The sequence below is a fragment of the Typha latifolia genome, chromosome 9 (assembly GCF_019914945.1).
Source record: "Typha latifolia isolate L0001 chromosome 9, TyphaL0001v2, whole genome shotgun sequence".
NCBI lineage: Eukaryota > Viridiplantae > Streptophyta > Magnoliopsida > Poales > Typhaceae > Typha > Typha latifolia.
Genome location: NC_133094.1, coordinates 8,598,450 through 8,733,727, shown reverse-complemented (window position 1 = coordinate 8,733,727; position 135,278 = coordinate 8,598,450). Strand labels below are relative to the sequence as shown.

The 135,278-nt window shown below is 33.9% G+C and overlaps 7 protein-coding genes and 1 long non-coding RNA gene across 15 annotated transcripts in view; 5 read left to right on the top strand and 3 right to left on the bottom strand.

Annotated features, from left to right (window-relative positions):
- The first annotated feature begins 6,529 nt into the window (after nt 1-6,529).
- LOC140795522 (uncharacterized) lies at nt 6,530-15,764 on the top strand. The gene is made up of 14 exons (XM_073148148.1): nt 6,530-6,717; nt 6,818-6,999; nt 7,084-7,187; nt 8,297-8,369; nt 9,786-9,860; nt 9,986-10,096; nt 10,212-10,254; nt 11,437-11,533; nt 13,456-13,558; nt 13,668-13,763; nt 13,844-13,873; nt 14,034-14,133; nt 15,080-15,164; nt 15,276-15,764. The coding sequence occupies exons 2-14, from the start codon at nt 6,841-6,843 to the stop codon at nt 15,400-15,402; spliced, it is 1,203 nt and encodes a 400-aa protein (XP_073004249.1). The 5' UTR covers nt 6,530-6,717; nt 6,818-6,840; the 3' UTR covers nt 15,403-15,764.
- A 17,776-nt stretch (nt 15,765-33,540) lies between these two features.
- On the top strand, nt 33,541-39,091 carry LOC140794639 (poly(A)-specific ribonuclease PARN-like). Its single transcript, XM_073146747.1, has 8 exons — nt 33,541-33,886; nt 35,949-36,079; nt 36,160-36,342; nt 36,421-36,533; nt 37,167-37,283; nt 37,378-37,492; nt 37,582-37,797; nt 38,003-39,091. Exons 1-8 carry the CDS (start codon nt 33,576-33,578, stop codon nt 38,623-38,625), a joined length of 1,809 nt encoding a protein of 602 aa, XP_073002848.1. The 5' UTR covers nt 33,541-33,575; the 3' UTR covers nt 38,626-39,091.
- A 22,440-nt stretch (nt 39,092-61,531) lies between these two features.
- LOC140794908 (probable protein phosphatase 2C 33) lies at nt 61,532-74,489 on the bottom strand. Of its 3 annotated transcripts, none has more exons than XM_073147185.1 (6): nt 74,054-74,440; nt 73,478-73,952; nt 72,400-72,774; nt 72,147-72,264; nt 62,391-62,614; nt 61,532-62,271 (listed from the first exon to the last, which is right to left on the bottom strand). In XM_073147185.1, the coding sequence occupies exons 2-6, from the start codon at nt 73,757-73,759 to the stop codon at nt 61,936-61,938; spliced, it is 1,335 nt and encodes a 444-aa protein (XP_073003286.1). In that variant the 5' UTR covers nt 73,760-73,952; nt 74,054-74,440; the 3' UTR covers nt 61,532-61,935. The 3 variants fall into 3 exon arrangements, with proteins under 3 accessions (XP_073003286.1, XP_073003284.1, XP_073003285.1); XM_073147183.1 differs by having other exon boundaries at nt 73,478-73,949; nt 74,054-74,418; XM_073147184.1 differs by having other exon boundaries at nt 73,478-74,489.
- Nucleotides 74,300-75,897, top strand: LOC140794910 (uncharacterized). Its single transcript, XR_012110225.1, has 2 exons — nt 74,300-74,565; nt 75,504-75,897. It is a non-coding gene; the product is annotated as an uncharacterized lncRNA (long non-coding RNA).
- A 6,906-nt stretch (nt 75,898-82,803) lies between these two features.
- On the bottom strand, nt 82,804-85,975 carry LOC140794693 (uncharacterized). The gene is made up of 3 exons (XM_073146825.1): nt 85,482-85,975; nt 84,242-84,346; nt 82,804-83,055 (listed from the first exon to the last, which is right to left on the bottom strand). The coding sequence occupies exons 1-3, from the start codon at nt 85,548-85,550 to the stop codon at nt 83,014-83,016; spliced, it is 216 nt and encodes a 71-aa protein (XP_073002926.1). The 5' UTR covers nt 85,551-85,975; the 3' UTR covers nt 82,804-83,013.
- Nucleotides 85,976-92,892: 6,917 nt separating this feature from the next.
- Nucleotides 92,893-112,560, bottom strand: LOC140795678 (aspartic proteinase 36-like). The gene is made up of 10 exons (XM_073148389.1): nt 112,205-112,560; nt 111,955-112,084; nt 111,625-111,872; nt 111,152-111,376; nt 109,646-109,808; nt 109,497-109,567; nt 106,850-106,940; nt 105,872-105,947; nt 98,211-98,282; nt 92,893-93,257 (listed from the first exon to the last, which is right to left on the bottom strand). Exons 1-10 carry the CDS (start codon nt 112,426-112,428, stop codon nt 93,109-93,111), a joined length of 1,449 nt encoding a protein of 482 aa, XP_073004490.1. The 5' UTR covers nt 112,429-112,560; the 3' UTR covers nt 92,893-93,108.
- A 1,471-nt stretch (nt 112,561-114,031) lies between these two features.
- Nucleotides 114,032-120,851, top strand: LOC140795355 (probable sodium/metabolite cotransporter BASS3, chloroplastic). The gene is made up of 5 exons (XM_073147871.1): nt 114,032-114,501; nt 115,950-116,045; nt 116,137-116,443; nt 119,102-119,349; nt 120,313-120,851. Exons 1-5 carry the CDS (start codon nt 114,143-114,145, stop codon nt 120,542-120,544), a joined length of 1,242 nt encoding a protein of 413 aa, XP_073003972.1. The 5' UTR covers nt 114,032-114,142; the 3' UTR covers nt 120,545-120,851.
- A 13,979-nt stretch (nt 120,852-134,830) lies between these two features.
- The window catches only part of LOC140795479 (uncharacterized), a 17,439-nt gene continuing 16,991 nt past the window's right edge, over nt 134,831-135,278 (top strand). For 2 of the 6 annotated variants that reach the window (XM_073148048.1, XM_073148044.1), the window contains exon 1: nt 134,879-135,278. This exon is cut by the window's right edge and continues 129 nt beyond it. In XM_073148048.1, coding sequence (XP_073004149.1) covers nt 135,021-135,278 — 258 coding nt within the window. In that variant the 5' untranslated portion in view covers nt 134,879-135,020. The other 4 variants (XM_073148045.1, XM_073148043.1, XM_073148049.1 and 1 more) reach the window with 4 other exon arrangements.

The window sequence follows — 135,278 nt, the reverse complement described above, 5'->3', positions numbered from 1 at the left end:
AAAAAAAGAAGGCTTATTTTAGAAGAAGTTAATTTTTATTTCACAAATAAATGGAGGCTAAGATCAAAGATTTGTGTTTAGCAATAAGGATCATAACTAGTGTTGATTCAATTTTAAGCTTCGTTCATTTGTGGAATAGTAATATTATTTTTTTCTGAAATAAGCATTCTTATATTAGTATGGTAAGTAAATAACTATTTATTTTGATATTACTATAGAAATATCTATTTCTCTCTTTTTCTATTCAAGATTTTGTATTTATTAATTACTGTTTTATTCTTAAAAAGACAATACTTTAATTAACTTTATTTTAATCACATTATTTCTCTCTTTCCCTTTCCTCTTTCTTGTCGCTCTTATCTCCTCATCTATTATAAAGAGTAGAGAATTTTATAAATCATATCCTATATTTTATTTATTTGTGATTCACACCGGCCTTTGAGGATTTTATAAGTTGACTAATTTTTTCTATAATTTTTATTTAATACTCTAATGTTACTTTAACTAACATTAATTTTATTATATGGTTAATGTAACTCTATTTATCAAATTACTAAAATAACTCTACTGCCTCCTCTCCTCCTCTATCCCATCCAATGACATAGCTGCCATCTTCCTTTTTCTTCTCTAACCACCTCTCACTATTGTTGTCACTGTCGTCGTCACTTTTCCTCATCTTACCCTCGTCTGAGGAGGTGGATCTCGGTTGTGGACGAGAGAGAACCTGATTTGGTTGACAAGGGTGCTTGCCCGGGAACGAGCTCAGTGAGGAAGAGGAGCTTACTAAGTGGGTGGATGAGGAAGGTGCAACTTGGTGGTTTGTTTCCGAGGCTTTTTTTTTTTGCCTTTGGCTATGTGAGAAGTATGAGAGGCTTCTCTCTCTCTCTAGTTATAGGTTGAAGAACATTGGGAGGGTCATTTTTTATAAATATGAGATGAAAACATGAGTAAATTAGGTTCTATAAATTAATCGGTGTTATAATAGAATATTCTTTTGCTAGTACTATTTTATTTAGTTATGGTTATATTAAGCTAACCTAAGGTGTTTAATAAAAATTATAAAGAAAAAAGATGGATCGGGTTATAAAATTCTCAAAGATAAGATATGAATCACAAAATAGGTAAAATATAAGGTGTGATTTATAAAAAATTTCTAAATAGTACATCATTTATTTGCCAAACTATAATTTAATTAGTTTGTCACATTAGGTGTAACTATTGCATACTATATTAGATAATAAAAAACACAAGAATAGCTTATATTAGAATAGTTTCTTTTATACTTGTATTAAAAACTAGTATAGTTATTTTAGTATTGAAATTATTCTACAAGGAGATTAATGAATGCGATCGACCGATGTAAACCTAAATAATTTTAAGAAATAGCCTCAGTTTTAAAACTGTTAAGAAACTAAACTTTTTCCATCTACTTTTAGTAAATAATTTTTTGTTATTACATAAAATATTTATATAAAAATTGTGTGATGTTGAAAAAAAAAAGAGAATAAAAAAAGCCCCCCAATCTTGGCTAGCAGCAGGACTTGGAAGCTTCAAATTAATCTGAATATAAACTGAATATAAGAGAGGCAACAAGGAGGAAACATTAGGCCAACTTCTGGTGCCCTATGTGACATGAAGAGGAATCAATTGATCACATTTTAGGTTTAACTATCAACACTATCTATTTGCATCTCTTCTTCTCATCTCATCTAGAGGAGGATTAGGATTTGGGATGTTGAAATATTGGATCGGGAGCTTTTAATCGATATTTAACATATTATTTACCAAACTACTATAGTTTTTGTCAAGTAAGCAACTGCGTAGGTTTCATCTAGTAAATTGTAAAAATAAAAAAAAAAAGTGGTTTACAAAGTCGTGATTTCCATTGGTGACTTTTTATTAATTTAGACCAACTATTTTAGGACAATAAAATAATTTCACCAAAATCTAACTCTTTTTTAAGCTATATTACTGTGTATAATTTAACTCTCTTGGGCTTTTTATTTTCTAAGTTGGAATTGGTTTGGTAGTATGATTTCAGTCAGAGTATAGGTTGGTTTGGTGTTGGTGTTAGATTAGGTTAGGCTACGATGGGTTAGGTTGAGTTGAGTATAAGTTGGATAAATATGAATTAGTTGATGATATTTTAATAATCTTATCAGTATAGTTAACTTAACCGAGGGGTTTGGTTAAGTTTAATTAATAAATCTAACGGTAGGGTATTTTCTGCACATATTCATTAAATTATAAGGCTCTATTTACAAATAGTGAAATGTAGGATGTAAACCGTAATTTCATTAAAAGATAGGGTGTCATATGCAAATTTCTATTAATTTAATTATTGGATATGACCGAATACACTCATAATATGCCAGGATGTATTTCTAAACTATTGGTTGTATATTGGGTCAGTTAAATAGATAAACACATTAATTCTTTAACCCGTTAAGCGAATACAAACGAGTGAGGGTCAAGGAAGAAAAAGTTGGGCATGGCCGATCCCTAAACCCACCATGCCCTAGCTTCCTTCTTCCCTCGCTCAATGACGGCCATTCTTGTTCTCGCGACAACGCCTTTTTGCTCTCTCGACAATGCCACGCCTACTTCTTCCATCAATGTCGGCGGCTTCTTAGAAGGTATTTATAACAACCTATCCCTCTAAAAAAATAAAAAAAAATTAAAAAAATGATTGGTGTATGGCATGACGTGGCTGCCACAAGCGTGGCTAACCTCGTGCCATGTAATGGCGGGCGAGCTGTGGGCGCCACACGTGCCCCCAACTACCAGCCCGGCCAACCTCACCGAGCTAGCTCACGTGGTGGGGCCCATCGCCGCCAAATCCCCTCCACCGCCTCTCTCTCTCTTTCAGTCTCTCTCTTTCAGTATCTTCCTTCTCTCTCTTACTCTCTCTTACTCTCTCATGGATGTGCCGCCGCCGGAACCCACTGTCGCTACCTCCACTAAGTGTCGATGAGCTCCTCTCTCTCTCTCTCTCTCGCACGCGCGCCCTTGAGCTCGAGCTCACCAGAGCCGAGCCATTGGCTGGCCAGCAGTGGCTGGTACCCTCCTCGCCAGCCCGAGTCTGCAATCCCCTCCCTTCTCCTTCTTCTCTTCTCATCTCTTCTTCTCCTCCTTTCTTTCTTTTTCTTCTTCTTTTCTCCTTTCTTCTTTCTCTTCTTTCCTTCCTCCTCTCTTTGTTCTCCTCCCCTCTTTGTTCTCCTCTCTGCTGGTAGTAGGGACAGTGCTGGGCTCGGCCTAGCATTGTAATAGGAAATTTTCTTTTCTTTTCTTTCAAATTATTTATTTCATTTACATTAAATTTAAATAAACAGTTAATTAGTTTAAAGATGTATATATATACTCACTAATATAATTATTAGCTAAGCATAAGTAGGACAAATATAATTAATTATCATTATAAGTATTTTGGTATCTATAGCTTAATAATCATTATTGGATTAATGTATGTAGTTTATTAAAAATAATCAAATTATATAAGTTTCCATTAATGTTCATGTATACTTATATATATATATATATATATATATATATATTGCATTTCTAGCACTTACTGTTATCTATATTATTTTCCATAAAATAAAATGCTAAGCTATGATAATTATTTTTATATAAACAGATAATAATTATTTTATGTATAACTAGTGACTAGTTAAGTAAAAGTAGTCATTACCAAATAATTGAATTACACTTAGTTATTTTATATACATGTATTTTTAATTATATTATTTTATATCTAATTCTTTTATGGTTTTATATCAAAAGAGATTAATTATTATATATCTAATTAGAATAAGGTTATCATAATTATATATATATATATATTATAAACCTAGTTATTTAATAAAATTTAATAAATTGTTATATTTTACACGAACAGATTCTAATTGGATAAACGACTAATTTCATATTATTTAAACATTTTCAGATCCCGAACCGCTTATATGAGATCCCGTGGATCCGGTTAGCGATGAGTTGACCCTCGGTTGATGGATATAGTCTTATCCCCTAGATGTTTTTCTCAAATTAAAATATATTATATAATTATATATATGCATGTTTTGGCCTCCAACATAATTATATGACCTTATCTAGAGATGATTTCAATCGAGCATATTTTATCATGCATTTAATTAGACTAATCTAAGTTATGAGTATACTAGTGATATGTAGAGATGATATAAGATGATTATACTGTTATGATTTTATGTCGATATGATTTCTAACATGAATATGCATGTGATAAACTAGTAGGGATATGCATATGTTAGATATATGGTTGGATCGCTGCATTGCATAATTTTCCTCTTGACTTCCTTATCACCTAAATTCCTAATATGCATGACTTGTTATTGTACTAGATATGTGCACGTGATCTATCATATAAAAGGAAATGCATAAATCTTATTAATAGGAAAGTTAATAGAAAAAGCATGAGGGTACTCGAGCAGGCGCTAAGGTTAATGGTGTTTGAAGTGATAATTATGGTCGCTAATATATGATATCTCATAGCCCATATTCGAGGTCAGTTAAGTCTGTGCGCACAGACAATTAGACACCTACCGTTCGCTAGGGCATGCATGTGGTAAGTTATCCTCATATGATTTTTATTAACTAATGGGGGTACCCGATCTAGATAAAAATTAATATACCCTTAGCATATGACAGAGTATGATTATGACTGAGATACCCTTAGCGTATGACAGGGTATAATTATGACTGAAATACCTTTAGCGTACGACAAGGTATGATTATGACTGAGATACCATTAGCATATGGCAAAGTATGTTTTGAGCCTACGGGTAGGATGTTGAGATCGGGTACTGGGCGTTGATTGTGCATAGTGGTCTAGTATGATGATGTTATTTAGAGTTGATATTGATGATTAAGATATTGAGAAATGTATATAATTTTATTATCATTTGATATACCTGATTATTGAGTGATCATTATACCTAATATGTGGTTGTATTTGATATCATAATATCGGTATACATCATATGTGTCATATTTGAGAGAGTTATAATAGTATTATATAGAGATTTGTTTATATATTGTCGAGAATTATATATTTAATTAGTTAAGACATAATATCTACCATACATTTATATATTATTGATGATACATTTATATACTCATTCATGACATGATGCTCTTTTTGATTCATATTATCTAATATATGATTTACTCTTTATTTGACATCACTAATTCAAAGTAAGGTCTATTCACTGAGCCTTTTGCTCATGACTCCCTTTATTTATTTTATAACCCTCATAGATATGTGGTACGTGATAGCAATTTGAGATATCCTAAGAAAATATTTAAAGTGATGATGAGGTGAGCTATAGATGCGAGGCAATATAGATTATAATTTATATAAAAATTAAGTTATACCATTTTTTAATATTTATATTTCATTGTATTAAGCGATGATTTGTATAATACAGGTCGAATTATAGTGTATTCATGTTTTAGTGATTTTAAGTTGTATCCTGATGGTTTGTCATGGTCTATGTAGGCCCTGCCAAATTATATAGCTGTTTAGTATGATTGTTGTGGACTTGGATATTCATATGTTAACAGATTTATTTGATTGATATTATGATTTATCTCTAAGATGAATTATGTTGAGTAAATGTGTATCTGTGCATGATAGGCCCTACCCGTCTAGTCACATGCGCCGCGCATGTCTTGTGGGCGTATGGGCATGCACGTGCCCGTGCCGAGTAGGGGCGTTATAATATCAATCCTTCCTCCACTTCTCCCTCCTCTTCTCCCATGGCTTCTATCCCCTTGATATTTCTCATTTATCCTTTAAGCCACTACCATTGTCGGTATCAATCCCACCCTGGCAGGCTTTGTAGAAGCATTTTTCTTTTATGTTTTTTTTCTTTATTGAATTCATCAATTCATATGCTTTGGATTTTTTTTTTCTCTGAATGCTTTTCTCCGAAAATGCCCCCGACTACATAAATATCATTCTCTCTGTTTTGTTTTCTTCTGTTCATAGTATGTTATTGTTAGATTGTAGAAATAAGTGACTATTTACTAAAATAAAATAAGTTTAAACGTCATGTTACTTATATAAATAAAAAAAATGCCTTTGTAAATCTGTAACAATGATTATTCTAGTCTCATTTTGTCCTTATTTTAATTATTTTGGTCATTCCCTAACATAGTGCATGAACTTATTTAGTGTATATATTATCTAATGATATAACTTGGTTTTTCTACGAACTTTTAGAGAATGATATGAATTTTTTGTGTATTTATTGGTATTGATAGAAAAAAAATATATTTTTATTAATTTATTTATTGCCGTATCCAGCAAATATTTAAACGCAAGCTCCAAGTCTACAGACTATTTTTCTTTCCTTTTCTTTTTAAAAAAAAAAGGCTTGTAGAATGCCCACCAGAGCCAGCCTGGAATTTTTCGGGCTCAAATTAAACCCTCCATCTCCTCTCCAGACCCGACCCGTAGCCTAAACCCTCCATCTCCTCTCCTCCTAAGTCGCCCTCACCCACCCTCCTTTTCCCTTCGCCGTGCCCGCCCAGCCCCCCCTCTGCGTATTCTCCTTCTCCCTACTCGTTCTATTACTCCCACCACGGCTCTGCCTCCGCCGCTTCACTTCGTCCGCCGCCGCCTCCACCGCTTCACTTCGTCCGCCGCCGCCTCCACATACTCGCCCTCACTGCCTTGTAATCTCTCTCTCTCTCTCTCTCTCTATATATATATATATATATACATACATCTGCCGTTCTCTAGCTCCTCAAGTCTCATTCTCTTTACTTCTCCTAGACCATCCTCAACTGCCGAGAGTCATGGGAACAGCTTCGAACCGATCGAGACGATTGGATAGCGAGGACGGAAGCGGTTCGGAGGATAGCAGCGATCCCGATAGTAGTCAGATGGGGTTCAATTCTGATGGCGATGGGAGTGGAAGCGGTTCTGAAGAAGAGAGCAATGGAGCAAGCGAGATTGTACCTTTTCCATCCTAGTAATCTTTATTGCTTTGCTCCTTTTTTTTGTTGCCTTATGTTGTTTCGGATTGTGGGAGTTAATAGGAGGAAGAGGACGGAGTGGGTGACGAGGGGCAAATCCATGGTGGGAGAGATGCGGAGATGGAGGAACTTGAAAAGGAGTATCTCAATCTTCGCAATGCGGAGCAGTGAGTTATTCTTTTATCTTTTCTTTTCTTTTTTCTCCAAATCTTTTAAAAAAAAAGTAAATAGCTTTATAATTTGGTTTGTTATGATAACTAGCTGTTCGCTAATTATCAACCTTTCAAGTGTGCATGAACATTGTTAAAATAGAGACTACTTTAGTGCTAATTAACGTATATTTCATCAAGATCATCTTGTCAGTTTTAGAGTTGAAAGAAGGTAAAAAGATCATTTAGTTTCTTTCATGTTCATCAAATACCAAGTTACTTAATCATGTAAAAATACCAGAAACCTGCCCGCATCAATTACTTTTTGATATATAAGACTATTACCCTTGTTACTGGGCTGAATCTTTGTTTTGAGGCGATCATGGACTCCATAATTATAAGAGTTTAAGTTCTATAGAAAAGAAAACAAGCATTGAAAGTCCCTATATTATCTGAATAAGGAAACTTAATCTAAGAGGAGTATCATCTTGTGGTAAGTGCCTTCTTCAAATCATCAAATTCTTCCATTCAACTGTAGTCTTTCATCATGTTAAAACTAATGCTTTAACAATATTTAATTAGATTGACTTATTTCAATTAAGGGTAATAGTTTATGGCTTTATGTGGCATACTAGAATGCAAAACTGGTTTCAAAAAACTAGACCTGTTGTTCTAAGGGCTGCTGCAGTATGCAAAAGGCCAAGGCCAAGGTATATGGCTACTTATGCAAGAAGATATACATTCAATATTTAATAGTCTTTAATTTCATAAATATGTGCAAGGTAAGTTGACTTTCTTATAAAAGGACTAGTTACTGTGTTCTGTATCCCTCCCCTTTAGGGAAAAAAAGTGTATATATAATTGTAAACCGTTGATTCTCTTTTTGAAGAGAGATTCTTAAATTTCTTATGTAACACAGGTAAATCATTCAATGGTTATCCTTCTAATAATGGTCAATTATGTTGCTAGAGTAGAAAAATTATGTTCATTATGTTCTTGTAAAGCCCTCAAATTCTCTTGTTGCAAGTTGTAAAACAGTGTAGTCTACTTCATTCTGCATGTTAATCGCCATTTATTCACTTTACATAATTCATCATCATTAAAACTTTTCATCTTTTGTCATTAAGAGATCTCTTGAAGAATTTGAGACGTCACAAGGATGAGGATGCTTTAAAAGGCCAGGCAGTAAAGAATCAAAAGGTATCATCTTTACGATCAAGATACTTACTAGTCTGTCTTGTTTCCTAGTATTCTCCTATTTCGTCGTTATGTTTGTAGCAAGAAAATATGCAAAAAATCTGCGTGTATAAAATATAGACATCCATATATAATTAGACAAACAACTATAGAAGTGAATGTGATGAAATGGTTGAACTGGTTTTGTATTACCATTTGGTCAATATGGTTTAGGAACTCCAACAGACTTAACATTATGGCTTAAGTTTACTAGCTTATTTTGATATTAAATAATATTGACGAAATTGGAAATATATTTACGTATAATTATCATTATATATTGTTATTTGTCTTCTAAGCCATTTCAAATCAGTAGTGGTAAAAGAAGATGAGTTTGGAAATAGATTAGATCATTTGTATTGTAACTGAACAATTGCACAGAATAAATATTTTAGAGGAGTTAATTTCTTAAAGATTCCTATTGTACTTCTAAACTGTGGAAAATAATTCAAGAGTACTTAGTTGCATATGGATACCCTTTTTGAGAAACAATAATTGCATGCAGATTCAATGCGTATTTTTTTATCTTTTAAGAAGAGTTTGCAACCATTCCTATATCTTAAAGTTCAATCTGATTGATGGCATAAAGCTTTAGATTTTTGTAGAAATTTAAATTCCTAATTAATTAAAGAACTGTTATTCATAAAATGCAGGACCAAAATAAAAACATCAAAGTTAACACAAGATCTGTAGGACGGTGCAAACTGTAAATTTAAAGAAGCTTCTAGATACTCTGTTGTTCATTGCCAATAATGCTCATGCACCCTCCATATGGTCTGGTGCTCTGAGGCATATGACTCACTCATCACCCATCATAGAGAGCACCTGTAATTTACAGGAGTCTAAGATTTAATTGGTGATATATTTTCAGATTCATGGGGTTCCATGACAGTTGGCTTTGCTGTGGTGAGGCACCATAGGATCTGTTGAATTTTATACCTCATTTAGTTTCATGGAAAATTAATAGATTCTAATGAGCGCTTCATGTTGGCGTTAATCCTTGGTTACAAAACTGTGACTCAACATTGAATTGTAACTGTCGAAAAGCTTGGCATATGCAATATGATTTTGAAATTCGGGTGAGGCAATGATATTTTTTCTTCAGAACATAAAATAAGAGGGAAAAGGCAATTTTTTGTACAACCTGCTTCACAGAGATCTTTTGGATGATTCTATATCCAATTAACTAGCTCTTTTACTTGGGAGTTTATCAATGCTTAGGAAGTTGCTGTACTATTAGCCAAGGTTTATTGAGAAAGAGAAGAAGAGAACAAAAAATAGTCCTTTATAGGTGGATCATTGTAATTCTGTATGATATGGATTTTCTGAAGTCCAGTAATATATGCTCAGAGCTTATTTCCCTCTCTTATCTCATTAAAGGCACTTTGGGACAAAACTCTAGAGTTCAGGTTCATACTGCAGAAGGCATTTTCAACTTCAAACAAATTACCAAAGGTGTGTTTCATCAGAGAACTCCATTATTGATCTTATTAATTATTTTTTGGTCTGCTGACCCTTCGCTATATAAATTTGTTCTGTCATTGTTGTCATCTAAGATTTGCTAGAAATTCATACATCAGGAATCTGTTAGATCATCATTTTGCAATTCAGATGAAGCAGTTAGTAAGGCATATTTGGATCTAATACAATCATCTAAGCAGACTTTAAGCTGCATGTTGGAGCTGCAGGAGGTATTCTCTTTTTTCTTCTGTGGCTTCTTTTTTTTGTAAAATTATGATAGTATATATTTTGGAGTTCTACTATAGTGCTACTAAGTATAATATTTATTTCTGATATTACGAACAGGCTTTGCTTGAGAAGAATCCTTCTGTTGTTCAAAGCACAAACGGTATGATCTCAATCTTTTATCACACCTTCTAATTTTTTGTCTTACAGTACTTTGTCGGATCTTCTGACCTTTGATCTTGCAATCCGGCATATTTGCCAACCTCATTTAGTAGCTTTTGGCATGGAATAATAGTCAGTAATAAAGGTCTTTCTATAAGGATATCTAAGTTCTGTTTTACTCCCATCTTTAACTTTGCCTTTTGATGCAATTAAACTGTTGAAAACCCAGTTAATTATATTTTATATCTTTGTTCCCTTTTCTATTTTGGAAACTTACTGTGGTGATGAAAGGTTCATGATGTTCACAGTTACCCTATCTTGAGTTGCTTTGGCTTATCAGAGACTCATTATGTCTTAGGCTTCAGTTCCTTTCTGGGCTGTTTGTTTTTGGAAAGTGGAATTATATGAAAAGTTGAACACCTCTCTTCAACCTCTCTCCTCTTCCTATCCTTCCTTTAGTTTAGCCAATAGAATGAGGACTATGACAGTTGGACATGCTTCTGTGCCGACACTCTCTTGCAGTGTTAAATTCTTGATATAAGGCTCACACAAAGTTCACCATTGGCTAAATTTGTTCCATAATTAACACTTCACCAGTGCCTTAATGTTCATAATACCATCAGCAGAAGTTTAATTAAGGTCCACTCCTGCCTCAGTGTTTTCTTAGACCACGTAAATCAAATGTAAACATCAATAAAATCAAAATAAAATAAAGTAATCTAAAAGCATAGCCAGCTGGCTTTTAGGTTAGTTTCAGGAAACATTCCACTTCCAAAGACATTTTAACAAGATGGTGCTTGGTGATAATTGATGTCACTTTCTTTTGAGGTAATTTTATATTTAGGTCCAGTTATTCCTTTACTAGATGTAGCTCTGTTGCTCTCAGTGATGTTTCCTTTTGGATATATTCTATACTTTCTGTTTGCAGCTTTATTTCTTTGCCAAAGTGTTTCTGTTGCCCTAGAACCCTGTCCCTGACCAGATTGCTTTCGAATAATTTATTCAATTAGAGTCATGAGATATTTTATCATATAAAATGATGATCTCATTGATTAACAAGGTGTATATTTTATGTTTTATATTAGTCAATGGATATACATATCTTCTCCAACTTGGTTAGTGTTATTTTCAGCTGAATTATAAATTGATTAGAGTTGCTTTGTTTTGCTTTGATATAATCAAGGAGAGAGCAAAGAATATAATGGAGAGCATGATTTTCCTCATGAATTGAAGGGACAGGATGATGAAGAGTGGTTTTGCATAGATAGAATGCAACACAGGTATTTCTTTGATCTCCTATAGTAAAATTAATAATGTGTTTTGAGATATATTTACTATTGCAATGTTCTTTTTGCGAGTAATTATGGTTTTAGTAGATGATATCAACTATCAACTTTAGAATTGAAAGAATCCTTTGGAAGTTAGAAATAGGTTCAATACCCAGATAGCATAGATGTTATGGGAACCAGACAAAATCTTAAGCTAAAATATGTTTGATTTACTGCCAACCTTGTAATTAAGCTGTATATCTATTTTTAACTTGGCCTCAGGTCGGCCATACTTCTTTTCACTTGAAGATATTTTGTTTATCTGTATGAATTGTCATAATATTTGCAATAAAATTTTGCTAGGTTTGATAATTAATGCTACTTGTACTGGCCAGTAAATATATGCCATCAATGGATAAATGGCCTTATTTTATTTTTACAATGTAAGTGACAGTGCAGGGTAATGCTTTTTCTTCTTTTTTTCAATTTGCTCCTTGGTTACCATGTCTCCATATTCTCATGCTGCTTTGTTGAAGAAGAATAAGATATCATGCATAATTCTTGGTGAATATTGGTAAAACTGGCGTTTTGAAAAAACTTGAACAAAATAAAATGTAAGAAGTATTAAAGAATTTCATGAGCATCAAATTTAAAGCATTTGATCCAGCTAGCAGAGAATTATAGAAGTAGAATGTGCCTTACAATGGAGGGAAGGGCAAAACTGAAGTGGAAGGAAGTGAAAGAGGACATGATGCCAAAACTTAGCAAATAATTTATTATATAGCTGAATGGGAAATAAGGATCCATATAACTTACCCTGAATAGTTGGTAATAGCTGCTTATTGTTGTTAGTTATTCAGGCTTGTTAGTTGTGACAAGATAAGTTGTGAATTTGCCATGGATGGTTACGCCGGCGACGTACTGGCACGTGGCACGAGAGGTGTCGCACGGCACCCCTCCTAGTAGTTTCTTTGTGACCTCGTCGCAAGCTTGCCGTGGCCCATCGTTGCCCGAGTTCACACTCCCATTGGGTGCCCTAGCCGAGAGAGAGAGAGAGAGAGAGAGACTTGAGTCGGTTTAAAAACTTTAGTTGCAGACCTGATCCTCTCTCCTTTTCTTCCTCCCTCCCTTGGGCTAGGGCACCCGGCGGGGGTGCGAACTTGGGCGAGCGGTGACTACGAAGGTGAGTAGTCTCTTACCTTTTTCTCTCCCTCTCTTACAGCATGGTCGGCAAGTGCCGCGGCACTTGTGCTGTGCCGTGCCGACCGATAGTCGGCACAGTCTGTGCCTATGGCATGGCCATCGTTGAAATCTGCTACTGACTTAGTAGGACGATAAATATACCATGAGTATTCTGCATAAGATTTTAATTACTATACCAACAGAAGCGAGAGTAGTGTTGACTGCACATATAGGAGCTTGTGTCTAATACCGGTAATAGAAGCTCTATCATAGCATTTTTCTGTACATTCAGTATACCCTATTGATAGAGTAGCGTTGACATGTCCATATAAATTGTAGTTCTCCCTAAAGCAACTCCCCATCAAGCTGTAGTGCACTATTTGCTAAATTGGTCTTCTCTTAATGCATTTACCTCATATGAGACCCATTTTTGAAGTTGGGTACTGTGACAATCTCTTTGCTGCAAATGTCACCTTAGCATGAACACAAATCCAACTAGTAAACGTACTTGTGAGACAAAACGTTACACTAGCTGAAATGTTGTGCTCATTGGTGTGACATAACAAAATACTTAATGCCAATGAAGATAATGCCAATGAAGATGCTGATTAGTAAGAATTGGAAATTTGAATTCCCGTGCTCGTGATCTTTTATTCAGCACCTGTTGTTCTACGTCGTTTCTTTCAGCTGTTAATTTTGACAAGCATGCAGAAGCTAAGTTCACAAATGATAGTATTCTACATCATATGCAGAATAGCACCATACAGGAATAGTGCAGTAGACAAATGGCAGAGGAAGACACAAGTGACAACTGGTGCTGCTGCTTTAAAAGGGAAATTGCATGCTTTCAATCAGGCAACTTTTTTCTTTGTCTCTTCCTTTTAGCAGTTTATGAGTAGATGTTGGTTGGAATGCTTAGCTGATGTCATTGTTCATTTTCATTGTTTTCTTTCTATCAATGCAGAATATTAGTGACCAAGTAGCTGGTTACATGAGAGACCCTACCAGAATGATTAAGAGGATGCAGTTAAGGAGGTCTTCAGTTGGTATTTTTGGGGAAGTAAGCTTAAACATTTATACTACCTTCAAGAAAATGGTTTTAAAATCTGAATATCTGACATACCTTTGCTTCATGTGCAGGTTCCCGCAGAGTCTAACTCCACGAAAGAGGTTTTAACTAATGCTTACTTTATATATGCTTCTACTCAAGTAATCAGGAAATTATACTGCATATTTTAGATTTATTATTGCTTGTTTTTTGAACGTATGTTATTACAATTAAGTACACATTGAGATAATATGAGTCCTTATAACGTGGAGCAATTCTTAGGAAGGCAATGTGGATGGTGATCCTGAACTTCTTGATGACTCTGAATTTTACCAGCAACTCCTCAAGGAATTCTTTGAGTCATGTGATCTTGCAGCATCTGGTCAGTTTCTTTTTCTATATTCAGTCTCATTCATTCTAAGTCTGCTTATCTTTTGTTCTAAGGAGGCAACTCGGAAGAGTAATTACTAATCAGTCAAAGCTAAAAAGGAAACCTTGCATTCATAGTGGCCCTTTGGTTCAAGAATAATTTAGGGTATAGGCTGTAAGAATAAAAGGCATACACTAGTGTTGGGAAATGAATTTGTTGATGGTCTTCTGCAAGGTTGGCAAATTGCCTAGGAAGTCCTAGGCAATGTGGATAACCCGCATGGTCTGATATAATGTGTGACTATGTGGATATGTGGATTTCTGGAAGTAGTATAACCAGAAGTTTCTTTCTTCTAATATACATGCTGTAATGCAGGATGTTCTGTAATTAATTTGTCCTCGTTGATGTATTATATCAATTGTCAGTGCGCAATAAATTATGAAAATATAGTAACAGTTTACTTTAATGCACCACAGCCTTGAATCCTATTTATCAAAATTTCATGTAAGTTCATTGTTGAATAATCTGAGAAGTTTAAATCATTTCTTAGTCCAAAGCATCTGCATTCCTCTAAGAGAGATACTCTTGATAAGCAGTATGTACACAGGAAAATACATACTAGAATTTACAAAATGATTGTGTCTTTATAGCATAAAAGTGTCTACCATTATGAAGAGTATATTCTTTCAACTTGTGAAACATCTTTTGTGAATAAACTACTGAAGATGTCATGTTGTAGCCTGGGATTTTATACAGGCTCTAGGTACCTAGGCAATTGGGTTGCCAAAAAGAGCTTTTGAGTCGTAACTTGTAAGTGGTGGATAGCCACTTGTATTGATCACTATTCCCGAACCAAACTGCTTTTGAGTGTTAGAACCTTATATATCATTTTTAGCTGTAGCAGGCAACGTGTACTTTCATGATGCTCTGTAACTGACTTTCATTTCCTTGATTGCAGAGACGGCATTTTATGCTTTAAAGAAGTTGCAGCCTAAGAAGCGAAAAGTTGTTGACCGCCGTGCTTCAAAGAGCCGGAAGATTAGGTAATATTTTGTTACCTTTATCACCTTTTTGGAGGGAGGCATCAAGGGGGACTAATTGTCTTACTTTCGGTTTTAGCTTCATAAAATGATTGGAGCTTCTGTACTTTTCAGGTATCATGTTCACGAAAAGATTGTCAATTTCATGGCTCCAGTACCAATGGATCTTCCTCCAATGGCACCAAAGTTATTTGAAAACTTATTTGGCAGCAGGAATCAGAGATCCACCTCTATCTTGTAATGCCCATGTGTAAGATGCAGTACTACTGTATGCCCAGCAGCTCCTCTTCTTGGGAACTAGTGGAATTCAGCCTTTTTATAGAATGCAGTTCTTTTATTTCAGATTTGTCACCTTATTGTATGATGTATTATTTTATAATATATGAATACAGAACAGAACGAAGGCTAGGTTTTCTTGATGTGCGATGAGTTCAAGCACTTTGTGGAGAAGCGAGAAGTTCAGTTTTGTAGTGGTAGCTATAAGATGACAAAAAATTTACTTTGGAGTCTTGCAGATTCTGGCATAAGAATGAATGTAAGTTGAAATTCTGGCCTCCAGATTATCTATAGACAATTTCATTGATGTGAATGATTATTATTCCCTCCCTCTTGTGTAGTGGCCTATGAAGCACGGATACGGGGATACGGCAAATTCTCAAAAAATAGGATACGATACGTCTAGGATACGGTAATTAAAAAATTATATAAAAATATTATATTCTAATGATAACCTATACATGTGTATGTACAAAAAGAAATTGATATTCTAATGACAATATATACATAATATTGCATTCAATATTTTAATACATCTATAATCTACATAAGTATTTAATAGCAAAAATGAGAGTAATAGATATCAAAGACAATTAGACAAAGAATATGTCAACATTCAACAAATAATGCACCAAAATGAGAACAGTATCATTGCATTCCATATGAGTAACTCATAGACTCATAGGTTATAGCACTAAAGTTTATAAAGTATCCACCAACATTTCACAATTTGTATGACACCAAAATGAGAGTAATAATAAGTCAGTTGTGTAATTGGCAATGACATTAATTATTCATTTCCATCTAAGTCATTCTCCTCATTGCGTTCATCAGTGAATACAATAGCCTCCAAATTAGGTTCATCAAGCGAGAGGTCAGCAACTTCAAGAATACCTGCTCTATCGAATGAATCAAAAATCACCTCCAACATCCCACATTTTAGTCTCCCCTTTTATATACTCAGTCGATTTTCTAGAGAGAAGACAAAGATTGTTATGGACAAAAACTAGATCCTCTGCTTGTTGTGGAGTAATCTTGTTTCTTTTCATTGAGTGAATAAATGAACATGTGCTCTAATTCCTCTCACAACATGATGATGAACACAGTTGCCTGAGTAATTTAAGTGTTAAATTTTGAAGGTTAGGTGCAAAAGCACCATGAATGACCCACCACTTCTTTGGATCAAGAATATCTCTATCTTCAATAGAATCATGGTTATCAAAATCGTTTGTTGCAGTTGAAAATTTGGCATACTCATTATTTAAAATTCTCATCTCTTCTCCGTTTGGAAAGAACCTCTTTAAACACTTGTTTCTCATACGAAAAATTTCTAGATCTTTGTGTGGAGGAGTGCGATTTGGATCCTCACTAATCCAAGTATTGGTATAATACCTAGTAAGAAGAGCACAAAAGTTAAATTAACAAAACTATAAACCAAAAGAAATAACCAACTATGTAATAAATTTTTAAGCATCGACTTTACCTTGGATTCAACGAGTGTGCTAAACAATGAAGAGGAGTATTGCTTCTATCCCATTTATCAACAAGAATTTTATGCACAACTGAGTAGAAAGCTGACTCTTCATCTTCTTTTTTTGCCTCATGTCTGTATATAGTTGTTTTCACTCTTTCAATCATATCATCCCACATTTCATAAATCAAATGGAGGCAAGGTTTGTTAGTATTAGCAAATCTCAGCATTGAATAAATATGCTCAGTAAAAGATAATATATATTTAATTTTGTCCCACCATATATCATCAAGAACTTTCTCTTTCACAAATTATACCTTTCCTATATCATCCTCTCTATAAGAATTCCATTTATCACTAATAACCATCGTTTGTAGCCTGCGTTTGATAGTTTTGAATCTCCTCAGCATCACAATAGTTGAGGCAAAAATGTGTATCAACAACAGCAATCAACTTCAAATTTATAAATTCATTGAAAATGACAAAGTCGCATAGAGTGTTGCATGATAAAAATTTTGATGCACATCACATCCCCTGCCACAATGGATGGCCAACTACATTCATAAAAAACAAGCTCATTCCCCTCAGTGTTTTTTGATGCACATATATTCTTTAATGTAAGGTTGAGGATATGGACAACACATGGAGTCCAAAAAATATTTGAATGCTGAGCCTCTATAAGCATTCTAGCTGACTTACAAACATGGGCATTATCAATAATGGCTTGCACCACATTTTGTGCTCCAACTTCTTCAATTACTTTACTTATCAAGTTAGATATAAAGAATTTATATTTGTACTCCCCCTCACAGTTTACAGTTCTAAAAAACATGGGACCATTCTCAGTCACTGTCAAAAAATTGATAAGAGGTCTTCTTTGTGCATCTGTCCAGCCATCACACACAATGCTAACCCCTGTTTCATTCCATGTGCCCTTAATGGGTTCCAATAACCTTACAATGTTTGCTCTTTCTTGTTGCAAAAGTGTTGGTTCTCAATATATTATATCTAGGAGGCAAATAACCTGCTATTTGACTGTTAGTTGCAAAAGTATAAGACTTAACATAATATGGGTTCCTAGCAAGATGAAAAGATAACCCAGCAAAGTAAAACATTATAACAATTTGACTATGTAATTGATTACGAGAAGCCATATTAAATGACTTCTCAAGAGCTGTTTCTCTAGACCTTCTTTTCTTTGATCCATAGGGCATGTTAGAAGAAGTTGCAAGTCGCATACTAGAAGTTCCATGTTGAATTGACATTGGCAATGGTACTAACTTTGGCATAGAGTTCTTTATTTTTAACTCAGCCTACTCTATTATCCTTTTCATCTCCACAACATGCTGACTATTTACTTTAGGGCATGGTTTGATTCCACATCCACTAATTCTAATCACATGAGCCTTTACTCTATAATAAGATCCTTTGTATATTTGCTGACAATAATTGCACTGAAACCTCATATTCCCTCCTCCTTCTCCCATCTTTTCTAATTTGGTTACATATTTCCAAAGCGGAGCAATCTCATCAACCGCTACACTATTAGTACTAGAACTCATACTTTCAGTAGTCATTTATCTGTGATAAAAATAAAATAGAGAAATTCTAAGTTCTTACAATGTACTAATCTAACTATTAGTATTAGTTCTAACTGGTATACTAATATTTAAGAAGATGAATTCATGTCATTCAAATTAAATATAACCGGCTAATCTAGGAATCTAATAATGGAATAAATCTGAAAATTCAGAATTGTAATACTTAAGCAACTAGAGAAGGTTTAAAGCAATAAATCTTTGAAAATTCAGACATGCAATACTTAAGTGATCATACATAATTAATTAAACTGTAAATAAGGCAAAGAAGAAAAGGAAAACAAAATCAGAGAAGAAATCTGCACAATGGAAGAAGAAAAAAAATTCAGAGAAGGGAGAAAAAAACTGAAAAAAGAAAAGGAAAAAAAAATAAAAACACTGAGAAAAGTAACTTAAAACAAAATTTAAGAAGGGGAAGTGGAAGAAATCAAATGGAAAATTCAGAGAAGAAATCAAGGAAAAATTGAGAAGAAATTGAAGAAAAAAAAGCTAGTTCGTCGAGAGAAGAAATAAACAGAGCATACCTTCATCGGCTAGTTCGTCGAGAGAGAGGGGGGAGAAGGGAGAGCGGTGGCGGCGTCGGTTGGCTTGTTGAGAGAGAGAGGGGTGGAGAGCTAGGGCACGGTTTGATTGATATCGAATTGGGGGTGGAACGAAGGGCTCGTAAGTTAAATTTCTTAACGGGTTTATAAAATTAAACTCGTTCGGTTACCCAATTAAACCCAAAACGTATCCCCAACGTATCCAACCGTATCCACCCCATATCCGAAAATAAAAATTAATTATTTAAATTTAGGATACTCTGAAAACATATCGGATACGTATCCGTCTTATATCTGTATCTGATACGTATCAGATACGGATACTCCACCCAAAATGGAGTATCCGTGCTTCCCAGGTAGTGGCAGAGAAAAAGGGGAATAGAAGTACATCGAAAGAATCTCAATCTGATTCATAGATGCGTTATCCCAAACTTGGATATGAATGGTATTTCCTGTTTAGATCAATGGGGAAGGCCAAGGGCTTTCGCTTTTCCACTTGTAGGAAACAACTACTACAACGCAACATTTTATTTGATTAGTGGGCTCATATATTTAATAAAATGTATATGAGTCTGCCCTTTATGTTAAGCCCACTTAAGTGATTTATAAGTTTAAATTTATTTTAGGTTTTAGAAATATAATTAAGTTGATATGATTCCAAATGTGTAGAAGTCCACGTCACAATTAATGGGCTTATGATGATAAAGCTTATTGGGTTGTGATCCGTGAGGATGATTTTAAAATACCGATTCAATTCCTATTCTCCATTATGTGTGAAATTGAAAGATGTGAAACTCATCCCTTAAAAGTTTTCAACCATCTCCTTCATCTTTCTTCTGGCATCAATGGCAATGACTATCGTTTCATGTTAGTTTTTTATATTATTTTAATATCTTTAGAATTATATCTACATGATTCAACTTATTTTGTTTTGGATTTGAGAAAGTCTTTCAATTGGTATCAGAGCGGTGTTGAATTATGTTTGATATAATTTTTGAGAATTAAGATTGGCATAATTTTCTTCTTATGAAATTTTGGAAATTACGGTTCATGATTCAGGATATATGAAAATGAACATTTTTTTTTATTTTGAAAGACTGAAGCAATTTATTGGATCGGTTCCTTTGTTCATGGAAAGGAGATGTTTTTGGTTTTATATGGATGCATGCAATTGGTAAAAGATTATACAAATCTTTCCATATTTTAAAGAAATGTTTTACTGAATTTTTTAATCAAGATTCAAATTCAGAGTACGGTCACGTGAATCCATTTTTTTTAGTGAATTCATGTTTCAAGTATTTTATCACGGCATGGATCACGCGATCTCCCCTGTGAGAAAAGTCGCTCGACAGTCTGCGTTCTTTGCGATCTTTACGATCATCTGTCTCTTAGGCTCGTGCTGCGGTGGCGATTGTAATTTTAGTTTGTAGTGGTTAGGGTTTTTTGTTTTAAAATCTTAACTGCCATTTCCTATGCGATTTGGTTGTAATTATTGAAATTGCAACTCTAAGTTTTTTTTTAAAGATTATTTAAGTTAATTCTTTCAATTATGGAAATTAAAGATTTTGTCCATAATTCTTTTGGATTTTAAGGATTAACTCATAATCATTCAAGAAATATAATTGAAAATGGATTAGTTGAAACAATATGTTGCCAAAGTGACCTCTATTGTGTAGATTAGTCTATTGTGAATAATTGATTGGTTTTGTGTGTATGCAAATTCATGCGGATATTAGTTGACCGAAAGGAAAATTAACATTCGGTTGAATTGCATATATAGATGTGGTGATAAAAATGTGACAATTATGAGGTTTCCATGTAATTAGTAAATTTGTCCAAAGATAGATTTATTAATTGACATGATTTATTATCAATGTTTGATCACTATGATAAGAATACCATTTACAGTTAATATTACTGTCCAAACACTTGATATTAATGTTGTGCTAGGTATTTTCTAAAATTAATTGTTTAATAATTGTGAGTTTTCTTTGTTTTATGCAACAAACTCAATATCTGCTAATGTTAACAACATCCCTGTGCTTAATGGCACAAATTTTAAGAAATTGAAAGAATACGTTATGACCGTGTTAGGCTGCATGAATCTTGACTATGCATTCAGACATGATTGCCCTACATATCTGAACAGCAAAAGTACTACTGAACAAAAAATTATATTTGAGAAATGGGAGCGATCAAATTGCATGAGTCTTATGATCATAAAGCTGTCCATTCTGGAATCCATCAAAGACTCACTTCCTGAAGAGGAAAATGCCAAATCTTTCCTTAAATAGATAGCAGACCGATTCACTGCAAATGAAAAGGTCGAGACAAGCACTATTCTGACTAAGTTTATCTTAATGCAGTATCGAGGAAAGGGAAGTATCCATAAGTACATTATGGAGATGTCTAATCTTATGACAAGACTTAAGACACTAAAGTTAGAGATGTTTGATGACATACTCGTGCATTTAATCTTGATATCTCTTCCTACATAGTTCAAAATCAGTTATAACACACAAAAGGAAAAGTGGACTTTGAATGAGCTTATAGCTCAGTGTGTGCAAGAGGAAGAGAGACTAAAGCATGAGACATCTGAGAGTGCTCATTTGCGATTCACCTTAGAGGACTCGAGCAAGAAAAGAAAGAGGACAAACAATAAAGATAAAAGTAAGAAAAATTCAGAAATGGGGACTTCAAGCCATAAAGAGCACAAGAAATATAATCAGGAATTCAACTATTTCTTCTGCAAGAAAGCGGGCAATATGAAGAAAGATTGCCCCAAGTATGCCAAATGGCATGTAAAGAAAAATATGCTTCTCAACTTTGTCAGTTTAGAAGTTAATTTAGCAATTGTGCCTAATGACACTTGGTGGTTGAATACTGGTGCTACCACTCACATAAGTGTTACTATACAGGGTTGTCTCAGGAGCCAACAGCCAACTGATAGTGAAAGATACATCTTTACAAGAAATGGCGAAAAGGCTAAAGTAGAAGCTATAGGTGTTTTTAGGCTTTGTTTAGGAACTAATGTATTTCTGGATTTGGAAAATACTTTCATTGTACAGTCTTTTCAATGGAATTTGGTTTCTATTTTATGTTTGGACAAATTCGGTTACACTTGTTCATTTGGAAATGGAAAATTTAGTAATTTTCAAAATTCAATTCTAGTTGGTACATGTTCCTTGATTGATAAGCTTTATATGTTAAACACCTTGACTTCTAATGACAATAAAATTATGCATACAAGTAACATAGGTATAAAGCGAAAATTGACAAATGAAAATTTTTCTATGTTGTGGCATAGGTTCTTAGGGCATATATCAAAATAACGCCTAGAAATGCTGATGTCACTAGGAATTCTTGAATCTCTTGATGTTAGACTTTGATGTTTGCATAGAGTGTATTAAAGGGAAAACAACTGATAAAAGAAATAAAGGTGCAAATAGGTGCAATGACGTCTTAGAACTAATACGTACAGATATATGTGGACCATTATTTAAAGCTTCATGGAATGGTCAAGCATACTTTATTACGTTCATAGACAATTATTTACGCTATGGTTACTTGTACCTAATCTATGAGAAGTCGTAATCCCTAGACATGTTCAAGCTCTTCAAAGCCAAAGTTGAGAACTAACTGGGCAAGAAGATTAAAGTCGTGAAATCTGATTGTGGTGGCGAATACTATGGCAGATATGACGGATTAGGAGAATAACGTTCTAAGCCTTTTGTACAATACCTTGTCGAATACAGTATCGTTCCTCAATATACCATGCTAGGAAAACCAAATCAAAATGGTGTAACTAAGCGACGAAATCAGACCTTGAAGGACATGGTAAGAAGTATGATGAGTCATTCTTCTTTGCCAGTCATTGTGGGGTGAGGCAATAAAGACCGCACTTTATTTACTAAATAGAGTACCTAGTAAAGCAGTGACAAAAACCCCTTATGAGTTATGGACAAGCAAAAAGTTTAGTATTAGGCATTTACATGTTTGGGGATGTCCAACTGAGGCTAGGCCTTATAAGCTGAATGAAAGAAAATTAGACTCAAGAACTGTCAATTGCTATTTTATGGGTTATTCTGAAAGATTGAGAAGTATCAAGTTCTATGACTCCTCAAACAGGTCCTTTTTCAAAGTGGGCAATGACAAATTTATTAAGGATAGTGGGAGCACTAAAATAAGGAATATAGTCTTTAAGAAAAGTATCAACTTTTCTATTATAGACACTACTATTGCTATAGAAGATGATCGGGTAACCATTCCTGACACTGTCATTGTAGCAAATCTGGATAATGTAGTGAACTTTGACACTATTGTGCTACCTTCAACCTAGTTGGAGGAAACATCCACTTAGGTTGAGGAATCATCTTCAGTGATAGCGAAAGCATCTCAACCATCTCAAATATTTGTACATTTAAGGAGATCTACTAGAGAAAGGAGATCAACAATTTCCGATGATTATGTTGTCTATCTCCAAGAGCGTGAGTTTGATACATGATTGAAAGATGTGGATGAAATCTATGCGCTATTGTTAAGCCAAACTATGTGCTAACTCTGAAAAGTGAATCGAAGCCATGAAAGAAGAGATGAAATCTATGGAAGACAATGGCATTTGAGACCTTGTAGAATTGCCAAGTGCATTCCCACGCGCCCACACGGCACGCACGACGCACGCGACAGGTCGGGCGAGGCCCATCACACACAAATACACTCTTATGCACATATAATCATGATATCATCAAATAAAAATCTGCTAACATATCCATGCTCACATAATCCATCACCAAATAAATCATACTATTAACCAAATAAATATGTTAATATATGAATATCCAAGTCCACAATAATACACTAGACCACTATATAATCTGGCAGGACCCACACAGGCCACAATTAGCCATCAAGATACAACTAAAATAACTAATACAAGAGTACACCATGATTCGACCTGTATTATACAAATTATCGTCTAATACAAAAGAGTACAAATATCAAATATTGGTACAGCTTAATTTCTATATAAATTATCATCTATACCATCTCGCATCTATAGCTCACCTCATAATATCTATGGGGGTTAAAAAAAAATAAAGAGAGTCATGAGCAAAAAGCTCAGTGAATAAACCTTACCTCGAATTAGTGATGCCAAACAGAGAATAAATCATGTACTGGATAATATGAATCATCAAGAGCATTATATCATGAATGAGTATATGAATGTATCCTTAATAATATATAAATGAAAAGTAAATAACACGTCATAACTGATAAAAGTATATACTCCTCGACAATGAGTAAACAGATCTCCATGTCACACTATCATCACAACTCTCTCTCAAATATGACATATGATGCATGCCGACCATGACTATGCTATGATATCAAATGCAACCATATATGATGTATATTTATCACTCGATAATCAGGTAACCAAATGATAATGAAATCATATGCATTTCTTAACATTACAATCGTCACCAACATCTCGGTATAATATCATCATACTAGACCACTATGCATAGTCAATACTCGGTACCCGGTCTCAACATCATGTCCGAAGGCTTAGAGCATACTCCGCCACCCGCAAGAGTATCTCAAATATAACCATACCCCGCCACCCACTAGGGTATCAACATCCATCCAAACCGGGCATGCTTCCGAGTTGATAGAAACCTCGTGAGGATAACTCGCCACATATGCCCTAGCGAACGGCATGTGTCTGAATGTTTGCTGCGCACATAGACTAACGACCTCGAATGCAAGGCTAATATGATCGCAACTATGTCGAGCGATCAATTATCCATCAAGCGCGTCCTAATCCTCGCGCCCACTCGGATATCCTCACGCTTTCTATCAACTATCCTATCAATCACATTTCATGCTTTCCTTCTAAATGACAGATCATATGCATATATCCAGTATGATAACAACTCACTATATAATAGAAATTTAGGTAGAATAGGAATCAAGGGAAAAATGATACAATGTAGTCTCCAACTATGTAGTCAACACATGTATACTCATGCTAATCTATTACATGCATACTTATGCTACAAATCAACTAGACATAACCTTACAATAGTATAATCATCTCTTATCATCTCTATTTATCATCATATCATACTCATATCCAAGATCAGCCTAATTATATGCATGATAAAAATATGTTCGACTATAATCATCTCTAGATAAAGTCATATAATCATGCTGGAGGCCAAAATATGCATGTACATAATATATAATATAACTTAATTTGAGAAAGGCGTCTAGGGGATTAGACTACTCAGTTTGATCAGAAGACACGAATCACGCATCTCTCATTCCGTCAGTCAAACATCAACTCATCGTCAGGGTCCACGGGGTCTCACATAAGGGGGTTCGAGATCTGGAAATATTTAATTAATATGATGTTAGCCGTTTATCCCATTTAGAATTCATTGGTGTAAACTATAGTAAATTATTTGATTTTATTAAATAACTTGATATACAGTACATATATATATATATATATATAATTATGATAACCTTATTCTAATTATATATTAGGCCTATAATAATTAATCTCTTTAAGCATAAAAGAATCAGATATACAATAATATAATTAAAATATATGTACATAAAATAGCTAACTATAATTCAATTATTTGGCAATTACTAAAAATAATACTTATTTTACTTAACTAGTTACTAATCATATATATAATAATCATTATTCATAAATATAAAAATAATTATCTAAGCTCAGCATTTTATTGCATAGAAAATAATATATAATAATAATGTGCTAAAAACACATTGTATATTCAAATATATTAAATATATGCCTATATAAGCATACATAAACATTAATAGAAACTTATATAATTTAATTATTTTTAATAAAACTAACTATATAAAATATAAGATTATTATCAATATGATTACATGTATTAATGGCTAAACTATATATAATCATATGCAAGTATTTATAATTATAATAAATAAATTATTATATATACTAAAAATACTTAGCTAATACTTATACTAGTGAGTGTAAATTATCAAAATAATCTACCATCTGATTTACCTAAATTTTAGAAACTAAATCATATAATTAATATAAACAAATTAAAAGGGAACAATCCCTTGTCATAATGCTGGGCTCGACACTGTCTGCTACAGTGCTAGGTCGAGCCCAACACTGTTGCAGAAGGGGAACAGCTGAGGAAGAAGATGAAGAAGAAAGAAGAAGAAGAAAGAAAGGAAAGAAGAAGAAAAGAGAAGAGAAGAATGAGAAGGTGAGGGAGGGGGTTGGTGGCCAGCTGGGGAGGGCACCGGCCGTTGGTGGCCATCCAGCGGCTCGGCTCTAGCGAGCCCAAGCCCAAAGGCAAGAGAAAGAGAGCTAGAGAGCTAGAGAGAGAGAGAGAGAGAGAGAGAGAGAGAGAGAGAGAGAGAGAGGAGAGTGAGAGAGAGACCGAAAGAGGGAGAGAGTGAGGATAAAGATAAAAGAGAGAAAGGCGGTGGGGAGGGAGGTCGCGGTGGCGGTGGCAAGGCCCACCGCGCTAGTTGGCCCGGCCAGGTTGGCCAAGCCAGTGGTTGGGGTGCGTGGTGCCCTCCCCTCCCACCACTGCATGGCACCAGGCCGGCCACGTCGTGCCATGCAATTAGTTATTTATTTATTTAATTTTTTTAAGGTTGGGTTGTTACATAATTATAATTTACAAATCTATCTATTAATCTAATAGACATATAAGTAAATAAATAAATATAAGTATTACCTATATTTATGTGTAATAGTTTATAACCTAATTAGTCATTAATTAATTATAATTAATAATAATCATATTGATGAATATATATTAATAATTAATGTCTTAATCTATTTGTATTAATTAAGAAAGAAATACCTAAATAAATAAATAATAAAATAAAAATAAGGAGTACTAGGTTGTTACAAGATCCACTTTAGGTAATGTTTCTATACTAATAAGAGGGGTTATTTCTTGGAAAAGTATCAAACAAACACTTATAGCTACTTCTACTATGGAAGCAAAATTTATAGCTTGCTATGAAGCATCCAATCATGGGATATGACTGGAAAACTTCATCACCAGGCTGCAAATTGTTGATAGTATTTAGAAACCATTGAGTATCAATTGTGATAATAAAGCTGCTGAGTTATATTCCAAGAATAATCGTAGCTCGTCAAAGTCTAAGCACATTGAAATCAAGTTCTTAGCTGTGAAAAAAAAAGGTTTAAAGTCTTGAGGTGTCAATTGAGAATATTAGGACAAACTTTATGATAGCTGACTCACTCACGAAGGGTTTGCCATCCAAAGTGTTTCATAAGCATGTGGGTCATATAGGAGTTCTTTTTTTGGACGATATTCTAAATTAGTGGGAGCTTGTATTGCTTTTATGTTTTAATTATTTGACACATATCGAGCATTAATATATTTTTTATTTATTGTACGTACTAAGGTTCAAGAATAATCTATATGTTCGTCTTGACAACTATGATATGAAATCATGATTTACAATTTTATAGTGCTTGTAAATATGATCATTAGACTTTTTGGGTCATAAAGAGGATCAGTTGGAAATTGTACATATCATTTTTATGTAACTTCCATGCTACACATTCATATTTGATCTATGTCATTAATTGTATTAGTATTATGATTATTGATTTGGCCTTGTTACAAATATAGTAGCAAAGATCAGTTTAGTCATATACTTATTCAGTTAATAGATTAGATTTATTTAAATGATATTTCTATTGTTGAATGACATTTTTTAGCTTAATACAGTTATCTTTACCATGTGCATTATCTAGTGACATATGTAGCCCAAGTGGGAGATTGTTAATAATTTAATTAGTGGGCTCATATGTTTAATAAAATATATATGGGCCTGCCATTTATGTTAATCCCACTTAAATAATTTATAAGTATAAATTTATTTTGGGCTTTAGAAATATAATTAAGTTGATATGGTTCCAAATGTGTAGAAACTCATGTCACAATTAATGGGCTTGTGACGATAAAGCTTATTGGGTTGTGATCCCTGAGGATGGTTTTAAAATATCAATTCAGTTCATATTTTCCATTACGTGTGAAACTAAAAGATGTGAAACCTATCTCTTAGAAGTTTTCAACCATCTCCTTCATCTTTCTTCTGGCATCCACGGCAATAACTATCGATTCAAATTAGTTTTTTATATTATTTTAATATTTCTAGAATTATATCTACATGATTCAACTGATCCTGTTTTGGATTTGAGAAAGTCTTTCACCTTCCTCTCCTGGGCTGAGAAAGGAAATAGTTAAGAAAAAAAAGTTCAATAAGGCAAGCTGGGTGTCCTGGAAAGAGTGTCCATTTGCTTCAGATGGCAAGCTGCGGGAGGTCCTAAATAATACGTCGTTGGAAGAAAGATTCGAGAAAAGAGTTTTTGACCCAAACAAGCACTGTTTTAAATTTAATTTATCGAAATAAACAATCCATGAAAACGGTAAAAATTTATGTTTTTAATATTTTAAATAAAACACTCACTAAATAAGCATTTTAGCCGAAAGAAAAATGCTTAACTCTGTTTTTATTTGGCTAATTTAGTTAACCACTAGTTAAACAGGCATTTTTCTTTTAGTTAAAACGTTTATCCTTTAAGAGTTTTTAGTATTACTGTACAACAACATAGAAGATTATGTTTTCCTTATCCAGCTCAAATTACAATGATGCCTTCAAAACAATCAAGCAGCCAAGACTAAGTGTTGTAGTGAGGACAAAATAGAACACCATCAATCGTGAGCAGAACCTAACGTATAATGAGAGAAAGTTGAAAATGACAAATAAATGTTTCACATCCGTGTTGTTTATCAAACATCACTATATTCAAATACACCACCTACTCAATGTTTCATATATCTGTTGTTTATCAAACATCACTATATTCAAGTACAAACAATAATGAAAACATTACCTACGTATATTTAAGGATCTACCATACACAAGTAAATGCAGTAAATTTACACCGTCTCATATCATATGGGAAGTAAAACAACTAAATGAGATTTATTTACATCAAAATATTTTAAGTTCCTAAACAAGTATTTATTCTCCAGGTACATAAAATTGTAAATATTATAGTTTCTTTCTTTTTTCCCTAAGCAACTCCGAGTAATGAGATGTAAACGGTTCCTATGTAAGCTGTGAAGTAGGCCAGGTCTACATCTGTTGGCTGCTCTACAATAGTCTGCTCCTCTCTAGTTGCCTTCTCTATCGGCTCCTGTATAGTCACCTCCTCTATAGTTTGCTCTGTAGTTGCCTTCTCTACCTTTACTTCTAATTGCAGGAAGCGGCACTAGCTGATGCACTATAGGAAGATGTAAATTTTGCAATTCATTAACCATATGTAATACGCTAACACACATGTCAACAATCACACTTGATGCTTGACCACCACTGCTACTCTATGTGGCAAGTGCATCTAAGCCTCAACAGACAGCATTGAACAAGAAGAGAACTAAGGCAAGGTTGGTGATGTGCCACTGTATGGAGAGCTCAGAGAGAGTAGAAGTGCTTTCCTTCACACTAAGCGTGAACTTCAGACTTCGCTTTACGAGAAAAATAGCTTATGACATCAATTAGCTAGGTCCATCTGTTGAATAGTTTTTCAACGCATTCGATGTGATGAGATTGAGTAGAGTGTTTGGTCTCACGCCACCCACTCACGAATGGGTGGGCTATTGGGTAGTGACTTGTTATCTTGAAATCCATTCACACTGAAAACAAGGAGTGATTCATGAGAACCAATCTGGGGAACCTATATTTCATACATTTTGAGCTGCCTTACTAGAGTTTGAGTTGGCCACAAGGAAGAAAAAGATCTTTGCCAGTGCTGACTTGGATCTCAGGTGATGGAATAAGGCGTTCAGAAGCAATGAGCAAGGTCGGCTTTGTGGAAGTAGATTGAAAAGAAAACTCACGCTACACATATAAAACAATAGCAATGTTCTAAAATGAATCAACTTTAAAGCACTCGCCGCGAAAAGCGAGTGCTTTACTTTGTTGTTGATTTTTAGGGCAAAGCTCGTTCAAGGCCGTAATCATCCATGGGAAACTCCTATTTTATTTCCTCCTTCTAAGCGAGTGCCCTAGGGACCGAGTGTAAGGCCATGATCTGGGCCAATGAAATGTCCCATCTTTCCTTTTTTTTCTGAGGTTCATGCTTCCTTGCCTACAAAGGAAACAATTTTTTCACATCCCAAAGACTTTGGTTGAGCAGAATAATTAAAAAGTTTTTCTGGTCGAGGGTGAGTAGAGAACCCATTTGCGCCGGTGAATATTTAGTAGTTAGTTAATTTTTTTTTGACAAATCTCAAACCTTTAAGAATAAAAAACATACCATACATAAAATATTATAATTTATACTAGACATATCATAGCCTCAATTGTTGTGCTAGAGGGCAAAAATCGCATGTATGGTCTATCTAATAATGGAGAAATCAACCATCGTGTAACCCTACTATGCCAATGCATGTATGGATCACTATAACTCATCATCACAACCATCGGTGATGAATCCACTGTGCTGGCTCTTCGCTGCTCCCATATGACAATATACTCTACATGATGAGTTTGTCAATCATAAATGTTCTTACCACACTTATAATAGCGTGAAGTTTGTCTTCGATATTATATAGAGTAAGGGTTTGCTGAATTTGACCAAATTGATGCATGACTCAATCTATAAAATACTATTTAACAATATCAAAACAAATAAGTGGTGCCTTATCCTCTATATATGGCTATCTACTATACATATTGCTAATAGTCCAGCTAATACTTCTACATATGGCTCTCATAGAATCTGCATATCAATAAAATAAGTTAAGTTAAATATATCATGCTAGAAGTAATTTTACATATTTGCAAATATTACTTGATCATCGCATTGATGGTCTAGTTGATCTCAATAAAAATAAAACAGATGTACACTATAAGATGACCAAAGCTTGCTCCCTATGGCTACAATTAGTCAGGTACTTCTGATGCATGAGGTATGATTGATACTAGGTCTGATAAGAAAAACCGATTGTAAGTTGTATTAAGCCAAGTTATACTTAGGATCAAGATAAGAAGATTAGACAGCATCAATCTAACAACAGAACTAAGAAGCATGAGAAGAATAACCTCAAAGTTGTCTTTAGAGTGCTAAGTGGTGTCTTATCAGTTATATTGTGTTAGCCACAAAATCTATAATTCACCACTCAATGGAGTTTATAAGAATTACACTTTCTGACTTTACAAACATGTAGCATTTCAAAGACATTTTAAAGTCTGCTTTTCCTTTACTCATATATATACACACACACACACACACACACACACACACAAATATGTATATACATTCATGTTAAATATGTGCTAGAAAATTTTGATACCTTTATTATCTCTAGTAAATCTTCGGACTCTGAAAATCCTATCTCTAGACTAGAAATATTCCTATCTTCAGACTCTTAGGTGATACACTATACATTGAGAATAAACTAAAGTACTGAAAAAATTGTCAAAGTTGAATCACAACGAACCTATACCTTGGTGATATACAATTATTCATAGATTAGAAAAAAAAAATTGAAAATGAACTGAATCACAACTCTTTGGTGGAAATTAACACATTCCTATCTAAATAAACTGAAATTATTACCAACATTCCATCAAAATTACCAAAAATTAAAATCTCTACAAGCTAGGGGGAGGAGGAGAAGGCACAAAATAATGCCTCTGTCATCGCACTTAGGGTTTGGGAGGAAGAATGTATTGAAATGATGAGGGAGGAAAAAGATTGAAAATGTGTGGGAGTCTTAAGTCATGTGAATTTCACTTAATAAGCCGCAGGTTAAAATAAGTGAAATGCTAAATTCTCTAGCGTTTCACATTAAAGTACTCACAAATTATAGCATTTTTCTGTTGAGACTCTTAGCTCTAAATCTCCCGGCTTTACATGCCAGAAAACGAGTTCGCGTGTTTTAGAAAGCTCGATAAAAATGCTTAGATGATGAACGTTTCATCTAAAGTCCGATAGAAAGTCTGATGTAGTAGGTATGTTGAGCTAGATTTGATGTGGCAAAACTCTCATCTGTTGGTATTTAGATCTCGAAGTGAATTAAACGTGTGAAAATATTGGTGATAGACTTAAATTAGTAAAAAATTAAACTTATACCATCGTAGCAGTTTTTTTACATGTTGAATAGTATGACAGTAAGAAATAACATATTTATTAATACAATTCACGACTTATACAATTATATATGTTTGAATGAGATAGTTTTCTCAAAATATAAAGTTTGAATAAGGTGGACTTATACTTCGTTTAATTCAATATTAATACAGTTCAAGTTAGATAAATTGAAGCTCGATTTAAATTTGAACAACAAGTTAATTTTATTCCATCTTGTTATTATAGAGTGATATGTTAAAAAGACTCAAATTCGGCTTAACCTAAAATAAGCTCAAGATTACATTTGAAGTCAAAATAAAAATAGCCTAAATCAATTATGGATTTCTTACAGAAATAGAAGATCCAACCCCGTGAAGCAAGGTATGCATAAACCACTTGGGCGAAGTGGTGAGCAAACTACCAAGGGGCCGGAAACCTTCACGGAAAGTTCTTTTTAAGGCGCGTCACATTAGTTGCATTCGCATCGTAACATATTAAATAATCCCTTGCCAATGGTTAAGGTAATCCAAGCCTTTTTTAGCTGTAATATCCCTTCAATAAGTAGATCCCTAGTGGTTGTCATTCGGGAGTAAATTATTTGTTTGGATGCGACTATGAATCCTTATTTTGGTTAATTATATTTTAGGTCTAGTTATGAATGTTTTTTCTTAACGTGTTAAAAATCAAGAATACCACTTGAAACTAAACTGAAGAGCGAATAGTAGATAGAAAAGGTAAATAACTTTTATCTCTTGAAAACATAGACTTCTTTAAACATTTCTTTTAGAAATTTGAGTTGATTTACATCTAAAAATATATTTTATAGACATAGCTATTTCCTATTTTTTCTTTAAGTAGAGATATTTTATAAACTAGACCACCACCACCACCGAAGGAGAGAATCCCAAATTAAACTCTGTACCTCCAAATTTTATTTCTAAATTTAGTTTTTAATTTTTTCAAAGATAATTCTCAAATCTTTAGCATTTTCTTTATATAAAATATTGACATGATCAACGTTTTACTTTTAGCCGAGTAAAATACTGAATTTATTAGCATTTTATGCAGGACTACAACGCTAAAGACCCATTTTAATATTAAATTTAAGATATAATTTATTTAGGAAAATAAGTTTTAAAATAGGACTAGTTTGGTCAAAAACTCAATACTTTTTTCACATTCAATGTTTTTAATTTTATTTTTTATTAGGGTTTAACAGGTGGGGTTTTGGGTTTTAGATTCTTTAACCCGAGTATAAGAATTCAAATAAACCTAAACACGCACATTCTTTTACTTGCTCCTTTCCAATCTCTGAAGCTGATGGCTGCGAGCGGCGGGAAGCACCGCGTAGTCGGGGGTGTCGTGAAGCAAATCACCAAAACCAACTTCTCCGCCTCGCTCCCGGAGATGAAAGCCCACCTCGATTCCTGCGACTTCGTCGCCGTGTCCTCCCAGAAAACAGGAGATTTTGGCGCTTCCTCCTCTCAACGCCATCCATGGCGCCGAGTTCTCCCCGTTGATACCCCCGAGACCGCCTACCTCAAATCCAAACTCGCCGCTGAGTCCTTCGAGCTTCTCCAGTTCGCCATCTGCCCGTTCCGCCTCGAGGGCTCCAAAGTCGTCGCCTTTCCGTATGTTCCTCTCATTTTTATGCGCAAGTTTGCAGATTTGATTGATATGTGATATTTGGATGTGGTGCCCATTTGTGTTTCTCGGTAAAAAAGGAAAAAAAAAATGCAAACTTCTGACTTGAGTACGTGGGTTTAGTTTCTAAAATTTTATCCTTCAGTATTAGGGCGTGTGACAAACATCACGTTGAATAAATCCAAGTAGTATAGAGTTTCTTCCTACGCTCTTAAAAGGCTTCCTAGCTTGTTTTAACTATACACAAGCTTCACACTTGGATATTATATACAAGTTAGTCTTTGGAATCAAATTTAATTGCTTCATCTTTTTTACTTTCTTCATATTCACTTGACCTGATTGTGCATTCCAAACTGTGTGTTTCATGATTTCATCCACAACATTTAGAACATTGATATTGACATTGACAACTGGAATTCCATTATTGAGACTTTGTGCAAATATTTTGAAGAGACCATCAGATAGGGAATTTTTGACTGACGTATCACTATAGAGAAAAATAATTCTTGCAGTATGACAGTGTTCAAACAATTTTTAAGACTATTATAATTTTTGCTGCCTCAACAAATCCCGGACTTAAGCAACGATTTTCAGTCAGTTTATCACTAGACCAAGATGCTAGAAACTGTCAGGAAAAATGATTAATGAATTGCTCTTCCTGACAGCGATCTATAAATCGTCGTCGGAGAGAACGATATATTATAAAGGTAAATAGACTATGTATGTGAGAGAGAGGGAGAAGGATGCTGATAGACAGAATGTTATGCTAGTATATTGGTGGTATATTACCTATGAATCACTTTCTCGGAGAGTGATTTATGAATCTCTTTCAGAGAGATTGTGCATTCTAAATTGTGTGTTTCATGATTTCATCCACATTGTTCACAAGATTTAGAATATTGACATTGACAACTGGAATTCCATTGTTCTGACTTTATACAAATATTTTGAAAAGACTATCAGATAGGTGTCATTTGCCAATAAAGTGGTTACTTTCCATTATTACAAGTTTATTCGACCGTAGAACTATCTTGTAGCCTTTTTGAACTAGCAAAGAGCCAATGAATAGATTCTCCCTTTTTCCTAGTCTATATAGCATGTCGTCCAATATGAGCAGCTTCCCTGAAATGATCGCAAGTTCACTTGCCTGTGCCCAAGTGCACATACTATGCATCTGCCCTACAATCAAGCTGGTGACACTTGAATCTTGAAAAGTATTAACTGGGAATGCTCATTACACACATGCACATTAACTCCAAAGTCCAGCCACCAATCTAGATTAGTTATTAGCATTAAATTTACAACATGTTCTGACTCGAAGTTACGGTCTTCTGTTTCTACTACTTATGTCTGTGGTTGGCGTCACCCTTCTTAATAGGTCCTTGCTTCTTGAAGCAACAGATCTTGGAGGGATGATTTGTCCTCCTCCACACAAAGCAATACTTGTCTTTGAACCCTTGGGCTTTGTCTTTATATTCATTTTTGTTTTTAAAATCATTAGGCTTGCATTTGATCTTTAACTTGGACTTGGATTAGTTTTTCACAGCAAAAACAGATGTTACAAGTCACTTTGTTCACACACACACATCTAGATCCAATTATTGTGTTCTTGCTCCCTATGTAGTCAACATTGAAGAATTGTCCTTTGCCCAAAACTCTTTTGCATTCTATTCTGTGGCATACACCTTTAACTATATTATCTTGATGATTTACTATTTGAAGCCTTACTGTTTTATGTATAGCCTTAGCCCTCAACGATGTACTTAAGAATCTGCATGATGAGTATGCTTTTTAGTTTTTATGATGCCTCATGAACAATGCACTCAATAGTGGTTTCCTCGTTGTATTTGTATGTTCTATAAATGTTTGTTATACTTTTTCAACATTAATTATTTAATGGTAATTCCAAGGCATAAATGTGTACTAGTTTATTAATCCTTTCCAGGTGACATTGGCTTTACTTTTCTTAAACTTTGTTAAATTATTACTTCTTTGCTTCATTTACCGCTTTCTGATGGATTTTGGTTATTTTTGTATGGCATTTTGCAGGCACAACTTTCATTTGTTCCCCAGGGATGAGCTAAATATTGGCATGCCTTCCTATAGTTTTTCATGTCAGACGTCATTTCTCACATCTATGGCTAGAGAACAGTTTGATTTTAATCGCTGCATCTATGATGGTGAGCACTGTTGAAGTTCCAAAAAACAGTTGACTTCTGGTGAAGGGAGATATTGTATAATTCCTTCTGATATTTGGCAGGTATATCATACCTATCTAGAGTGCAAGAATCACTTGCTAAAGAGAGAATCCCTACTCCCCAAGTACTTCAATCATCATCATGTGCAAGTCCATCAGTTGCTGATTCAATCTTTGTGGGAAGAATTAAGTCAAGAGTTGAGCACTGGAGGAAAGCCTGTAAAGAACCAAATAACTCAGCTGATGGTAGGTTCCATGGAGAACTATACCCGCAATCATCTTACTTAATATATTTTTGAGGTGATATTTTGTTTTGATATGTAGGTTCCCTAGTTAATTCGCTTAGGAAGCTCATTTTAGGTGCTGAAACATTTGGTTCGAGGCCATGCTTAACTGTTGACGTTTGCAGTGACCGTCAAGTGCAACTGGTATTAGAGGTATGCACCAATAGTCTTTACTACATCAGACAAAAATTCTGGTTATTTCTTTTTTATTTTTTATTTTTGCATGAATTGATGCTATCCTTTACCTTTCTTTCTGTTCTTTACAGCAAGAATCTTGACCTGATTTTGAGACTAATCTGCTAGATGTTCTTTATCTAGCAGTTCTTCAATATAGATTGCCAACACTTGTAGTGATAAATTGGTTCTTTCATTGACATAAAGCATCTTCTTAAGTATCAACCGATAAGTATTAGTATCGGCCAGTGTCAATTTGTAATAGGGGCCGGAACTAGGGTCCTCTCCTTGTTTTCTTTCCAATATTGTCCCTATCCACCTTAAATCGGTCATATTAGCCTCGTATCGGCTGATAGACAGATTTCAAATTTTGAAGTTCTTTTAAATGGAGGCTCATGCTTCTGACACTAACATAGATTCAATCTTTTCTATCTTAATGTGGAAAATCAGCACCAATGATAAATGGATTCGGCAATATTCTGGTGTCTTTGCTATCTTCTAACGTGGAGTTTGAACTTTACCTCTGCAACAATGTTTTGTTTTTGGTAGTAGGTATTGTTCTTCTGGTGCCATCTTTGGTAGCTGTTTCAAGATTTTCATGTCTTCATGCAGGCAGTAACTCTTATTTCTGATGACCTGGTACCTCTAGTCATTCCAGACAAAGCTGATGGGTCCAAGGCAGTACGAGTAGTTATTGCATGTTCAGATGAGGACAAGAATCTGCTCATGGTTTGCACTTCTATAGATTCTTCTATTGTGCACAGCCTTAAACTTTCAGCAAGTCTCTTTTGACAAGCCTCTGTTTATCCTCTTCAAATTTCAGAGTGAGATCCAAAATGCTGAAGATGAACAAAACTTGAAGGTTCGTGGTTTTCGAGAAGTAATCGATCTTATTTCAGCTTCCCGTAAACCAGTCATTTCCTACAATTGCTTACATGGTAGCTTTCCATTTCATTCTATTACTCTAATCATGAAGGATGCTTTATTTTATAGTTGTATCCTCATACTGATAAGAGTGTCCTTGCAGATTTTACATATATACACTCAAAGTTTCTTGCACCTCTGCCACCTACACTTCATGAGTTTATGTGCTCATTGAGGCTGGTCTTCGGTAATGTACTTGATGTCAGTCATCTGTTGAAGGAAATTAGCCCTTTGAGAAAAGCAAAGAACATTCCAGCTGCTCTCAGTTACTTAAAAAGGCAGTTCTTTGTTCCAGTAGAATTGGAAACTCCTCTCCAGGGTATTTTTTCCTTTAGCCACTTCTTATTCTGTTCCACAAAAAGGTTTGGTTAGAGATCTATCATATTTACAACTTAATGGAATTACTTAGCAAATGCTTCTGGGTAGCCCATAAGTACTTGGTGATTGAAGTTTCCTCGTGCCGATTATAAGACATAATATTATTCATTGTATATCTTCCTAATTGCTGGTATTTCCTTTTTCAGCTGAGAGTAACTGCAACGAGAACCATGGACGAAATGTTCTGAGAATTACACAGTTATTTGCTAAACTCAATTGCCTGCTAAAAGTTAGTCCTGATTGTCAACCTATGTCAGGTCAGCAGAACGTGGGAATTGAAGAATATGCTAACATCTTCTATCCAACTTGCACTGGTCTCCAAGAACGAGAGGATGAGGATATTGGTACACTAATTGATAGCCCTAGGAAAGTGAGCACTTGCAACTTGGTTTTCTTGTGGGGCTTTGGTGGGACTTCCGCCACCAAGCTAAAACGCAGGCTTGAAAGCTCCCACTCAATTTTCTCGGAGGACTTTGAGCTGCAATTGTTGGACAGTTCCTGTGCAGTTTTGGTCTTCTGGAGGTCAGGCGTTGCAGAGGAACTACTAAGAGAATTTGGATCAGGAAGTTCTGCTCTGGCAAGTTTGACTTCAGAAGGGGTGAAAGCAGCAGGCTTTGATGCCTATAAGAAGGTTTGCAGGTTAGGTCTTTGGGATGCAGACTTGGCTTATTCTTTAGAGAATGTTCTAACCGAATCAACTACAGTTCCTTTCACACCTTCTGATGTATACTGGACTAACGAAGTGATGTTAGATCTGAATGATTTGTAGAACAATAGTTATTATTGGATCTCATTCTTTGTGATCCAGGTAATCTCATCATCCTAGCCTTATTGATTCTCAGCACTGAATGGTCAGTTATTGCAGGATTGAAGCAAGGGAGGCTCATTTCAATCATAAGCCTTAAGGAGGCAATAGTTGTAATTAAAGTAACGATAATAAGGTACATTACAATTTTCCAAGATAAGGTTGCACAGCAAAATGAAGTCGCCTAAGACATGCCACCAAGAAGGTGAATCTATTAATGTACTGCAAGGTAATAGCTAATCATTGTAACTGATGCATTGTAGTCTCCCTTGCAATTCCACTTGTTACAAGTTCTAGGCCAGATGACAAATAGTGATTACTGTGCTGAAGTGGTGTGTTATCTGTTGTAATTAGTGTAAGAAATTGTTTATATTCTTGAGGAAAGTATGGATGATGCACAGCTCTATTGAAGAGTCTTGGATTGGGAAAATTCTCAAATTGCACTGTTTCCTTCTTCCTTAGAATCCTTGCAAAATTCAGGATGCTTAGATTGTTGTGTTTGTATTACTTATGTTACAGAACTAGCAGGAATGTCCTTTGAATATATAAAAGAAGTTTACAGAGGGGGGAATAAAATCATAGATGCACTAATAGCAAGGGCTTGAACACCTTTTCCTTCAGATGATTCTTGATTTGGCATTGGAAATTTTACCCTATTCTTGAGGTCCCCATACTAAATATCTCAAGAGTGGCAAATCAGTTTGTCAGATTTTATAATTTTATCCATGGTCATTGGGATAAATATATCTAGACCTTTTAGAAAACTAGAATATTGAGCGTTTTAATATACATCCTCTTATTTATTTATCGTGATACATTGACTCAATTATTTAAAACCTTTGTCCCCACGTTATAGACCAAAAGTGTCAAAAAATCAATTTACCTGCAAGCTAAATTCACTTGGTTTTTAATTTGGGAGGCCAGGATCATTTTGGTTTCTCTTGTGTTGTGACAAATTAATTAACACTCGCAAGTGCACGAATCTATGAAATAGATCGGCAAGTAAGGTATCGATTCCACGAGGACTTGTTTGAAAACTTGAAGTGTTTGAAAATCTTAAAAATAATTTTAACCTAGTTGGAAATAGGTTTAGGAGATTTATGGAGAAAAAAAACCTTCTTGCAAAATTTCTTTTAATTAAGTGTGAGAAATAAGGTCTTAGAATCCACTTGTAGATAGCACATTTCTATTAGATAACATAAATATCTTCTTTTTCTACGATTCACTAAGAAATCAATCACCAATGGATCGGAAGATTATCTTTGAATGAACAATTTAATTTTATAAAAATTACGTTCTTCTTTAATTTTTAGAAAATATGGAGTAAGAATTTTAAATCATTAGATGTATCATTTTTAAGAAAAATAACTAATATCTAAATTCTAAATAACAAATTTAAAGTAGAAGAAAGAAGAACCTATTTAGCAATTAAGAACACATAAGAGATTTAGAATAAAAGAAATATGTTCTCACAAGCTTCATCCTCAATCTTAAGAAAATTAGAAATTCATTTTAATAGTTAATAACACAACTTGAATAAAAATAAACATGAGATTTAGCACTAGAGAGTTGCAGAATACTTCTTTCAAAAACAAAATGCAAATCCAAAAACAAGAGATTATGCTAAAAGAAAATCAGAATATGAACTTTGCTGACTTACAAAGATTGAAATTTCTTCCAATGTACTCTATTGTTGCCAATTGAATTGAAACAATTACAAATTTGAATGCTGAATTTTAAACTACAACTCTTTAAAAGAAAATTTTAACAGAAAATATACAAGAAAATATATTTTTCTCTAGCTCTCAACCCATCCATTTATAGACTTCTTGGAGCATGTAAATCTGCTTCAAATCGGCTGGAAATCTGTTGTGATTGTGTTTGAAATCTGCTAAATATGTGCATGAAATCTAGTGAATGCATAAAATATGTTAGAAATCTGCCATATTAGGTGGGTAATTTACTTAGCTGGAATTGCTGCTCAAATAGGAATTTGAAATTTATTTATTGCTACAATTATTGCTGAAATTTTGTCTGAATTAGAGCTGAAAATCTATTACATCAAGTAAATATTCCTTGCTAAAATTCTGCAACTTGATAGAGAAAGATTGCTGAAAATCTATTGCTTGATAAAAAAAAGAAGGAATTTTGACTCATTCCGATTTAAATAAGGGAGAAAGTGATTAGTGGATCATGGTTTGGCTTAAGCATGACTTGAAAGATAAGAGGTAGATTCAGTTGGTTAGTAGTGACTAAGCCTAATTCTGGTTTGAACCCAAATTTGACTATTTTAGGTGATTAAATGAGATTCAATTGATCAAAGGTCTACAGATAACTAAAATACATTAATTAGTTAAAATAAAATATTAATATTTAATAATTTGAGCATAACAAATATTATAATTATGAATTTAACACCTTGCACTTAATACTTTTTCCTTTTTTTTTTCCAACTTTGCTCTTTTTGTACTCAACTCTCTCACTAAATGCCGCAGACAGAAAAAGTAATATTTTTTTCGTGAAGGTGATTAACTGGGCATAGTAGGAACGGATTGAACTGCTTCTTCCTCTTCTTCCAATTTGTACATTTAGGAACTTATCTTCATTATCTTGTCTCGCACTTGTTCATTCATTATATTCATAAAAATGGAACATCTATCTGACCGTAATGTGAGGGTTTTGTTTCACTATATTGGTGCTATTATTTTGGACAATAAGAAGAGATTTTTGCACTATGAGGGCGGTTGTATCTTTCACAGAAGTATAAGCAGACAATACAGTTTGTTAGATTTAAAGTCGAAGTTCTCTAAAGTAATGTGAATCCCTTCAAGTGAGTTTAAAGTCTCTTTGAAGTTCCTATTCCCTTCGGACAACCATGATATATTTGTCGATATCTTTAAAGATAGTGATGTTATAGAGATGTATGATCTGTTACCGTTATTCTGTTGAGCTATACAAATTTTTGGAACGAGGAAAGAGAAAGATTTATCCGGGTGAGTTAACATTTTATGTTCTTGATTACATTGAACATATGTAAGAAAATTACTTTTTGCTTACTTTAATGACGACACTAAACGTAAAAGTCGTTATTGATTAGCATATGCCATACTTTAATGACGATATTCGTAATTTAACTACGAATTTCATAATTGAACTATTAATTATCTACAAATTTCGTAATTGAACTATAAATTTAGCTATGAATTTTGCAATTGAACTATGAATTTAGGTACAAATTTCATAATTGAACAATCAATTATCTTCGAATTTCAGAATTGAACTAAAAAATATAGTAGCTAAATTTGTAATTGAACTACGAATTTAGTTACAAATTTCATAATTAAACTACGAATTTAGCTACGAATTTTCTTAATATTTGACATCGTCATGTTATTAATGTTATTTTAGGACAATCCAGATGAAAAATTCTATGAATGACTAGCCGCCTATTATTTCAAATGTTTTAAATTCTAGCAATATTAACTTGGATACTTCAGGGGCAGGAGGATCGTCTCTTCTCAATCATCCTGCTAATCAGCCCTTCGACTTAAATGGACAATATGTACCCGACATTGAGGTTGATTCTCCTGTATGTGATTCTAGTAACATTGACCCAGCAAATGTTATTAATTCCCATGACGACAATGAGAATCTTGGTGAAGAATTTTCTATCATTGATTGTATCGATTCGTCTTTAAATGAGGAAACAAATCGCAATCATCAAGAAGAATTCCCTATCTTTGATTCTATTGATCCATCTCTAATAGATGAGGGTGATGTGTTGACAAACTTGTGCTTCTAACCTTATGGTGATAATGAACATATTTCAAGTACTATTGATTATGTAGAATTTTATAACATTTAGAAACCTTTGAAGCTGAAGTGGCACAATATATCACATCAGATAATCTATTTATAGGATAGATATTCCGAAACTCATTAGAATTTGCAAAAGCACTGAAATCATTTGCTATCAAGCGTAGATTTGAATTAAAGCTTGTTAAAACTAATCCTCAGAAGATTATTGTGCGATGTAGTTTAGAGGAATGTCCATGGAAGATAAAGGCTATAAAAATAGTAGGTGTTGATACATTCAGGATAAATTATCTTATTGGACAACACGCATGCAACAAAGGTATATCTGGGAGGGATCATAACCAATGTATAGGTTTATTCATACGAGATGAAATGCATGAGTAGGTGCTGAAGATTACTAAAGCATACACATTGAAGATAATTCAAGTTGAAATGCAGAAAAAAATTTTGGTATTTCAGTAGGTTACTATAAGGCATATCGTGCTAAACGAAAGCCAATAGAAAAGATCCATGGCAGCTATGAGGAATCCTACAAGTGGTTGCAAGGCTACCTCCATGAACTTAAAAAAAGAGATCCTGATATAGTAACTAAACTTCAATAGGCTGACTGTAGACATTTTAAACGTGTATTTTGGGCTTTTGGTGCATACTTGCGTTCATTCAAGTCACACCTACGGCCATTGCTCGACATTGACGCTACTTTCTTAATTGGCAAGTATAGAGGTTGCTTACTTGTTGCGACAAGTTTGGATGCCAATAATTAAATTCTTCCAATGGCATTTTGTGTTGTCGAAACTGAAAACACTAAATCATGGACTTGGTTTTTATATTATTTTCGAGTATCAATTGAACCATTTGAGTATTTGATAATATTATCAGATAGGCAAAAGGGGTTGATTCGTGCAATGGATGATGCATTTCTGAAGCTTATCATGGATATTGTATGGTGCACATCTCCTAAAACCTTCCAAATGCTCCAAAGGGTTCTCCTCAATACAATAAGTTTTGGGCAGCAGCATAAGTTTATAGAAAGACAGAGTTCAATTACCTCATGGAGCAGATGAAACAAGAGTTTCCTCAACAATATGCTTACATAAGTAAAATTCCTACAAATACGTGAGCTAATTATTATTTTCTGAGTAGAAGATACTCTACACTAACAACCAACATGTCTGAAAGCCTAAACAATATTATTTGTTAATCGAAGGCTATGCCTATACAACATTTGATGGAGACGAGAAGACAAAAGATAGCTAAATTATATTTTAATCGAATAGCACTTGCCGAAAAATGTAGTACTCATATGGTTAAAAAAATTGAAGATGCTCTAGACATTTCTCCTGAAAATGCTTGATTTTCGATGTCATTTCGTTCTCTATTTCCGAATTCCAGATCAACACCTTTGATGGACGTTATGTTGTGAACATTGGAAAAAAGAACTTGTAGTTGCCATGCGTGGGATATCCTTGGAATTCCATGCACACACGGTATTACTGCTTTAAGCTTTAGGCATTTTGATCCTTATGAGTTCTACGAGAGGTATTTCACAAAAGAAATATATTTAGCCATATATTCAGACTCAATTCTTAGTGAGACTTCAACCTGGTTAGAAGCGGAAGAAAAGGAAACCATCGCAGGGTGAAAACTAAGGAGTACAGAGGAAGAAGTGCTCGAATTGTAAAAAACTAAGACACAAATCTAGGTCTTGCACGAATTCCCAAGCAATTTGTAGTGGAAGCTTACAATCATCTGCTACAACGCATCAAACTACTAACTGTTCGTGTGTTTATTTTTGTGTGTCTATAATGTGTTGAGGAATCAATGTGTTTTGTATATAATGTATTTACGAATAAATTTGTTTTATACATGATGTGTTTAAGTTCACACATGTTTGCCATAGACATGATGTGTTTAAGCATCAATTGTTTACTAGTGTTTGAGATGCTTCAAATATATCAACGAAGTTCATAATTTAAGTATGAATTCCTTTGGCATAACAACAAATTTCACAGTTTTGTATATAGGTTAAGTTGAAAGACAGTTTATCATTAAGTACAAATTTTGCTTCAAACATATCAAGGATCAATTGTTTTATTAGTGTTTGAGATGCTTCAAACATATCAAGGAAGTTCATAAATTAAGTACAAATTCTTTTGGCATAATAACGAATTTCACCAGTTTTGTATGTAAGTTAAGCAAAAAGACAGTTTATCATTAAGTACAAATTTTGCTTCAAACATATCAAGGATCAATTATTTTACTAGTGTTCGAGATGCTTCAAACATATCAACTAAGCTTGTAATTTAAGTATGAATTCATTTGGCATAATAACGAATTTCACTAGTTTTGTACATAGGTTAAGCAGAAAGACAATTTATTATTAAGTACAAATTTTGCTTCAAATATAACAATGATCAATAGTTTTACTAATGTTTGAGATACTTCAAATATATCAAGAAAGCTCGTAATTTAAGTACGAATTCCTTTAGCATAACAACGAATTTCACCAGTTCTGAATGTAGGTTAGGAACGAATGTCATTAGGAGAAGTAAAATCTTCAAACATATCATTCATAGTTTAAGAACGAATGTCGTTAGGAGAAGTACAAAATTTCACTAGTTTTGTTTGTAGTTTAAGCAGAAAGACACTTATCATTAAGCACAACATTAATAAAAAATATTAAGATAATAGTAGTCATCAGAGGAAGAGCCAAGCTAATCACAAGGATCTTCGCAAACTATAAACTGTCTATCAAAATTATAATAGGCTGCATGTTATATGTGTTTCTTAGCAGGATGTAAAGAATATTTTACAAATTATTAGCCATGAGAAGAGCTGAAAAATATTTAAAATGAACACAATACTTACAAATATGATTGACTAATCTTGTTAACGTGAACTACTTCATGGTATAGCTTCTCTCTCTTCTGGATGAAATTCGTCGACAAATTCTTCATCTTCATCTCTCTCCTTTTTGTTCGTCCGTTCGTCTTCCTCTTTTGATGTAACCACCATAAACCTTAAACTCTATCTATTAAATAAATTTGTTAGTGAATTAATATCACATGCCAACTACCTTATTTACTTTCATCTGCCAACCAACTTATTTACTTTTCACTTGCCAACCACCTTATTAATAGGTTTCGTTCTTAAATGATGATTCTTGTTATATATAGTGTGTTTAATTTTAAATGACGATTCAATATAAGAGGTTATTACAATTATTATCTTTCTTCTATAGTTGTTGAGGCAATAAGAACGAATTTCATTCACCAACCAACTTATTAAAAAGACAGTTCTTAAATACTCTATTTATGTTTAATTCTAAAGGTACAATAATTAGTGTTTAAGGATGATGTGTTTAGGTTCTTAAATTTATTTTATATTGATGTGTTTAGATTTACACATGTTTGTCATAGACACGTTGTGTTTAAGCATTAATTGTTTACTAGTGTTTGAGATGCTTCAAACATATTAAGGAAGTTTGTAATTTAAGTACGAATTTCTTTGGCATAACAACGAATTTTATCAGTTTGGTATGTAGGTTAAGTAGAAAGACACATTATTAAGCACGACAAAAAGAAAAAATGTTAAGATAATAGTAGTCATCAGAGGAGGAGCCAAGAACCACAAAGAATATGTGTTTCTTGGCTGGGATTTGAAGATGTGCAAAATGTCCAACGAAGATCACCCAGCTAAGAACCACATAGAACATGGTATATGCTACTTCACACATGTTTATCGACTAACATGACTTAGTTGAGTGATCTTTATTGGATATTTTGCACATGAAAAAAAAAATACTTGCAAATATGTTGCACGAAGAGTACAGTACATTTCTACTCTTTCTACATTGAAATGAGGAGTATCCTCTTCGTCAGGCTGATTTGCAATATCTCCAAAATTTTGTTCAACCGTAAAAAATGACTAATTTTGTAGATGTGCGAGTAAGCCTTAGGGACAAAATACTTACAATATCACCAGCTCTTCTTCTTTCTTTTCTCTTTTTATTGTAGTTGTTTGTGAATATAATCAGTTATTTATAAAAGGTTCCAACCAATGTCTAATTTGATAGTGAAATTAATATCATCAGCCAACCAACTTATATATGAAGTTCGTGAATTAAGGTGTTTATACTGATGTTTGTTTAAATATTAATAAATATTTACTATAATATTATAATAACGAAAGTAGTACATGATTTAATTACAAAACTAAATAGAATAATAATAAAAGTAGTACGTGAATTGAGGCGTCTCTTCAGGAGGGTCTCCTCCACTTCCAAGAAATCCCCACGTCTCCTCATAGTATCTCTACGAAAATCATCATATCTATTTCATACTTAGACTTTTGATATGCACGAAGATCATCAATGAGTATCCCTAAATATATGTGTGAAGTAGCATCTTCACGATAATTCTTTATCATCACATGGCAGTTTTAAATATAATCATTCATCATTACATGATTGCGAGACTATTAATCGGCCTCATTCAGGCGTCTCCTCCACTCCCAAGAGATCCCCACGTTTTCTTCTTGTTTCTAGCTAATCTTTTTTAGCCTGTTGTAGCATATTGTTTCTTGTCTCAAATCAACACCTACTATGGAAAAAAAATTGGAGAGAACCAGGTTTTAATAGGCCATCCACTTCTTTTGTTTATCTGTCGTATAATCCTAAAGCGAAAGAGTAGTATTGCAGACTTCTTCGATCAGCAATAGTGCTCACCTCTCTCGCAATTACTAGGAACAACCTTTTATCCTCTCTTAACCATTGGATGGATATTGCCAACATTAGTTGGAATTGGAATGCAACTCTTCTCGAAGATCGTGTATATCTCGTTGAATTTCCTTTAAGGGCACAGATGTGGGATGCTACCATAAAGGGCTGGCATTTGGCAATTGAAGGCTCCTACATCCTAAAGCCTTGGTATCTTGAGAGTGATAATGTGGTGAAATATGAACTGCAATACTACATCCTTCTTACAAATGTTCCTTTTTTTTTTGCAATGAGAGATCAATTAGGGAAATAGTTAACCCTTTTAGCTATGTGGAAGTCTTCAACTCTACTACATTATGGAGTAGAAATTCATCATACATCAGTGCAATTATATCTTATTCATCTGTCGAAGATATTACTAAGAAGGTATTAGCGTCCTTTGGTAGGTTTACATTTTCTATTGAAGGATGGGATAAGTGCTTTATGAAGCCCAAACTTCTTTGGTCGGATGATGTTGCTACTAATTAGTCTGTTTGGAGAAAGGAGACCTATGAAAATTACAAATATTCTAATCCTGCCAGAGATAATGCCTTGTCAATTGTGCAGAAGAACATTGAAGTAGAGCAAGGTATTTCTACTTCCCCTCAGGTTGCATGGGGCTAAATCCCACCACCTTCACCAACCATATTTTCTAACCTAATAATTGCAGGAATTCATGCCGGAGCTTCTGCATGGGATTGAGTTACCCCAATCAAAGGTGCAGCAACTACATAGAGGGTGGAAATCTCCAACATGGCATGGCTCGATTTTAGAAGAGATAACTATTGAATTGTTTCCTATTTTGATAATTTCAGTTATGGAAGGTGTGGCCCCTCTATCCGATGACCATTCTTTGGATATTACTCCTGTTCGAACCAAACATAATGTACTACCTTGGCTTAATATTCTAGGTCCCGTAAATGGACCACATGTTTAATGTGATTCCTCTTCTCTATGTAGTAGCTTTGTAAATTATATACTTATATTGTTCATTAAAAATATAAATATAGAGTATCTTGTTGTTCACAAATATAATAACAATTTTTATTAATGACATATTACAATTTTCTGAACTATATTAATAATTTTTGAAACTATATTAACAACTGTTACAAATATAATAACAGCTTTCATAAATATATAAACAAATTTCATAGTTATATAACAACTGTCACAAATATATAAACAAATTTTGTAGTTATATAACAATGTCACAAATATAATAACAACTTACCTTAAAACACCTAGTTATAATAACATATTTTACAAATATAATAACAACTTTCGTAGTTATATAACAACGATCGTAAATATAATAACAACTTTTATTAATGACATATTAACAACTTTCTGAACTATATTAATAATTTTTGAAACTATATTAACAACTGTCGTAAATATAATAATAACTTTCACAAATATATAAACAAATTTTGTAGAATATAACAATGTTCGCAAATATAATAACAACTTACCTTATAATAACATATTTCACAAATATAATAACAAATTTCATAGTTATATAACAACATTCATAAATATAATAATAACTTTCATTAATGACATATTAACAACTCTCAAAACTATATTAACAATTTTTGAAACTATATTAACAACTTTCGCAAATATATAAACAAATTTCGTAGTTATATACCAGTGTTCATAAATATAATAACAACTTGCCTTAAAACGCTAGTTATAATAACATATTTCGCGAATATAATAACAACTTTCATAGTTATATAACAACATTCGCAAGTATAATAACCAACTTTTATTAGTGACATATTAACAATTTTCGAAACTATATTAACAATTTTCAAAATTATAATAATAACTGCCGCAAATATTCACTATAAAATTTACAAACTTCACTATTACAATTTAGATAGGGTCAAATAAGAATCATTGAGAGAGATTCTTGCTTAATTAAATCTTTTAGTACTTGTAGCACCCTAGAGATCTCATCCCTAATAATTGAAACACACGTTAAAGCCTTAAGTCTACACATGTCTTCCTGTTGAAAATCAAATGCTTGCCCTCTCTAAATATAGTCAATATATAACATTATAAATATCGCACAATCAGCCCTACAGAAGATAAACCAGAACTTTGCATTATTAAGTTCTAAAAGATAATTTTTAGTCAATCCAACAACCATGGAATCATTTTGCATTTGAACACCTTGATCAAGAAATGTCGATGAAAATATGCAATAGTTGTACAAACTATATTCCTATAATTGCCGATAGAAACAAATTCTGCTAAAACAATTAATCACTTCATTATCAATTAGTTCATAATTACTTAATAGAGACAGAAGTTGGCACTTCTCCACTATCGCGTGATCATCTTTCCAAATAGGGACCCCTGTATCAGGAACATCCATTTAATCAAACATTTATCATCTTCTACCAGCAATTGTGTTTCAGGATAATCAAATGTGATACTTTTCTTTTTTCTTTTCGAATAGATTTTTATTTTCTTGGCATCTGCCAAAGGAATTTCCTATTTGTTAGAGAGAATGTTTTCTATCGAATTAATTAGTTTGGCAATAAGTAATTGATCATGTTTGTATATGTTATCGACTATCCTCACTGTGCCACCAAATTCTAGGTCATCTTCCCCTCTATTATCTTCCGTATCTTTCTCCTCTTTTCCTTCAACTTCCTTCTCTTCTTTTTCTTTCTCCTCTTCCCCTTTCTTCTCTTCCTTCTTTTTGTCTTCCTTCCCTTCATCTTCCTTATGTTATTCACTATCATACTCTTCCTCTTCTTCATCTTCTACCAACATAAAATGATCATTAGGCAGCTCAACAATGTTGGATCTAATTGCGAAGCATGTAAGGACTTCTTCGAAATCTGAACATCTCGTTTAGGTCCACCACAAATGTCCCACTACTTAAACCAGACCACTCAGCAGTCCCAGTTGCCTTCTTATTTTCTATCTTCTGAAATCGTCTCTTGAATTGGATGTTTTTGGCTTTCAATTCAATTTCTTATTATATTTGGCTCATCCGTCTATTCAAATCATCCACAACTACACATAAATTGCGGATGGATGATTCTTGTTCCATTCGGCTCGCATACATGGATAATTCTTGCTCACTAAGGAGTGCTAACTTTGATTCATCCTAAAGAAAATAAATTTGGCATATATATAAACTTATTGATAATCTAATAAAAATAATTAAGTGTACAACTTAATCTGTACTTGACTGACTCTTTTTCTTTTCTCAACACGTACAAATTTTATTCTCAGTAGAATTTCACCTGAGCCATGATCCAATCTTTTAACCATTTTTTTATTTTCAGTAAGCTAAATGGGAGGAAGGATATGCAAAACATAAAGTTTTACATAAGCATGTCATAGACATAATTAAATAACTCTGTAATAAATAACTTTCTAATAGACCTACCTTCTCATAACTCAATTGAGGTATAAGAGTTGCGAGAGTGCCTTTCTAGAACTTGATAACACCAGCCCATCGAAATATTCTAGGAGTCGTGTAAGAGAAATTGGGTTCCAAAATTTGCCAACGCTCTAGGAACCAAACCTGTGATGAGGAAAGTAAAGATAGTTAGAAAAAATACAAAGTAAAATGGTTTATAATCATCAACATAATCATGACTACCGTCAATACAACGATACATCCACTCATGAACACTTTATTTGCTACACTCCCGTTAGCCATCATGGAGTTGACCTTCATAAATATATTGAAATTGGAGAGTAAGGAAGGTGAACTCATGGACAACCAATCCCCAATTATATTTACAAATATATTGAAATTTTCAATATAGCGGATAAGCTTTCAGGGGCAAGAATAATTACTACGCTGAAATAAAATAGTACTAAAAATTAATAAAATATACACTTTAACAAAACTCAATGACACTCTCTTTGTAACAACTTATCCTAAAAATTTCGAGGTCAAAATTTTTAAAAAGGGGGAAGGAAAATGTAACAACCCATCCTAAGAAAAATTATTATTTGCATGGCACGACCACGACGTGGCTGGCCACGTTGTGGCCGACCTAGTGCCATGTTGCTATGGTGCGTGCTCGGGGTGCAACGCACTCCTTGCCAGACCCGGCAAACCAGGCCATGCCATCTGGATCTAGTGGGTCCGTCATCGTCACAGCCATAGCGTCGACGTCCCCACCGCCTCTCTTTTTTCTTCTCTTTCTCTCTCTCACTCTCTCTCACTCTCTCTCTCACTCACTCTCTCTCTCTCACTCTCTCTCTCTCTCGTGCTGACGTTGGCCTACTGTCGTCGCCGCCGCCGCTTCCACCGACGCTAGTGAGCTTTCTCTCTCCTTCTTTCTCTTCTTCTCTCTTCTTTTCTCTCTCACTTTCTTCCTCTTTGGCTTGGGTTCACCAGAACTGAGTCGCCGGCGAGAGGCCGGCCGCTGGCTGGCCAGCAGCGAACAAGTCCTTCCTTGTCGGCCCAGCTCCTCCTCCCCTCCCCCTTATCTTCTTCTTCCTTCTTCTTCTTCTTCTTCTTCTTCTTCTTCTTTCTCTCCTTCTCTTCTTCTCTCAGGCAACTATGTCAACGGAGTTTTTATTATTTTTGTATATTTATTTATTTCCTTTTAATCTATGGTTTTTTTTAGTTACTATAACTAGATTATTTAGACAGTAATGATTTTAATTAATATATACGTATATTCGTTAACACGATTATTCTTAATAAACTAGTAAAATTAATGATTTCTTATGTTGTAAATTGTTGCATATAAATATTGGTGTTATATATATATTGTTAGATTAATAAGTAGTTTCCTTAATTATAATCATGAGACATATAGATATATACTAGTATTCATAATATATACATTTTAAGTAATTTTAATAATTTATTATATACTATTGTGTATAGAATAAGATACTAGTCTTATTAATTAATTAATTAACTAATTAATTATTTATATAATTAAGTAAAGACTTCATAGTCCCCAATTAATCAAGATAGAGTGAGAACCACAACTTAATTATAATTAGGTTTTTATCTATATTTATATCTTTATTTATAACTAGTTATAAAGATAAGTAGAAATTATAAAACCGAATAAATCATCGTATTTTACCTAAACATTTTTAGATTGCAAACCCTTATGTGAGACCTTGTAGACCTTATTAGCGATTAGTGACGGTTGATAGATGGGAGATACATGTGTTGGGTCTTCTGATCTAAAATGATTAGTCTTATCTCATAGACGTCTTTCTCAAATTAGGATATATTATATAATTATGTATATGCATGTTTTGGCCTCCACCCTGATTATATAACTTTATCTAGAGATGATTCCAGCTGAGTATACTTTATCATGAATTTGACTAGATTGATCTGGGATATGAGTATGCTGGTGATATATAGAGATGATTGAAGATGACTATATACTATTATAATTTTATGTCTAGATGATCTTTAGCATGAGTATGCATATGATAGACTAGTACGTGATGCATGTGTTACATATAATGTTGGAGACTGCATTGCATTATTTTTCTATTGGCCTCTTTACCATCTAAATTTCTGAGTTGCATGATCTATTGTAGTACTCGATAAAATGCATATGGTCTGTCATTTATAAGGAAAGCATGAAATCTGATTGATATAGAAAGCGTGAGGATACCCGAGTGGGCGCGAGGGTTAGAACACGCTTGGTGAATGATTGATCGCTCGACGTAGTCGCGATCCTATGGCCTTACGTCCGAGGTCGTTAGTCTGGGTGCCCAGTAGACATTCGAACACATATCGTTTTCTATCAATTATAAGGGTGCCCAGTCTGGATGGATGTTGATACCCTTAGTGGATGCAAGGTATAGTTATGTTTGAGACATTATTTGTGGATGGCAGAGTATGCTCTGAGCCTTCAGGCATGATGTTGAGACCGGGTACCAGATGTTGATTATGCACAGTGATCTAGTATGATGATGATATTCAGAGATGACATTGATTATTGAGATGTTGAGAAATGCATATGATTTCATTATCATCTGATATACTTGATTATCGAGTAGTCAATATACATCATATGTGATTGTATTTTATATCATAGTATGATCATGGTCGGCATGCATCATATATGTCATATTTGAGAGAGAGTTATGATGATGATATGACATGGAGATTATTTATATATTATTAAGAATTATATACTTTGATCAGTTATGATATGATATCTATATTTCATTTATATATTATTGAGGATATATTTATATATTCATTCATGACATGATGCTCCTATGTGATTTATATTATTCAGTAAATAACTTACTCTCTGTTTCGCATCACTAATTCGAGATAAGGTCTATTCACTGAGCATTTAGCTCATGACTCTTTTTATTTCTTTTCTAACCTCCTAGATATTATGGTACGTGAGAGTGACTTGAGATATCCTAAGAAGATATTTTAGAGCAATGATGAGGTGAGCTATAGACATGAGATGGTATAGAAAATAGTTTATCTAGATATTGAGTTGTACTATTATTTGATATTTGTACTCTATTTGTATAGACGATAATTTGTATAATACAGGTCAAATTATAATGTACTCGTATATTAGTTGTTTTAGTTATAACTTGATGGTTTATCGTGGCCTGTGTGGGTCCTGCCAGATTATGTAGCTGTTTAGTATGGTTGTTATGGATGTAGATATAGATTTGTTAACAAGTTTAACTTAATGATGTCATGATTTATAGTATGATGGATTATGTGAGCACAGGTGTATCTATGGGTGACAAGCCATGCTCGTCTTGTCGCATGCGCCGCGCGTGCCATGTGGGCACGTAGGCAAGCACATGCCCATGCTAGGTGAGGGCTTTACACTCTTCATCATCCAAACGTGACAGCTTCTCCAACACAATCTCCATTTTCTTTCTCGTTATTATTGTTCCACGAATGAAGTGTCTCTTTACAAAAGGAATCGTACCATTCCTCATTCACTTTTTCACCTTTTGGATTACTCACGTCAAAGACTACATTTTCACTGTTTAAAGGTAATCCAAGAATTACGGCAGTTTCCACTGCCTTCAACTAAAGCTTAAATTTCCCCAAAATAAATGTCGATCCACTCCTTCATCCCTTAATTATCTCTCAAAGGAGTGATGTGTCTTGTGCGACATGAGGAAAGTCAAATGAATACTTGAGAAGTGTTTTGGAAGTAATCTCCATATGTCGATCACAAACAAACTTGAATATCTCCTTTATTTTACTTGTATAACATCGTGAAGTAATCAAGCATGATTTAAAGAGCTTGTATTTTCTCCACTAACTCTCAGAATCGGATCCATTTGTGGCCTTATCAATCTTCTTTTTTGATAGAGGGGTCTGATTGGTTTGAAAATTATCGTTAGAGTCCATCTTCCTCTTTGATAGAAGGGTCTGACTTGGTTAAAGTTCCTTCAATTCACCGCGCTTAGTGGAATCTCTCTGATGCAGAACAACGTTTTGATTGTAGAGTTGAGAAGAAAAAGTAGGGAGAAATAATCAAACCCGAGGAATCCACCAATCGGGGTGTCGGAATCCACCGACATTGGAATCCACCAACAAACACTCAATAGGCAAAAGCTCTTAAAATATTCATTAACCCATAAAAGATGATTACAAGCCTTTATATAGGCCAAATAAAGTAAAAGATAAAAGACGAAAATAGCCCTAGAAGGTGACTAAAAGACAAGATGAAAAAATAGCCCTAGAAGGTGACTAGTCATAACCCTCGTTAAGCCAAAGGGCCACGGGTGCAGCCCTTTTGTGCTTACGAGAATAAACATGACAAAAAGTGGTATCCCCACCAACTCTCCCGGGGTGGAAGAAACTCGACCCAGTCGAGTGGCTCTGATAGTACTCCAAAATGTCAGGGTCAAGCTGCTGTATCTCCTCGCGAGTGATCCACGTACAATCAGACTCTAGTCGCCCGTGCCATCGAATGAGAAAACGGTAAACCCCTCCTTCTGTAGTAGATGTTATTTGATCATCTAAAATAGCGTCTATCTTTTCTTGTGATGTGGATGGGAAAGGAGAAGTGGTAGGTGGCACAGTAGGGATGTCTAGAAGGATAGTAGATGTAGCATAGGGTTCGGTGGGGATGTGCATAGGTCGATGGTAGGCTGCTAGATCCTCAATATTAAAAGTACAACTAATGCCATAATCAGGGGGAATATCAATGACATAAGCATTAGCACCAACATGTTTCAGAACTTGAAAAGGTCCTGCACTACGGGCATGCAACTTCCGAATAACTCTCGAAGGGAATCGTTCAGGTCTGAGACGAATCATAACATGATCTCCAACATCGAACTCCTTGGCACGTTTGTGCAAGTTGGCATGTAATTTATACTGGTGATTACTCGCCTCAATTCGCTTAGTGATCTCTTGATGCAAAGAATGAACATGATGTGCAAATGTTTCGACAAACTCAGAGACTCTAGAATGAGATGACATAGGCAACAGATCTAGAGATTTGCGTGCTTTAAAACCATGAACAACTTCAAATGGGCTCATGCTAATAGACCTATTAATGGAGTTATTATATGCAAATTGGGCTATAGGAAGAATGGCATCCCAGTTTTTGTTATGATTACCCATGAGACAGCGCAAAAGATTTCCAAGACTACGATTAACAACCTCGGTTTGACCATCGGTTTGAGGATGATAGGCAGTAGAAAATTTTAATTTTGTGCCAACCATGTGCCATAAGGTATTCCAAAAATAGCTCATAAAGCGAACATCCCGGTCGAAAACAATAGTTTTTGGAAGATCATATAACTTGACGATATGGGCAAAGTACAATTTGGCTACTTGTGACGCATTAGAGGTCTTAGTACAACGAATAAAATGGGCCATCTTAGAGAAGCGATCCACAACCACGAGGATTGAATCATGTTTTCCAAATGTGCGAGGCAAGCCCAGGACAAAATCCATACTAACGTCCCGCCATAGGTGATCAGGCACAGGTAACGGAGTGTAAAGTCCAATTTTTTGTTTTCTGTGCTTTGCTAACTGACAAGTCCTACATTGACCAACTAATTTTGTGACGTCACGTTTGAGACTTGGACAGTAGAATTGGCGCTCCACTTCCTCAATGGTCTTATCACGTCCAAAATGACCCGATAGACCGCCGGCATGGATCTCCCAAACAAGGAAGTCACGCACGGACGTACGGGGAACACAAAGCTTGTTAGCCTTAAACAGGTAACCGTCTTGGAGGAAATAACTATCCAAAGCTAAGTTCGGATCGGTCAGCAAAGTGAGAACGATTTCGTCAAAGTCTGAACAAGTTGTATAATCTTCCTTCATTTTGTCAAACCCAGTGACTTTGATGCTAATGGCAGACAGAAGGTAAACCCTTCGGCTAAGCGCATCAGCCACCTTATTCTCAACCCCAACTCTATATTTGAGTACAAAAGTATACTCCTGTAAGAACTCGATCCAACGAGCATGTCTCGAATTTAGTTTCTTCTGAGAATTTAGGAATCGAAGAGCTTCGTGGTCGGAATAAAGCACGAATTCATGAGGAAGTAAATAATGGCGCCAATAGCGTAAAGCTTGAATAACCGCATAAAATTCCTTATCGTAAGTGGAGTACTTTTTCTTAGCCTCATTTAGTTTTTTGCTGAAATAGGCAACAGGATGGTGTTCCTGGCTAAGGACACCGCCGATCCCGATGCCTGAGGCATCACATTCCACCTCGAAAGCTTTAGAAAATTCAGGAAGACACATTACAGGCGCTATTGTCATTTTCTTCTTAATCTCTTCAAAAGCTTTATCTACTGCCTTACTCCAATGAAAATCTCCTTTCTTCAAGCAAGCATTGATCGGCGACATGATAGTACTAAACCCTAGAATGAAGCGGCGATAAAAAGTAGCAAGGCCATGAAAGCTACGCACATCATGAATATTTCGTGGTTTCGGCCAATCATCAATTGCCTTGACCTTCTCAGGGTCAGCACGGACTCCTTCTGAAGTAACTACAAATCCTAAGAAGATGACTTGATCGACAAGAAAAAAGAACACTTCTTCCTATTGTCATAGAGTTGAGCAGCACGAAGCACTAGACAGACTTGACGCAAATGGTCCAAATGAAGCTCTTTTGATCGACTATAAATCAAAATGTCGTCAAAATACACCACAAGAAATTTGCCCATGAATGGGCGAAGCACTTGTGTCATAACACGCATGAAAGTGCTTGGGGCATTTGATAAACCGAAAGGCTTTACCAACCATTCATACAACCCGTCTTTCATCTTAAAAGCAGTTTTTCATTCATTGCCTGGGCAAATTCGGATTTGGTGATAACCACTTTTAAGATCGATCTTAGAGAAAATTGAAGCTCCCACCATCATATCAAGCATGTCATCAAATCGTGGAATGGGAAAACGATATTTGACTGTTATTCTATTGATGGCTCGACTATCGACACACATACGCCAGGATCCATCCTTCTTTGGCGTGAGCAAGGCAGGCACAACACAAGGGCTTGGGCTCTCGTGGATGAAACCCTTCATAAGAAGTTCATTTACTTGATGTTGCAGTTCAGCATGTTCGTTGGGGCTCATTCGATAGTGTGGCAAGTTTGGGAGGGACGCTCCAGGGACAAATCCAATTGCATGTTGGATATCGCGTAAAGGAGGCAATTGGTCCGGCAGATCATCCGGAAACACATCTTGAAACTCATTTAGTATAGGAGCAGATTCGTCGGATGATGGAGTGAGGGTAGTGCTCCCAACTTCATGAGCCACCAAGGCAAACACAATAGAGCCTTGGTTTGCTTCCTTTTCAAATTCTTTAGAATTTATTATGTGCAAACCGTTTTTACTTGGAGCATTTTTCTTGTTATCTTTATTAATTATTTTAGGGTCCATAGGATTTATCGTAATCTTTTTGCCTTCAAAATTGAAAGAGCACGAGTTGGAACGCCAAAAAATAGTTACATCATAATCAAATAACCAAGGGCGGCCTAAAATAATATGCCCTACATCCATTAGCACAATGTCGCACCACACATCTTCCTTATAAGAAAGAAAAATGATAGGAACGAGGCATCTCTCATTTATAGCAATAAAAGAATCATTTACCCAAGATACCTTATAAGGATTCGGATGAGGTGTAGACTTTAACGCTAGATGAGATATAACGTTAGAAGAGACAGCGTTAATACAACTCCCACTGTCGATGATGACTTTGTAATCTTTAGTCCCACATTTAATGTAAGTGTGGAATATTGCATTCCTTCGCCAATCATTGATCTCCCGGGGTTGCGTCAAAGCGCAACGAACAACACCAACAGTATGGTCTCCATAATCATGATCTTCATCACTATCTTGGACATCATCAGAGTCAGGTTCATAAACTTGTTCATCGAGCTCATTTTCCCCAATAATGTCATCCTGTTCCCTAAGATAAAGGGTCTTTCGAGGACAGTTTGAGGCTACATGACCAACCTGTCGACATTTGTAACATCGACGGGGGTCATTAACAGGTGCAGTTTCATGGAGGGGCCCCTTCCCTTTGTCAGGTTGGGCAGGTGCGGCAGTTTGGGTAGTTCTGGTAGGTACCAATGGTGGTGGAGCTTTTACGCCAACGTGTGCGTAACTGGGAGGGGTGCGCCCAATTGGTCGCCTAGGCAATTGTTGCCTATTAACCATCTCGTAGTTCAACGCAAGAGTGTAAGCTTGGTCCAAGGAGGTAACCTCCCGGAAAACTAACTCTCTTCGAATGTCGTCGTTAAGGCCCCGCCTAAAACGACTCAGTGTCATCCTCTCATCCTCCACAACATTACACCTCAGCATATATTCCTCAAATTGGGAGACATAATCGCTCACAGGCTTATTTCTTTGTTTAAAATTATTCCATTGATCCAAAAGGTCACCAAGATAAGAATGTGGCAAATATTTTTCTTTTAATTTTTCTTTCATTTCAGGCCAATGAATTATGGGAGGTTGGTTTCGTGGCACTAATAGTTGTTCTATACTTTGCCAAAATAGTTTGGCCCAGCCGACTAGTTTCATTTGGGCAAATCTAACGCGTCAGTTTTCTGGTAGATCATACCACTCAAAGAAATGGTCCATCTCACGGAGCCAATCAGTAAATATAGTAGGATCTAAGCGACCGTCAAAAGTTGGGGCATCCACCTTAATATTTTTTATAATTTGATTGTCATGGTTTTGAGATTCTCTAAAGGCGACATTGCCTCTAAACCCCTTATTATTTTGAAAATCAAATGTATCTTTACGATAATTTTGCCTATGAGGTTCTCTCTGAGGACCTCTCTCATGGTGAGGGTAGTATGGAGCCTGTCGATGGGTCTCGACATTAGGAGCGGCATGCGTGGCACCCGTGTTGAACGCACCGACGTCTCTCCTATCTCATGTTGGTCACGACCCATCTCAATAGCCTCAAGACGAGCATTGAAGTCGTCCAATCTAGTAGTAATGGTTTCAATGGACTCTTGTAAAAATCGACGAAAATCTTCCATGGTATTAGGTTCCATAACAGACTGGGATGAAGGGTGAGATACTCTCCTACCACTACAAAAATTCATATAAAGTGTCTCTACCACTAAAGAAATAAATGCAATAAATGAATGATGATATGCAAGCTAAGATATCACAGTGAACAATAAGGGAGTAATAACCAGAATAACCTACAGCCACTTATGAAGTTTTCGGAAGAGCCGCCGACTCAAAGAGAAAAATTGCAAACCAGTAGTATAAGCTCCCGAGATCGAGACGGGGACTGCAGCTATGTCAAGACTTTCCCCCTAACCTAGCTAGTTCTACCGTTAATATTAATTGTTTTTTTTTGTAACAAACAAAAAGAAGTAGGTAGGCAATATCAGGCTCAAGCGCTTGTTGAAATAAAACAAATGAATTAAGCAATGTAAATAGATAGGCAATAGCAGGCAATAACAGGCTTAATATGTTTATGATCCACACCAAAAGAAAGACAGTTGCTATTTTAAGACTAACAAATAACAGTAAAGAAAGGATGGATGTTACCGAATGTTGCACGTCCACTATAGATGATGGTCGTGATAACAGTGACCGAAATCCAATAACAGTGACTATGGCGATGGCTGCGGTGGTAGGGATAGCGGCGGCAGCTGCGATGGCAGGAAGCTGCAAGAATGGCAGCGACGACTACGATGAAGCAGTGGCAGGCCCGCGCAGGGGCTGCAGCGACGACAGTAGTAGATGGTAAAGATGGTGCTGAAGATGGTGGCATGGCAGAGCAAGGGCCGTGGAAATCGGCGGTGGCGTCGTCCGTGGAGGTCGGCGGCAGCGTCGGCGAACAGAGGAAGATGGGATGATGGATGTGAGTGACGGTTGGGGCTAAAGAGGAGGAAGATGACGATGGGTTTGGATTGGGTTGGTTGGGATTAAGTTAGGGAAGTAGATAAGATATGTATTTATCTTAAAATTTGGGAACTAATTTTCAAAAATTATGGAAACTAATACCTAAAATTTTGGAAACTAATCCCTAAAATTATGGAAAAGGTAAATAAGAAAAAGAAGAAAAAAAATATCTTCTAAAATTAATTTCGAAATCTAAAATTAAAGATAAAAATGAAACAAACAAACTGAATTTCGGATTTTTTTTTCTCTTTTTTTTTTTCAGAGAGCTATTTCTTTCTTTCTTTTTTCTTCTTTTTTTTTCAGAGAGCTTTTTTTTTAATCTAAAACGGGGAAAAAAAATCTATTGAATAAAGCTTACTTGTGATTATCTCCTTGTGATGGTAATGGTTTATTGTTTTCCTCCTGACGAAGAAAATATGGGGCGCTGCGTAGAATCCAGGCGGTGGAGCGTCCATAAACTAGGAAACAATCCGCTCTGATACCAAAGCTGATGCAGAACAACGTCTTGATTGTAGAATTGAGAAGAAAAAGTAGGGAGAAATAATCGGGGTGTTGGAATCCACCAATCGGGGTGTCGGAATCCACGGACGTTGGAATCCACCAACAAACACTCAATAGGCAAAAGCTCTCAAAATATTCATTAACCCATAAAAGAAGTTTAGAGAGATGATAAATTATATTTCGAAATAGTTTTTGCAGGTTCAGATGAATTTTAAAGACCAAGAAAGCACAGCAGCAATTACGCATTTACATAAAGGTAAATTTTTTGGGACTTTTGCAGCTCCTAGTCCATAGACCTTTGAAATGGAGAAAAGATTCAATAAGTTACTAATATAACAGAATTAGGAAAAGCATCTACCCCATGGTTGCAGTACATAATTGGAGTATACAACTTGAGAACAAATACCACAAGCAATAATATAATAGACTAATGAATTAATTAACAGCAGTACTTTTGATAAAGATTAAAGAATACAGATGACTAGTGCTTCAAAAGCAGCACAATTTAGGGCCCGTCAGTTGTATCTATTAATACAATAATCGTAATCATCATGCAGAGTTGGGATTTTACAAAAATAGCAATCCTACTCACTCTAGCAAATGGAAATATTGAAAAGTAGAAGGAAAATACAATTTGGTGAAAGAAAACTCCTTGCCAATGAAGCTAATGCTATCAATAATGCTATCAAATAGTTATATCTGCCCATTGCAGACTTCTTCCATGAGCCCATTGATCAATCTCATTTCTTGGTGCTCTAAATTTCGCAGCATTAACAGGATGTTCACTATGGGAGACTATTGCACAGTAATTTTCCTCCATGACAGTGGCTAGACAGCTTCTACTTAGGGTTTTGCTTACCTTCATCCGTAAGGATCTCAGGGTTGCATAGGGGCCCTGGTTGGTCTAAGGTTGCAGGACTGGAACTTTCGTTTTTTCCAGTATCAGTACCATTCAGTAACCCATCTACATCACTGTTGATGACATTTGCGGGCTCCTTACTTGTTCCTGTATTGAGAAAGAGGCAGACTACAGCACAGTCATCAATTTTGGATGTTGGGTATCTGAGCCTCCACGCTCGAATTGCCAAGGTAACGAGGGAGCGAGCTGCAGAAGACCGATCAGAAGCTGAGGCAACAATGTCGACCACTTCCTTATTGGACAACACATCCCACACCTAGAGGATCAGACATCAAACAAACAGATAAAAATGTGCAGTAGAACTTATATGTAGTAGTTATTAGTTATAATAGTCGATTGCTAAATGGAAGTTGTGAGTAGTTTTTGCTTACTCACCCCATCAGTAGCCAGCACAATAAACTCGTCCCTCTCGGTGATGCATCTATAGGAGATTTCAGGCACAGAAATTAAACCAAACTCCTTGAGACAAAAATCCCCGAATGCTCGTGCCATTGCTAAGCCTGGGGCATCAACATTTGGAAGCCAAACACGAGCCACCTGTGGCTCCTCGCGAAGAGCAAAAACTCTTCCCTTGCACTGCTTGATTCTTTCTGCCTCCCCTGTTAAACAACATGAGATTTTGGACATTTTCAGAAATCTTAAGACCAGGCCCTATGTGAAACGCAAATATTTATATACAAAAGGAAAATGAATTTAATGCTTAACTATGTTCCTGTCCATTATGACTGGTAAACAAACCATTAGAACAAGAAATATATAAATGGTTCTTAAATGAAAATTACAATATGTATTTATCATTTTGCACAATATATATAAAATCAGAAATGGTTCCTAATTAAAAATTTTAACATATCCACAAGATTTGCACTATCCCAATATCAACAATCTATTATGATAACATCTATTATAAACTTTAATAGCTACTAAAACTGGCATATTGTTCTATACAGCAGGGTAAAGAGGAGCATCAAATCTATTAAGTAATATGATTTTTATATAAGGCCTAAAATATGATTTTACATAATACCTCTAATTAGATCGTCATTAGATTTTTAAAAAAAAAACATCTGAAGAAAATTCAGAAAAATATGTTTTTAGTTTAGATATTATAGGTTACACTACACACATCATGCTTCAAAGGGCAACCTTTTAGATCTTCTCTACATGGACAATATGAGATTTCAATCATCAGGAAATGTGCTCAATAAGCAAGCATACATCTTACTTTATGTTGAAGGATAATACAGGGGAATGAGAACACATTATTTTCTGTCATGCAATGTACAAGATAGAAAGCATATATGTTAACTAGCTTGATCTTGCTATATAAATAATTTCCAAAACTTCCCTGCACTTAGGGGTGGAGACTTCCTACGAAGGTTAGAAAGGACCAAAGCAGATCTTGCTCCACTTGGATTACAAATTTGTCTCTTTAGAGGATGCTGCTCTTAGGAAACTATCCTTTCATCAATTCTCGACCGAACAATCTTGCCTTTCTGGAAGTGGAATCCTCTATACTATCAGAAAGGACTACATCTACCCTCCTAAGATTTTGTTACGGACCAGATCTGGAATAATCCGTCCGTAGGATGATTATGAAAATTTAGGTGGAGGTAGCCTAGTGAGTTAGGGTTCTAATGGCTCTGGTTTCATCTAAATCAGAAGTCGGGATGAAAAGATAAAAATAAAATAGCGGAGATAGGTCAGGGAGGGCAGAACGGTAATTTCTGACGTTGTGGCGGTCGTCGGAGGGTGGTGGACGGCCAAGAGTGGTGGTGTACGGCCGTGTAGTAGGGTGGCTGCTGGAGGTAGGAGGTAGCTAGGGTTGTGGCGGTCGTTAGAGGGTTTAGATGCTTGAAAGGAATCTACGGTTATGATCTACTCCTATGAGGATAAAGACAATCTAACGGCTAATGTAAAAAAGATAAGGATGAAAATAATAACTGACTAAACTCAAATTTCTCTCAATGATTGGATACTTGGATTCTTCGATGAATAACAAAGAAATTTTGCCCTTTATATATAGAGGTGGTGTACAATAAGTCCTATCGGACTTAGCCCTAAAGGCTAACCCAACTCGAATTAGGACTTGCTTTAAAGGCTTATATGACCTAATTGGACTTGCCTTAAAGGCTTACTTGACTTAATTAGACTTGTCTTAAGGGCTGTCTTGACTTATTTGGATTTGCCTTAACTAGACTTGCCTTAAGGGCTGTCATGACTTATTTCGACTTGCCTTAATGGCTCACATAACTAAATTAGACTTGCCTAAAAGACTTACATCATGAAATAATTAAAAAATAAAGACTCAACTCGACTCGACTTGACTCGATTTAACCCACGTAGTCAGATCGTAACAGATTTTTATACACTTCTGCTCAATAGTGCAAATCTCAGCTATAGTTCCTCAAACTCCACTAGTAGACCCTCCACTGATAATAGTACTGCCTATTGGCTTGTATCTTTTATCCAAAATGAGAGGCTGAAAAGCTTCAAGTTCTCTGGACCATGGAGCACTACCATGAGATGTAGCAAATCCACCTGATAATCATTTTCTGTTATCATCTAATAGACTCAAAGTTCCATATCAGATGACTTTCAATTGTTTTTCTTTTCCTTTCAGTCTCTCTTTCAAATGGGAAGCCAAACCAGCTTCCATTCTTAAAAGTTGCACTTGATTAGATGCTTCTCACAGCAATCATGGTATTGTTATTGTGATCAATGCATTTGTTGGAACACTAGAGTTATTAACCTGTCGATGTAACTGAACATCTTGAACTTGCATTTGATCTCCTTGTTATTTTTCGCTCACCTCCAATTATATGTTCACAGTCAATAGGACACTATGCCACATACTCAAGGCAAACTCATCGACGTGAGTAGAGTTATTAATTGTTCAATTGAAGGCAATTAGGGAAACTATTCATAAGACTGAGAGACTTCCATCCCAACATTTTGGATGTTCAGAGTTATAGCCTGAGTAAGTGGACCATAGTGCAATTTACAATCTCTATCGGTCTATCTATCTATTACTAGAAAAAAGTGCTGGCCTTTCATTGAGTTTCCGTCATTGCCAACAAAGTTTCTCAAGTCTGGCTAACAAAGAACAACTACCTCTAATAGAAATGATTGAAGACTGTAACTCAATTTATTTTTATGAATATGTTTAATGGATGATTTAGCCGCTTGCGCCCTCATTAAGATCTTTTTTGTTGGGAATAACCCATACCTTCTTGTTTAGATGAACTACGACCACAACTAGATACCATGCTTGCTTCTTGTCTCAAGCAATCCAAGAAAATCGGTAGAAACACTCTAGCACACTTAGCAAATAGATACCAGTAAGGATGTATAAATTCATAATTTTCTATTGGTAGGCTCTGATGTACTACAAAGTTTGCAACCTTTGACAAATCAGATTTTGTGTTGCATCTTGGGCTAGATGAGATACTTTTAGGGTTCAACAGAGTCCCTTCCACTAGAGTAACAGTCCAAGTGTTAGTTTCTCCTTTAAAGAGATTGGCAATCAGCAGAACACAGAATTAGTCTCCTAGCCCATCATTTTTTGACAATGTTGATGTCGGACTTCTCTTTAACTTCTCCACCTCCTCTTGTTTCTTCATACATGTTACATACTCCACGTGAATAACAATTCACGGGTTGAACCACATAGCAACCAATATACTAGAGATCTTTGCTGGTGGAAGCCATGAAAAATAATCTGTAGGTCAAATTACTATAAATTTTGAGATCCACTCCATACAACTTTCAACCAATTCACTTTTGATTAAAAGGGCCAATTTATGCCATGACCAATCTAAAATTCTAAACCCACACTAGAACCGGTAAGATCACTGGTTTCAGGCAAGGTTCCCAGTTTCGGTCGATCCCGATCCCAGCCAAAACCAATCGGTTGATTGGTTTCGGCTGGGGTTTCGGCCGTTTCGGCTGAAACCCGATCCGTTTCGGTCGGGATCGGCCGTTTCGGCCGATCCCGACCGAAACGGGTGGGAACGGGTCGGATCCGACCCGGAGGACATCAATAATTGATGTCCCCATCCCCCACCTGCCTCTCTCTCCCTTTTCTCTCTATCTCTCTCTCTTTTCTTCTCTTTCTCTTTTCTTTCTTTCTTTCTTTCTCTCTTTCTCACGGATCTCTTACTCTCTTTCTCCCCGGCAACTTAGTGAGTAGATCTCCGTCTCTCCGGTGACCTCGACCTCCGGCGACGTTCTCCGACGACCTCGATCTCCGGCGACCTTCAATAAGTTTTTTTTTCAGTTTTTGTTTTTTTTCCCGCGCTTGCTGCTGCAACAGCAGCAAGCTGCAAGTGCTGCAGCACTGCTGCTGCTCCTCAGCACAGCAGCAGAAGCAGCAGGCAGCAGCAGCTTCTCTGCTGCAGTAGCACCTGGTGCTGCTTATGCAATTATGCCTCATAAATTTTAAATTATTTTATATTTTATTTTGATTTTTGTTTATGTTTTTTAGTTGCAGTCTTGCAGAGCTAAAATATCAATGGCTCCAAAAGAGAAGTCATATGATACCGACATAGGGTGACAACATTGTAGCACTATTGGGCAAGATAAAAGGCGCGTTAAATGCAACTGGTGTGGAAAGGAAATAAGTGGTAGTGTCAGCCGTTTGAAAGAACATTTAACTAGAAGACAAGGAAATGTAGCAGCTTGCACTCAAGTGTCTTTGGAAGTTAGAAAGCAGATATTGGCTCATTTAATTGGCAAAAAGAAGGATAAACAATCTGCACAACAAAGAGAATCAATGATTCGTGAAGAATTGATGCATAATCCTGTACAAATTGATGATGATAGCAATGAGCAAAGTGAGGAGGATGAGGAGGAAAGACAGATGAGGAGGGCAATGAAAGAGAGCAAAAATATGCATAGAGAAGAGGAAGAGTTAAGAAGAAGCACTAGTGGTAACTTTCAGAGATCTAGATCAGTTAATATACGAGAAAGAATATGGGGGCAGCAGTTCTACACATAGGACTCCTGGTGTTACAGCAAAGTCTGAAAATATTGGACCAATGGATACATATCTTCAGAAAAAAAGGGGTCGTACACAGATTTCAATTAAGACAGCTCTCAAAGGAATTAAAAATGCAAAGAAACACATTAGTAGAGCTATCTCTAAATTTTTCTTTTACAATCATATTCCTTTCAATGTAGCTAATAGCCCTTACTATCACACTATAGTGGATGCTATACAATCAGTTAGGGCCCGTGTTCTCCCTCATAATTCAAATGATATTGCTACTAAATATCTTGACTCAGAGGTAGATGAACTTCATACTTATATTGAGACATTTAAACGGTATTGGAATAAATTTAGTTGTACACTAATGTGTGATGGGTGAAGTACACAAAACAGAAGAAATATAATTAATTTATTAGTGTACTCTGGCATGGGGACAATATTTTTGAAGTCTGTGGATGCTACTGCTCATTTTAAAAATGCAGATTATATTTGTCAGTTGATGGATGAGGTAGTATAAGAAATTGGTGAAAAAAGAATAATCCAAGTGGTTACTGATAATGGGGCAAATTATAAAGCTGCTGAAAATTTACTGATGATTAAAAGACCTTATTTATATTGAACGCCATATGCTGCACACTGTATTGATCTGATGTTAGAGGATATTACAAAATAGCCTGAAATTGACATGGTCATATGTGAAGGTCAGAGGTTAACAAATTTTATATATAACTATGGTTGAGTTCTTAATTTACTCAGGCAGATGACTGGTGGTAAGGAGATCATCAGACCCGGCGTCACTAGATTTGCCACTCACTTTTTAGCCTTCGAGAGCATCATGCGCTACAAGGATGATATTATGCGGATGTTTACATCACAGGAGTGGTCTATGAAAATTAAGAATATGAAACCTAAAGATAAATCTTTAGGTGAAATTTTGAAAAATATGGCTCTTGGAAATACATTTTGGGATAATATTACAATTGACACCGTAGTATTTGAGCCTCTTGTCAAAGTATTAAGACTTGTAGACAGTGATGACAAGTCTGAGATGGGTTTCTTATATGAGACAATGGACATAGCTAAAGAATCAATAAAAAAAATGTGGGCCAAAGTTATAGAAAGTGGTGAAAGATGATTGATTCTAGATGAAACAAACAACTACATAGAGATATACACGCTGCTGGTAAACATGCTTTTAAGTTTTAAGTTTTAATTTACTTTTATTTATAAATATTTAAAAATTTGAATGCTTACAATTTTTAAATTTTTACAGGGTATTTTCTTAATTCAAGATTTCAATTCTCTAAAAATGTCAATAATGATAGTAAAGTCTTGTTGGGGGTTAGAAAGGTAATCAGCAAGCTTGAGCCCGATATTCATAAACAAATCATGTGCGATAAAGAAGTAAGTTATGATTCAATTAAATAATTTTATTATTATTTGTTTCAAGTTTTAACTTTCAATAATCAATATAATCAATAAGCTAATAATATATTTCTGATTTCAAATGGAGAGATATAGATTGAGAGCTGGGCAATTCAGTACTGCTAAAGTTGCTGCAGCTATATCTCATAACACTCCAGCTGAATGGTGATCTATTTATGGATGGGAGGAGGCACCAAATTTGACGCTAATAGCAAAGAAGATTTTAAGTCAAAATGTGTCTTCATCACAGTGAAAGAAATTGGACTACTTTCTCCTTAATCCACACAAAAACACGCAACCGATTGACAATGGAAAGATTGGAGAAGTTAGTTTTTTGTCATTATAATATGAGATTGAGGGAGAGAAATTTAAGAAGGCAGAAAATGAACAACTGATTGATTTAAATCATATTTTTGATGAAGAAGACCCCTTGACTCCATGGATCAGAGAGATAGAGGACAGGATATTAGATGACAGAGATAACCCATGGTTAGATGAAATATTGGGAGAGACCACGACGAGGGCAGAGGCTAGTACGAGTCGTTTAGTAGCGAGAAATAGTATACCTACTAGTACTAGTCATAGTCCTGATGATACATATGGTGGTGAGACCATTCCATCTACATTTGTTGAGGAAAGTCAAGGAGGCATAAGGAGTGAAGACAGAGAAACTGAGGATATATATACATATCAACGACGTCGTCATGAGATGCATTTTGGTTCCTATGATTATGGTACATCGAGTATTTATTGTTTGGAGTCATCACAAGATCCATATGCTAGTTATTATCCTTAGTATCCTCAGTATTCTTAGGCACAAGATCCAAATGCTGATTATTATCCTCCTCAAACGCAAGTCACACAACAAGATCCATACAATATGACTAGTATGACGGAATCACTTTTTGGAGCATCAGGTACCGGACATCAATATTTACAAACTTATGGTGATTATGATGATGAAGACTATAGAAATTTACGAGAACCAGCTCGGTATTCAACAAAGTTTTAAATTTTGAGTAAGTTAATACATTTTTTTAAGTTTTTAGACTTCATATGTGAGTAATTTTTGTTTTCTTATTTTTTTTCATTTTTTTAAATTTTTTTGCATTTTTCTGCATTTTTAAATAATATTTAGAATTTTATATAATTAAAAAATAGTCCGATCCGATACGAACGGCCGATACGGCTGATACGTATCGTTTTTCTAGACGGCCGATACCGATCCCGATACTGGGAACCTTGGTTTCAGGCTGCTTTCCACCAATTTTGGTGGTCTTGACCAAGGTTTCAAAATTCAGTATTGAGATCGGGATCGGCCATATCGGTTGTATTGGTTGTATAGGCCGTCCATATCGGATAAATTCTAAATATTATTCAAAAATACGAAAAAATTTCTAAAAATTTAGAAAAATGATAAGAAAATAATAATTATTTGCATATGAAGTTTAAAAACTAAAAATTACATTAAAACTTTGATGAATACGGAGTTAGATCTCCCTTCTCTTTCCCCTTCTCTCTCTTTTCCTCCCTGGCAAGGCAAATTTATTTTTTTCTAATTCTTCTCTCTACCTTTTCTCTCTCATTGTCACACAAATTTTAATTTTTTTTATTTCTTCTCTCCCTTTTCTTTCTCTCTCTCTCTCAATCTCTCTTTTCCTCCCTCTTACCATCACAAGGTAATTTTTTTCCTCTAATTTTTTTCATTTCTTCTCTCTCCCTTCTCTTTTCCTTTGAATCTCTTCCTCCATCCCTCACTGTTACTTTAGCAAAAAATCTGCTAAAGTAACGAGATTGAAAGGAGAGAAAGATAGACAAAGAAAGAGATTGGAGAAAAAAAAAAAGAGGAAGAAGAGAGAGGGATATGCTAGAGGAAGAGAGTAGAGAGAAATGAGAGAGGGCACCGGTGAGAGAAGAAATGAAAAAAATTCAATATGGCCGATCCCGACCTAATACGAATTGGGTATCCAGCCGATACTTGGCCATGGATTAGCTGATCCCAATCCGTTTCAGTCGATCCCACTCGGGATCGGCCAAAACTTGGAACAATGGTCTTGACTAATGATTCTAGTCTCACTAGTTTCAGTGCTTTTGTTATTTTCTTTCGGAATTGCCCAAAATTGGCTAAATCAAAATTTTAATTTGACTTTTAATTCTTGGGTTGTATTTTAAGGGTTTTCCACGTGAATCCAATTGAATTTAGTCCAAAACACTAATTATTGGTCTCTCCATTCTACATATAGTTGAGACTGGATACAAATGGAATATTTTTAAATTGTCAGGAATCAGCCTATAAAGAATGCAAATGAGTGGGACCTATGATCTTTTTCTCCTGATGTTGATTATGTTGTAGATTTTAAAAATATCACAAGTTCTTATGGATTCTTATGGTAGCCAAATTATATCTATATCTGTACTTAGCTAATATGGTAATTAAGTTCACTACCTATTCACTATTTGTATTCACATCCATATATAGGGGAAAAATATGGATGCGGATACAATGTTACCATTATTTGCTATGTTCAGCCCTAGTGACTCATCGAGATCTTCACTAGCAACAGTTGTTAGACTTTCCAAATGACGCCAATGGCAGCCATCTATAGTATTTGTGCGATATACATGGAAATTTTTTTTGGTTTGAGAAAGTAGAACCCATGAATTGAAAATTCGGCCTATCCAGATCCGAATCAGCTAGTTTGGGTCTTCTGAGTTAGATCCATAATAAATTTGACTAAGATCTGAACCGGGGGCATAAATAATTGATGTCCTCATCCCCATCGCCATCATTCTTGCTCTTTATACCATAGTCATTACTTAGTTTTTAGGCTTCATGTGTAAATAATTATTATTTTCTTATTTATTCGTCATTTTTTCTAAATTTTTAGAAATTTTTCTGCATTTTTTAAAATAATATTTAGAATTTTACGTAATTAAAAAAATACTCTAATCCGATATGATCAGCCGAGATGGCCGATATATATTGTTTTTTTTGGCAACTAATATTCGAGTTTCCAAACCTTGTATCACTACTCATTTAAGGGATAAAACAATGTATCACTATAATGGCATCGCAAATAGCAGTGGATGCTATAGAACTTGAGTTTTCTTCCAACTAAAACAAATAAATAATTTATTGAACAACATAAATCTTAGAAAACTAGGGAGGGAGATATTTGAAGTCCCTTCAAGTACACTTGATTTTCTGATTGTAAGATGTAACCATCAAATTTTGCATACTTAGAAGAACATGACTTAAAGTGGTAGTTGCTGTCAATCTTCAAGGGTCATATTAATATGCACAATAAGGACAGAGAAATCAAAACTCATAAGACCAGCTCATCATTAAAAGCCAAAGTTCTGGCAAAGTTCAAGTGACTTTCATGACATAAACAAGTTAACGATTTATGACAGAATAAGAATATTTGATGCAAGCTAGTCCTCCTCAGCGTCTAGGAATTCCATTGGTCCGCAATAAAATAAAGAAGTACAGACATTAACCTGTCCCATGTGTAGTATGAAAGGAAATATCAACATAGGCATAACTTAAGTTTATCTTTCAATAAGACCATACCTCCATATTAACTAAAAGCACATGTTTCATAACAGTAAGACAGAACTACGTTCTTCTACAATTAAATTCAACTACTAGGCATCGATGGGATTATAGAAGACCAAAAGTAGGAAAGCCTCACAAAGAGGGGAAAAACACATACTTGGAAGATTTGGTTTAAGATCTACTGTCAACTGAACGGCATTCAAGGATCCATTTTGGTCTCTAGTGCCCAAGACAGCTCTTGAGTCACCCACGTTCCCAATCACAATATTTTGGCCCTATTGAATAAACAGTGGTTCAATTATATAATTAGGAAACATTAAAAATGCATAGTGAAATGGTTCTTGGAAACTCTTTGCGAAGCAGACTTCTTGACTATGCAAATATTAGAAGGTTGTTAGCAATACTTTTACCTGCCTGACTAGGGCAACTGCTGTTGTCCCACTGTAAAAGCTATTAACATGATTATACAGACTCAACTCCTTATCCATAACTTTAAAAGCCTTCAAGAACGATTCTTTCAACGTCATGAAGACCTCTGGATGCTTTCCCTCACCATGAAATTCAATAGAGAGCCCGGACTTCTTATCTAGGCATACAGATGAATTTTCATCTGAATTCATACTTCCTGGATAGCCCAAAGTGCTTTCTGTATTATCATCAGCTGGTAAGTTTGCACTGAGCTTTAGAGGAAGGATATCTCTTACTTTTCTTGCAACCATATGGCCGTATGGTCCATGACCATCAAAAACCCCACAAAAAACTGTATCTGATCTTGGACCAAAGTTCTGCAAAACAAAATTCAACATTATCAGAAAGTTCCCCATGTTCACAAATTCACTAGTGCTCATTCAGAGTCTCAGACAAGTATTGCCCGAGATATGAACAACAAGAATTCACAAGGCCATTAGAATCTTTAGCAAGCTCAGAAAATGAAATCGAATTTTCAGGAAAATGGCACAGGGAGGGGATACAGATATAGTGAACTCTCCATCTCAACATACAGCAGTTTTGGCCGTAATACTTTCCAGTTACAAGGATAAGAAGATTAGAGAATCAAATACTAACAAGATTGCAGATTGCCAGTAGCCAACAAATTTTACAGAGAGTAAGCAAAGCCAAGTGACCAACATTGCAGCCAGGTAGCCAACAAAACCAATCATCTGAAACAGAGAAAAGGAAGAAAAGAGAAATACTAAAATCGAAGTTAATGCATCCTATCTTACTTCCATCCAAACATGTTGTTTCGAACTTTAAACATCAAAAAAGAGAAGAGTATTAAACATAAAAAAAAGAGAGAGAAATTGACATCATCGAGTAGAACAAGTTCATTGAAACTCGATGAAAATTCTAAATCAAAGCCTAGATCAATAATCTAATCAACAATATTCTCTTTTGTGCAATCAAATGTAAATCTCCTAGCATACCAAGAACACCAGAAGATGCACAAATTATGCCAATGAATTGCCAAGAGAAGGGAGTGAAACGAACCTCCCAGACCAACATAGCATCCTTGTTGATTCCCTTCCAGCCCTGCTGCGTGAAGAGCGACGCCACGGTGCTACCGCCATTTGTGGATATCCTACCAGGGACCCTAAGGAGCTCTTCCACCTTCTTGGAGTCCAAGGACGAGGTCCGTGGCCCCGCCCTCTTCCTCCCTACTTTCTGGTTCTGCCGTCTGGCCACAGACCTAGGGGACGAAGGCGAGACCGGCTCAGACGAGCCACCTGGCCCATCCAACGGCAGGCAGGACCCCATCTTGAGGGCCCTCATGATGCCTAATAGGCATTCCAGACCTGCTAGGCCGCCGACCCCACCGCCTTCTTTTGACGACTCCGTCGATCTTCTCCTTCCTCTACCCTGCCGACGACAACCCGGCCGCCTCCCCACAATTGCCGGCACAGAACTCAAATCCAAACAATAGCCCAAATCCAAACAATAGCCCAATTGAAGTCCTTAATTCCTGCTAAAAACACAAAAAGACCTCAGAAAGCAACTTCCTTTTTCACCACAAACAAAAACATCTGAACATGGTCGGCTGGAACGGAATATTATATTTCCCCTCACAGGCAATTCATCAAACCATTGCAGCACGCCACAAATTGACCCTTTCCACCTCCAACAAGATGAGTTGTTCAGACCAAAACCCGTATAGCCGACCACCTCAAGCAAAGATCAACAGTGCAATAAACAAGAAAGCAAGAAAAGACGGACAAAGACAAAGATCCTATTCAACGTCAAGGATATTAATGATGTCTGCAAACCAAATCCAACAACCCAAGAAGCGGATCCAATGAAGATCAAGAAGAGAGAGACAGAAGGAGAGACTTGGAGAACCCAAACTATAATTCCTCCCGGGTGGCGCTACTTGACCGAATCGCCACTGGATTCTATTCTGCTCCCGGTTCCAATCTCTCGCAACTCCCCTTGTTTTTGTTCCACTTGATTTATTCTTTCTCATCTTTTTACTCGCTTTTTCGAGGATTATTGTGAGATCTTATCTAATCTATTTATTTTTTTTCTTGAAAAAGGATTCGATATTATCTCCTGCGATCCAGCTACTTTATCTATAATAAAAGGTGCCTATATTTGGCTTTTTTATTTTATTATTATTAGATATATATTTTGCTGTTAATATTCACACCTAATTATATAGATATTTATTATTTGACCCCAATATATATGTTAAAATAATTATAAAGGCAAAACAACCTTAATACCCTTGAATAATCTTTATTAAATTTTTCTAGACTAAGGTTAAAAAAAATTGAACTAAAATTTAAAATTAAATGAGAGATATTTTAGATATTTGAATTTTAGTTAAAAGTAATAAAATATATTTTATTCTGATGTTGTTAAGAGTAAAAATTATTTCATAATATTTTTGAGGAGGAGTGTCGAATATTCAGATGGTAGGATATGACCGATAATAAAAACAAAAGTACGGTGTTTTCTGACAAATTTTCCATGATTGATTTTGATATTCCTTTGTTTTGTTTATATATTTTTTACATATTTTAATAACATCATATTTCAGTTTCAGGAATTTTTTTTTTCATTTCACACTCTGTATTATGTATTTATTATGATTCGCCTTGTTTTTTAATTACTTCTCTTCACCCATGAATTTCTATTAAATATCAAATAAAAAAAACCCATCTTCCAAACTTTATTTACTGTGGTTTATTTGGAAAAATTGCAACGCCTTTTCAACTATAGATGTTTTCTATATTTTCACAATGATATATTTTATTTCTAAAATAAATAATTATGCACAAAATTATAATGTTTTAAATTTTTTTTAATATTTTTATCTATGTCTTCCTCAAATTATCAAAATTATTATATTTGTTTTTTTTGTTATCGTATCGTATCATATGTTAAGATAAACCCCAGTAATTCAAACGTGTACGTTGAATAGTTTAATACTTTTAATGATAAAAAGTTTAAATATTCAACATTTTAATGGAGAAAAGATACCAGCATCTTTATTAACCATAGTTGTTGGATTTTTCAGGAACACCCCAAGTTGGATATCTTTGGAAGATTCCGTGAAAAAAAAAAGAAGAAGCAAGAGTCAAATTAAAATTAGGAAAAATAGGGTGTAAAGTGAAAATAAGCCCACAGGATCAGGATGTGAAATGGAAGACAAATCCTCCCATCTTTCATAATGTGTTGTCTGGGGTCCACTGGACAGCTGGTCCCAGATTGGATATAAACGATGGCTTTACCCTCCAGCTTTCTTTTTATTACGGAAATGCCGTCAGCATATAAGCCTACCATTCCACCTGATGGGATATGGTGGACCTCCACCCAATCATGCCATTATCCTTTCCTTGTATAATTCTTTATCTGTTCTAATGGGTTATGGATTTATGGGCAAGTTGCAATATATATATATATATATATATGTTGTCAAGTAATCTAAATTGCTCAATTTAGTCTATTTAATTAGTTAATTGTAGGTTATTTTATCCTTGGCAAACATAGCTGATATTGTCTAATTACTATGATGTAATATTGTGAATGATAGGAGGATGAAACTTAGTTTCATCCAACAAATCCAACACATTTATAAGTTTTGAGTGTAGCACGCTTAGCAAATCTTTACTAGAGCTCATTCCAAAGAAAATTTACCTTCTCTCCTTGAAAGACTCTCCCTACCACTGACGACCTCCTCTCCCCTCTCGCTTCTAACCACTTTGGCAATGAAGGGAGAGATTTTTCCCTCCTCCCATGTGAGTTTACTCTCTCTTTAAATACTTTTGTGTCATTGATGCTGCAACCTTCACCGTCATCGTTGATACTATAACCTTCGCCACTACTACTACAGCCAATGCTACAATTGTCATCGTGGTCATCATCGACAACGAGAGTTTGGAGGTCAATTGTGGGTTAGTAGCTTAGTTTTATTTTCTAGATATTTTGACGATATGATATGATCTATGTTATCTTATTATTTTTTAATTTTACAATTATATCATTATGATCGGTGAGGTGATTCTATTATTGAGTCTTAACGACTTTTCTCTCCCACCCTTAGGTATTTTTTTCAAGTTGTGCATCTTTAACTATAGAATCACGATAGAGCTATTGAAAAATTTAAAGTCTTTGCACGTGCGAATCTATCAGGATCATGTTCTCTTGTTGTATTTTTTCTACACTATTGGGCTTGATATATAGTTTTTCTTCATGGTGTTATCTAATGTAGCTAAATGTAAAGCTTGTGTCAAAGAGTCGTCATTGTATTTCCTCTCTCTTTTATATGTCAAGCTCTATTTAATGTATCGATATTCAATTTAATCAGACTTTATGTCTACAGGCCTTCCATCAAAACATAAAAAGAAAGTTAATTTCATCCTAAGATAGTCTACAATTCTTCTCATTTTGAAGTAAAAATGAGTTGAAATTAGCTAGTTACATATGGAGCAAAATAGTTTTGGTACCTTAAGGTTTCAAATTATAGAATCAAGTAGATACTAACTTATAATTTACTTATCAATCATTTCATGAGATTGATTGTATGTGAACGTAGTAGCCAAAATTATCAATCTTTTTTAGTCATTTTGATCTCACACATGTCTTTAAGTAAAAAAAATAGACTAACCAACTCTGGTAAAGTTGGTAGGTACATTCTCCATGACTAAGGAGGTCATGAGATTGAATCCAACCGCAAACAATTATTATGTAAAAAATTATTTGGTGGTTGGTGGTAGCTTGGCTCAATGACTTGACTCGGTTGATGACTCAGCGGTGGGATTAACTTGAAGGAGCAGCTCGGCAATGTAATGGCTTGGAGTAGTATCTCAGTAGTGTTTAGTTCAGAGCAATAGTTTGACAATGACTTAGTATATTGGTTAAAACTTGATAAGGCCTTAGTGCTTTTATATTTAGGGAGGGGTTGGCTTTTTATTCAGCCCATATTTAGCCTTCAGACTCTTAAATGATAAAAAAAATGAGAAAAATAGGATCATCGACATGAAGTGAGGCAAAAGTGTAAGTAGAATATGTTAGGATTTGAGCCATGTTAGGATTTGAGCCATGCCCATCTTAATTTCTCTAATATCATTCATTTTGATGTTTATGGCATGTTAGCCTATAACTTTTAAAACTATGGTTGTTAGCTCAAAAAAAAAAAAAAAATTATGCTTTGGGTTAACTTGACCCGCTCAACTATAGCTCTGTAACACTTTCACATCCTCAAGTTAAATATATCCAACTATAGCTCTAACTAAACTAATTTTTCTGGTTAGATATATCCTCAACTATAGCTCTCTAACTCTTATAACAGGATCTACAATGTTGGTATAAAACTATCTTCAAATAGAATGCTTAACAAATAATATACTAATTTTATTAGGTATGAATACATTACAACTCATTAAACAGTGTCAAATAGTAAATTTTATGGTACATTATTTTTAATATATATTTAACTAGAGAATGTATAGATACTATTTCTATAAATCTATAGATATATGGACAGAATTCATAGAGATATATATTCATAATCTATAGTTACTCATAAATATTTTTTAAATACAATGAGTAAATGACTAGAAGTGAATTATAATATCAATTGTTTATTGCCCATCCGATGACTCTCCAATCAGTCATGATGATCGATCCATGCTGGATATTTTAATAAAAAAATTATCCCAAAGTTATATAAGTCAAAAGAATAAAATAATAGAATATTTATTTGCTTATCAATATATTCTGTTATTAATGAGATCTTTCTCTATGGAGTGGATTGCAATATTTTCTTTATCCAATATGAGAATTTGTTGTAAAATAGCATCTAGATGTAAGAAATTTATGAGAATTTTTGTGGGTTATCCTCACGAGTTATGGATCTAATGGCATATGAAAATTTGAAGTCTAGGTAAAACGTTAGAAATAAAAGAGTAAAGAAATGTCAAAATGGGGCAATAAAAATATCTGATGTTACAGTTGTCATCGGAGGGTAGCGGATAGCCAAGTGTGGTGATGGACGGCCACATAGTAGGATGGCTTATGTTGGAGTCTGGTAGCTAGGATTTGGGTGCTTGAAGGTTGATTTAGAGTTACGATCTACTCCTACGAAAATAAAAATGACCTAACAACTATAATAAAAGATAAATGCAGTAAGAATCAACCATCATAATCAACTCATAGACTATTCCTATTTATAGGAGTAAGTTCTAGCAGATTAGATCCATATGCGAATTATCCACTTTATTTAAAATTTAAAAATAATAAATAAATCTAACTAACTAATTTGACTCGAATTACTTGACTGACTTAACCCACATGGTTGAATCGTAACAGCTATGTTTTGAGTATAAAAATTATTAATTTAAGTATGAAATTTATTATTTAAGTATAAAATTCTAACTAATTCATAATTTTTTTTTACAAAATTCATCGTTAATTTATAAAATTTGTAAATTAACTATGAAAGATAGACAGAAAAAATAAAAGAATTAGAAGAGTGATGTAGATACAACCCTATTCAAACATTTAGAGACATTTATAATACTAATACATTACTATTTTGTTGTATCGTAAGTAGATACTATAATTTATTTGCAATATACATTAAGTTCTTTGTAGAGAAAATCAAACAATTTGAATTAAGCAATTCTCTCTTTTCGAAACATTGATTATAAAGATGGTTATTTAACTAATCCTAATTATCTCACCATTATTTCTGATTAATCTCTTAATATATTAATTAAATAAAAATTAAATATACTTGTATAGAAAAAGAGAAAAAATTAAGAAATTAATCGGAGATAGTGGTGAGATAATTAGGATTAGTTAAATACTCATAATTTTCTACTTAAACTATGAATTTCTACTTAAATTAGAAATTCTTCATTTTGCCGAATCTGAATTTTTCAGCATTTTTTTTTCGATAAAACACTGATCATATGAATATTTTATTTAGTAAAACATTGATATGATCAGCATTTTTTTACTTTTGGCTGAGTAAAATGCTTAACAGTTTAGTTTTTTTTTTTTACTTCAAGCTATGGTGAAATAGAATCTTTTTTACTTCATGCTAGTTTGGTGAAAAGCTCAATACTATAGTTTGAATGTAGAAGGGAAATTTTATAAAAGCTATAGCATTGATATGGGATGGAAGTAATTTACATAAATGGTTTATAGGTAGTGTTTATGTCGAGTTAAAGAATTTTTGGCAGATAAGATAAATAGAGAGAGGAAAAGTAATGTAAAGAGATAATATTCATTTTTGTGTTGTTATGAGCTCAATTGTGCAAAAATGCATGCATGGTTTAATTGACTAAGGGAGAAAAAGAAGATGAATAACGGTGGATAAGAATTGAAATGTACAGAAGGGTGGCTTATAAGACAATTGTAATAATAAAAAAAAAGTATAACAAGAATTGATCATAATTAATATTAACAAATGTACGAGAGATTTGCAACAAAAGGCATTTTAATTTTCTAATGGCAAAAATATATCCCCATTATCAAATTGTAATTTTGAACCTTTTTTTACTGATTTAGCCCTAATAAATTTTAAAAATTATCGTGTCTTAGAAAAACTTCACTCGTAAATTATGTAATTTATACGCATCGGCTATGCAAAATATACACTCTACTTTTCAAGTATGCGTATTGAGATTTCAAAAAAATATATCATGCGTGTATGTAATTTATACACATTACATATGCAAAATGTATGTTTTAATTTAAAAAAAACGTGTTGTATAACCTATGTAATATATACATATCACCTATGCAAAATGTGCGCTGTAATTTTCAACGATTAGCGCATCAGGATTTCAAAACAAAAAAAGAAACACATCACATATATAATTTATACGTATCACTTATATAAAAAGTATGTTCTAATTTTTAATAATGTGCGCATCGAAATTAAACGATAGAATTGAGTTAGAGAAAGAATAAATTAATCTAAATCGGTAAAAATGCCTGAATTTGCATTTCAATATGCCTATTTCTATCAATTAAAAACATCAAATACTTTTTGCTGCAAATCACCCCAAATTTATATAAATTATGAGAGGACAAAGTATATTCTTCTTGTAGCAAGCGATGAGTAAAAGATGATTCCTAAAAAATTACAAGGATATTCCACCATAATATTCTAAAAATATTTTGATATCAATCTTACACAAATGGGATAAAATTAAATTAGTTAAAAAGAATTATATTGTACGAGACTACCCGGATAGGAATTCTGGCGACATCGGTATTTAGTGGGATATCATTAAATTTTCACTTCTCTCTCAAAAAAATATTATTAAAATTTACCATAATGGTAAGCTTCTAGTGTGCTATTTTATATCTCATCATTTATTATGTTGCTTTTGCTTGTTCTCTTTTAATTTGTTATCTTCTTGAGTTATTTGTTGAAAGGCTATTTATGATACATCGCTTGAATATGATACATATAAGAGTAGAATAATCTGATGCAAAACAAATATTTATTTAATAGTGGATTAGTGACCGACAGAGGGAGAAACATAACAAATGGGTGTTTTTGACCAAACTAGCAGTGTTCTAATTTTTTTTTTTTACCGAAATAGACTATCACTCAAACTTATTACTAAATAGGGGTCTAATTTAAAGCAGCCCTAATAAAAATACTGAAGTGATTAGTGTTTTATATAAATCCCTTTAATTTAGTCTTTCACTAGTTAAAGTAAAAAAATGCTTGATGATAAAAATACTGAACTGATTAGTGTTTTTAAAAACGTTGATCAATTCAGCATTTTTATTATGGCTACAGTAAATTAGACCCCATTTGGTAATAAGTTTAAGTGGCAGTCTATTTTGGTAAAAAAAAAATATAAAGTGGGTCTAGTTTGGTCAAAATCATTAATTTATCCTTAATATCTATCTCATCAACTTACTCTATATCAAATCAAAGAGTATTCATGATAATTTCATAAAAAATAAAACAAATTTTCCTCATATTTTTTTTACTTTATATCACATCAAAGATAATTATTACACTCTTATTCTAAAACACAAATAAACATAAGAATAATTATTTTTAGAATAAAGATCTCATTTTAACAATAATAAAAAGGAATATCCATTATAGAATTGATATTATTCCTAAAGTAAACTATGACAATTTTTAGTTTTTGGACTAAAATTCCCTTGCTTTCATTTAATAGTGGATCAATGGCTGAACAATCTCTATCTCTTTTTTTTTGTATACCGATTATATATATATATGGTTGACGAAATAAATAAGAAGACCAAAATACCCAACTGAGAAGGTAAGGATATTGGGTAAACATGTCATATAGTTGCCCATTTGAGTTGCATATAATAACTTATGAATGAAAAATGAAACAATGAAAACCTAATACAACAGATATTTGAAATATCTTTAATAGTTCAGGGATTCATGTGTCTAAAAAAATTTAGTAGGTATGTAAAAAATTATAATAGTTTAGAGATCTAAGTGTAATTAATCCGTTTTTTCTTTAAAGAATTTAAAGGAAATGTAAACTGAGATAATAGAAATTACAGTCAGTTTAGGGTTTTGAAGTCCTTAATCCGATCTATAACAAGTGAACTTGCAGCCATTTGGAATTGTGATTTTGTTTAATGCTAGATCATATGATTTTATGCCTGTTTTATTATCAGATCCATAATGCTAAATTTTTGTTTCGTATCTTATCATTTTAAGATCCAATCAATATCCAAAAAAAAGTTTTTAGTTAAGATATAATTTTTTACTATCCATCTAATATCTATATCCTTTTCCATATCTTAAGCAAAAATTATAAATCTGGATATGGGTCAAGCACTACTCTTCTTTTTTTTATCTAAAGAAGGGAAGAAGGTGCCAGTCGTGAAGCGTGGGCGGTGGAGAGGAGAGCGCTGCCACACGCGATTATCTTCTCGAATGAAATGTCCTTGATTTACTTTCTTCTTACAAGTTGAAGCCGATCAGGAGCTGCCAAGTAAGCTGATGGAACAAATTCCTCATTCGGTACTGCAGTGAACCCCCTGCTTCATTTAAAGCACTTCGAGAGTTCAGATGTAGACTGAAAAATTACACTTTACACTTTACTTGGCTTCAAAAATAAAATAAAAATTACACTTTACACCCAATACTTAAACGAATTTAAATCTCCGAAAACACCAGCTTTAATCAAAACTAAAGGATAAACAAAAGATACCCACACTTCAAGAGAAGAGGATATTTTCAACAAAAAAGAGACAAGATTCTAATGGTATAATCCTATTTTGGGTGCCTATCTGTCAACAGCCATTAACTCGAAATACTTTTTTTTCTTTCTTTTTTACTCAAATCCAAAATATAAGCCTCAAGAAATTATCTGATCACTTTCACAGAAGAGTCTAAAAAATGTCTGGGGGTACATCAAAAACTCTGATTGCAAGCCACAAATAAGCTGCAAGGCTCATCAAGACATCAACAGCATTCAGAACAAAGGAAAAAAGAAAAGCATGTTCTGGTGAAGTTCTATGAGATATCAAGATATGACTCGTTATGTTGAATCCAGATCCACTTAGTAACCCTTATTCCCGCGTATCCGAGCTCTCATATCAACCTGTTACATAAAGAAAGTAGTTTAAAATTATGCATTTGGAATAAGAAAATATATTTACACAGCAACGGCTGAAGAACATCGTCTAACTTTTCAACTAAATATTTCCAGTTTCCACAAAGTTGGAATACCAAAGACAGAAATTACACTGGCAAAAGCGATGTAGGTGACTGTGCTATAATGGAAGAAGGGGAATGCTCTATTACACCTAATTTATTTTGGCATTACAAGTCAGCAGCAAAATTGTCATCAGTAATAAGGAATGATCATCGTCATTGGTCTTAGTGGGAAAGAGTGGCCATTGGATCCCACAAAGAAACACCATTGTAGAAAGAAATATTTTCACATTCTTTGAGCTACACCAGGCAATTCCAAGAGAGAAGTTTGAGATATATCACTTCTGATAAGGTACTGCCCATTGTAGAACTCTTAATGAAAACAATTTTTGATAGAGCTGACTGAAATGCAGATCGAACTCAAAAGGCCAAGTTTACTAGCCTAGAAAGAAATACATCGCTAATGTGAATGATATTTCTCATTTCCAATATAGTGAGATCGGTACATAACTGTTCACAGGTCAAACGTAAGTGAGGTGCAATGAAATACCTATCAATTAGGTTGTTAAATGTCTACTGCCTGTGCAGTGTGCAGGGTAATGCATTTTGTCAACTGTTCACAAGTGTGTGATGGGGACACATAAGAGATTGCATGTCAAGGCATGACTTACATTATAGGTCAACAAGGTAGGGTTGATCTGCACAGATCCACATCAGAATCTGGATTCTGACCATAGGTAACAAGTTACAAAGTTTGAAATAGGTTGGGTTTGGATTTTAAACATGATCCCTACCTACTATGCAGAATCAGTTCTGAATATCCTATTACATTATGTAGCATTCTGGTCACCCTAACAAAGAGGCAAAATTTTGGGCTCAGAGCCAAATTTACTGAGCTAGTCAATGGTTTATTGGGGTTCACTGATTCACCTAAAACAAGGGGAATCAGGTGTAGTTTTCTATTGGAATGCGTGCTTTCAAGCTTTCAAGAATCTTACAGTGGAAGCAAAATAGGAGTTGGTTGTGGTGTCACCTATCAAAGGAAAGAGGCATTCACTAATTACCATATGAGATGATAATTGCCAGAAAATATCATGGAGCTACATAAAGCAGTTAAAAGGCTAACTACATGCCTGGCCTCTCTTGCAGTTGAAGTACGTTTCTCTCAGGCCAATACATTCACTAGATATGCAAGGTACCTTCTCTCCTGCACATTCCCTATATGATCTATTCTGAACCTGAATAAACAAGAACACCACAAGTTAGAAAAGTAAAGTACAAGTTCAATCTAATTGTCTGATTATAAGGTAGCTCTTAATGGCTTTTTGTCCTTCATATGGCAATGTGTATAAGAATATAAAACTTGCCTCTTTTCTCAGTTCGGCCATTTGAACAGAAAAAACTATAATTGTTTTCCTTTTATACTGATGCATGAAATCAAATGCATCAATTTGCCAATAGTATATTATTTATGTATCATTATTTGCATCTTACAGACTAAGATACATATGAACAGTGACTATGATGGAAACCAGTCCTTTAGGCTTAAAAATTTAGAACATATTAATGATCTAAAAAATTCACCAATTGTATTTGTGGCTGTCATTCTCAATACACAATAACTAGAATTGATTCAAATTTCATGGCAACTTATTTCTGACATAAGTTGGTACAGTTCAAGAAGTTGCCGTAATCACATAACTGCATGATATATATAATATGCAAAACCAAATCGGAACCTCACTCCAACCAAATAACGTCAACAACCTGCCGTTGATCTATAAGGAAACCTATTGTATCTGTGCAACTATAGTAACTAAAGCTACCATCTTTTACTAACAAAAAAGATCCTTCACCTTTTTCCTGAGCTGAATGATATTTTTGAACAAACAGTATTAAATGCTAAGATCATGTGATATTTAAAAAGAAAAGGCCCTTAGCCCTCCTTGCGGCAGGCCTTCACACGCTGTCAGGCCCGGCACCACCGGCAACTGCCAAACCTTGAATACAAAAGATTAACACAAACTTTTGCATCTCAAAAGACTAGAATGTTCCACAAAAAAAAAAAACATCATTGCATTCTAGTTTTTAGTTTTGAAAGGACCTCAATCTTTGCGCATACATTCCAAAAAGGGATTTAAAGTAGTCTACGGATTACATTTTAAAATGTTATTATCAATATCAAATCCAATCTAATGAAGCCGAAAAAGAAACCAAGAAAACTAATTATATCTAAGGTAACTAATAACTCCTCCGTCTATCTAAATCAACCGCGAATAGATTGAATCATAGGATTTAAGTATTCCAAACCCAGCAAAGGAAAGAAAACAAAAGGAAGATTGAAGGCGATGAAGAGATCGTGGCGAGGAATACCTTAACGCAGTCGGTCTCGCTGAGGCATTTGACGAGCTCCATGGCCAAGCCCTTGCAAGATTTCGACATCCTTCTCTTCTAGAGAGAGAGAGATCCGTATTACTTTTTACCCGCTCAAGAAAAAAGTGGATACATACACCCTCGGCGGCGTAGGGATCGTAGTCCCCCACCGTACCGTACGACTCCGGGTGAAGCCCTCGTCTTAGGATTTCGCCGGAGGAGATGAGGGTGGGTGAATCGGGCAAGACTGAGAGAAGAGAAACAGATCAAGAAACCTTCGCGAGTTGATCGAGGAGAAAAATCTGTGTCCGGGGACCAAGAAAACGGAGAAGAAGGAATCGGGCAAGAAAGCTAAAGAAACCGATCAAGAGACGATCGAGGCGAGAGAAGTCGGTTTTGGTCTCGATTAAACCAGAGTACCAGACGGGAGAGGAAGACGAAGAGAGATAGGAATCCGATAGTGCTAAGCGGGTTCGGGTTCTGTCACCTCGACCAACAATATCCGATTAATAAACGAATTATATTAGCTAAACACGAACCCGAGTTAATTATTAAACAATTAATATGACATATCTAAAATATTTAATAAATAGATCATTTTAACATGACATGATAATTGAGTTATACCAGTATTTGATATTTGTACTCTTTTATATTAGACGATGATTTGGATATTAGGGGTCGAATTATAGTGCACTCTTGTATTAGTTATTTTAGTTGTATCTTGATAGTTTGTTGTGGCCTGTGTGGGTCTTAGCAGATTATGTAGTGGTCTAATGTATATTATTGTAGACTGGGATATTCATATGTTAACCAATTTATTTGGTTAATAGTATACTTTATTTGGTGATGGATTATGTGATTATGGATAGGTTAGCAGGTTCTATTTGATGATGCCATGATTATATGTGTACATGAGAGTATCTGTGTGTGACGGGCCCCGCTCGACCTGTCGCATGCGCCGCGCGTGCCGTGTGGGCGCGTGGGTGTGCATGTGCCCGTGCCGAGCGGGGGCGTTACAACCCGGCCCCAAACTCAATACACAACATATCACAAGCTCAGAGCATACCCTGTCATACGCTAAAAGTATCTCTGTAAATAAATCATACCCTGCCATACGCTAATGGTATCTCTGTAGATAAATCATACCTGTCATACGCTAAGGGTATCTTAGAATAAAGTAATCATACCCTGTTATACGCTAATGGTATATCAATGATAGTTGTTCCCTCTCATACGCTAAGAGTACAACCATCAGCCATCACCATACTCTGCCATACGCTAAGAGTATATCCAGTACTAGTCCAGACCAGATACCGTTCCAGCCATCACATTATATCACATCACATCACATACACATGTACTTTTATAATTTTCTATACATAATAAATCATATGCATATATATCCAGTACGACAACAGATCATGCAACTCAGAAATTTAGGTGGTAAAGAAGCCAAGAGAAAAATGATGTAATGCCGACTCTAACCATGTATCTAACACATGTACACTTTGGCTAGTCTATCACATGTATACTCATGATAGAGATCATCCCGACATAAAAATCATAACAGTATAATCATCTTTATATATCACTAATGTACTCATATCTCATATCAGCCTAATCAAATGCATGATAAAATATGCTTGACTGAAATCATCTCTAGATAAAATCATATAATCATGCTGGAGGCCAAAATATGCATGTACATAAGATATAATATATCCTAATTTGAGAAAGGCGTCTAGGGGATAAGACTATTCACCACCACTGCAAATACCAAACAACCACTGCTCACGTTGCTACGACAACGATCAAGCCTCGATAGCTAGGTCCACAGGGTCTTGAACAGGGGGTCGGGATCTGAAATTATTTATAACAAATAATGTCAGTCTTTCTATTCATTAAAATTAACCTGGCAAGAAAGATAGTTTTTTGTTGTAATTATGTACTCTTCATTTCTATATTTGTTTTATTATTTACTAATCATAATTATATTATTTAATAGTGTATTTAAAATAGAATTTATTTGTCTATTATTCTCCTTGATAATTAAGAAAAATAAGAATTAAGTTACTGTAAATAATTACGTAAGAATATACGTATATAACCCTAATAATTACTATTACCTACTTAGGATTAAAATAGTAATTTATATTGCAAGTATTTTGCTAAACATGATATAATTAAAATTATATACTAACTATGAGATAACTATATTTAATTTGTATAAACTAAATACATTAAATTAATTAAGCTAAACTAATTCTGCATATATATATATATATATATATATATACATATAATTATATATAGTGCTGGGCTCAGCCCAGCACCATGCACAGCAGGGCGCTGGGCCGAGCCTAGCACCACTTGCAGGGTGCAGTCAGAGGAGAGAAGGGAAGAAAGAGGAGGAGGAAAGGAAGAAGAAAGAGGAGAAGAAGAAGCAGAAGAAGAAGAAGAAGAAGAAGAAGAAGAAGAAGAAGAAGAAGGAAGAAGAAGAAGGAAGAAGAGGGTTGGGCCATGGGGGAGGGGTGCGGCCGGTGGTGGCCACTCAGCGACCGGCCTCTCGCCGACGGCTCAATCCTCCGGCGGTCCCGAGAGGAAGCCGAGAGAGAGAGAGAGAGAGAGAGAGAGAGAGAGAGAGAGAGAGAGAGAGAGAGAGAGAGAGAGATAGAATGAGGGAGGCTCACCGGAGCTAGTGAAGGTGGCTGCGGCAGCGAGTAGAGAAAGAAAGTGTTTGAGAGAGAGAAAAAGAGAGAAAGGTGAGAAAGAATCCGAAAGAAAGAAAAAAGAGAGGGAGAGAGAAAGAGGAAGAAAGGGAGAGAGGCGGTGGGGAGGGAGACTGCAGCTGCGGCGGCGACACGGGGGGCCCACCGCGCCAGTTGGCTCGGCCAGGTTGGCCGGGCCAGCGCGTGGCACCCAACCTAGCTGCCACTGCATGGCACGAGCTGTCGTGCCATGCAATGAAGAAATTTTTTTTTTGGTTGTTACACAAACCCTAGCCACCATCTTCCTCCAGCAACCACCATACTTTATGGTAGTCTATCACCACCCTTGGCCGTCCGGCCGCTCTCGATAACTGTTGTAACGTCGAATATTTACCGTTCTGTCTTATTCTGACCTTGCTCCACTCTTTTATTTATATCTTTTTATCTTGACTTTCAATTTAGGTGAAAACTAAATCCATTAGAACCCTAACTCATGAAGCTACCACCACTTAAATTTTTTATAATTTATCACTTCTAGAACGGTTCAAATCTATTTCATAACAGGGTTACTATTCTATTAAACCTCCACTTTTGGATGGCTGGAATTACCCTTATTGAAAAGTAAGGATAAGTGCTTTCCTCAAATCCATAGATGAGAGAGCTTAGTATTCGATCGTCCATAGGTATTTTTCTCTCAATGTAACTGGTAATGATGATCGATCGTCCATTAGGTCTATGGGACATGATCGATTACACCGATTACAATAACTTGGGTTGGAATAGTAAAATACTAAATTTCTTATTTAGTAATGTAACATAAGATGAGTTTTATAAAATTTGCACTTATGAGGTTGTGAAAGATACTTAGGACATCCTTAAGACTACTCATGAGGGTACAGTCATGGTGAAGCTCTCAAAACTTCAAATGTTGGCTGACATGAAGGAGAATAAAATCTTTAATAAATATTATACCAAATTTATTGTTAACTCTTCTTTTAATTTTAATAAGCAAAATTGTGAGAAAAATACTTATAGATCTCTCCTAGAGAGATTTTAGGCAACATTTATAGCCATTAAAGAGAACTAAGATATTAATTCTTTTTGGGTAAAATAACTCATACGAAATTTGCAAACCTCTGAGTCAACCATGAATATTTTGAAAAAAGAAAACTTAAAGGACATGTCTCTTTCATCCATAAGAGATATGACACTTTTAATGATGATTTTCTTGATGATAATGACGATAAAGTTGATCTAGATTTTATGACTCGGTTTGCTCAAAATTTATGAAGAAATTTAAAAATATCAAGAATGTTTAAGGCAACAAGTAGATTCCTTTGCCCAAAAGGAGAAAAAATCATTGAAAAGAGAAAGATCTCTTTTGAACCTTCCATTATGTATAATTTGAAAGGCACTAAGCATAAGAGCAAATTCTCAGAAAGAGAGAAAGGAAGACTTTGAGGAGAAAGAGTCTAAATTTGAACATGAGAAATATGTTGCTTTAGTTGTGTTCATGAAAATCTACTAACTCTTCTTATCAGATGTTCAGGAAAGACGAAAACAAGAGGTGAAAAAGTTATATAAGCTGAGAAAGGTCAGTGTCAAGCTTGAAGAAAAGAAATGAATGTTAGAGGTGAAAAAAGATTAATCTAAAAGAAAGCAACATGATGTTTCCAAAGAGCTAAACAAACTTAGAGAAGAAAATTTTCAACTTCACAAACTGCTGAATGTTTCTTATTCTTCTATTGATACTTCTAAAGAATTATTTTACTAGATAAAATTAGATTTCTAGAAGCTAAGGAACAAAATAGATTGAAAATTAGTTCGCTTGAGCATGTTAGGCCATTAAATTTTAAATTGCACCATGTTAAATCTACATTTGAAAAAAAAAAATTAGGGTCTATGAATTGAATCAACTCTTAGAATCACAAAGAAAAGGAAAGGAGAAAAAATGGTTAAAATATATCGGCCAAGCATTACACGCTTCTTCTCTAATATTGCAGAATAATGAATCACAAATGCTTTTATTTTTGATAGCTTCAAGTAACCCTAGCACTTCTTATTCTATAAGAATGATAAACCTTGTATAAAGAAGTGTAATGTGGTTAATATGACATCTAGGACCATGCTTAAGGAGATATCATATTCCTATATGTCATAGCTATCAAAATAAACAAGCAGTTCGCGCTCGAATTGAGTTTAGCTAAGCCTGAGCAATTAATTTAGGCTCGCTAAGCTCACATTAATTTTATATATATATATATATATATATAATTAACCTCTAAAGCCCACAAGCATCCAGCTAAGTCGACTTAAATCTCAAATTCCCTCTCCCAAATTTCTTATTTTCTGCACTAAGTTCAATTGAAACCAACAATTTCAAATCTTGATGTATACTATGATCACTGGTGTATGTCATGGAGAATTTTTTATTTATTTAAATGAATATTGGAGCTTGATAGAACAAGAGATTCCTACAGTTAGACCCATTGAAGAACAAAGGAAGGCGATTAAAGAGGCCAAACTAAAAGATTTGAAGGCTAAAAAGTTATCTATTATAAGCAATTGATTAGTTTTGAAGACTATTTTGAACAATGATGCAACGAAGAGTATTTGAGACTCCTTGAAGCAGAAGTACTAAAATTTGATTATGTTGTGTGCTCTATCAAGGAGTCTAATAATCTAGACAACTTATTCATATATGAGCTACAGAGCAATCTTCTGGTGCATGAACAACATAAGAATAGCCATGTTGTAGAAAAACAAGCTTTGAAGGTTACTTATGAAGACCAATTAAGAAGACGAGATCGTGACAGATTTAGAGGAAGAGAAAGAGGTAGACAAAGCTTTGATAAATTTTCCATTGAATGCTATAACAACCACAAAATGGGATATTTCAGCATGAATGTCCAACCTGAAGTCAGTGGAGAGATGTTGCTAATGGCTTGTGAGGATGTTAAAATAGATAACAAAAAAGAATTATAGTATTTTAACTCATCATATGTATGGCGAGGAGTTTTTCAGCAAGTTAGATGAAAGTTGTAAGTGTTGAATACTTTTTGTAAAGTTAGGAGACAACTTAAGCATAGTTGTGATAAGAAAAGGCAATATATGGATGCTAGTGAATAGAATTATGCAGATTACCACTAAGATGTTTTGTCTCTGAATTGAAGAATAATCTATTTAATGTTGGATAACTACAAGAAAAGGGACTTATAATTCTCATACAACATGGGAAGTCTAAGATTTATTACGTGAAAGAGGTTTAATTCATGTGACTATAATATCCTCAAATAGAATGTTCATCTTGCTTTCTAAGGTACAACCAAAAGAAGAGATTCTTTTAAGGATTAAATATATTTTATCATCATATATTTATGCTCAAAATCGTTTTACATTTATGTACTAAAAGTCTCAAACCAATTCTTATATTTATGCCTAAAGTAAAATTATTAGTTTTTCTGTTAAACTTAACTAAGCGTGTACAAATAACATCCAAAACAAATTGGAGAGCTGAATTCCCTCCTTTTCTTATAATTTTTTGGATAAAAATGCCAACTCCCTCTTATATAAGTCATTTTCTCTTCAAAAAATAGTTATTTTTTATTTATTTTTCTCATTTTCTTCTAGATAGCTCTTACTTTCTCATTCATACATGGCCTCTTTCCAACCATCATTTTTTTAATACTATGCGTAGTCCTCCAAGATCATGTGCTACCGTGGGCAAAGAGCTCTTGTGAAGACAGCTTAAATATATAGTAAAATAGGGAAAATGTTTCTAGATTGTGCCAACTATGGCAAATATGATTAAACCCAAATTTTTATGAAGTTTAGTAGTTATATCATATCTAATAAGATAATTTATAGGACAACAATACAAATTATGGCCAGTTTGGTCATTTGGCGAGAGCCTAGCAAACATGAGAGGGTATTTTGGTCATCGATAGCATTCAGTTAAATTTGATAGAAAAACTAACGAGTTCATTTTAGTCATAAGTATATAGACTAGTTTAAAACTTTTTAAAGTATAGAATAATATATCTAATCCTTTGTTTATATTCTCTTACAGAGGATCAAACTTTGGCATTACATATATAGACATTTAAGCTTCAATGGTTTGAAAATTCTCCTACAAAGTGAATGGACTGCCACAACTTAAAAGCTCCTTCGAAGTTGTGTGAAGACTCCTTATAAACTGAGAACAACTAAGAGATTCCTTTCCAAAGGGGACCAAATGGAGAGCTGCTCACATTTTACAATTGGTTCATGCTGACATTGGTGGACCAATTAACCCCACTGCAAACAGCAAGAAAAGGTACCTGATAACTTTTTTTTTTTGATGATTTTAGTCACAAAACTTGAGTTTATTTTAAAGGCCCTGATTTGCAAAAACTGAATTGCAAGGTGCATACTACAGATTTCTAAATTAGAGGTTATGTGTAATTCCTTGATTTAAGAGAGAAAAGTATCAATTTAGAGATTGTAAGTACTGCAGCAAGTCTAATCACATGGGTAGCAGAATTTGATCTATTTTCACATTAAACATATTGCTTTCCCCAACTGTGCCAGAGAACTGATTAATTTCCTACATACCTGACATTTTTTCTTCACTGAAATTAATCAGGCATTGAATCAGCTAAGGTATATTGAACATGAATAATAAACAATTGCGTGATTTAGTATTATCAAGCCAGGGAACATTTCGAAAGGAAAATTAGTGATCTAACAACTGCAAAGGCACATAATGCTTATAACATAACACAGTGAATCTACAGCTCCTTTAAACTGCCCAAAGAATCAAAGAATGCAAACAAACAAATTGAAACAAACATACTTTGTTTCAATTTTACTGCAAAAAAATATAAGATGAATATATTAGAGCGCAACGCCAACATCAAATCACTGGGGAAGAAGAATCAATGGACCATACATAGGATCATTATCATTAGTAACAATAGCATTATGGACAACCCCAACTCAAATCTATAGGCAGATGATATATTGTGAGCATCGACAGCATAGATAGCTCCAGTCTTCTCATCTTTAATCTGAATGCTTGAAGAGCCTGTAATCATATAAACCACCAAGTCAACAATGGAAAATGCTCTCCTGAAGAAAAAATAACTCTAGTAAACAAGTGAAGATGTATCCTAGTACACTTTCTGAAAATCTGCTACAATGGGCAACACATGTTTTTATTATCAATATGTAAAGTAATAGATAAGAGCAAGTGCAGTTCTTGTAACAAATATTAGTTCCTCGTTTCAAAACCAAAAATATTTTGATTACATTTGCAGCCATGCATGTTACATAATATCATCGAACGTCATTTTTAATTACTATTATACTTAGGGTAGAGTGACCCACTAAGCTTAAGTTGTTACTTGTTAGCTCATAAAACTCTTTTTAAAAATTTTCAGATGATAATCAACTGGATGAATGAACATGTGCAGTTGTGCACTGGGAAACAATTACTTATGATGCATTCTGGTTTCTTGAATTCAGAATAAGTAGCTTCTGCACATGTCTTGTAGTGTCATAGTTGTCTACCACTTGGTTTTATGACATACAAATTTCCTATTCTAAATTTTGGCTTGGATTTATCTTTTTTAAGGTTTGGAACATATATGATAAGACTGTGTATATATCAACTATTCATGTGATACATGGTCGGTCATGACTTCAAAGCAGGTTGTGATAGATGGAGCTAAAGAAGACACCAAAAAACAACATGAGAAGGATGACGCAAGTACAAGGAGATATTTGAAATAATTGATGCAACATGTACTTCTAGGTGCTAGCTTTCTTGTCCCTAATCATGAAACAGTAAATATTTAAATCTAGAGTTCTTTATAGCAATCAAAACTTCTGAGTTAAGAAAAGAAGAAAGAGTATCTTGTATTGCAGCAGGATAAGTCCAAATGCTAAATTCCAAGATAAGATCGTACATAGATTATCCACTTCTAGATATGCTGAGGGTCTCTTTTGGTATTTCATTGGCCATTAATCTAGGAAGAAATAAACCTCTAGGTATAGATGCTTAGTGCTTAGAATGAGAATGTCCTCCCAGCAGATAAACATTGGCACTGGAATTGATGTTCACCAACATTTGCATAAAATTGCTACAGGAAGTTTAATTTAATTTTAGCTCGCAAATCGTGCATAGAGAGAATTAGCCAAAAGATATGATGGCACTTGATGCAAACTAATCCACTAAATAGAATGGAGAAAAGGATCCATATAGACGATCTAGATAGTAGGCCTTGATTACTGTTGTTCTGTAGAGACAATTACGAACTTATTCCCCCATATTTGATCATGTGATATGTTCTTATCGATTATAAGCTCACTAGATTTGCTAAATTCTACGCTGCCATAAATTTACTTATATCTACTAGAGTACATCAAGGAATGAACAAACCTAGCAAAAGCGACTGAATAAATTAGTTCATGTAAATTAAAATTAATCTCTTTGTCAATTTACGAATTACTTTAAAAGCTTAAGCTAATATAGAATGGCAGTTTTATATCACTTTTGGGCTCGAGTTATTTAAATAAACTCAAGAAGTGTATTTGAGCTAAATGGATAAAGGTTTTATATTTTAAACAGATAAGCTTGGCAGGGTTCGAAATTAGGACCTCCTTTTCTAATACTTTATTAGATAACATGCTAATAATATATATCATATCTTAAATTGGTATTTTAGTCTAGTTACTGACACTTTTAAAGTATGCCAATAGTGCGCCATGATAGGTACAAGGTTATCAATCCCAGCTCGGTCAATCAATACATAAGAATTACATAATTTATTTGATTGGAAAGAAAAAATGTTTAGATTCTGATGAGAAGAATTTTGCTTTGATGAAAGTTTGAAAATGGTGGCACGGGTTTGCAAGTAAAGCTTATGTAAAACATAGTAGATCTCATAGAAAAACAAGGGTAAGCATTGCAACTTCATCTCCGGAACAGATTTTGAAAGAAAAAAGGTCGATACTGTGGAGACATAAGAAGAAAATGACAATTGTGAATTGTCTATGATGCTGGTGCTGCTTAAGGCCTTCCTTTTACATCTTGATACCAGCTTTCCAACAACTTGATAAAATAATTAAACTTTTTCTTTTTATAATGCTTTAAAACATGGATAATAAATGTCGAACAAATAATAGCTTCTTTGACACAATAATACTGCTGATGATACCATCAAAAACTTAGTAGAGGATGCATAGAGACATTACAATATCAGAACTTGGATGTTAACTTTATTTTTTCTAATATGTTCGGGGAATTAGGTTGTAATTTAGAATCCAGTTTTCTTCTCAAGTTTCTTGACAGCACCTAGTGCCCAAGGCACTCAATGGCCACACTAGGAACCATATTGATCTCCCAAGCTGTCTCAGTTAAAGTACTTCTGTGGAAGTATCTCTCGAAGAAAACTGCTAAATATAGTTCCATATGCTAAAGAGGTCATATCTTTTAAGGGCTGAAGCAGTAACTAAAATGTAGTTAATCTTTAATATCAGCTCCTCTGAGGCTTGCATAGACCAAGATGCATGTAGAACTGCAGATTAAGGACTTGGATGAAACTCTGGAATAATTGGAATGGTCACAATAAGGATTGATAAACTAAAAGAACGAACAGGAAAAAAGAAAAAACCAATGGAAAGACAATTTGTTTAATGAAGTCAAAGTACAGTTTAGGGAACATGCATAAGAAGGAGAATGAACAATGATAGGTATTGTTTCCTATGAAATTTTGAGTTGCAAGATTGTAATATGAATTAAAAGGTCAAAACCTAAAAAAAAAATCAAAATTTTGAGCCAAGTGGTACCTCTGAATGCCGAAGTTTTGATACATTTGTCCTTTACTGGATTTCAACCACCAAAAAGAGGTGACAGGTTTGCGGAAAATTTCGATATTGGCAATATTATTGGGGTTAATTCACACTTTGGCCCCCTCAACTATAGGTGATTTTCAATTTCACCCATCATCTTTTGTTTACAACTTGACCCCCTTAACTACTCAAAATCATCAAATAAGCCCATTCGTCAGTTCACTATTTGGGTTTCTAACAGAAATTTGTCAGATGTTTAGTACATAACCGTTATCGACCAAAATGTCCTATTCTTCAACCTCTTGTTCTCTTCCACCTTATGAAGCTCCGTGTCAGATATGTGTCGGACACAAACACGCGTCAGACACACATGGGGCACTTGTCCGACATGGGCCCGAAGTATCCTTAATTTTAAAAATAAAGAATATTGGACACGGGCGAGACACCATTAGGACTGATACTGGTGTTAACAAGTCAGGTTTGGGACCTTTTTGTTAACCCAAATCCAAACCCAAAATTAATTCCAAAAACCCCCAACCCTAAAGGAAATCTCACTCTCTCGGCCCTAAATCCTTGCCTACAATGGATGCGTGCGACAAACAAGTGCGACGGACTCAGCACGACGAACAGCTGCAACAGACAAGTGGCTGAGCAGCTAACCCCCAACCCTAAAGGAAATCTCACTCTCTCGGCCCTAAATCCTTGCCTACAATGGACGCTAGCGACAAACAAGTGCGACGGACTGAGCACGACGAACGGCTGCAACAGACAAGTGGCTGAGCAGCTTCTTTAAGACCAGCTACGACGGACGAGGTTCTCTCTCTCTCTCTCTCTCTCTCTCTCTCTCTCTCTCTCCCCCCTCCCTCCCCCACCACCTAAAGCCTTTCATTTTTTGCTTATTTTTCTTTTGATACTGATAGAGCTTAAATTTAAACTTTTATTGTTTATATTAATTCTAAGTAGTGTGATAAACTGATATTGTGATAAGCAGATAGTGTGAAGAACTTTTGCTTTAGATGTATCAATTATATATATTTTTTATTTTTTTATTTATTTCGCCATGTTCTATGCCATGTTTGTTTTAAAATTTGTCATGTCGTCGTGTCCATATTGTGTCGTGTCTGTGTCCCGTGTTTGTGCTTCATTGCTTCCATCTCTTGCTCATGTTTTTCCCAAACTCCAGCCCTATATATAAATCTCACCACCACAACTACCATCACTAATCATTCTAACTCTCCGCTCTCTCAAACCATAAATATAAATATAAATCTCACCAACCACAGCTATCACTAATGTCTTCAATTCTCTTTCTCTCGAACCCCAAGCTAGAATATAAATCTCACCATCACTACTACAACACTAATCCCATTGTGAACAAATCCTCAATAACTCGTTAACTCATCCTTTGAATCACAATAATCTCTGATCGTAGTGGGCATATTTATCATGGTAGTAGACATATTAGAGGCATAATAGTTATTTTGTAGATTTTGTTAACACTGTCAAGGGGCATGATGATTTTGAATAGTTGATGAGGTCAAGTTGTAGAGGAAAAAAGATAAGCAAATGAAAGTGAAAATCACATATAGTTCAAGTAACAATAAAAACTGAGAATTGATGTTGTTTATTGACTTGATCCAAAATTGTTTATTGACTTGCAAGAAAAGAATTCAACAAGCATAGGCAAGGTTGTCAACCAAATATATAAAGTGCTCCATCAGCAATTTTGGTATTCTAGGAATCAGGCTTTGAGAACAAAAGATAATTCGTTAATAGGTATTATTCCCTCATATTTTGCTGCGTTAAAGTTAACCTTAAGATCTTTCCAAAGACTTACTGTAAAAAGCAATGATCAATTTAGATAGGAGAAGGGTCAAAACGAAGATAATGCAAAAGGAGGGTTTTAAATAAAATTTGCCCTAATATCTATTATGACAGAAATGGAGCAAGAACATTTTCCATCACTAGAATAAAGCTGATAATTTCTTAATAGGATGAAAGCTATTCATGACAAGAAACAAGCAGATACTGGAGAGACAAATAAGTACAAAGAAAAAGAATAAACCAGGTAGAGCGGTACAATAAAATAACTAAATGACAAAAAAGTACAAAGAAAATAACACAAAATATCTTAAGTTAATTACTGTAAACAAATATGACAAGATAAAAGGCACATTAGACTTACAGTTGTATTCAGTCCAACCTATAACTTGATTTTCCAAGTCATAAAGAACTAACTTGTTTGAGAGGACTAAATCTGCAAGACATATTCGAAGTGTGAGAACAAAGGATGAAGATAAGGTTAAATTAAAAATATGAATACGATGAATCCTAAGGCTTGCAACTCAAGTAAACATTTGCTAGAAACTGCAGCGGCTTTTGCAACTTAATTGCAATTCTTTTTACAATTGGCAACAATGTGACATTAAAAACTAAATTGGCAATCCATGTTAAAAAAAATTAAAATTCTACTTTTACCCCTCCATCTTTCTCTTTCAGTTTCTCTACCTCTTCCTCTTTTTCTCTCATTTCCTACCACCAATTGCTACCTTCACCAACACGACTACCAAAGATGGCCGTGCCAAAGCCACATGCCAACCAGCACGCATTTGACATATTTTTAATAAAAAATTTAGAATATTAAAGATGTTTTTGGCTCCTCAATCTTCAATTTTAGTTTGAATATACGTATTACAACCAGCATTACAGTCTTTTATCTTTAGAAAATTTTTGTGAATAACCTATTTTATCAATGATATAGCAATAGTCAAATATAAATATTATTCAACACTTAATATAATTAAATAACTTATAGTAATGATTAAACATTTTACAATATAATTGAATACTCCATAATATAATTAAATACATAATAACAAGGTTCGAAAAATCAGGGTTAGAATCGGGATCGGCCTTCCGAAAAAACGATACGTATCGGCCGGATCGGCCATATCGATCGCCTGGATCAAATCGAACTTTTTAATTACATAAAATTTTAAATATTATTTAAAAATGTAGGAAAACTTCTAAAAATTTAGAAAAAAAAGCTTACCAAAAATAAGCAAAGAAAAAAGAAAAACTATGGTGCAATAAAAATTGAAAAAAAAAAGATATTAGAAAGAGCGTGAGTGGAAGAAAATCAAACAAAAAAAAATCATGATGCAAGTAAAGAAGAAGAAAAAGAAGAAAAAAAAGAGAAGAAAACAGGGAGAAAGTGGAAGAAATGAAAAAAATGAGAAAAAAAAAATTAATTAAAAAATTATATACTAGAGTTTGTCGGAGTTCACCAGAGTTCGTCGGAGTTCACCGGAGCTAGATCTCTCCGTAAGAGAAACAACGATTATATGTAAGGAGAGAAAAAAAAGAGCAATAGAAAGAAAAATAGTAAGAGAGTGGAAAGAAAGAGTGAAAGAGAAAAAGAGTTCGGATCAGGCCTGGATTGAGATTGGGTTCGGCCAATCCCGATCGGTATCGGGAACGACCGATACGGCGAACCATGCATAATAACATTCAACACATAATATTAATTGATAATAATTTAATAATTAAAAGTAGTATCTAATTGAACATAAAATGATGGGGATGATCAAAAACTTAATTTGCCGACACAAGAATGGCATGAGAATGTTGCGTTAAATAATATTGATAATCTTCAATCATATTGATGATGGTGATTCATTTGCCAGTTCAAGAACAACACTTAAGTTATTTGATGATGATCGATTGAAATAAAAAAGAATTAAAAACTACATATCAACACGGGTCGGCACTCACTTGTGCCACCACCGGCACAACCATCCTTGACCACTACCATCAGCCACTATAGTTGGCACTACCATCACCACCTCCACCTTCACCAACATCAGTAATCACGACTATTAACCCACCACCATGACCATCATCTTCACCATCACCATCACCACAACCACTATCACAAGCCCACTAGGCCACTACCACGGCCATCACCTTATCTACCTCCTCTCCTTTTCTTCTCACATCATCACCACCACCCTTCGCCACCTAACACAACAAGGCCATGCCCCCGTTCCCACCTTTACCAATACCACCACCTTCATCACGACCATCACTATCTTCATCACTATCCCACTACCTCACTTTCACCTTCACTATTGTCAATCACCTTCACTATCACCACCCTCACCATTATTACCAAGGTTCCCAGTTTCGGCCGAAACCCGATCCATTTCGGTCAGGATCGGCCATTTCAGCCGAAACGGGTGGGAACGGGTCCGATCCGACCCGGGGGACATCAATAATTGATGTCCCTCCACCCACCTGCCTCTCTTTCTCCCTTTTCTTTCTCTCTTTTCTTTCTTTCTCTAAGTCTCTTTCTCACCGGTCTCTTTCTCACCAGTCTCTTTCTCACCAGCGACTGAGTAGATCTCCAGTGACCTCGACCTCCGGCGATGTTCTCCGACGAAGATCCGACGACCTCGACCTCCAGCGACCTCAAGTGAGTTTTTTTTTTCAGGTTCTAATTCCTTTCTTTCTCATTTTTTTTCATTGCGCACCTGCTACTACTTAGCAGTAGGCAGGTGCTGCTATGGTGAAGCAGCAGCAGCACGTGCACAACAATAGCACCAGCAGCTGGGTGCTGCTACTGCAAACCTACTACTGGTGTTGCTACTGCGCACATGTTGCTGCTGAGAACTTGAGAGGCTGAGAGAGGCTGAGAGGGGTGGAAACTGGAAATTGAAAAGAAGTAAAGAAAAAAATAGAGGGTTTTATTTTTGTAAATTTTAAATTATTTTATATTTTATTTTAATTTTTATTTATATTTTTTAGTTACAGAGTTAAAATATCAATGGCTTCAAAAGAGAAATCATATGATACCGACATTGGGTGGCAACATTGCAGTACTATTGGGCAAGATAAAAGATGTGTTAAATGCAACTGGTGTGGAAAGAAAATGAGTGGCAGTGTCAGCCGTTTGAAAGAACATTTAACTGGAAGATAAGAAAATGTAACAGCTTACACTCAAGTATCCTTGGAAGTTAGAAAGCAGATGTTGGCTCATTTAATTGGCAAAAAGAAGGATAAACAATCTGCACAACAAAGAGAGTCAATGGTTCGTGAAGAATTGATGCATAATCCTGTACACATTGATGATGATAGCAGTGAGCAAAGTGAAGAGGATGAGGAAGAGAGACAGATGAGGAGGGCAATGAAAGAGAGCAGAAATATGTATAGAGTAGAGGAAGAGATGAAAAGAAGCACTGGTGGTAACTTTCAAAGATCTAGATTAGTTAATATACAAGGGTAGAGAGAATATTGGGGCAATAATTCTATCCCTAGGACTCCTAGTGTTACAGCAGAGTCTAGAAAATTGGACCAATGAATACATATATTCAAAAAAAAATGAGTTGTACACAGACTTCCATCAAGACAACTCTCAAAGGAATTAAAAATACAAATAAACACACATTGGTAGGGTTCTCTCTAAATTTTTTTTCTACAACCATATTTCTTTCAATGTAGCTAATAGTCCTTATTGTCACACTATAATGGATGCTGTAAAATTAGTAGGACTCTTCGAAATGCATTTTACGATAATATTACAATTGCCACCGTAGTACTTGAGCCTCTTGTCAAAGTATGAAGACTTGTAGACAATGATGACAAATCTGAGATGGATTTCTTATATGAGGCAATGGACATAACAAAAGAATCAATAAAAAAAATATGGGCCAAAGTTATAAGAAGTGGTAGAAGATGATTGATTCTAGATAGAACAAACAACTACATAGAGATATACATGCTGCTAGTAGGCATGTTTTTAAGTTTTAATTTTTAATTTACTAATTTAGTTTTATTTATGAGTATTTAAAAATTTGAATGCTTACAAATTTTAAATTTCTACAAGGTATTTTTCTTAATCCAAGATTTCAATTCTCTAAAAATGTCAATAATGATACTGAAGTCTTGTTAGGAGTTAGGAAGGTAATCAGCAAGCTTGAGCCCGATATTCATAAACAAATCCTTTGCGATAAAGAAGTGAGTGGTGGTCAATTCAATACTGCTAAAGTTGCTGCAGCTATATCTCATAACACTCCAGCTAAATAGTGATCTATCTATGGATGAGAGGAGGCACCAAATTTGACACCAATAGCAAAAAAGATTTTAAGTCAAACTATGTTTTTATCACAGTGTGAAAGAAATTGGACTATTTTCTCCTTAATCCACATAAAAACATGCAACTGATTGACAATGGAAAAATTACAAAAGTTAGTTTTTTGTCATTATAATATGAGATTAAGGGAGAGAAATTTAAGAAGAAATGTAGAAAATGAACAACTGATTGATTTAAATCATGTTTTTGATAAAGAAGACTCCTTGACTCCATAGATCAGAGAAATAGAAGACAAGTTATTAGATGACAGAGATAACCTATGGTTAGATGAGATATTAGAAGAGACCACGACCACGGCAGAGGCTAGTACGAGTCGTTCAGTAGCGAGAGATAGTATACCTACTAGTACTAGTCATAGTCCTGATGATACATATGGTGGTGAGACCATTCCAACTACATTTATTGAGGAAAATCAAGGAGACATAAGAATTGAAGACAGAGAAACTGAGGATGTATATACATATCAACGACGTCGTCATAAGAATGTTGCTTCTTATGATTATGGTACATCGAGTATTTATTATTTGGAGCCGTCACAAAATTCATATGCTAGTTATTATCCTCAGTATTCTCAGGCACAAGATCCAAATGCTGGTTATTATTCTCCTCAAATGCAAGTCACACAACAAGATCCATACAATATGACTAGTATGATGGAATCACTTTTTAGAGCATCAGGTCCCAGACATCAATATTTACAAACTTATGGTGATTATGATAATAAAGACTATAGAAATTTACGAGAACCAGCTCAGTATTCATCAAAGTTTTAAATTTTGAGTAAGTTAATACATTTTTTAAGTTTTTAGACTTCATACGTGAGTAAGTTTTGTTTTCTTATTTTTTTTTGTCATTTTTTCTAAATTTGTCTGCATTTTTCTATATTTTTCTGTATTTTTAAATAATATTTAGAATTTTATATAATTAAAAATTAGTCTGATCCGATACCGATCCCGATCCTGATACTGGGAACCTTGGCTCCGTAATAATAATGGAGATGGGAAAGAGAGAAGAGACAACTAAGATAAATATGGTAGTTTAAACAATTTTCACATAAAGTTGCCAATCCAAAATTTGTGACACAACAATGCCAATGGAAAAAGAAGTGTAATTAAGATGCAAAAAACCCAATCAAGCAGGTACTTGTAATTCAAAATTCCTGAAATTAAATAAAGGCACACACCAATTGTATAACCAGGCAATATGTAACATTTTGAATACACTCAAGGCTCTTGGTATCTTAAATATGTACAGATCTATGCAAATAGACATCTTTATATCAGCATTAAACTTGAGAAACTTTACAGAAAGTAGTACAATATTTGTTAAATTTTAACATTGTAAGGACTTATAACTTACTCTTTTCTAGGTTGCTTCAAAGATTCTCTATAACTGCAATTGTTTACCTTTACATGGAAAATCAACAAGTGCAATCCGAAACTGTGTAAACTAAAACTCAGATGACATTGGCTAAAGCAGAAAACACCAATAACTAAAAAATCAATGGTACCTTGTATTTTTTTTCTATTCGATATGATAGCATCATATCCAGAAATAATGATGGCACTTAACTTGCAAATGACAACACTTACACCTTATGTACCTGGCTGACTGGTTATACTTATTCGATAGTTGCACGATGATGAGTGAACAATCAAAAAGACCAGCCCAATACAATTTAGAGGTTTCAGATATATTACTAACAATTGAAGTCCTCACTACTCAACCTAATGGATTTATTCCTCGGGCACAGGGGTGCAGTCCATGCTACTCATCACTTAGGAATGCTGACAAGGTTTCAGCACAACTGAAGACCCAACATGGTGTGGCATTACACAGGATATGCCATGCTATGCCTAAAATCCTATGTCGGCACAACCCCGTGCCACCTGGCAAGTATTGTGCCAACAGGCGCCGTCATGTAGTGTACTAGCATCACATAAATCCTTGCTCAATATAACTTTCTAGACTCTTTCTTGACTATAAATTTCATATAGTGAACTTACTCCAAAATCTTAACAAGTTTTTCGCATGTTCTATCCTACTACTCTTTTTCATGCTGCAGTTGACATCATCTCTTTGACTCTTCTATAACTTTCTATGTTGCTTCTAAGAACTCTCCTTGTTTTGTCCTCTTAATATTTCCATAGATCCATACCATTTAACTTCTCTCTCCCATCACTTTGTCCTAAATACGATTTGTTTTTTAAAATCTTAACTCATTATGACGTTAAGGTTACAGCTTGATTTTCTAATTAAACTGGATCTGAAGCTATAATGAAATTTGTGGCACTCATGAAGGAAAATTTATCTTGAGTGGAAAAGAGCAACTATCTTTTTCATTTGGCAAGAAGCAATGAAGAAATATAACAGTCACGGATTTTATGGCCCTTTCAAGCTGAGCAAATTATTCCTGCATATCCTTGAGTGTCAGCAAAAACAACCCATATTTTCTACAAAATGTGTCTAGCTAGATTTATCAATAGATATGATAAACAATTAGCTAAAATTTATCAGTCACAATCAAATTGATGCACAAAAACTTCATCATTGATTTGCTGGATCAAAACAATATAACAACTAAGTTACGAAAGGCGCTTTAGGTGGCCTGCATTGCAAGTAAGCAGCCGGCAAAAGCCAGGTGGGCCACTATTTCGCCGAGCGGGCCAGGGAGCCCACTTCAGCGCTGGAGCAAGTCGGCCCGCCTTAGCTAACGGGTTGGACCGGTCTAGACAACGAGCCTCTCCTCTTCCTAGCTCCCCCTCTATCAATCTAAGCCCCAACCCCTCAAACCTATTGTCTCCTCTCCCTAGATTCCCCTCTATCAATCTAAGCCCCAACCCCTCAAACCTATTGTCTCCTCTCCCTAGATTCCCCTCTATCAATCTAAGCCCTAACCCCTCAAACCTATTGTTTCCTCTCTCCCTCTATCAATTATCTTATATCTCAAGCGGCGGCAAGCTGGCCCATGAAGAGATTCTAGGAGAGGTCAAGGTAGGTAAGAGAGAAATAGAGAAGTAGAGAATAGGAAATGAGAAAGAGTAGATGTAGTTAAAGGAGAGGGAGAGGAACATGAGGTTGGGAAGTGGAGTATAACATGGCAGTGAAAGGAAATAGAGATTTAGAGAGAAGGGTGTTAGGTGTGGAGAAGGGAGTGAGTAATGAGATATTGAATGGATAGGAGAAAGCAAGTGGGGGGAGCAACTCACTATTATTATTTATCTTCTAAGAGGACAACTTTTATTTTACACCCCATACTATACTTCAATTTCAACTCACTACCTCTCTTCATTATTTTCATTTTTAATATCGTTATGTCATTTTTGATAACCTTGTAATATTGTTCTATTATCCTTAATGAGCATATTAGTATATTACCATTCTGTTACACGTTATAGTTGTGAATTTCTTATTATGGTTGCAAATTATGATCATCTTATTCGGTATTTTGGTGTAGTGCATTATTAAAAAAATTATATATATTATGTCAGTATATATTATATATCATAAATATTATTTTTAATTTTTTATATATTAAAAATACTATACTACTTTGGCGATATCTTTTGCCTAAGCGCTCTGTAGTGAGGTGACTGCCAGCACCCATGACCGTCTTTCAAAACATTAGCAAAAGATCCATAAAACTAGTAAATTTGCACTTTAGGAAAAAGTACGATAGTGCTTAAGATTCATACCTCCCAAAAGAAACATATCCTTCCCATCCTTAGATTGTACTCCTCCATTTTGAAAGCCAAGGCAGTAAATGCTATCCTATTAGATGAAAACTGAAATTTCATAAGCAACTCTAGAAACATTACAACTATGTACGATAATAAGCTATCCAAATTCCAAAACTTGCTTTTAAAGCGGACATATCATCTTTCTAATAATCTTTGAAATTAACGTGTTTAATGTCACCAAAAAAAGTTGTAAGTTATTTCCTGCCCTAACAAATTATATTTTGAATGACACAAAAGAGGACATGAAGAAGAGAACCCAAGTACTTAACATGTTTTTTAGGTCAAATTGTTAACTTGTTATCCTACAATACCTAGATGAATCTGAAGTACCCAAAATGACATTTCAAATAAGAGATTTATATGATAAAATTCGAGTTCAAATGAAATTGTTTAGCAAGGATTTGCTGAATTGCATGACAGGAATTAGAGTAGCCCATGCATACAACATAAATGATTCATATCTCTCAGTGAACCTACAATAAAATGGAAAAATTCAGGAACAGAATAACTTCTTTTAGCTAATTGTGGATATATAGGTTTCGCTATAGGAGAACAGAAGATATTGGCAATTTGGCATATATAGATGCTATTAAGTATTAACATGAAAACTCTTATCAATTCTATTTCAATGAGATATATAACCAAGGGTTAAAGAATGCAGTTAGAAGTACTAATAAAATAACAATATGATGGAATAAAGGAAACAGGAATTACTGCATACTCATAAGTTTCAACCCTGTAAAAGAACGCAAAAGGAGGATTTTCATTTTCCAGGAAGAAATTTAAAAAAAATCAAGAGAAGGAAGGTCATGGAGTCAAAAAAGAGTTAAATACAAGAGACACAAATGCACAAATATCAAATATATATAATTTATATATATAGAAGCAGAAACGTTTTTAACTAATTCATCAAATAGAAGAAGACTTGGTTACCCCATTTTGGAAGAAATAATCATGCGGATACACATTTAATAGAAGTGAGTTCTCAAAATGGAAGACAACTTCTGGAAATCCATCATCTACACTGCAAGACAATAGTTACATGTTAGCAGGGAAGTTAACTTGAGTTCAACCTCTATATGACTAAGATAACAAGATAGGATGTAAAATTGCTTGAACAAAACTGTACCTCTTAACATGCAAAATATTTTTGTAGGACAAAGAAATATCTTACTGAAAGTCAAGTCATGTTCATCATAATACCATATACTCAATTAGACTTACTATCTCATGTTCATGTGTGTGAGTTCATTAACATTATGGAAAACTGATACAGGAAAAAGTATATAGGTTAAGAAAAACTCCATATGCACACATTGAATTGTTCAGTTATAAAACCCTTTACTCATATCTGATAGCACTGCTGATTTTCCTAATCCTGTTAATTCTCATTCTCTTTTATGTTAAAGTTAGAGCATCACATCCATTCAATGTAATCCAGTCCAATAGTATGATAAACAGTGATTATTTATTTCCTATTATGGTTCTCAACACCCATCATATCTTTATTCAAAAAAAGAGCCATCACATCAAGTCTGGAAAGGATTCCTAGGTTGATGATACAGGATAATACAGAGAGAAGTGACTATGATGAGTTGAAACAATAGAATGCATTTGCTCATTCTGAAGTTGAGCAACGAAGCATTGTAGAAAGGGCCCTAGTGCAAAAAGCTCAAGCCAGTAAGGGCTCTAGGAGGGAGCTGTACAGGGCACACCATGCAAGGTTTAAAAAGTCGCCCAAAATGTTTTGGTTTCAACCACAGGCGATTTAAAAATATAGCTGAAACAACTAATTACATATGTTTCAGCATGCAACTGTAATTCCCAGTTGAAATGGAGGATGGTTTCGGATCAGCCAAAACAAGTCAAAACCCTAATGTCATTGTAATACACATCCCATCAACCCCGTGATTTTATCAATACCACATGTGGACCCATCTCTATTCTCCCCCACCCAACCCCCATTAGATTAAATTCACATCTCTCTAGATGGCCTCAATGGCAATGATCTCTCTGTCACACAACTGTGAACCTCTCTCCTCTCTCCAACCTAAAAAAACTTGAGCAATCTCGGTGGTAACAACCTCCTATGACTATCATGTTCCCCTCTCCAACCATGTAGATAGCCGATGAAGTTGACTATCAAGGTAACTTTTCTGTTTTCTTTTCCTCTCCTCTCTTTTGTTGGTTTTTCCTAGTCTGCCATTACCCCCCTTCACTCATCTTTTCCACTATTCCACAGCATAGCATAAGTGGCCCGACCTCTGATTTCATCTTTATTTCAACTAATTGACTATGTTGTGATCTTTACTTATAGAAAACACCCAATTTCTGCAATTGTTTAGGATTTCTTTTTCATAACTTTTTTGACATTTGCTTCTTCTTTTTTAATTTCTAGAATTTTTTTTATTTTGTCATGAAAAAATTAATCTAAACATAAAAGACCAAAACAACAATCTGGAAAAAGTTGAAACTGACTGAAAATCCGAGATGTTTTATTTTTTCGGGTCCGAAACCAAAAGTTTGAACCTTGCCTTACACAGCCTCACCCCTCTTAACCTAGCAGACAAATTCCAGAACTAAACACTACCACGAAAGTAACAGAATCCACTTTATATTCCAGTATCCAGGAGAAGGAAAAAAAAAAGGAGCGTTACTATCTATGTCAATCTCCAAAAGAGCACAATTATTGTACAGTGAATGCTTATAGTCTCATCAAAAAAAGTTTGAACCTTGCCTTACACAGCCTCACCCCTCTTAACCTAGCAGACAAATTCCAGAACTAAACACTACCACGAAAGTAACAAAATCCACTTTATATTCCAGTATCCAAGAGAAGGAAAAAAAGGAGCGTTACTAACTATCTATGTCAATCTCCGAAAGAGCACAATTATTGTACACTGAATGCTTATAGTCTCATCAAAAAAAAAAGTGATGAATCTTTGGACTTGCTTCACTTTCCTGGCACCTTAGCTTAAAATCAACAGGAGAAAAACGACACTGATCTATAAAGATAATAAAAGGAAAAAAGAAAAGTTCCAAATAGGTAAGAAAAATGTATCAAATTAAATTAATGGAAGCTAGTCATGCATGACCAAGATGTAGAGCTAGAGGAAAGACCTAGCTGATTAAATATGAAGTATCAATACAAATCAAAGACATGGTACCTGTAACCTATCTATGGTGAAAATATGGAACTCCTGAAAACAAGTAAATAATGTGATACATTCATACTCCAATAAAAAAATAAGATTAAAAAATAAATTAAATAAAAATAACCTACTAGTTACAAACTTACAACGTAGCCAAATAAACCAAAAAATAAATACGTCAATATGTACATGATCAAACTGTACAGCTCTCATTAGATGTTCATACTCTTAACAGACAAAGAAAAGAACTGACTAGATTGAGGTCCCCTTACTAAATTCAAAGAGTATAATGTTAACGCCCCATATTCTATTACATCTTAAAACAAATCTAACAAAAAGGTGCTTTCCTATTTTAACTGCCAGAAATTCCAAAATTTTCATTAATCCTTTTCTTATATACATGTTCAATTTTGTAAAGAGATACATACCTTCCAGGATATTGGAAACATAAAAAGTCTTGAATGGTATGGAAGCTCAAACCTTGATGGTTAGCAAATACCTAAAGTAATCAGAAAACTCAATATTAGAAACTGGAAAAAAAATCTTTAAATGACTAATGAACAGAAAGATGTCATACTGCATCATATAGTTTTGTATATGCCTCATCCGGAAGATAAGACAATGTTGTCCCACTATCAATAATTGTTCCTTTTCTATCTCCAGTTTCAAAAAGATCAGTTGGAAGTCGCAGGAAAGTGCCTCCAACCTCTATCTTTTTCAGATTGACATTATAATGTAGCCTAACAAAGAAAAACATTTATCATATATAAATTAATCAAATATACGAAAAGGATATGATATGGTATGTGACCCAAAAGAAAATTAAGTACATTTATATGCTAGAGCTTAGTAAAAAACACTGCACATGAAAATTTAGTGATCAAGATGATTAGCATTTTATATCAAAGCATATTTAGAACTATTATAGCATAAGATGGTAAAAAGCATATAAAAGTTATCATTCTATGGACCCCGAGCAAGAGAAGTTAAAATATAAGTGAACGACTTGAGAACCACCACAAAACCTTATTAGAATGAGTCGTGCTGAGTTGCACGATTTGTTCGACCAGGCCAATTGGCTGACCTAACCCTACCTCTTTCTCTCCATCACAGCATGTACCACCCAGCATGCATAGTGATGAGCGGCATACTAGTTACATCCAACAATCCTTGCTCATATGATTCCTATTCTTAAATGTTTCCTAATCCTCATAGAATTCCTAATCTCAAAGGTTTCCTATTTCTCATAAGATTCCTAATCTCAAAAGGCTTCCTATTTCAAGTGTCTTTCCTAATTTTTAGTTCCCTAATAATTGTTAGGTTTCTATCTTGATTGGAATCCTAGTCGTCTTAGGAATTCTACTTGCTTAGGATTATTCTCTATTTAAGAAGTGGCTCATAATGGAGACCACATCATTTTTTACAAAATTGATTGTTATTTTCATTTTACTTCGTCTCTTTTCTTTTCTCTCTTCTACTTTTGTGACGGTGGTCACAAATTTCTTCATTGGCTATGCCAGTATCCTATGGTAAATTTAAATTAAAATGGACCAAAACCCATAGACCTTCCAATAAGGTTTCTACAATTTAAAAAGTACAGCAATGGTGTCATAACTTCTACTCATCTTTCAATTAAATTTAACGCTTCGGAAAGTGGTGTCAACTCTCAAGTGCAAAACTTCTAAGTTGACATTATCATCCAAAAGTATAATCTATTCATAAATAGAAAATAAAATATGGGATTGAATGACGAACAAGAGGAAGATTAAAGGGATCAAAGACAAGCCAAAAATCAGATTGGAAGAAAATAGCAATACAAAAAATCATCTAGTAAATGAAACGGCAGGATAAGAGGAAAAAATGTAGATAATATTGCAACACGGTGGCCATATAATGTATATATGTTGCACATCCTAGAACTTATGGTCAATATAATGTTCATTGGACTCCTATAATCTGAGTCATGTACTATCAATCGGATAAAGCTTATTCAAAATCCCGTAATCAAATCAAAATAACACCTAGAGATTAAAAACAAAACAAAAGATCAGCTTAATAGCTTCTCTTGGATAGCATAACTTACTGATTAGGTACCAATGGTGTTGTCTTCACTTTTGGCTGCACCACTCTACCTATAGCAAAAATTCCACCTCCATTTATAGTATCTAAGCAATGAGAAAACACCTTACTAACTTTTCCTGCGGAAGCCAGCTGTGATAACATGGATGAGTTTGACTGGCCAAAACCAAGGATCCCATCAAGTGCTTCACTGGATGAACCTAGATCCCCAGCCTGTTGAGCACCACACCTGAAACAAGACAAAACTACATCAGGGAAGAAAAGAACGAGCATAAATGGCACATGCTCAAAATCTCCATGTCCGCACCTAAAAATAGCAGTAACCATTAACATAATGGATTTCAAGAGGATACAAGAAATCATAAAGATGCAGATTATAAATATTTTGCATTATTATCAAGCATGACTTCTAGTTGTTGTTACCAACTCTAAAATAAGTTTAGAAGCTTCTATTTTGACTTATGAAATACAACTCACCCAAACGTAACACTTGCATTGGCTTGTTTCGTTTGGTGATGACCAGTTACTTGCTCATACTGCAAGAAATCCGTCACAAAATACCCAGCAGTCGAGCTCCCATCACCATACATCACACTGTATTGGCATGGGATATTCCCCAGGCACCCTGGGATCTCTCCCCCGTTTGCCGAAGAGCAAAAGTTCTCTTTGCACGACACCAAGTTTCCGCTTTGGGACCCTTTTGGATCATAGAGCGTCAGTTGTATCTGCATCAAACATCCAATTCTCAATAATCAATAAGAAAAGAGACAAGAAAGCGTAAAAGAAACTCATTTAAAGGAAGGATACCCCAAGGTCACTCTTTTTAGGGCAACGCACGCAGGAGATGCAATTCACCCAAAGGATGTCGCTTCCCGTGTCGACCTGCACATAATAATTCTTGGAAGGCGTTCCAATCCCAATCTGAGCATAGTACAGCCTATTTTCCCATTCAAACACCCCCAATTAGCTAAATCACCAAAATCATAATCCAAAAGGTAACAAAAATAATATTTAAAAAAAAAACTAGTTGACGATTTCTAAAATGCGGGAGCATTACCCGGTGTCGGTGGGGAGGCCGAGCCCACCGAGGGGTAGGTCAATGGCGGCAAGAATCCGACCGCGGCGGCGGCTGTCGTGGGCCCCGAGATCGGCGATGGTCCGGTTCCGTCCGGCGAATTTGTTTTGCACCTTAAGGAAGCCAGCCCCAGAAGCTTGGCGGCTATAAACAGAGAGAACAAGGAAGAGAACAAGGAGGGGAGAAGAGGATCTCATGGAAGCCATGAGAACCGACTTTTTCTTCTAGTTTTCCGATACAAATAGAGATCGGAACAAAAGGGCGGCTCTCTATTCCCCCCTCTTTTTCTTGGCCGTAGAAAGAAAAGAGAGGGAGGGGGGCAAGAGGAAACGACGGTGTAGAGGAAAATATTAAAAAAAGAAAAAAGAAAAAGGGCAGAGCAACAAAGAAGGGGACACATTGACATCTTTGACCTCCTGACACACAACACATTGACATTTGTCATAAAATCTACATGACATTGACTTTTATGTCCTGTTTCAAAATAGTTCAGATTTATCAAATAAACATCTTTATATCATAAATGAGTTAATCTGCCCAATTATTCGTGACATATTCTCGAATCATTTGTCAGCTATTATTATATAAGGTAAACGGATAAATAATCTGACAGCCTTGTTCAAAACATGTCAATTGCTGTACCCATATCCTTTATGGAAAAAAAATTAATGATTAAGAAGATAATTTAACTATAACCTTTTGGTCTTCTTGCCCAAGTTTCAATGAATCCTTTTATTTATCAAAAAAAATATCAAACATAAAATATATTAAATAATATATATATATATATATTAAATTTCTTCGTTCTCATGTATCTATTATAAATGTTCAATTAGTGGAGTCGTAGCTCAAAGTTTCTATCTTAATTTTTCTAATGTCCAATGAGAAATTTAATTGAAAATTAAAATAATTAGTAATTTAAAATTATTTTTGAAGCTATTTAAGATTAATCTTATTTTAAAGATCCCTATGAGAGACTTTTAACAATATATTTTAATTAAAAAATAATATTAACAATATTTTATTATGTTATTTAAATATAACATATAAATATTTTATTTTTTAATAATTAAAAATAAATATATAGTCCGTACATTGGAGTACCGTACCTTTAGGCTCAATATTTAGTTATAAGATTCTCAAAAAAGAAAAAAAGTATTTTCGGGTCTTAGGGCTTTTGTAATTTAATTATATTTAATTATATTTAATTATTTTATTTGTAAGAATAAATTTTAGTGTGTATTATATATATATATATAAATTATGGATATTATACTATAATAAAATGTGTATTCACAGTAGAAAATCGGACCAAATAACTAAATACCTACATCAACTTTAGTATTTATCATAGCATTCTAATTTTCTTAGAATTTTATTTGTGGGTCTACTTGTACACATAAATTCCTATATTGTATCTATGAAATTTTATTTTGTATTTATGAGATCTATTACTGGTTATAATATATAGAATTAAATTTAATAAAATTTCTCTAAAATACCTAGTTAATCCTAAGCATCCATAGATAATAACTATGAAATCTGTAGCTATTAATTGTCAAAACGAGTTAGAGAGATTGTGTTGCTCTTTTAATAATCGAGTCATGTTTATATTTACCAAATATAATTTATTTATTTAATAAAATGAATTCGACCCAACCCAATCTGCAAATTGCCCAAACTAAACGGAATAAAATTGCAAAACCCCTCACTCTTATTCCAAACTCGGAATACGGAATACCTATTCCGACTACCACTATCCATCGTTGCGGGTAGTCTGTAGACAACCGAGCTTATAATAATAATACAACGACCTCCATGACGTCCTTCTTCCTCTTATCTTCACTCTATTCTTCTTCCCAGTTCCTTATCTTGCATTAAAAGCTTGAGATATCTTTAAACCTTCGCTTCTCCCTCTCTATGGCCGCGGTCTCGTGTGCCTGCGGCGCACCGTGCTCCCTACCCGCGGTCCTACTCCGGCGACATCCGAGCGGGGTCCGGTCGCCTCCCATGGCGGTGGGCGTACCGGGCGGTGTTCGCGCTCCGGTGTCGTGGAGGGCGAGGGCGCACTCGACCTCGTTCCCGGGACTAGGAAGGGTGGGGTGGCCGCGAAGGGTGGGAAGCTCCTCGCTTCTCTCCTTCTCCGGCGCCGGCGAGAGGCGGCGATATACGGCGCCGGAGCCGGAGGACGACGCGTCGCCGGACATCGCGGCGCTGCTCCCCTTCGTCGTCGCTGCCACCGCGGTCGCCGCTCTCGGGAATCCCGATACCTTCTCCTGGTGAGTCTGCTGAATCCTCCAAGGAATTTTTTTTTTTTGGTTTGGATTGAATTCAGCTGTTTTTGTTGAGTTTAATTTGATGATTTGATTATCTATGCCGTCAATCTTGAAGTGGAAACCAGTAGAGTACTAAAGTGCGGCATGCAGTAATTGAGTTTTTGGGTGATGGAATTGGATTGGGAAAAGCCAATGACTGAGTATAGTAAGTAGTAAACGAAAGAATAAATTTAGTGATTCATGGATTGCTTTCAATGATGGTATGATGGAGTTGAAGGTGTGTTTATGGACTCATTAGAAGATACTGAAGTGATGCAAGGAAAATAACTTATTTGCGGTAATATGCACCCAGATCAAACTTGCTTTTTACTGGTTAAAGAGTGAAGAACGAAGCAACGGTGAGAAGGTTTGTAATTTGAAATAATAGGGAAGCTGAGTTCTTGAGTAGTTAGGATAATAAAAGGAAACCAACTCTTCTGGAGAAGTATGCGGTTCTTGAGGACGGGCATGATAAATTTGAGTGCAATGATTGGTTGTGAAGAAAACCTGGCAGACCTATGGTGAGGATTGAAGGAAGCTAGTGTGTGAATTTACTCATACTTGTTGTAGCACCCGCACCCATCTTATGAATTTATGAATCACGGAGTGAAGTAAACAAGACAAAATATAGTGCTTTTGAAGTGAAGCTTGAAAGCTTGAAAGTTTGAGCATATAGATTATAGAACTTTTAAATTGCTAGATTGTGAATTAGAGTAATTGTTGCTCATAATGCTGGAGTAAAGCAAGTATTACTGAAAATAAACACTGTTAACGGGCTTCAAATGACATTGATATAACATATGTGCAAATTTTGAAATTGTTAGGTAGGTATCTGGAGTTGTACAGAATTTCTAATGTTCCTAAGTTGAGTTTGGAAGATTATTGTGGTTAGTGCTGACTATTAACTTCCAACAATAAGCTTGAAGCCAATACTAGTAGATCATTAGTCATGCAGTAAACTTTGACGAAATATTGGTATAAATTGCATATGGTTGTAATTTACTTCTTTGATCCTGCATGTCAAAGCTCTGTTTCTAAATGAGATTAAAGTTTGAATTATTATTGACCAAGTAATGATTCAATATTAGAAGAATATTGTGATCTAAATTCACTGCCAAGTTTCTTCTTTTGAAGAAAAGGTGAAACAAAAATGAAAAAATAGCCATGACATTACAAATATGCTAGTTGAAACTTCTGTTAAGAATTTGCATTAGTTTGGCACTAAATCTTATACTTTTGAACTTGTGTTTTCATTGATCAATGGTCATACTTTACAGAATATAGATAATTTCCTTTTATCCATATGGACTTTGTATCAAATTGTTTTTGATTGCTACTGTGGAATATAATTGGAACTTATATGTAGTCAAGTATCTAGACATAAAAAAATTAATTTGTTTCCATTTTTGCAGGGTTTCTAAAGAATATTATGCCCCTGCCCTAGGAGGAATCATGTTATCTATTGGAATCAAGCTATCAATTGATGATTTTTCCCTTGCCTTCAAGAGGTTAATCTTTCTATCTGATCTTTCATTCTTACAGTGCACTGATAAATTTTAGCTTGGCCTGAACTTTTTCCTTATGTATCATCCGGTGCAGACCTTTACCTCTATCTATTGGGTTAATTGCACAATACATGCTTAAGCCACTTTTCGGCCTTTTGCTCGCAAGGGCATTCAGGGTGCCACCTACATTCTATGCTGGTTTTATTCTTACTTGTTGTGTTGCTGGTGCACAACTTTCAAGCTATGCTAGTTTCCTGAGCAAAGGGGATGTGGCCTTAAGTATTCTGTTAACCAGCTGCTCAACAATCTCATCTGTCCTTGTTACACCTCTTCTTACTGGCCTTCTTATTGGCTCTGTGGTCCCAGTGGATGGAGTTGCCATGTCCAAGTCAATTTTGCAGGTAGTTACTGTTCTTGCAAATGATAAATACTATTTCCTTTTTTTTCTCTCAGTTTCTACTGTGATTTTAATTCTGCAGGTTAGCAACTGCAATATTTTGAGCATGCTATGCTTCTCAATTCTTGCACTTAAATAAAAACTGCACTATAATAAACTAGTGTGCCATCATAAACTAGAGGAGAGAGAGAACATAATATTCTATGCATTTTACTGTCTGCATATGACATGCTGCTAACCAAGTCATAATTGATAATGTAGTTGGAGACAGTTGGTTCACAAATATATACTTTCAAGTGCTCTATCAAGAAAGTAAATCCATAGTGGTAGGTTTAATTTCCTTGAACTCTGCCTTACTATCTTTAGAATAACCTTCAAGTTTGCAATTTTGTAGTCAAGTCTGTTGGAATAAATAAATGCAGTTGAGCACACTTGATACTGAACCTCTAAAAAAAATATTCGTACACACTGCTGGAAAAATAAAAAATTTACCATTTAATATAATTTAATGATGGGTTTAAAATAACTGACTTGCATTTATATTTTATAAATTTCATAATAATATTTTGGTATCATTTGCATGACACATACTCAATTTCCCTAAAAAAATATTTTTTTTTCACTTTGTCATATATTACACCCTATTTCAAATCGTCTCCTATCTATCTCTAATTTCCCTTCAAAATAAATACATTTCTTTTCAAAAATAAAATTTAAAACTTACTAAGTCCCTAATTTATAGAGCGGTTGCAGGCTTATGAGCTTTTAAGCTTGCAATAAATCATTTTTATTTTTTAATAAAATTTGCAATACTAAGAACTTCTTAAAAATTATTTTTAAATATAATATATAAAAAAATAATGTAGCATTACATACGAGCTTATAACCAAAAACAAAAGAAAAATAAAAAATAATAACCTTATGTTATTATTTAAAAAAACAACAATAATCTTACATTATTTAAAAAAAATTAAAGAAAAAGAATATGTAAGTTACATGCATGCTATTAAAAAAACAACATTAACCTTACACGCAAGTAGGCTTACAAAGGCTTATCTCGCTTACAAGCACATAAGCATGCAAATTAGTATTTTAAAAAATATATTTTTAAATTTTATTATTAAAGTCAAATGGTACTTTGGTCTATTGATTTTACACATAATCTATTTCCCTCCAAAATCAATACATTTTTTACTTTTTCACATTACATCAAAAGTAATGATTACAGTTTGGCCAAGTTTATAACCAAACACCATATTCTTTTAGCTTAGTTTAAGATATCTAAAACATGACTAAAAAATGGGCTAAACTAGCCATGTTCAGGACTTAAACTCAAACCAAATGGACCCACAGACATAATGCTATTTTTTGGTATCATTTAAAAGCATGTCTTTTGTAATTCCTTTTGTGCCTATGTAGGATATAGACTAAAAATGAGTATGTGTTGGAGCTTCTTTAACTCAAGGTTTTAACTTTTAAGAGTTTATAGATGGTAGATAGGATGCCTCAGTGCTATGTGAGTATGCCTATGCAACTATGTAAAAGTCAAGGTGGCTTAAAATAAGTTAGGAAATTAACATATAAAATAAGTAACTTTTATGCATTAAAAGCTAGAAAATAAAATTATCAATTCTTAAGAACATGGCAAAGAGTGAATGGGTATGCAGCTATGTAACAGTCAATGTGGCTTGAAATAAATAAGTTAGGAAAATAACACATAAAATAATAACTTTTTGATGCATTAAAAGCTAGAAAATAATTTTATCATATTATTCTAAGAACATGAGGAAGAGAGCATCATTTGGTACAATAATAAAGCTTGCCTCTTGCATTTAAGAAGTCATGGGTGCAAGTTTTATAAACAGCCTCCTCAAAAATGAGAGTAAAGTTGTTTATATTTCCCCTCCCTAGACCCTGTGTAGGCGGAGCCTTCTTCTCTGGATGCCTATACCAAGAACATAAGAGGCTATAAGACTCTGATTTGGCAACATGTTCAATCAACTTCGGAAATTCAAGCTCATCCTATATACTAAAACTTTCTACTAAATGCTAAGATGGATACCTAAGAGGCCCTAGGTGTCGCTTAGCATCTAGATAGGCTTGCCTAAGGCAGGTTTCTAAGCAGATAACTGGTTGTTAGTTTGATTCAAAAGACCTCTGCCCCCTCAGATGGCCTCCATTCGCTTCTTATATCTGCCTTTTACTTCATTGGAGAACAAGTAAATACATGTCCTATATTCTACAATATACACCTAAACTGTCATATACCTATTACATGGCAGCTTTTGCATGCACGTCATACAGAGAGGCGACAAATTGCTGTAATACACTGTTATCCTTTTTGTTTGTTCTATTCTCTCATTCAATCTCCTGTTTGAGGGAATGGCTAGGAAAATTTATCAGAACTGTGATGCACATGATTTTAACAACATCATTAGTTATAAACTTTCTCTTTTGCTAGTTGGCATTTATATTTCACTTACTCTACATAAAAGTAGTTCTTCATACATCCATTAATTTTCTCTTGTTTTTTACTGTCGTCAGAAGAAATTTTGGAATAATTTTATCATCTTGTATGCTAAGTATGTCTAGATATAATTTACCTTTTAATAATTATCATATTCTTGTTTGATGTCAAAGTTTTATTCTTCTTGTTTCCTAGGTTGTGCTAGTTCCTGTAACTCTTGGTCTTCTTCTCAATACCTTCGCAAAGTCTCTGGTGAATGTCATACAACCTGTGATGCCTTTTATTGCCATGGTTTGTACTTCGCTTTGTATTGGAAGTCCCCTTGCTATTAACAGGAGCCAGATCCTTTCTTCCGAGGGTTTCACGTTGCTGTTTCCCATATTAACATTCCATCTTGTTGCATTCGCATTGGGCTATTGGTTTTCCAAGTTGCCATTTTTGAGGTAATTCTAAAATTACCAGATACTTAATTTTGTCCTTTCTTTCTGATTCTTCTTGGTAGAAGTAAATATCATGTTTAACTCATGCTTCACGAATGATATAATGTGGGGAGATAAAGCTCTTGATATTATTTCTTATTTAATCCATAGATTTTTTTTTTAAAAAAATTCAGTTTCTGAATAGTTCTCTGTGTTATTTCAATGGTTTAATAACTCCAATCATTGAGTATGCGTAAAGGCAATGTGCTATTTCTTCCTTTAAGAAACTAGAATTTAATATGATATTATGGCTGTTCCTGTTGATTTGATTTTTCAAGAAACATTATTGTCATCCTCAATTATTTCCTAACTATCTGGCAAGTTTAGTACAATTTGATCCAATACAGACTTTAAAGCTTTATTTGTATTACAATGATCTATCCCTACTCCTTTCCAGCTTTTTTATTATCTTTTCCTAGAATCTACTGTTTGCATTCACATTTTTGGAGCCAATTGTCTGGTTTAATAACCGTTGTCATAAAATTTCAATCACAGTAATAATTATTTAAAGACCTAGTAAGCATGTTTCTACTTTCTAGTTTTAGGTTGAGGTTTTGTCATCCAATTAAGGTTTGGATTTTGGACATGATCCTGTTTCACTCTTTCCTAGTATTCATTCCCATAAACCCGAAACAACAGATTCTTTTTCTCAGCTCCTCGATTTCTTGTATTCAATTGCTTTTATTTTTTCTATCTAATTATTTGTATAAAACTTGATTTGTGCTGGTACTTCTGGTGCCGCTACTTCATTTAACTATTTAAGAAATGCTTTGTTTCACTTCTAGTGCTTTACTCGTGTGAAATCATTGCAATGATTTATACTATTGCAACAGACTTAGAGAGTAGTGTCTTTCTTTGCAGTCATAACAACAGTTGTGTCCGTTTCCTTTCCATTCATCCTAGCTAATCTTCAAGAGTGTTTTTCAGGCAAGAGGAGCCTGTTTGTAGAACAATCTCATTGTGCACTGGGATGCAGAGCTCCACCCTGGCGGGTCTTCTTGCAACTCAGTTCCTTGGAAGTAGCCATGCAGTTCCGGCTGCTTGTTCAGTTGTGGTGATGGCCATAATGGGTTTAAGTCTGGCATCCTTTTGGGGTTGCAATTCACGCATCAGAGACATGAGGTTTCTGCTCTTCTCTCAATTTGCTGTCAATGCCTGAGAGAGACTCGATTGCCTTCTTGGGCTATGTGAGTGGTAACTTAGTGATGAACTCACCATGCAGATATGGAAGCAAGCTACCAAATTGTAGATAATCTGTAGTATGAGGTTAGCAAAAATTGATTATTTTTATTGTGAGGCCAACTCCCATTACAACAGAAGCAGGAAAATAGTCATATTTATATATTGTCAAATTAATATCAGCAAATTTTGATAAGAGTAGCCAGTATATATGTTCAGCAGATCAACAACATCTGTATATACTTCCATTGTGCAGATAAAGAAAAGCGGTTTTTCTTTTTTCTTTATTTTTCACATTTGACAGAAAGTTTGAGTTTTGTGGTTCTTTTAATATGGTTTTCTGAATCTGGTTCAAATGCTTTTAGCTAAAGTTATTTATTTGCAGATAGCCTATTGACCTATTTTTCTTCTGTCATTGGTTAATGTGTTGTTAATTTGCTGGCGGGAAGAAAAAGAGAACTTTGCTATTAGCTACTATTATGGAGAATGCATCAAGAAAAGTATTCCTCGGTAGATTTTTTTTTGTATACTATAGGAGCAAATTTTAGTCACAAAATTTAACGATTGCAATTACACAGGTTATCATCATTATGAGAATGAATTCAAAATGCTTTTTTTTTAACCTTTTAGTAGAAGTTGGGCTATTTGCACCTAGAAGCACTTATATTTTAGTAATAGTAAAATTAAGTTCTTGAACTAAGTGTATTTCTTTTTTTTATACTGGATGCTTAACTTTCTATAATGAATTATACGTAATTTATATGAGAAATATGTACAATGACTTACTTTTTTTATTTTAAAATTTGAAGGACTTTTTTTTTGTGCAAAAGCCCTTAGAGCATCTCCAACCGTGGCTCTATATTTGGAGCCCAAAGACTCCAAATATGGCTCCAAAAATGGAGCAAGAGCCGCTCCGTATATATTTAAAAAAAATATATAGCTATTTTAAATTACTTAATAGGTCATTTTAGCGTTATTATTTTGTAATAAAAAACATATGGTTAGAAAATTCTCATTGAGATCGTTAAAATAAGACTAATATTTAATAGTTTCAGAAGTAATTTTAAATTACTAATTTTTTAATTAAACGCATCGAAATTATATTACACAAAATAAACATCGAAATAAGAATTACATGTCATTAGCTAAAAATATCAAAATTGCATTACATAAAATAAGAAAAAATTAACCAAACATAATAAAAATAATAGATATTTAATATTTTGGTAAGTCATTTCCGTAGGCATCGGTTCCGGTTTCGTAGTCACCGGTTCCGGTTTCGTAGTCACCGGTTCCGGTTTCGTAGTCACCGGTTCCGGTTTCGTAGTCACCGGTTCCGGTTCCGTAGCAACTGATTCCGGTCTCGATTTCATAATGTATTTCATGTTTGATGTATTTCATATCTAATATATTTTAATATTTAATATTTATATTGAGAATAATTTTAAGAAATTATATTTTAGGACACATAATTTATTAGACTCATTTTTTATAAATATTAAAAAATTTAAAATTTAAATTAGCTCAAAACTAATTTAATATTAGACTCATTTTAAAGGTCTCGATGAGACCTTTCCAATGATATTATTTTTTGTTAAAAACTGATTAGTAAAACTAATTATATATTCAGTTTAACTAATTAAATTATTTAATAAAAGATATAAATTGAATTAAAATTATTGAATGTAATAATTATTTGGCAATTTTAGTATTTCAAAAGGCTGAAATGACAAACGGAGCCGAGCTCCATTTTTATGGTGGGGCTCCAAATTTGGAGTCCCACTATTGCTAGCTCTAAATTTGGAGCTAGTTTTAAAGTCCCATTGGAGCTCAATCGGGCTCCAAATTTAGAATTTAGAGCCCGGTTGGAGTTGCTCTTAGGAGTTTGGTGTGATTCATTATTGGAGAAAGAAACAAAATAATAAAACAGGGAGATCACAGGCAATGAAATTATGGAATATGAAACAAATATACTTTATTAGTTGAATGTATACTTTAGTAGAGTTTGACTATCTACATATCAAACAATGCAGCCAAGTAAATAAGTTACAACTAGTTGGAGTTTGATTCACGTGAAAAGATAATTTGCAAGGCAAGATTTTTATTGAACAAAATCTCTATCTCATAAATCGATTCTCCTTATCATACTTCTGTGGCATCCTCCTAGACTAAAAATCACCTTCTTAGATAAATCAATCTGCAACTCACTTATCTAAGAAAAGTATTTAGTGTGCATACTAACAATGGTTACAAACTCTACTTTAGAATTAAAACGTCTTTAATCTTGTTGTTTTTAAGAGGAGCAATTACCTTTGTTATAATAGTGGATGTGCACATAGTAGGATAATGGATGTCCATAAATTATCATAATTTCTTTTTATACTAAAACTCGGCATCAAAACAGTGCCTTTTTCGACCTTTTAGGAAAAATTACAAATTGTATTTTACATTTTCACTATATTATGATTAGAACTCTCCCTTCATTATTTATACATAGCCTCAAATTGCACCTAAGTATTTGATGGATAGAAATAATCTAATCCAACTATCAAGCTAACTAAACTACTAGACTAAATCAAGCCTCCAAAATAACCTAGAGAAAAAAAAATTAGAAAAAAAAATTAGACGTTGATTTCAAATAAAACATAACAAAATTAAGTCTCTAAAATACTAAAATTACATCAAACACTGACTTCTACAAGATAAATGAATTCAAAAATATTATTATTTAGTTTCAAGTATCGTATTTAATGTTCTGAAAAGTGGTCGTGGGTGGCGGACAATCACCTCACTACCTAGAACCAAGGTGGAAGACAAGTGACATGCAATTTAGCATTTTCTATATTAAAAATTAAATTATACTTTTAAATTTATACTATTCATTCTCATATAGAGAATTTTGCAGCATGTGGCAATCTTAGTAATTAGAGAAGAAGATGAGGGCATTTTTCTCCTAAAAATAGGTATACTAGGACAAAGCTAGTGTTTATGCCAGTTACCATTAATCACTTTACATCAATCACTACAATCTATATCACTTTTCTCCCACACCAACTACCATCCCCTTTGCTTAAACCTACTGCCATCCTAGCTTACGAAAACCAACTGCTATCTTCTTTTCTTAAACCACTTCTCTTTTCCTTTTTCCTTCGCTTTCTCCATCCTCATCCCCATCTCCATCCCAAGCCCACGAACATGTGTAATGCTTCATATTATTCTTCTTTGCGTGGTGTTGTTTAAATTCATTGTTGTCGCCGCCCTCACTCTCACTATAGTTGCCAATACTAGTCTTTTCTACGCTCCCCACTACCCTTTCCCTTCCCCTTTCCAGTCCACAAACAGATGTAGTGCTTCATATCATTCTTTTTTAAGCGATGTTGTTCGAGTTCATCATCGTCGCCGCTGATGCTTGCCGTCACCGTCGCCACTCCTATTGTCATTGTTAATACAACTTGCTGCCATCTCACAAGAGAGGAGGGAGAGGAGAAAGTGAGTTTGATTGGATGAGTGAGATTTGTTTGTTTATTTATTTAATCACTCACTAAGTCACTATTTATTGGATAGTCCAACCCGTTATTGTATTACCCAACCCGTTATAACGATGACTAAGCGGACTACGTTGGTTGGCAAATGATAAGGCAACTCAACAAAAGACAAATGGCGGCTTGCACGCTATTTGCAAGGCACCGAGGTGGAATGCGGGACAACTAACTCGTCGCCCCGCCATGGCGGCTGCCTTGACTGCTATTAAAAACACTGATCATATTAAAGTTAAAAATAAAGATAATAGAGAAAATATAGAAATATAATTTGAAATAAATAAAATATTATATATTATATTTCATTCACTCATTAATAACTTTTTTAAACTAAGTGGACAGTCAATTATGATTAATATAAATAGGGGCAATTTGTATCAAAAACTATATTAATTTTCTTTTTGCACTCCTACCCATTGTGATTTACCAATTTTACTCAATATTATTTCTAAATACCAACATTGCCCTTGCACCACTTTTGAGAGTATCTATATTATAAAACCTTCTTGGGATATAAGATAAATTTAGATAATACTCTTTAGATCAACTCCAACCGGGCTCTATTGCTAGCTCAACAGTAGGGCTCCAAATTTGGAACCCCACCAAAAAAATGGTGCCCGGCTCTATTATTTCAAAGTTTTTAAAAATTCTAAATTTGCCTAATAAGTATTGTATTCAATAATTGTAATTTTATCTGTATTCTTTATTAAATAATCTCGTTAGTTAAACTGAGTATATAATTAATTTTACTAATAAATTTTTAACAAAAATAATACCGTTGGAAATATCTCATCAAGACTTAAAATAAGTCTAGTATTTTATTATTTATAATAAATATTTTATTATTAGTTAAAATCAATGTGTCCTAAAATATAATTACTCAAAATTATTTCCCAATGTAAATATTAAATATTAAAATACATCAGATATGAAATACATCAAATAAAAAGTACATTAAATATCTATTGTTTTTATTATTAAATGTTAATTTCTGCTTATTTTGTGTAATATAATTTTGATATTTTTAGTTAATGACATGTAATGCTTATTTCGATGTTTATTTCGTGTAATATAATTTCGATACGTTTAATTAAAAAATTAGTAATTTAAAATTACTTCTGAAACTATTGGATATTAGTCTTATTTTAAAAATCTCGATGAGAGTTTTCCAACAATATATTTTTTATTAAAAAATAATAACACTAAGATGACCTATTAAGTAATTTAAAATAAATAATATAAAAATATATATTATATTATTATTTTAATAAATAGGAGCTTGGTGCATTGGAGTGCACCGGGCTCTTAGCTTCATATTGGCAAAAGCTCCAAAAAGGGAGCATCGGTTGGAGATGCTCTTAGTGCTCTTACTAGAAATATTACAAATTTGTTAAAAACAAATATTCCTTTTTAACCCATCTTATCTTCTTGCCCAAACTCAATGTTCATTACTATCCTAATTCTTTTCTGCTTTTATTTTTCTAACTATTTATTTTCTCCATTCTTGCATTAACTCTCTTATCTTTTGCTCTAACTGTCTCATTATTTCTTATGTTAACTACCTCTATTTTTTTATGTTATTAAACCCTAGTGACATAAAATCATGTCAATATCTTTCCTCCATTTGGTGAACCCATATTGCTAGAGAACCAATTGAATTCTTCACGCCTATCATTATATTTATACCTAGACAAATCTTTCAACTCTAGTGAGAGTAATGAGGTAATTTATGTAATTTACTATTTACTTTTTGTTAGTTTATCTATGGATCATATAATCAATTAATCTATTTAATTAGATTATATATACTTTTGTAGGTTTTCTATCAATATATCTATGTACTCTATTAAAACTTACACATATAATTATGACATATAGTTCCATCATTATGATTTATACAATAACGTAGATTTTAATAAGTTTTTATATGGAATATTAATTATTTTTAAAAGTTAGTATTAGTAACTATGGAATCTTAGTACTTACAGATTTCAAAGTTAGTATCTATTAGTCTTAGTATATATGGAATCTAAAATTAATATCTATAAATCTAGAGTTATTACCTTTAGAATCCAGAGATAGTATCTATGGAGTCTAAAATTAATCATTTTAAATTTGATATTCATTAAATCAGATTTTTTTTTTACTCTGAACTTGTGGACAATATTTTGGTTAATTTACTTATTATATAGATATTTTATTTTTTTGTGAGTCTTGCTCATAAAATAAGTCAAAATGATGATTCAAATAAGAAGATGAATGTAATAATAAAAGTTTATTTTTTAATTTGGAACATTGCAATTTGTATTCACAAAATATATATCGACGCATAACAATATGTACATTAAGCAATATAATCAATAGCCAAATTTTGTATAGTATTCTTAGTGACAGTTTACTATTTGTCCATTAACATTTATACTAGTTTGTTTACAATTTATGTATATTTTCATAATTGATAAATATATTTATAAAATCTATCTATAGAATTCATAGTTATTTGCATAGAGTTCATAAATGTTATTTTTAAAATCTATAAATAATGATCTTGTAATATGTATTTATAGTTTCGAATCCTTAGAGAATTACCTGATCAAACCACATATATTACATATTTGTATATATAAAATAAGAGTTCATAAATACAAAATGAGAATGCATATATGCGAGATATGAATATGTCAATCAAGATAAAATCTATAAATACAACATAGGAATACATTATTACAAAATATAAATATCTATATATTAAATTAAAACCTTGTGTGCATCTACAAATAAACTGACAAGAAAAGATAAAAGAATTTAAATGTCATGACAGGTACTAGAGCTAAGGAGCAGCACACACTTAATTATTTGAATTATTTGGGCAAGAAATTACATTGTTGGCATATATTTTATATTTTGAGCATATCTTTCTTTGTCTCTCTACATTCTTGTCCTAGAGTATTTTTTTCAATTTCACCCTGATATGACACTCATTAGTGTAGTTAGCAATTTGATATCTAAAAGGAAAAAATATTAATGGAATTTGAAAGTATATCAACAAAATATTATCTTGGCCAATCTCCTTGTATATTTTAATGGCAAATAAATAAATAACTTTTTGATATAATGGGTAGATTTTAAATATTTGCAAGATATTTTCATCCTTAATAATGTTGACTTCAAATCTAGTATGGTTGAGTTCTTTCTTATGCTCATATAATATTACATCATCCTCTATATGGAAAATTATTATAACATACTCGTATTGAGGTTTAAAAGTATTATAAATTGAGGTTTTCATTTAAGAAGTGAAAGAGAGAGAAAGTTTATTAGAGAATAATGTAAAAGAAGAAGTAAGATAAGAGTTTTTATTGCTAGAAAGAATAAGACAAAAAAGAAAAAAAATTAGGGGTTGTTATGTTGCTGAAGGGAGAAGAATGTGGAATTAGAGAACATTTTATTAATTTATATATTTGATTATCATTTCACAAAAATGGTACATCAGAAAGGATAAATCAAAATAAAAGTCATAATAAGATAGTGGTGACCATTAGGTTCGACCTTCCCAAGCTCGGCCCGTTATGCATGTCTATTCTTATTATTTTTTTGTCCCACATCAAATAGTTAGTGAGATATTTACTAAAGTAAATATCAATATATAAATATAATCTTGTGATAGATAACTAAAATATCTTCATGGAGGTCAATTATGCTTGGCTAGATAAGATATAATGTTTTATAAATTTGGCTCATTATGTTAGACCTATTACGCTTGACCTAGGCCTGATATCTCATGGGCTAGTTCACTATAATAGGCTATAATATCCTAGCACGAACTCGACTCAACCCGTTCGATGATCACCTCTATAGTAAGGTGATAATGTATTTGCATTCTTATAAATAAATATAAGGGTATTTTGGTAATTTTATATCTAGAATGGTTGAAATCTTAAAAAGATAACCAAACTTAGTAGGTATGCAAAGAGAAAAATGATATTGGTCTTTAGTATAAATTATTCTATAAAGAGATAACTTTATTTATAAAAATAGCTAAATTATTAGGTATTATTTGTAATTTTCTCTATATAAATGTGAGCAGTTAAAAGAACTAATTTTTTAATAAAAGTAAAAAAGCTTTACTAGAATAAAAAAAATAACACAATATTAGAACAACTATAAGAAGTTTAAGAGAAAAAAGTCACATGATGACATTTGTAATTTTTCTATTAGTTTTTTTGCCCACAAATCATCTAAATTTTTTTGTTGGTAATAGGTTATAAAATGCTCCACAACCTGGTTATGAGTATAAAGTTGCATGCAGATTGTAGAATATGTTGTTGCCTTTTGAAAGTAGGAAAATTATTCTAGTTACTTCTAGCTTGATTATTGATGTTAAGATGAAATAACATATACGTAATGAACTTAGAAAAATGTTGACTCTTTTAATATTTTGTACAATACTATCAATAATCAAGAATATCTTATATATGGTAAGCTTATAACATATATTTAACTAATATGCTATTTATTGGCAAATTTTGTTAGAATATGATTTATGTGTAAGATGTACTTATTTTGTAAATTATGTCTCTCTTAAACATATTTTGCAACCAAATATATTTTGGTCAAATTTTGCATAAGTTAAATCAGGTGCTAATTATACACAAAATCTATGCTGATAGAAGGAGGTGATAAAATTATACACGTCTTTATGTAAAATTTATATTAGTAGGAAATGACCAAAATATCATCATTTCTACTATAATTTTTTAATTATTTATCAAATTACTATAATTTTTGTCGAGCAAACAATCATAAATCACATACAGCGGTTTATGAAATTATTCTCTCAATCAACAACTTCTATTAATTTTAAGACAACTTCTTCTTTTGGATAATAAAATGTTTTTACAAAAGAATATCTTTAAGATATATTACTACATAATTTGTTGTCTCACAAAATAATATATTAAATCACTATTTGATATTTGATACAATAATTTTACTTCATAATTGTGGCATTTATATGACAATAAGTATAATCGTTTGGTAAATAGGTTGAAAATTGTAGCAAAATGGTAAAAAAAAAAAACTATTTAGAATAGTAAATTGGTTATAAACTCATATTATAAATGTACAAAAAGTTTAACCAACTCTTACTATCTTTATATATAATACTTTAGGTCCTTTATAGTGTCATTATAAATATCATCAATATATATAATATCTTACATGATAGGTTTATAACTAATAATTTAGTTTAAATAATAATTATTAATCCATTCATTTCTTTTGCCTAAGAGAGGGTAGAAAAAAATTATATCATTGCTTTATCTTAAAAATATTTTATGCAGTACACTTTTATCTCTACTAATACCCACTATATTTATAGTTATTATATTCTTACTCTTATCATAATATGATATCTTACTTATTAAATGTATTTGTACAGCACAATAATGACATGTAACACCACTCTTAAAAAGTAAAATAAATTTTGTATTAAAAATTAACCCCTTTATAGTTATAAAGGGCTTCACTAATATTAGAGTCTAAATAATTATATAAAAACAGTGTGGTGAATGCAATTTTAGTACATGTAACATACTTAATAAGCACGATTTTGGTGTGAGTCTATCTATGTTGGTTAGTCTAAACATCCATTTGATCGATTACAATATATCGATCACACTCATTCAACGATTTTAATAACTGTGCCAAAAATAAAGGAATACATAAAGTTATAGAATATGAGCAAATTTGATTGGAGCATTGATGCGTATTTAATTGTGTACTTGAATCGACCCACGAGATTGACCCATACTGAATCTCAACCCTTATTTGACAAGCAAATGACATTTTATGAAGTTCAAGCAACTTTACTTAAATATTCCTCTATGAAAAACATCCATTTCATAGGTCTTAAATTGCCTAAAATTATCAATTTAGCAAATTTAACAAAGTTTTTAATCCTTTATAAGTTTCTCCCAAAAATTAAATACACATTTAAGTTAGTTTTAAAAATGAATAGCTATTTAGTTGATTTTTATTCGTCATATTTGTACTAAATTAATTGCCTATAATAAATTGATTTTTATGAAAAGTAATTTTGCTATTAAATAAATCACTTTATAAAGGATGTCTTATAATGTTATTTTTAGGAAAATAACTTTCCTTGAGATGAAAAGTATTTCGTCAGAAAGCAATTTTTAAAATTTCTAATTTTCATATTCAATAATTATTTAAAATTTTAAGATTGGTATATAAGAAAAATACTAAGAGTTAGTATTTTAAATAGCAATTCAACGAGGGCATTCAATTTAGCGCTTATGTGGCAAAAATTCACTTAGATGATATTTATTTTAAAAATAATCTAAAATAATTATTTAATTTAAGAAAAACTTACTTAAAAAGGTCGAAAGTGATTTTAAGTTTTCTCAAATATTGTTGATGGCTAAGATTTTCTATATTTATTTTAGAGTATAACTTTTTCTATGTATTAAAGATATGTCTTTAATATTAAAAAAGACTAATAGATGCTACTTATATCATATTTACAATCATTTTCAAGAAATAAAAACATATTTACTAAACAAAATTTTGAAGTGATTTATAAATTTTTTTGCATCTAAGCAAATTTCCTTTTTTCAACTAATACTCTCATCAGATAAAACAAATATATTACCTTTAAATTATTCAATAAAAGTTAACCGTGTCCTATAAGCTAAAATTTTATCTAATTATTTATTTATTTATCCTATTCTAATAAAACATCAACCTACCTACGAGTTTTTATGCTTAAAAAAATAGTGAATCATAAAATCTCATAATATGTGATATGCCAAAAATTTTATCTTGTAAGAAATTTTTTTTGGCCAAACAAGATATGCACATAAACAAATACATACATAAGTGGTCTAAGTTAAAACTTATTTATTTATGGAGATGATTAGTTGAATTAGAAGTTATATGGATCCGTCTATATAAATCACTATTAGAGTTAGCAATTTAAATTGACAAAAATTATTAACGTCAAGATTCTTGATAGTTATTAAAATAGCATGCTTATAATTTGAGTAAACTACTAACTTTGATAGTAATTCATATGACAAGATTCTAACGAATTTTTGACCAAATTAACCCTCTCAAATATTTCACCAAAATGAAACACACCCTAAATTTAGTATCAAAATGGGTCTATTTCATTCTAATTAATAGTAAAATACTGATAAGATCAATGTTTAACTTTTAATAGAAATGACAACAAGTTCAATAGTTATATCTATAAGTTAATGAAATAAAATGATAATTTTAAACTTATTTACACTTTATTTAAAAAAAATTTAAATGAAACACTATCAGATTGAGTTAAGTTTGCTTTGATTTTTTCTTTTCTTTCTTTGACACACATAAAATGCCGATTAGATCAACGATTTATATTAGAAACATAAAACTTATTAAGGTATCCTCTTCTTACATAAGACATAATAAATTTCATATTTTACTATCAACTACAGTGAAAGAGATTCTTTCTGATATTAAATATAAATCGTGGTCTATTGGTATATAAAATTTGAGGGATAGCTAGTTTGGTCAAAAACTCAAATTCTAAGTACGAATAGCAATAACTAATTAAAAAGTCAAAAATTTATATAAAATAAAAATAATATCAAATAACAACTCTACTCGATCGTTCACTATAATTTACATACAACATATACAAACTAAAAGTGATATACTCAAGTAAATAATTTGAATCGATTGAATTTTATTACATTTATTTTATTCTTAGACCTAGATGTGACAATTTTGACACGACCTAATAATTCGATAAAATCTGAAGGCTTTAAACAAATTTGGATTTATATAATCAGATCTTGATAATAGACATATTTGTAATATAAAATCTAAAATAATTTATGTATAAAATCTAAAACGTAGAGAAAATAGGAATCTTATATGCGTTTTTCATCTCTAATCTTTGGTTGATATTCAAATGTGAATATTAAGTTAGGTGTGTTTCTCATTCTCATTTACAATCGGCTGCTTGCAATGAGGTAAACAAATTAAGATTATAAAGTGGAAAGAAAATATATGAACATTGTATCCAATAAAGCTTCTCACAACCGTATAAAAAATAACAAGTGCTTGTAAGCCTAATTAAAGATCACTTAAAAAATATGCTTAATCGTATTTCTCAAGATCAATTTTGTTCAGCCTGGTTTTTCAAAACTATATTTAGATCAATTAAAGGAAAACTTAAATTTATAAAATTGTAATATTATCTCGCTTAGATGATATAAATTGTAATTTAATAAAATAATAATATTAGTATTGATTTGGAAAAGAAGAAAATTAAAATTAAAATATCGAGCTAAACAATTTTAAAACTAAATAGGACAATTAAAAGAAAACATGTTCAAGAAACAATACTTTAAACATAATCCGATCCAATATAGTTATTATCTACAAACCATGACAGTCTTCATATCATAATTAACATAATGCAATACATAATTATGCACATAATGATTTCTATCGATATAAATCAAGACTTGGTAGTATAGTAAGAAAATAATATTATAAAAAATAATATTAAATTTTGCTACTTTCATTATTGGTTCTCAAAATAAATTTTTTTTTACAAAATGCTTTAATAATAAGCTTGAGAGTATATTAGCTTCAACAATAAGCTAATATGCCTCCAACCATATTATCAACATGCTTTTTAAAAACTATGAGTTTAATTCATTTGTCAAAATGTCAGTTAATATTAATTTTGCACCAACGTTTTTAATTGCGATATCATTATTTTGATACAATTTCGAACTAATAGATACTTTACTCTAATATGTTCAATGTATGGAGTTTTTTTTTTATTCTTTGAGAAGAACACAATTAATTTATTATCATAATAAATTGTAATTAGTCTAAAGATAAAATATAATTCATAAACCTTAAAATAAAAATTTTCAACTATATGACTTGTGTTGTAGCTTCATAATAAGTTAGAAGTTTAGCATATATAGTGAAAAAGGCATAAGATTTTATTTAGCACTACTCCAAATGACTTTTCTAATTAACATAAAAAATATATCTTGAACAAATTTTAAATCATCCATATAACTAACAAAACGTGAATTTGAATAACCAAACACCTCAGATTATTAACATTTCTATTAATAAGCATGTGATTTTTCGTCTTATATAACTATTTTGTTATTTTCTTTGTTGCAATATAATAACTTATCTGTATAGATTACTTCTCAAGTTTATTCTTGAGCCTTGATTTTTATAAAATTTTTACCTTATAAAATTGTAACTTTTTTATTCTTATGTCATATTAAATTTGTTGACTACACAATTAATACATGCCCTTTGAGATATATCCAATAATCTAATAATTCTATTTCTTTGAATTTCAATACTTAATATAAATAATGCTTCTCTAAGGTCTTTCATATCAAAAATTATCGACAATAAAAATTTAATCTCATTAAGCAGTAATAAGTTATTATTGACTAGTAAAATATCGTCAATGTAAATAATGAGAAAAAAAAATAGATTTACTTCCATTAAACTTTTTTGCATGAAAAACTCTTTTCGAAATAATGCGTGATAGAATATAAAAACAAAATATCTAATTCATAATTTCTATGTTAAATACTACTAGATCAATACTATAATATGGCCTTAACTTTCATCAGCATATTAAATCCACTATTAAAAATAAGTTTGATAATGAATGATCATAAACATATTAATATTTTTTTTGTGTGTAATATGTGGTTTTAAATTCATACATATTCAGCTTCTAATATCACATATAAGATAAAATCTATAACACTCTATATATAAAATTTAGAATACGGATAAAATAGAGATCACACTAGTATTGTTCATTTATGATCTCTTGTTGATCTTCAAAAATAGAAATTTTGTAGGTTTTTATCTAGTTCTCACTTACAACCGGTGTATCTTAATGAGGCAAATAAATTAGGGTTATAGAGTGGAGAAAAGACTTAGTATATATATAAATCAATGACCCACAAACTTGTATTGGATCTAATAAGACATACACTAAATTGTCCAACCATATCTGAAAATAATAAATGCTTGTAAGCCAAATTAAAGATCACTTAAAAATATAACTTAATCGTACATCTCAAAATTAATTTTGTTCAGCCCGGTTTTACAAATCCATGTTTAGATCAATTAATAAAAAATTTAAATTTATAAAATTCTAACAAAATTGACTTATCTAACCCGATTGTTAAACAAGTCAAGTTCATAATTCTTATCTTTACTTATAAACTCGTTTTAAGTTTAATTCATTTATAATACCATAACTAGATTATGACTCGGATATATAATTTATTACCCGAAAAACTCATGCATAATTTATTTATAACACGGATAAACTTGATTACACCTCTTTATAATCTAAATAACTTATATGCATATGAATTTATCCCTATAACCGGATAACTCATTTATAACCCATATACTATTTAATACACGAGCCATATCAATATTTAATATTTCAACATGTGGATAGTGTTTATTAATAACTAACTATTAATCTTAGTAATAACTAACTAACAACAAGAAAGTTTATTAATTTATTATAGTGTCCAAAGTCAAAACCCAAAAAAACTCCAGTTAAATACAACCAACCACCAGCTCACAGTATGTCCCACCCCACACTATTATTACTCTCTCTCTCTCTCTCTCTCTCTCTCTCTCTCTCCCCAAATCAAACCCCACTTCAACCACCCGCCTGGAATCCTCCCCAAGCTTCCCCTCTTCCTTCTGCTTCCTTCCAAAGCAAAGAATATTTACAGCTAATCTCCCCTCCCCCATTTCCTTCTCGTCTTCCCCAATTCATCTCCTTTTCCGGATAAGGAATCCCGACAAGCGCCGATAGACATGGATAGCGGTCGGATATCTTGCCCGGATAGGGCGTTCCGGTATAACGGCACCCTATGCGCGTGCGATCCGGGGCTCTACAAGGCGGCGAACGGGAGCTGCGTGCTCTTGGATTCACCGGGTAGGTTCGGAGATTGGGTAGTGAACTCTGGGGTTTCCAATAACCCTTCCTTCTTCCTCACCACGGTGCTGCCGGTGGATACCATCCGGCGGTTCACGCAGTCGCAGGCGGTGCTTCTCGAGGCGACTCTCGCCTTC

Bases quoted from the DNA above. Each gene is read 5' to 3' on its own strand.
- LOC140795522 (XM_073148148.1), top strand. From the start codon at position 6,841: ATGGGAACAGCTTCGAACCGATCGAGACGATTGGATAGCGAGGACGGA. The intron at 11,534-13,455 runs GTATTTCTTTGA...CATCATATGCAG, and splicing joins ATAGATAGAATGCAACACAG to AATAGCACCATACAGGAATA. The intron at 13,559-13,667 runs GCAACTTTTTTC...CTATCAATGCAG, and splicing joins AATTGCATGCTTTCAATCAG to AATATTAGTGACCAAGTAGC.
- LOC140794639 (XM_073146747.1), top strand. From the start codon at position 33,576: ATGGCTGCGAGCGGCGGGAAGCACCGCGTAGTCGGGGGTGTCGTGAAG. The intron at 36,080-36,159 runs GTGAGCACTGTT...GATATTTGGCAG, and splicing joins TAATCGCTGCATCTATGATG to GTATATCATACCTATCTAGA. The intron at 36,343-36,420 runs GTAGGTTCCATG...TTTGATATGTAG, and splicing joins ACCAAATAACTCAGCTGATG to GTTCCCTAGTTAATTCGCTT.
- LOC140794908 (XM_073147184.1), bottom strand. From the start codon at position 73,759: ATGAGGGCCCTCAAGATGGGGTCCTGCCTGCCGTTGGATGGGCCAGGT. The intron at 62,615-72,146 runs GTATGTGTTTTT...GTTGTTTAACAG, and splicing joins TCTTAAACCAAATCTTCCAA to GGGAGGCAGAAAGAATCAAG. The intron at 62,272-62,390 runs GTGAGTAAGCAA...CTGATCCTCTAG, and splicing joins TTGTGCTGGCTACTGATGGG to GTGTGGGATGTGTTGTCCAA.
- LOC140794693 (XM_073146825.1), bottom strand. From the start codon at position 85,550: ATGTCGAAATCTTGCAAGGGCTTGGCCATGGAGCTCGTCAAATGCCTC. The intron at 84,347-85,481 runs GTATTCCTCGCC...TTGTTTATTCAG, and splicing joins GCGAGACCGACTGCGTTAAG to GTTCAGAATAGATCATATAG. The intron at 83,056-84,241 runs GCATGTAGTTAG...TTTATGTAACAG, and splicing joins TCAACTGCAAGAGAGGCCAG to GTTGATATGAGAGCTCGGAT.
- LOC140795678 (XM_073148389.1), bottom strand. From the start codon at position 112,428: ATGGCTTCCATGAGATCCTCTTCTCCCCTCCTTGTTCTCTTCCTTGTT. The intron at 98,283-105,871 runs GTATGAATCTTA...TATGTCTTGCAG, and splicing joins GGATATGTTTCTTTTGGGAG to ATTTAGTCCTCTCAAACAAG. The intron at 93,258-98,210 runs GTAAGTCTAATG...ATATGATTACAG, and splicing joins AGGTTGGACTGAATACAACT to GCTCTTCAAGCATTCAGATT.
- LOC140795355 (XM_073147871.1), top strand. From the start codon at position 114,143: ATGGCCGCGGTCTCGTGTGCCTGCGGCGCACCGTGCTCCCTACCCGCG. The intron at 116,444-119,101 runs GTAGTTACTGTT...CTTGTTTCCTAG, and splicing joins TGTCCAAGTCAATTTTGCAG to GTTGTGCTAGTTCCTGTAAC. The intron at 119,350-120,312 runs GTAATTCTAAAA...AGTGTTTTTCAG, and splicing joins TCCAAGTTGCCATTTTTGAG to GCAAGAGGAGCCTGTTTGTA.